The sequence below is a fragment of the Drosophila elegans genome, unplaced genomic scaffold, assembly GCF_018152505.1.
Source record: "Drosophila elegans isolate 14027-0461.03 unplaced genomic scaffold, ASM1815250v1 contig_149, whole genome shotgun sequence".
Classification (NCBI taxonomy): Eukaryota; Metazoa; Arthropoda; class Insecta; order Diptera; family Drosophilidae; genus Drosophila; species Drosophila elegans.
In genome coordinates this window covers 23,664,669-23,805,151 of record NW_024545513.1, presented here as the reverse complement: position 1 = coordinate 23,805,151, position 140,483 = coordinate 23,664,669, and the positions used below count along the sequence as shown (strand labels likewise).

The 140,483-nt window shown below is 38.4% G+C and overlaps 18 protein-coding genes and 1 long non-coding RNA gene across 22 annotated transcripts in view; 10 read left to right on the top strand and 9 right to left on the bottom strand.

Annotated features, from left to right (window-relative positions):
• LOC108134845 (rapamycin-insensitive companion of mTOR) overlaps positions 1-1,447 on the top strand; it is an 11,021-nt gene extending 9,574 nt beyond the window's left edge. The window contains exon 12 of the mRNA XM_017255306.2: positions 1-1,447. This exon is cut by the window's left edge and continues 344 nt beyond it. Within this exon, the coding sequence (XP_017110795.1) occupies positions 1-784 (784 nt within the window). The 3' untranslated portion in view covers positions 785-1,447.
• A 97-nt stretch (positions 1,448-1,544) lies between these two features.
• LOC108134850 (heparan sulfate glucosamine 3-O-sulfotransferase 6) lies at positions 1,545-7,073 on the bottom strand. The gene is made up of 4 exons (XM_041709902.1): positions 6,450-7,073; positions 4,876-5,357; positions 3,322-3,842; positions 1,545-2,037 (listed from the first exon to the last, which is right to left on the bottom strand). Exons 1-3 carry the CDS (start codon positions 6,594-6,596, stop codon positions 3,335-3,337), a joined length of 1,137 nt encoding a protein of 378 aa, XP_041565836.1. The 5' UTR covers positions 6,597-7,073; the 3' UTR covers positions 1,545-2,037; positions 3,322-3,334.
• Positions 7,074-9,493: 2,420 nt separating this feature from the next.
• LOC108134934 lies at positions 9,494-12,631 on the top strand. Its single transcript, XM_017255454.1, has 3 exons — positions 9,494-9,649; positions 9,710-9,967; positions 11,396-12,631. Exons 1-3 carry the CDS (start codon positions 9,589-9,591, stop codon positions 12,523-12,525), a joined length of 1,449 nt encoding a protein of 482 aa, XP_017110943.1. The 5' UTR covers positions 9,494-9,588; the 3' UTR covers positions 12,526-12,631.
• Positions 12,632-13,606: 975 nt separating this feature from the next.
• On the bottom strand, positions 13,607-15,321 carry LOC108134944 (protein-lysine N-methyltransferase EFM3). Its single transcript, XM_017255467.2, has 3 exons — positions 15,141-15,321; positions 14,086-14,863; positions 13,607-14,021 (listed from the first exon to the last, which is right to left on the bottom strand). Exons 1-3 carry the CDS (start codon positions 15,210-15,212, stop codon positions 13,915-13,917), a joined length of 957 nt encoding a protein of 318 aa, XP_017110956.1. The 5' UTR covers positions 15,213-15,321; the 3' UTR covers positions 13,607-13,914.
• A 1,113-nt stretch (positions 15,322-16,434) lies between these two features.
• On the top strand, positions 16,435-25,734 carry LOC108134900. 2 transcript variants are annotated; one of them, XM_017255405.2, is made up of 5 exons: positions 16,435-16,922; positions 20,424-20,605; positions 21,863-22,133; positions 23,430-24,662; positions 25,486-25,734. In XM_017255405.2, the coding sequence occupies exons 2-5, from the start codon at positions 20,447-20,449 to the stop codon at positions 25,620-25,622; spliced, it is 1,800 nt and encodes a 599-aa protein (XP_017110894.1). In that variant the 5' UTR covers positions 16,435-16,922; positions 20,424-20,446; the 3' UTR covers positions 25,623-25,734. The 2 variants fall into 2 exon arrangements, with proteins under 2 accessions (XP_017110894.1, XP_017110895.1); XM_017255406.2 differs by lacking the exon at positions 16,435-16,922 and having other exon boundaries at positions 20,543-20,609.
• Positions 25,735-25,918: 184 nt separating this feature from the next.
• On the bottom strand, positions 25,919-45,367 carry LOC108134899 (histone-lysine N-methyltransferase 2D). The gene is made up of 5 exons (XM_041710719.1): positions 44,928-45,367; positions 29,154-30,659; positions 27,877-29,122; positions 26,756-26,886; positions 25,919-26,593 (listed from the first exon to the last, which is right to left on the bottom strand). Exons 1-5 carry the CDS (start codon positions 44,928-44,930, stop codon positions 26,507-26,509), a joined length of 2,973 nt encoding a protein of 990 aa, XP_041566653.1. The 5' UTR covers positions 44,931-45,367; the 3' UTR covers positions 25,919-26,506.
• An 8,754-nt stretch (positions 45,368-54,121) lies between these two features.
• LOC108134831 (dentin sialophosphoprotein) lies at positions 54,122-55,205 on the bottom strand. Its single transcript, XM_017255290.1, has one exon. The coding sequence runs from the start codon at positions 55,145-55,147 to the stop codon at positions 54,200-54,202; it is 948 nt and encodes a 315-aa protein (XP_017110779.1). The 5' UTR covers positions 55,148-55,205; the 3' UTR covers positions 54,122-54,199.
• A 1,921-nt stretch (positions 55,206-57,126) lies between these two features.
• On the bottom strand, positions 57,127-58,765 carry LOC108134931 (uncharacterized protein DDB_G0271670). The gene is made up of 2 exons (XM_017255451.2): positions 58,581-58,765; positions 57,127-58,513 (listed from the first exon to the last, which is right to left on the bottom strand). The coding sequence occupies exons 1-2, from the start codon at positions 58,716-58,718 to the stop codon at positions 57,278-57,280; spliced, it is 1,374 nt and encodes a 457-aa protein (XP_017110940.1). The 5' UTR covers positions 58,719-58,765; the 3' UTR covers positions 57,127-57,277.
• Positions 58,766-61,205: 2,440 nt separating this feature from the next.
• On the top strand, positions 61,206-67,229 carry LOC108134817. The gene is made up of 5 exons (XM_017255270.2): positions 61,206-61,566; positions 61,652-61,961; positions 63,230-63,936; positions 65,291-65,639; positions 66,805-67,229. The coding sequence occupies exons 1-5, from the start codon at positions 61,405-61,407 to the stop codon at positions 67,110-67,112; spliced, it is 1,836 nt and encodes a 611-aa protein (XP_017110759.1). The 5' UTR covers positions 61,206-61,404; the 3' UTR covers positions 67,113-67,229.
• A 1,928-nt stretch (positions 67,230-69,157) lies between these two features.
• On the top strand, positions 69,158-73,825 carry LOC108134888 (sentrin-specific protease 1). Of its 2 annotated transcripts, none has more exons than XM_017255390.2 (6): positions 69,158-69,292; positions 69,525-70,952; positions 71,114-72,058; positions 72,143-72,289; positions 72,358-72,559; positions 72,641-73,825. In XM_017255390.2, exons 2-6 carry the CDS (start codon positions 69,559-69,561, stop codon positions 73,253-73,255), a joined length of 3,303 nt encoding a protein of 1,100 aa, XP_017110879.1. In that variant the 5' UTR covers positions 69,158-69,292; positions 69,525-69,558; the 3' UTR covers positions 73,256-73,825. The 2 variants fall into 2 exon arrangements, with proteins under 2 accessions (XP_017110879.1, XP_017110880.1); XM_017255391.2 differs by having other exon boundaries at positions 69,213-69,292; positions 70,010-70,952.
• Positions 73,826-74,626: 801 nt separating this feature from the next.
• Positions 74,627-82,262, top strand: LOC108134890 (post-GPI attachment to proteins factor 2-like). Its single transcript, XM_017255393.1, is given in 6 exon segments — positions 74,627-74,854; positions 74,857-74,919; positions 77,479-77,667; positions 78,625-78,889; positions 78,945-79,163; positions 79,891-82,262. Coding segments are annotated over 6 exon segments (981 nt in total). The 5' UTR covers positions 74,627-74,770; the 3' UTR covers positions 80,052-82,262.
• A 37-nt stretch (positions 82,263-82,299) lies between these two features.
• On the bottom strand, positions 82,300-85,176 carry LOC108134889 (transmembrane protein 185B). Its single transcript, XM_017255392.2, has 4 exons — positions 84,835-85,176; positions 84,681-84,751; positions 83,573-84,147; positions 82,300-83,501 (listed from the first exon to the last, which is right to left on the bottom strand). Exons 1-4 carry the CDS (start codon positions 84,870-84,872, stop codon positions 83,109-83,111), a joined length of 1,077 nt encoding a protein of 358 aa, XP_017110881.1. The 5' UTR covers positions 84,873-85,176; the 3' UTR covers positions 82,300-83,108.
• Positions 85,177-85,282: 106 nt separating this feature from the next.
• Positions 85,283-98,564, top strand: LOC108134882 (NADH-cytochrome b5 reductase-like). Its single transcript, XM_017255377.2, has 2 exons — positions 85,283-86,284; positions 98,022-98,564. The coding sequence occupies exon 1, from the start codon at positions 85,292-85,294 to the stop codon at positions 86,267-86,269; it is 978 nt and encodes a 325-aa protein (XP_017110866.1). The 5' UTR covers positions 85,283-85,291; the 3' UTR covers positions 86,270-86,284; positions 98,022-98,564.
• LOC108134878 (band 7 protein AGAP004871) lies at positions 86,460-90,427 on the bottom strand. Its single transcript, XM_017255374.2, has 4 exons — positions 90,162-90,427; positions 88,042-88,555; positions 87,265-87,430; positions 86,460-87,199 (listed from the first exon to the last, which is right to left on the bottom strand). Exons 1-4 carry the CDS (start codon positions 90,334-90,336, stop codon positions 86,993-86,995), a joined length of 1,062 nt encoding a protein of 353 aa, XP_017110863.1. The 5' UTR covers positions 90,337-90,427; the 3' UTR covers positions 86,460-86,992.
• LOC108134879 (band 7 protein AGAP004871) lies at positions 92,811-98,200 on the bottom strand. The gene is made up of 4 exons (XM_017255376.2): positions 98,020-98,200; positions 95,301-95,817; positions 95,061-95,226; positions 92,811-94,053 (listed from the first exon to the last, which is right to left on the bottom strand). The coding sequence occupies exons 1-4, from the start codon at positions 98,198-98,200 to the stop codon at positions 93,808-93,810; spliced, it is 1,110 nt and encodes a 369-aa protein (XP_017110865.1). The 3' UTR covers positions 92,811-93,807.
• Positions 98,565-101,746: 3,182 nt separating the features above from the next.
• LOC108134932 (cell wall integrity and stress response component 3) lies at positions 101,747-103,132 on the bottom strand. The gene is given in 2 exon segments (XM_017255452.2): positions 101,747-102,367; positions 102,369-103,132. Coding segments are annotated over 2 exon segments (933 nt in total). The 5' UTR covers positions 103,064-103,132; the 3' UTR covers positions 101,747-102,129.
• An 810-nt stretch (positions 103,133-103,942) lies between these two features.
• LOC108134922 (uncharacterized protein F54F2.9) lies at positions 103,943-108,709 on the top strand. Its single transcript, XM_017255437.2, has 3 exons — positions 103,943-104,759; positions 105,779-105,986; positions 107,739-108,709. The coding sequence occupies exons 1-3, from the start codon at positions 104,077-104,079 to the stop codon at positions 108,435-108,437; spliced, it is 1,590 nt and encodes a 529-aa protein (XP_017110926.1). The 5' UTR covers positions 103,943-104,076; the 3' UTR covers positions 108,438-108,709.
• Positions 108,710-112,470: 3,761 nt separating this feature from the next.
• Positions 112,471-118,115, top strand: LOC108134943. Its single transcript, XR_001773853.2, has 2 exons — positions 112,471-112,810; positions 117,908-118,115. It is a non-coding gene; the product is annotated as an uncharacterized LOC108134943 (long non-coding RNA).
• A 957-nt stretch (positions 118,116-119,072) lies between these two features.
• Positions 119,073-122,294, top strand: LOC108134834 (innexin inx5). 2 transcript variants are annotated; one of them, XM_017255293.2, is made up of 3 exons: positions 119,073-119,178; positions 119,259-120,181; positions 121,585-122,294. In XM_017255293.2, exons 2-3 carry the CDS (start codon positions 119,432-119,434, stop codon positions 122,110-122,112), a joined length of 1,278 nt encoding a protein of 425 aa, XP_017110782.1. In that variant the 5' UTR covers positions 119,073-119,178; positions 119,259-119,431; the 3' UTR covers positions 122,113-122,294. The 2 variants fall into 2 exon arrangements, with proteins under 2 accessions (XP_017110782.1, XP_041563023.1); XM_041707089.1 differs by having other exon boundaries at positions 119,259-120,144; positions 121,585-121,688.
• Positions 122,295-140,483: the final 18,189 nt, after the last annotated feature.

Sequence of the window (140,483 nt, the reverse complement as noted above, 5' to 3'; positions counted from 1 at the left end):
GAAGGCAAAGCCACGGAATCAGCTGCACATCGACGACACGGAGAGCTCGCTGTCCAGTTCCGACGGCGACGGCGACGACGACGCCGGCGAGGATGTCTGCGACGGTAGTGGGGCGGGCACGCAGGCCAGCTCGGTGACCACCGCCCACACAGCCCTGCCCACCGGGAACAGCAATCGCAGTAGCATCTGCACAATCAGCCAGCAGCCAGCTGCAGGTGTTGGAGCAACCGGAGGAGGAGCAGCAGCAGGAGGTGTAGGTGTGGCCACCTCCGCTGGAGCGGCCAGTGCATCGGATGAAGCCGGTACAATTTTGAGGAACGAAAACCGGCAGTACACTCGCGGACGCTTCTACACGCTGGAGCTGGACTTGAGCTGCACCAAGAACAAGTTTCCCATCAAGGATCGCAGCCAGGCAACTCCGCCACCGCCAACAGCAGCAGCATCAGGAGCCGGAGCATCAGGAGGAGGAGGCAAGAGTTCGCCCACACAGGCTGTGCCGATACTGCAGCGTCAGGTGAGCGCTGATGCGCAGGCAGTGTCGCCCACCATAGCCGGTGGTGGCCATGAATCCTCGTCGGCCCTGCACTATTCCACGGTGACCAAAAGCTTGGCGGCATCGATGGCCAAGCCGGTGGGCAGCCTCTACTGCGAGAAGCGTTTGCAGAGCTCCAAATCGGAAGCGGTTCTCGATGAGGTGGCGATAGCGAGACGAGCATCTGGCGGTGTGGGAGTGGCCAGCTGGCGCCAGCTCCTCGACACACTCGGCGAAGATCAGCTGAAGTAGTCCAGTTTTGTCCAGTAGTCCAGAAGTTCAGTTGTCCTCCACTCATCATCTCCACATCTCATTTTTAAAACGCCCGCCCGCCCGCCTTCCTAAACCGAAATCGAAATCGAAACCGAAATCAATCGGATGATTGTAATATATCAAATCAAAGAACATGTAGCTACCTAGTTTTAGGCACACCCTACTATAGGAATTAAGTTATTTTCACCTAGTTCGTTACGCCTAATGTTATTACCATAGTTACTTTTACGATCACCACTTATGCATAGTTATTTTTAATGAAATTCATAACCTTAAGCAGAAAACACCAACAAACATCAAAAAATCCCAAAAAATAATATATAATTTTCTAATATAATAAATATATCTACCAACATACTGTATAAAAGCAAACAAACGAAGGCAAATTGGATGAATACCTTAAAGCAACAAGAAACAACCACGAACCACCGCGATTTATTTAATCAATTGTACTTAAAACGAAAAAAAAAGAGAAATTAAAATCTAGTGGCAAAAGAAAGAACAAGAAAGAACAAGACCACAGAATCCTTAAATCAAGAAATTATCATTAACGTTGAAAACAAAGCAAGAAAAGCGAATAACGTGAATCGTTCACAAACAATTTAAAAACCAAAATAAAATCAATAAATTTACAAAACTGAACACCTCGGATTTACTATTTTGATGGCAAACTGGGAGAATGGACAGTAAGACGATACCATTGCAATTAATAAATTAATTAATTTGATTTGGTTTAAAGTCGATTTATTTAGGTTGTGTTTTAATTGAAATTAGCTAAGCAATTGTATTGGTTGAGTCATGCAATTGAAATTCTTGGAACTATTTATATAATATGTATTCAATATATACTATATAGGAGACTGTAGGAATTTCGTAGTAAGCTCTATTTGTTCACTATTTGTATATAAATGCACATAATTATCTTAGGCATATGTGTGTGATTTTCGAGTATAGTGGGGAAAAGTGTGTGTTGATTTTCATTTGAATTGGATAGAGGAACCGTATTGTTTTTGAGTGCATACTTCGTGTAGGACGCACTTCGTTGAATTTGTCTCCCGATAAAGCTACAATTAATTGAGCACTAAGTTTACGTGTGTGTATATACTATATATAAGTACAATTGTATGTATCAAAAATGCAATCAACAATATCAGTCCGTTGCCTAGCCAGCAACAACAATGTCTCCTTTTTCTAAATTTAACTCCATTGGTTTACCGCATGCCGGCCATATACTGAAACATAAATAAGATCACATATTAGGGGAATCATTTTAACCAACATCGAGGTAAAAGTGAACTGAATATGACCCCTAATACCCCAGATTTGCCCCTTGAGTCCTTGCCATTTGTATACCCTTGCAGAATATTATTTAATTGCAGTGAAAAGTAAGTAAGTACATATATTCTTTCTATAGGCATCACTTGACGAGTTGATTTTTTTTATATTTAAAAAAAATAGGTTTTTTACTTTATGTACATCGGGCGATTATAGCATATTGCTGTTCAAGAAAAGATGAAAAAATCAACAGGATATAAAAGAAATATCACTTAACATGGTTGTTTTTCAACATATACGTTTTTAAAAAAGTTTTAAATTGTTATAAACCAACAACTAAACCATATAGGTATCTGCCATAGGAACGATCGAAAATGTACCGGAAAGTAGATTTATTGTTTTGAAACACATACAAAGAAGTCTCATTTTAAATGAATAATACGCTTTTTTATAGTTGCAGGATATATAAGCTTCTGCATACCGAAACTATCTTGTTTTGTCAATAATTTTTAAAATAATAAAACATTAGAGAACACCCAAAAAAAAATTACCTAAGAAGATAAAAATGGCCTAATATCAAAGTTACGATCTCATATAATAGAACAAGTATTTATACTAGTCTGAAAAAATATTACAAACATATAAGAGACTTCCCTATTTTCGAAATTAAAATAGTCGACCATGATTTGGATTTTCGATTCATATATATAACTAATCACTTCAAATATAAGAATATTGGGAATGCCACAGCTAACCTTTTGAAATGATTTCAAGACCCTCGTGATTTCTGTGGCACCCTCCTTAATAATATTATATAAATTAAGGTTCTTACACCTCGAATTTCTATATATATGTTATTTATATTCTTGCCTAGGGAATTATAATTTCAGGCAAAAGTTTTAACACAGTGAAGAAGATATTTCCGACCCTATAAAGTATATAAATTCTTGATCAGCATCGTGTCCGTTTGTGCGTCTGTCCGTCCGTTTCAACACCTCAGGTCTTGAGCTACTTTAATGAAACTGGATCGGACGACTATATCATAAAGCTGCCATTGGAACAATCGGAAAAATAAATGAAATTTCAGAATTACGGTTTTAGATTTATTAAAATCGGACAACGATATCATACAATTGCCATTGAAACGATGAAAAATGCATCGAGAAATCGCCATAGATTGATTGCATAAACTTCAGCTTGCCGAAGATTGCTTCTTTTCTTGTCGGGTGAAAGAAACTCACCCAGCCTCTTGTCCTATGGCCAGGAAAAGTTGATGCCGGTCAGCTGGTAGAACTTGTTGTTAAAGGGCCGGTAGAACTCCCTCAGCCGCTCGATGGCCCCGGGATCGATGTGCGGGTGGTTCCGCCCCTTCGTCTTGCCCAGACAGTGGGGCGTGGAGCGGGCCTCCGACTTGAAAAGGCAGGGGAAACCCTTGGTGGCGTTGAAGTAGAAGTGCTTCTCGGTGACCACGCGCTTCAGGCCGAGGAAGTCCTGGACGCGGCCGATCTCGTAGGCGGGGTCCATGATCAGCCGCTCGCCGCTGATGAAGAGCAGCTGCGAGAGCGGAAAGTAGAGCAGCCAGCGCTCCAGGAAGCGGGCGTACACCCCGATCTTCACCGGGCCCCAGTTGGTGTCCACCACCGCGTAGCTTCCGTTGACGAAGGCCAGCTGCTCGAAGCGCTTCATGTCCGCCTTCTTGCTCGCCGCCTGCGTGTAGTCCGAAATGGCCCGCGTCACCGGATCCCGCACCACAATCAGCAATCTGTACATGTAACGATATATAATATATTAACATATAATTTTATCTTTTAGATGTGTCAAAAATTAAATTATGTTATATCCAAAATACATTTAATTTTAAAATAATTGGGGGTACCGCAGAAATAAATAGAGTTTTGAAATTACATAAAAAGGTGTCTTTAAAAATGAATCACACTATCTTCCATTTAATTTAATTTATTTTTAAAGCCTTTCGGACTCAAAATATATTGTAATTTACTTATTGACACCTTTTTAAGTAAAAACCTTTCGTTTAAAATTAAATAAGGTTGTTTTTTTTGTGATATGGGTATTAAAAAATCGAACAATTATATTAAAAGCTTAAATAATTGGAAAATGGTCTTAAAGTTTCTATACAAATTACTCAGACGAAACATAAGCCAGTTAGAATTTTAAAATTAATGTGGTTTCAAATTTGTCTGATTTTTAGACAGGTTGAATAAAATGTTAATTGTTTTTCCATTTTCCTGATTTTTTTTGTACAGTTTGATACGCAAGGGAAAAAGAGTATGTTTAACAAAAATAAAAGTCTCAAATAACCATTATTTTCGGTCCCGAAAGTAAAGTATTTCATCAAGGGCAACAGTGCGTATGAGTGTTAAACTTAAAGACCAATCGACATATACATATAGCTGCGGTCAAAATAACAGTAGAGGAACAATGTAAAGTTTTAGTTTTTCAAGGAAAATAAAAACTGTTAAACATTCCCTAAAACTCACTTTTCAGTATACTGTGGTAATTAATTTTATAACAATTTAAGAAAATAGTCATATTGGAATTAAAATGATTTTAATATCTGATTGATTTTTAAAATTAAAAAATTTAAATATTTTTTTTAATCAAGATTTTTAAAAATATTTTTCAACTTTATACCTTTGGGAAATGTTTTTCCCTATATTTGCCCTATTTATAGTATTAGCTTTAAGAAGATATACAAAAAAAATGGCTTTTTCTATGAGCTAAATAACTACTATTGTTTTGACCGCAATCGTGTTTACGAGGTAAAAGGTGCTCACTTGGTGGCCGGATTCATGTGGTAGACGCGCTGCGGCACCTCCTTGGTGACAAAGTAGCTGGGCGTCTTCTCCATGGTGATCTGGCCCTCGATGGTGTACGGCATGTGGTGGCGGTACCAGCGCAGGCCGCGCTGATAGTGCCTGTCGAAGAAGTGCACCTCGGAGCCGGCGGCCCGGACGTCCGGATGCAGGCGGATGAACTCGAGCAGCGCCCGCGTCCCGCTCTTCTTCACGCCGATGATGAGCGTGTCGGGCAGGTGGCGCGACGGTCGGAGGCCCTGCTGCCGGAGCAGCTGATACTTGGGCGCCCCATCCAGGCTGCTGGTGACCGTCTGGGCTGGAGGAGCACTGCTGGAGGAGACGGGGGAGACGGGGGAGACGGAGGAGTTGTTGCTGCTTCTGCTGCTCCTGCTGCTGTTGCCTTCGTCACTAGTGTCGTTGCGGGTCGAGGAGGTGAGTGCCAGCAGGTTGCGTATGTTGCTCTATGCGGAAGAGGTCAGAGGTCAATACATATTCACACACACATTCCCAACAAAAAGGGAGTAACTTAAAGGTGCCATTGAACATCGATTTAATAATAATAATTCTGGCATTAAATCTTATCTATTCTGTCAGTTTGCTAGAAGACTTTAATGTGGGGTTACCTTTGTCAATTTATAATTTTTTTTAAACGTTTTAATTAAATTTAAAATTGGCTTAATCCCAATGGTACGAAGTCATTAATGAAGGCAGATATCATTCTTATCATTCCTTTCCGATTCTGAATAACTTCTTTAAAACATGACAGAAAATTGAGAGTTTATTTATGTACATATGTTTAACTTTTCCCCCGAACATTAGTTTTCACTTCTAATTATAACAAAATCTCCTTAATATGGTAGTATGCACGTTTCTTATAAACCTTTTCACTTTTCTATTTTGTTATATTTTTTGAGTTATTAAAATCGAAAAACGATATCATATAGCTGCCATAGGAACTATCAAATAATTGAGCTGCAAATCATCATAGCTTCAATGCTTTTAAACATATGAGCAAGTAAAATATAATTTTTTTTGTTTTCAAGAATATTTAACTTTTGCAATAGCTGCAAGGGTATATGAATTTTGGCTTGCCGAAGTTTGCTTCCTTTCATGTTTTGAATAAAATGCTTAACAAACGATTAAGAAAACACCCATGGTTACATTTCCTTTTAAAGTGTAGTTAACGTTTTTCACATCTTTAATTAATGGTGGACTTTTCTGTGGCGTCTCATGAATTGTACCATTTATTCCATATAAACAAACGAATTTCTATAACGTGTTTGAATGACCACATATTATTTTACCATGAATTTGGATATAACAAAATAAGCACAATACCAGGTGAGAAACGTAAGTTACACTTGAAAAAAAATGTTACCATAAAGAACTCTTTATGTGTCTTTTTTGATTCACTCTGACATTTTGCATTCGTTTTTGCAACGTTTTATAGAATACATTTTGTAAACTAGTCTTTATATTTTAAGATCCGTTTACGGGGCATGAAAAAATACCTTATATTTTTTTGTTGGCGATTTATGGTAATAGTCAATTACCTGCTGCAAACTGCGACTTATGCTGGCCAAGAGGCAGGCGTTGAAGCTGTAGGAGAAGTAGAGCAGAGTCACGCTGACGACGACGGCGATGGCCAGGCTGCGGCTGCTCAAGCTGAGGCTGCTGCACCAGATGCTCATCACAATCATGGTCACTGGGTGCGATGGCTATGGCTATGGTTGTGGCTATGGCTATGGCTATGGCTATGACTTCCCTATCCGTATCCGGGTCGCGCATCTGATGGAATCTCCGCCGAATTCCATTGCGAGTCACTAACCCCGGAGCACTGAATGCAGCATTCCGATTTGCAATCGCCGGGCGGTCTTAACCGGCGGTGGTTGGTGAAATGGGAAAGTAGAAAGTGGGGGTGGTGCTGGTGCTGGTGCTGGTGCTAGTGGTAAACCTGGCACTTCGCTGCTGTAGTTGTCGTCGCTGCCGAGTGCCGGAAGTGAAAGCCAGGGATAAGGCCGGGCCAAGACATTGGGGTGCCCTGGCAGCGGATAATCGCGACTTGGTCCGCCGTTCGTGTGGATTTGGATGGGTGGAGGTTACGGTGGGGGGTTCCGGGATTTTGGGATTTTGGGAATCGCCTGGGAAGCGGACAGGCGCATTGGCCACTCCCTCTCTCGCAAAAAGCACGCTTATGCAATTCGCTCTCGCTAGTTGCCAAGTTGCTTTCCTTCTGTGACGTCACAGATTTTAACTTCATTCCGTTTGAAGTTCAGTTTTGCGTATTTTGCAACCTAACAGAGTGCTGTTAGGCGATCGATAACAACTGCTTCACAAATATATACAGCTGATGTCATGAAAAATATAGTAGGGTCTTAGCCTTGGAAACTTTTCAAATTTTTATTTTATATTTTCATGAAGCTTAGGCATAGTATTATAAAATAGTTTTAAAAATTATTAATAATCAATTTTTGTATTTTAATTTGTATTTTATAAAATAGATAAGATATTAAACCTTATTATTTCAATACAACGTGCAGATGATCAAGAATTAATGCTTAATTACTTAAATGTGCTTAAAATCTTATAGTGCAGTATGGTCCAGAAATCACTTCAAACTAAATGCGGTTGGAATCGAATATAATGTAAAGCACATCTATCACTAACAACTTTCCTAATCAGAACGACTTTATAAAAGTTTGTGTCGGTATGAGATTAGAAAATAATAAATTTAGAAATATTCCAACTCCTAACTGCTCCTGTAATAGTGTTAATCAAAAGCTAATGAATCAATAAGATATATACTTTTTTTCTTTGCATATAAGTTATAGCAAAGCCTCTTAATTATTTAAATGAGGAGGCATTTTTGCATGTCTTCAACAACATGCGTTTTGTGTAACCTAAAGCGTCTACTTTGTGTGTTTTGAATGTTAAAACGACTCTTGCCTTTATAAATTCCATTGAGAGTTTGAAAAAAAGAGTTTTTAATAAAGATAGGTAACATAATAAGATATTCGGAATTATAAAATAAATGGGAAAGAGTGTAGAAAAGGTTAATATTCTTGCTAGTTAACAATTTTTTAAACTATCTTGCTTAGTGGTGCATAAACTAAAGGTTCAGTAAAATTAAAGAGAAATCTAACTGGGAATGCCATCCTACAATTGAATCCACCTTGTTCTCTTCACAGCCCTATATTTACTCATTCACTCTCCGCCTCTCTCTGATTTTCGCTCTCGGCTGCAATCAATTGTCTGCTCAAAGGTAAACAAACTAACTTAGAACTTACCCCCGCCCACCTAAATCACCCCCCAACCCCCCCAGCCCCGCGGCCACCAAACCAAAACGCCCACTTATGACTGATAAAATACCCACTGGCATATAATATTCAATTGAAATCAATTTCCCAAGCTTTATCGCCGGACGTTTGATTGTCTGAATTCCCTATCGCTATTAGCCATTCAAGATTAATTTTAAGCCTTAGCAAGCGAATAGACTCATAGTCTTATTCTGTGGGTCGATGTATGCAAGGAAGTAGCCAAAAATATGTACATTTCTTGAGGGTAAACTGAACATTAGGGGCCCTCACTTAAGTCGACAGCCAACTCCCGAGGGACTTATCAAAACCAAACGGTGGACATCTGTTTATCTGGCCAAGTGGCTTACTCCACTGCGGCATTAGTCACTCAAACGGAGATACACTGGGGATAAAAACTTTTGCTTTATTAGTCCTTAATATTATGTCCATATAACTCCATCTTTGATATAATCCATAGCTCGAGTTTGACCAGATAAACTTCAAAATTTATACAAACAAAGAGCAGTAAATCCAAATATTTTGTACTCAATTTAAATATTTTTCGATTTGATTTTAAGTTTTTTCAAATATCAAAATATTAAAATTTCCTAAAATGTTTTATTTGAATATTTTAGAAAATGATTTTAATATCGCAAGATTTAATTCAAATTGAAACCATATTTAATTGAAATCAAATGATTCTAAAATAATATATTATTTTTCATGTTTATTAAAATAATTTGATATTATGTCATGCCATTTTATATGTATTGCATTTGATATTATGATTAAATATTTATTTTAAAAACTAAATATAAACTTTTCAATTGAATAGTTTATATTTATTTATTTGTATTATTTAATTTTTTGATCAGTGTTTGTGTATTAAGTTATTAAATCTGAGCTGACCCTTATATATTTTAAGTGATAAATACACTATACATATTGAAGTTATCAACACAGAACCCAAACCATTAAATCTTAGACATCCAAATTTTTTTTTGTTTGTGCTAATAATATTATTTTACCTCAGGTGTTAAAAAACAATTCCGGTTAAATTTTTGTATCTAAAATGTTTAGACAAAATCAGTAAAAACTCCGAACCCTTGCTATTATAAAATACAAGACACATAAAATACGAAAATATTGTAAGTCGCAATTTCTCTGAAAAACACAAATGTTGAACTTTTCTCTCGGTGTAACCATGGCCACACATATGCACCTGGTCGGGTTATCTTATCTTATCTTGGCCGCCTTTGTCGCAGTCGACTTAGCCGATGGACTTCAACTGGCCCATTTGCGTCTGGGTGCTCATCGTGGGCATCTCCACAAAAATGCTCTAAGCTCCTCCACTTACCACCCCGCTGGAATAATCTGAATAATCTTCTCCTGAAACATGTCGAACGTGTGGGGTAAACTGGTGCTGAAGTTCTTCAAATATGCACCCTGCTATGTGGGTGAGTCAACTTGTTGAGGGAGTTCTTCCTGCGATGACAGTATATCCCAATTATTCCCAGTCTGCTTGAGCTTCCTGCCCTGCGGCATGATCTTTGGCTACACGATCTGTGCCTTTGTCACGCAACGGAATCTAAATGCGGGCCTCATCTACTATGGACCGCTGATCCTGGGCGCCTGCTGGGCGCTCCTCACTGCCCTGGCCATGCTGGCGGTCAAGTTTGTGAAGAAGTGCATCGTCTACTGGCAGCCATGGCTGCTTCTCTCCGCCGGAGTCTTCAATCTAATCGCCAGCTGCTTCTACTTTGCCGACGGATTTGGTGAGTCATTAGTAAAGTATTTAATCAACGGATATGATTTCAATGGGTTGGGCACATGTGTATGATTTCCTTATTAAATTGATTGACAAAAAATAATTACAATTTATGAATTAAAAAATATTATTACGATATTTAAAAACATTTTTTTCGGTTTAAACAGTAATGATTATTTTGTGAGCTATAAGCCAAATAATAATTATTGTTTGCTCAAAAAATATTTATTAAATTGTGATTACGGTCCCTGATTATAAATGTTACTGTGACGACTTGTTTTAAATTTATGAAACGAAGACTTGTTTTAAATTTATGAAACGAAGAATTTTTCTTATTACTAATAAATATTTTTAAAATTAATTTGGAGTGAGGCATTTTATAAAATATTTTAGAATGCCTAAGATAGTGCTGATTCTGCAATTATTCTTTCTTTGTTAACGAAACTGTTTTCATATGCCAATTTATTTTTTTAATTCCAAAAAGTTTTCATGCTTAAACATTAACCACATTTTATGGGTTTGGCTTATACAGACAATATGAAATATGAAATGTTTATATAGAATGCTAACGGTGACATTTTATTATTTTAAACTATTTGGCTTTGATTCTATTACAAGTCTTAAAAAAACTGTTCAACCAAAAAAAATCGGTATCCAAAATATGTTAAGAAAAAACTCAATCACAAAAAAATCCGAAATATTTTCCCTTAAGAAAAATTGCTTAATCCCAAAAAAAACCGAAAAATAAATTTTTGTATTTTAAAATTATTTTTTAGCAACAAAAAATCTAAATAAAAACTACAAACTTTTGTTTTTCCTTATAAATTGATTTGAAAGTACAAATGTAGTAAATTTTTCATTTTCAATTTATATATTTTTCGTTTTTCGATATATATGATTTTGGTTGTTAGGTTTTTTAAATATGGAAATTTAAAATTGTTTTAAAAGTTTGTTGACTATAAATAGATTTTTATATCTAACAAATTTAATTTAAAGTTAAGCCAGATTTAACTAAATTAATATTATTATTATTATTATTATTATTCAAAAAATTACCCAATTTGCAGAGCCTTATGCTATTACAATAGGTATTTTTTAAAAAATATTCTTTAAAGAATTTTTTGTTTTAAGATCTAGTTTATAAGTGGTTATGATATGATTTATTTATAAGTAGCCAGTTAAGGAAAACTGTTAACGAAATAATAATAAATAGAATAAATAAATAAAATAGGACACATTAATCACATTAATTCAAATATTTTAAATACTGTATTTAATATGATGATAGTATTTATAATTTAAATACGAATTATAAAATGTTGGCCCTAATAGCCAGATATTACATTTTTTGAATTAATTTTTTATCAGTTTAGATTGTTTTGTTGAGAAGCCCTAGCATCCCTTACTCAAAGTCCTACCCAATTTTCCGTTGCAGACCACGTTGGAGCCTACATCTCGTACGTGGCGCACAGCACGACCTTCGTGGCCGGCTACAGCTTCCTGCACACGATCAGCTCGAAGGGCAGCCGGGCGCTCCTGATCTCGGCCAGCTGCAGCTGCTACCTTCTGGGCGTGGCCTCGGCGGTGAGCCTGATCGTGGCCGCCTACAGCCGGAATGTGGAGCAGTGGGAGGGGCAGGCGACGACGGCGACTACGGAGCAGCTGATCGACGGGATCTATGTGAACTTCGCCGGAACGTACTTGAGTGTGGCCGCCGTGATGCTGGCCATCCTCGTCGGCCAGAAGGTGCTGCACTTCCTGGGCAGCGTGGACCTGGCGAACAGCATGGACAACGACCTGCGCATCGCCAACTCCAATGGCAGCATCTTCGAGAGCCGCGACGAGGTGATCAAGCGGCTGCAGTTCTTCTATGTGACCAAGAACCAGCAGTGGAACATGATGCTGCTCCTGCTCTTCACGGAGGCCATCCAGTTTGCCCTGTTCGTGTACTTTGTGTACTGGTTCGCCCTGAATCCGGCCATCCGGTTGACCCAGTTCTCGGGCATCGATGCCATGTTCTGGGTGATCTTCGGCGGCAGCCTGCTAGCCCCCATCTGCCAGTGGTTCCTCTCGGTGAAGGTCACCTTTGTGGGATCCCAGGTGGCACTGGTCTTCTGCACCCTGCTGGCCCTGATCCTCTGCAGCGTGACGGAGTCGCGTTGGTCACTGTGGCTGCTCCTGGTGCTCTTCGGCCTGGCCTACTCCAGCCAGCAGATCGCCCTGCTGGAGGTGACCCACCTGCGCTTCACCGAGTGCATCGTGAGTGCGTCCTACATCCTGAAAATGATCTGCACCAGTGTCGTGTACTTCTACTTCGTGGCGGACGCGAAGAACTCCTATTTCTATGCCCGAGACTCGAGCACCCTGATGGCCCAGGGATTCGTCTTCATGATCATCACCTCGCTGCTGGCCCTCGTGGTCGGCATGAAACTGCCGAGGACGCACCGCGCCCAGCTGCTGGAGATCCAGTACGAGGTGTACGGCATCATCTTCATGAAGCACCAGATCGAGCAGCTCAACGTCCGCTGGCTGAACGACGGCACCATTCCCACCATCAATCAGTGATTGGGAGTGGGAATACCGCCAAATGGCACATTTTTGAATTACATTTAGATATACTCAGTATTTAATTAAACAAAAATAAATCGACTTTTCAGTCGAAACTCACACATTCCACTGATTATCCTTTTTTACTGGTCGATAAGATTGTGCATTCAGATAAATTTATCTAACAGTTTTATAAGTAACTAGGTTTTCACTTTCATCAAAATGCTGAATTTCGGGTTGAGTTCAGAATTAAATGTCAAGCGATGGAAAAATGGTAATTAAACAAAATGAGATCGACTTTTCAGTCGAAACTCACGTATTCCATTTGATTGTACATGCAGAAAAATGTATCTAACAATTTAAAAATAACTAGTTTTAACTTAACGAAAAATTTCAAATTATTTCGAAAGTTCTGTTTGAATTCAGATTTAAATAACAAAAAAATAATAGGAAGATGTTCCCTGAACTAAGACCTTCCCATAAAAGGTTTTTTTCTAGTTTCTGTTGATTATTATCCAAAATGAGAAACAATTAAATTCTAAAGTACTTTAATAATTTAACTTTCAAGCCAAAAACATAGAATTCACTGATTTCCTCGAGACATTTAATAATTAATCATTGATTTTGCAATACTATTTGTTATAGTTATGTTATGTTATGTTATAGGAATTACAGGTAAAAAAAATATCTCTGGCAATACTATTAAATATTATAGAAAAATAGTTTTGTATGTTATTATTATTATGTATATTATTCTTAAAAGAACATTTTTTAGTCGAAACTCACAGACTTCACTGATTGAAATCGAGTCGTTAAATCAGTGATTAATGATTTTCCAATACCTCATAACTATTTATAAAATAAAATATAGGAATGGCCAAATAAAATAGACGCTTATCTTAGCCGATCTTTTCAAATAAAATAAAAAAAGGGAAAATAAGTTCTTAAAAATAAATGGAATTTCCAGTATAAATGTACAGTGTATAATATATATTTTTTTTTCGATAGCTTGGGAACTACACTGTACCGCCAATAGAGGCTAAAAAAGAAGAACATCTCCCGCCCAATCCTTCTAAATTCAATCCTAAAAGCGGGTTAATAAAGTTCTTTAGTTTAATTAGCAAAAATAAATCAAAATTTTTTTTACTTAATTCAAAGATTTCACTGGTTTTACGAGGTTTTCGATCACTGATCAATGAATTTATCGTAATTGATGAAGTTGAGTTATCTGGACATTCAGACATAACTTTTTTTTGTAAGTAAACTATAGGAATGACCGGCTTAGATGCATATCTTCCGCAGAATCCTGTTAATTACAATCCAAACAGCGGGACAATAAAGTTCTTAAGTTAGATACAGATAGTGGGTGTTTGTTTTTTGCGGTGTCGGTTTATTTTAGGACTAAAACTAGCGTCGAATGGAGATAATCTGAACGGCGGCGGTGTGATCTCGACAAAAGTGGCTGGCACAAGCGGATACATTTGCGCAGGGAGTCACCTTGTAGCCATGAATGCCTAGCCAAAGAAACATAAATATTATTTCAATTATCTACCATGGGAGTGGGGGAAAGGAACTCACCCAGCTGGGCCATAAACTTGTGCAGTGTGTCCACATTCCGCACTGTGCTGGCCAACAGGGTTTCCAGCTGGCCACCGCGTCTCGAGTAGAAGTAGTCCAGGGCACCCAGCAGGGCATCGAACTGGGAGTCATCGTAGATCACATCGGCGGCAAGAAGTAAATCCGTTTCGGCATGGCATTTCCAGGGGAATTCGCTCACCGAGTTCCAATCGAGCTGCTCCGCCTGGGGCTTCTCCTCCTCCTGCTCCTTATCATTAAAATTAAGAGCGATATTCTCGAGCATCAGCTGGACACACGGTTCACTGCCATCGGTGAGTAGGACCTGGCCCACTTTCAGCTCCAAAGCGGGCAACTTGAGCAGGATGCCCAGTAGTCCGGCACCAGCGCCCAGTTCCACTACATTCTTTCCCCGGACCAAGTCTCGATGCTGCAGTACATAGTCGGCCAGAGCCAAGGCGGCTTCCCAGGTGCACAGTCCGGTGGTGCCCTCGCTGACAAAACTATTGGATTCACGGAGCGTTATGTGGGCTCCTGGACCCATCAAGTAGTGTTTGTAGGCATACGATGTGCCCGATCCTGGCGCCTCGCCCATCCTCACGCACAAATTGCTGTAGATGTCGTCGTGCACATCCTCCTGATCCTTGAGCAAGTGCATCAGCTGCTTGAGGAAGGCCTCCAGGTAACTTCGGCGCACCGGATACCGCCGGTTCAGCGGGTGGCCACAAGTGGCCGCTATCAGCTCCTGCTGCTCCTCCCAGCTCAAAGGCAGCTTCACCGTCTACACAAAACAGTATACATTAATTATTATGTATACAAAACACTTAGTAAACATAAAGTAAAGAATTTATATAAATGTATACCCCTGATAAATAAAAAAGATAATCTTAATACGTATGGTACATCAAAAAAAAAGTCAATCAATAGTTCGAGAAAAACCTATCTTAAGTGACCCAGTGCCTTTATCTTAAACAACAAAACAATCTACTTGGAAAGGCAATCAATAAATACAAATGCAACAGGTGGCTGGCAACATGGTGTTGCCGGTGCCCACTTACCGACCAGGCCATCTTGTTCACGGGATAGCAGCAGAGGAACTGCTGCTGCAGTTTTCCATACTTTTCCGTCATTTTCCACTGCTTTGGGAAAACAAAAACTTCCTCAGTTGGATAAAACGGCAGCAAACCAAACGAAAGTGGCAACGTGAAACGAAACCGGCACCTGGGCCAGTGTGCCCGTGGTGAAAGATACCACTTGGCTGGGATCGGGAATTCATATAGGGTACTCCCGCAGTCAGAGAGTACCTACATATGTACCTAGACAATATTATTTGGTACCAAAGAGGATGTCTATATCTTACAGTACCCAAACATGCAGTTTTAGTAACTTTTCCGTTTTTTTATTTAGCAGTTTATAAAAAGTTTGATTTACAATCAAATTAATATATCAAAATAAATGATTTATTTATGTCACATTGCCATACTTACTCACTTAAAAAAATTATTAGTCACTAATGGTATTTGAGCTTGGATTTCTATTTTCAGAATGGGATCTACGCTCTACCCTACGTGGGAAAGGAATATTAAATAATTTAAATATTACATTTTCGTAGCTCAAGCATAAAAAGGGGTTAAAAATTTAAATACTTTAAAAATTTGTTTCTTACGTGCATTAACTTACGTATATAGTTATTTTTCCAAAAACCTTAGCCTTCTTAGTTACAAAAAAAGAGTACCTTTACGAACAATGGGATTTTCCCGCAGGGATTTTCACACAATTGGTGAAGTTTAAATCTACTTGTATTACTATTACTTCTTTCGAATGGAAATAAACTAATTAAAAGGAAAAATTAATTGCTGGTATTACTTTTTTAAAGCGTGGACTTAACTTCTTCAAATTTTTTTAAAAATAAAAACCTGAATTGTTTGGAAATTACCAAGCAGATTATGGTTTATAAATAATAAGGGTTCGAACCACTTAAGTATTTTATCTTTACAATAAATCAAATTGGATAAAGTATGTACGAGTGTATTGTTGATAAGACCCAATTAAATTACAAGTACTATGTGCTGCCCACTTTTGGGCTTCCAATGTCAATCGAAACATACATAGATAAACCACACGTCAACACGTTGGATGGTCAAATCGAAATTTGAATGGAACGTTTGGCAACCAAATAGTTTTATTACGGTTGGAAGAATATAGTAGAACAGAACCATTTCGAGGGTGGCCCATCCCGATTCTCATGCCTCATCTCGATTCTCGATTTTGCGAGCAGTTCTGTTAAAATCAACAGCGAAATGCTCTGCTATTACGTGGACGTAGTGCCGATCGATTGGCGCTAGTCGATCCGATCTTTTCATTCTCACAGCGATTCTGCTCTGTTCAGATTCGGTTTGGTGTTTAGTGTTTGGGGTTCAGTGTTCAGTGCTAGTGTTTAGTTGATTTCCGCAGCTGGCGGCAATGGCAGCGATTCCGAGCACCGCGTTTACGAACCGAGGAGCACTTGTGCAATGAGTTTTTGAATCGATTTCGGTTTCGGTATCGGGATCTATAGCTTAGCCAAGAAGTGGCCTCCAAACGCATCCACCTCAGCAGCCTTGAACTTGGCCCAAAGTTCCTTATTTTGTTGCTCAATTAAATGCAGGCCAGTCAGTCAGTCAGTGAGTGAGTGAGTAAGTGAGTGAGTGCATCTCGGAGTGTATAAAAATAAATAACAGCAGCGGCAGCAGCACTTAACCCAAAATAAAAGCCAGCGCAGGAAGTACTGTGCTGCCAATTTGTGAGCTTGCCAAGGAGATACTATACGGATCCCATTCGGGGCATAGAATAGAATAGAGGTATGTAAGTGGGCGGGAAATGGGCAGTGGGATTGTGGGTGCGACACGTTCCCATCACACACCTCGCACGAGTTCATCCGCCCTGCTATCAGCAAGATGTTCACACCACCTGATCGATTCCCCCCGATTACTACGGCCTCGTTTAAATTTTACAAATACAAAACGAAAACAAAAACAAGTAAAGCCAATTTATTATAAAAATGTTTCAACCCAGCCCCTCGGTCAAAGAAATCATTCAATATCCGGAACTAATTTCTATTCCATCGTACACTAATTACAAAATGGAAAAATGTAAAATAATATGTGACCATTGAATTCAACATTTTGTATTTAATAATAAGATATTTAAAATACTTTAAATAATGTTCAAAATATTAGATTTAAATGCACTTTCTTCGGTTAAATAGGGCTTAAATCTAAATTCAATTTTCAGATAATAAAATCAATTGGTCAAATAAAAATAATAATAATATACTCATTTATAAAAGGACTAAATACGGCAATGGATGAAAATCAAAGCTAGAAAAATATAAATTTATTGTAGCAATACTAACTTTGAATATATGTATATTAAGATACTTATTAGCAAAATCCAAAATGTTTTATATATTCCTACCGGACTATTATTGCATTACTCTTGTTAATTTTGAACGAAATAAACATTAAAATTAACAAAAGCAATGATCTTAAAGATACATATTTTTATTTTTTAATGCTAAAATATAAATCGTTTTACCATTGAAATTTTTTGATCGAAAATATAGGTCATTATGATTGTTTAATTATTTATTTAAAGCCATTAATATTAATATTATATATTTGTTAATTATCACAATGCGACGAGCTAGCTCTTATTTATCAAGGACTAGTCACAATTTCTCTAGTTATTACTTAGTTAATTAAACGTGCTGTGCTGGAATGGCAAATAATTCGAGACCAATAAAAGCCCTCGCCTTTTTATCGACTTTATCATATAATAAATAAATAAAATTGGGAAAACATCAGTAGCTCCTTATCATTGACATTTTTAATATTATTATAAACCAGTCAGTGGCGGGAACGTCAGTAACCTAATCTTTGGCTATCTGGAAGCACAGCTGTTAGCAAAATATGTGGCTATGAGTTGAGGGCGAGAAGGAGCCAAACTGCCCGGATTCATGTAACCGGTCGTCATCGCAATCTTATCACTATCCACCACTATCGATGGATCCATAGTCACTGGGCTTTGCTTATCTTGATCAGTATCTGTATCTAGGGCTGTGCCAATTGTTTTCTATCAACTTGAGTGAACGAAGAGCTTGGAGGTGATTAGCTTTTCCAAGCTTATTGGCAAAAGACCCCAGCATGTGGCAAATTTAATCCACAGAGATTTGGATAAGTCGTATATCAATAGCTAAAAAATATTTTCTCTTAATTATGGGCAAAGCAATATTTTTGCTTATTAAAAATTGGTCTACAACATTAGTTAATATGTAATTAAATTTTGACAAATTGTCAAAAGAGTTACGAGCAACGTGCAAATGCCATGTTTTCTGTAACTTCGAGGCAACGACTAATGAAAATTTTAACTGCACTGCAATAATTACCAAAAATTGAAAAAGTATATACTTTAAACTATCCGTTCGATTGTGAAAACGTGTTGGTAGCATTGTTGCATAGAAATTACGAACTATATCGTGCAGTATATAGTATATAACGTTACAGATTACTAACTGAAAAAGTGTTAACTTTACTCAAACATTTTCTTAAACATCTTGTTAGCATCGATTCCGTTCATTTGAGTAGGCATGCTAATTGGGTTGATTAAAAAGTTGCCAAAATAAATCTAAAATGATTGACACAAAACAATTATTAGTGGAATGTTTTACAATTTTGTATACTCAATTTCAATTATTCTCTCAATTGTATTGGATTGTATTGATCAAACTAGTTGTCAAGACCGTATTTGCTATCAGTTGAGTTTGTTATCAAAATTTTAAAACATTGTTAAATATTTGAAAACATATTACTCTAAATTAATTTTTTATAATTGTGTTGTACTAATCGTAATTGCTGTCCAGACCGAATTTGATATCCGTTGAATTTGTTATCAGATTTAAGCACCTTAACTGTCGCTAAATGAGGTCTTTAGTTTTATTAGTTTTATTGATTCGTCATTCATTCCCTTTCCCTATCAGTTGAATTGATTATCGGATTTTTACGTACCTCAACTCTCACAATTGATTAGTGACGACGAAAGAACAATTCGTTCTCGTTTTTATTTACCTTATTTGCTTAAGTATTAAGCTCCAATCTTAATTGTATTGATTACTGATGTTCATTATCAATAACCATCACTTTGGCCTGGTTTCTCCCTATCTATTGTCTTTAGTTTCCAAGTGAATTGTTGGCCCATTTTTTTCCACCCCAATTCACCATAAATTGTGTGCTTTTATGCACACTCCAACGCATCTAGAAACTGGAGTCTCCCGGAATCTGGACACAACGCCTGCAATAAATGGCTAACCGTAGAGTGATTTGGGATCGGATCGTTCGCACTACGGAATATAGCATCGAACTACTGATAAGTGGTCATCTAACGGACACTCAGACACCCATGACCTTGGGCCGGGGTTGCTCTTCGGAATCGCGACACTCTGCACAGGGAAAAATCTCTTACTTAATCAACCAATTCTTCTGACTTGTAAGACTTTTTTTTGCATGGCGCGCTAGAACCAGTTGAGAATTATAAGTGCTTAAGATGTTCCATAGTAGCTTTATAATGACTTACAGTTAGCTAAACAACTTAATAACTAAATATATGTACAATGATATGTAAAAGTAGGCAAAAACGAACTACAAAAACAAGTTAATACAAAAAGTTAAGAATTTTATTGTGATTAATTCAACCGTCAATTCAAAACAAAGTTGTACAAGCAAAATACAAGGATCAAAAATGTTGTTCATGTAAATTTACTGAAAAATTTCGTTGTTTTAACAAAGAAAACTTTTTTCTGTGCACAAACCATAGAGGACAATAACATGATTCACAATTTGCGCGCTAACTTTTGATTTGGTCTGCGTCTCTGGGTCGGAATCTGTCACATGACGGTGCTGCTGATAAGAAAGCCGCAGGTGAAGAGAGCCGGAGATTTCGCAATTCTTGGCATCCAGCCGTGAACCCGGCTCTGGTCGTCATCCGACCGCTGTCCGCTGGCAACAACACTATGTAGTAGTACTACAGCACTATGCCGGCGAACTTCGCTTTGCTTTGGCCGCATCTTCATTGCCCGTATGCGGTTAATTGCGGACAAGTGATCGTTAGCGTATTGCGTCCAGTCCAGTACTATAATTGCCGTAAATCATTCACGAACTCGCGATTCAATGGAATTTTCCCCCATATCATTTCCTCATTTCATGGCACCATTTCATTGGCCAATGGCATCGTCAGGGTCACCATGATCCTCGTGTTGGAATCGTCAGGGTCACCACAATCTGTCACTCATTTGGATTCTCCTTTAGATCGTTTTCAGTGAGTGGCTGCCATGGAGAAGAGGGTCTACCAGGACACCACCCGGCCGATGCCCAGAGCTTCCCGGAGGCGGTACTACAACAAGCATGACAAAAGCGACCTGGGCGAGGACTTCGTGGCCCCCGACGCGGGATGGGCGTGGCTCGTCTGCATCGCCGCTGGCGTTTCCAATGTAGGTAAAAGTCAGCCAATTGAGCTCTATTGATGATCTTTAAATAGTTAAAGCATTATATAAACCCCAAAGGAAATGGTCATAGAAACTGAACTATTGTTACATGCATTTTAAATTAAAGGGTATGACAAAATTAATCAATAATATGATTATTAAATTGATACCACGAAAGTATCGAAATAAACTGCAGTTTTAGAGTCTTCGATATATAAATTAAACAAAATATATCGGTTTTACATTATTAAGTATTGAATTAACTTATACATGAATAATATCTGTCTTACGACATAATTGATCGAACGATTTCCTTGTAAATATTGTCAGAAAATTAATAAAACGTGTTAACATTGTTCTTCATAAAAAAAATTGAAAAAACCGCTGGCATTATTTCAGCTCTACCCATAAATGAGTTCCTTAATTTTAAAAATTTAATGGAATATAGTATGGAATATAGTATGGAAGGGTAGTGTGATATTGAATTTTGAATAGATGTTTGGCTTGAAGTACCAACAGGCCTCTTGGAGAGGTGTTTTAATAAAGACAGATTGTATGCAATGTGGACAATTTAAGAACGAATAAATAAATAAAAGTAAATAAAAGATTTAATAAAAACATTAAAAACAAAAGAAATGAAGCTTACTTCGGCAATCCGAAGCTTATATACCCTTGCAGCTGTTGCAAAATTTAAATATTCTTGAAAGCACTTTAATTTCGATTTATATGCGTATATGTATAAAAACATAGAACCTATGTAGATGTTTTTTAGCTTAATTATTCAATCGTTTCAACGGCAGCTATATGAAATCGTTTTCCGATTTGAATCAAATTAAAAGCGTAAATATGGACTATCAAATTATAAATATGTCCAAAAGAATTTTTGGAAAAAATCTAAAAATAGAGGAGTTAGACGTTTTTAATGTATTTGTTTATAATATTCCGGTTGATGGGAGCTATATGAAATAGTAGTAAATCCAACTCAAATAAAATTTAAACCATAATTCTGAATCATCGAACCATTAAAATATCTCAAAGAACTAAAAAAAAATCAACGGGACGAACGGACAGAAAGACAGACAGAAGAATATATATACATTATACTTTGTTCCCTTATTTTATTATATTTTTATTCCTATATTATTTGCAACAGTGTTTTAAAAACAAAGCATGTCAGTATCGACCTAAGCTACAATATATTAAAGACCATTGCAATAGTCCGAAAATCACATTTCGAAGCACTTATATATATTTCCTTTACAGCTCTCCATTTACCCCTGCCTGCAACAGTTTGGCTTCCTGTTCAGGGAGCGACTGTCTGATCTGGGCATGTCCAGTTCCCAGATCACGGCCATCATCAACACAAATCCGGCCGTATCGGCCTGTACGGGTCTGCTGAATGGACCGATGTTCCGGAGGTTCACCTTTCGGCAGGTGGCGATGGCCGGTGCACTTCTCATTTCGAGCGGCATCGTACTGACCGCCTTCTGTGAAACCTTCCTGGGCTATATGGTTGCCTACGCCCTTCTGTTTGGTGAGTGATTTATGGTTTTTAGGATAAACTCTTGACATATCAAATGATTTATTTTAATTATGGAAAGCTTTTTAGTTAGGATTTTAATTAAAGCCTAATACATATATACAAGGTTCATTTCAAAATCATAAGACACTAAAAATTTTACAAATATTTTTATTAATTATAATAGTATCGAAGTGATTATGTATTTATGGCATCGCTATAACGTTGTGAAGATTTCAATAAAACAAATATTATAGATATTTATATTCTTTACAAAACTAACAACAAACACTTATTATGATGCGTTTCATAATTATAAGACATATTTCACTTATATTTTAATTTAGGCGTAAATAAATTTTATGTGTAAGATATTTGGCTGATTTACATTTTTTAATAGTCAATCGGAGCTCCATTTGATTTTGCAACACAAAATAATATTTTTTTCAGCAGACTCTAGCTAATTTTTTTAGTAGGCTGACTTTGAGTCTTGCCCATTCGGCTAAAATTGAAGTCTTTAGCTCTTCAGTGTTAATATACTGACGGTTATTAGCATTTAACCGTCTTACTAAGATGCCCCATATATTCTCCATTGGGCTTAAGTCCGCGAAAAAAGCAGGCCAGACCATCGTTTGCATAGAACAATCGACCAAATAATAATGACAATAAGACCTTGAGCTTTAAATAAAACTAAGCTTAAAATTTCAAGATTTTTCAAATTAAAAATTATTTAATTAAAAATAATAATTAAATGTCAAAATTTGAATAAATATGTCACATCTGTGTTTAACTACCAATGTTACCTAATAATGGTGGTTAATTCATTTAATTCATGTAATTTCCAATATAAATATTTTTCCCTTTTTAGAATTTGTCATATATTTTGTCATGGGCTATGGAGAAATAAATTTTATAAAATTAATTGAATCGGATTAATGCAACCCCAGATATTGAGACTTAATTTATTTAATACGTTAATTATTGTTTCATTTTATTTTTGTATGTCAAATTTATTTATATTTTAATTTTTCTATATATCTTTTTCTTGGACTTTTTCTTTATTTCTACTAACCGCCAGTTAAGTACTTCTCTTTGGGGAAATAATAAATAATTAAAAAAATTTAGTAAATCGGATTAATGCGACCTAAGATATACAATGTCTTGTGTTGGTTTTTTTTACTAAAAAAAGGGTTTTACTCCGAAGGTGTTTTAGGCATTCTATTGTTAAATACAAAAAATGATTTCGTTGTAATCCTGATACATTAATTTTAAAGTAATTTATGTAAATGTGCCCTCTATCTCGATCCTTAGGCTTCGGAATGGGCATCAGTGTGTCGGCCTCGTCGCTGGCGATCAACACGTACTTCCAGCAGAAGCGTCGTCGGGCGGCGGGATTCTCGTGGACAATAACTGGGCTGGGTCCGATCTTCCTGCCGCACCTGGTCACCTTCATGCTGACCATCTATGGGGTGCAGGGAACGACTCTGCTCTTTGCGGCCATCTCGTTGCACGCGTTCGTTTGTGCGCTGATCTACCAGCCGGTTCGCTACCATGTGAGGATCCATACGCCGGTGGATCCTCCGGACCAGGAGCAGCAGCCGGAGCCACTGTGTGCCCACTGTGCCTGGCAGCAGAAGCGCGAACCGGGTGGGATCTTCTCCAGCCAATATTTGTGCCAGGACGACGATGCCCAGCGTCCCGGCTACGAGATCTGTGAGCCCGGCACTCCGATGCTCTCGCGGGCCAATGACGGCTGGTACGGATCCCGTCTGTCCCTCACCTCGGGCCGCATCCGATTCCGCACCATTTCGAGTTCCAAGGATCTGGAGCAGACCCAGCGATTGCACTGCCCCATTAGCGAGGAGCAGAACGCAAACGAAGCGGAGGAGTTCCTGCGACCCAACAACTTTCGCCGGGAGCGGGTGGAGTCCAATCTGGAGGCCAAGTTGTACTGCCGATGCGCCCAGTTAAGGGAGGAGCATGGTCAGCACAATAACAACCAAAAGGAAAAGGAGGCCGAAGTGGAGGCACCACTCCACGACCCCCAGATGAGCTTCCTGGCCAAAGTGGTGACCTTCTTCGACCTGGATCTGCTGCGCGATTTCACCTTCGTAAATTTGGTGGCCGGACTCACGATCATCAATTTTGGGGAGCTCAACTTCTCCATCCTAACGCCCTTCATCCTGGCTGACTTTGGGTTCGACACGCCGCAGATCACGCTGGCCATGTCGCTGCTGGCCGGACTGGACATCACCATGCGCTTCCTGGTGCCCTTCCTCACCGAGAAGATTCCGTGGGACAACCGGGTCTTCTTCCTCATCGGCGTGGTGGGCATCGCCCTCGGTCGCACGGTGGTGGCCTGCACGCGCTCCTACAGCCTCATCCTCGGCAGCTTCGTGTGGATCGGACTCTGCAAGGGTGTGCGCACCATCTTCTGGCCCCTGATCATACCCGGCTACGTGCCGCTCAACCGGCTGCCCGGTGCCTCCGGACTGCAGCTCCTGATCTCCGGACTATTCACCCTGATCGGCGGCCCATTTGTCGGTGAGTGGTTTTGGCACGCACAGGAAATATGAACAAAGCCATTATGGACGACCATTATGCGATCTTTTTACAAATACGTAGAGTGTTTATATCATTTTGATCATAAAAAGGATCAAATTGATCTTCTTTTAATTTGATTTTAAAAATAACTATATTGTTCTCAATATTTTTATCTCAAATTAAAAAGGATTAATCTTTTAATCAAGATCCATAGGCGCATCAAAATAATAAAAGATGTGCATATATTTGATATATAATTTTGCACACTAAGAAAATCAACTTGATATTCTGTCTTATAAATAAGTCATTAAACCAAATATAACATTACGCTATTGTGCTAAAATGTATATTTTATATTAAAGATTTAATTGATGTTCTCGAAAAAAACGGTAAATTTCATGCTTTATAGTTTGGATAAATTATCCTAAATAATTTTGAAATTGAAAACATAACATTTTTAAAAATGAATCATATTGATTTTTTACCTATTTCTCGAATTAAAAAAGGTTTAAGTGTAAAAATATAGGTTAGGACCAGAAGTGTTGGTTAATTTGATATTTTAAATAATAATATTATACAAATAGTTTTGAACATAACAAATATAATCTTCACAATTTAAAATTATTTATTAATTTTGATATTACAAATCTTTTAATGGTATTTAATATTGAAAATGTATTAAATTTATATTCTCAAAAAAGATAATATTGTTTTTGAAGAATTGACTTCGAATTTATCGAATCGGTTTATTTTCGTTACAAAATAAGATTCATTTTACTTCCATTTTATAATAATATTTTTGTATTTTATTTTATAAAAACAGGCTTGGTGCGTGATCGCTACAACTATTCAGTGACCCTGCACTGTCTGAACATGATGTCCTTCGTGGCGGCTGCTTCCTGGACTCTGGAGGCTCTAGTTCGGCGACATCGTCGCAAGCGGCGCCTGGTGGACAGCTGAGCAGGTCCTCAGATGGCGGTATCCAACTCAAAGACATTTTAGCATAGGATCAACATTTTTTTTTGCTAGCTTTAAGAACAAGTTTTGTATAATAAATGTGCCAAAACAATAATGACGTTCTGCATTCTATGTATCCCCAGAAGTGTGCTCAATTCACACAAAATTTGGCCAGTTTTTGATGGTATACTTTTGGGGTAATCTTTTATGTTCATTATAATGGGTTCTTTAATAAGATTTGTAAAATTGAAGCTTAAAAATTAAATTCAAATAACAAAAAAATAATACTTGCTGTTTTTATATAATAAAAGTCCGATGATATTTTATTTTTATTCAATTATACTTACAAATTAGAGTAGGTACATTAAAATGACTTTGATTTATTGTATTTTATTCGTTCAATTCATTTTTGCTATTTTTGGGTTGCTTCATCGATTGCAGCGTTGTCAATCGCCTGACAACCAACTTTCCGTATAGATTGAAATAGATATAATAGATATTTATACATAGAACTACATACAACTAGCGAAGGGAAACCCGCGAAAATATCAGAGATTGCTAAAAAAAAAAAAAATAAAAAATTCGAATCTTTTCGAGGTTATAATCTAGGGGTAGCTCCATCCACTCTTCCTTTGGTTCTCTGTCCTCATGGATACTCATCATGGTCCTCTGCTCCTCGTCTCTCATTAAAGCTACCAAATGCGAAAATACTCTAACTGTGATTCGGGATCGGATCTCTCTTATCGTAGCACTTCCAAAGACTTGGCTCTATAAACTAGCTTGCATCCTCGGGTGGCTGAAGGGGTGGCCGGGGGGGAGGGGGAAATATATTACAATAGGTAGGGGGGTTGAGGGTTGACCTTTTCCCTTGACCTCGGCCATGACCTCTATCTGGGCGAGGGCGACATCATGGGTTTCGCTGTGGGTCGTTGCAGTGCAGCCGCCGTCGGGGCTGCCGTCACTATCGTGTTGACCTGTGGTGTGTGGTGAATGGTGAATGGTGTATTGTGGGTGGTGCAGGTGGTGGGAATGATTTAGTTGCAGTAAGGTGAAATGTGGTGAATCATGTGTTGTGGTGTGGTGAAGACAAGAGAGAAGCTCGATTACATGTCTAGACGAGGTGAGTTGCGATTTACTTTGGAATTTCCGTCGATTATCTCCACGGGTTCCGCCGGCACAAAAGCGGACAGTCCCATCAGTCCAAAAATGTCCGGCGTATAGTTTCTCAGCTGTGACGAACTGGTGGGCGTGGCCGACTTTACTTCACCTGCTAATTGAGGCAGACAGTAATCAGAGACAACAAAGTATTAGTATAGAATACTGAATTCCTACCTATAAGAAAAATACCTCAAAACAGCAGCTTTCCGTATGTTTTAGAATATGCGTTATTGGTCACTTACTTAATTTAATTTATATCTTCACATTATAGAACAACAACAAAAGTTGTTTTTGTATTTACTAGTTTTTGGCTCTTCGACTTACTATCTCAAGTTATTAAAAAAAAAACTACATTGTTTTATATTTTTAGAAAAATCTAAATCTAAATCTTGCGAAGGAATGGAACAAAAATCTTACATTATTTCATATTTGACTTTGTAATTATGTTATTTATATCATTTAGATCTTGTTAACCAACTAAAGCTGCGGCAAAAAAATAAATCGTAATCATTATGGTCGCTAATCATTATTTTTGTATTTTATTTTGTTTAATAAGAATTTAGTTTATTAAATAATTATTATTTTCCTGTTACTTTATTTATCAGAACATAATAATTATGTGCAAGCAAAAATTATTGCTCAAATATAATAAAAAAAATAAAAAAAATATAAATTATGTTAATTGCGGATTAGAAAACGTAATCAATTACTATCATCGCAAGGCTATTATTTAATGACTTATTATTTAATTCGAAAATCAAAACAAAAAATATGGCTAATTTCTGTCCCTGCTTTAAAAATATTTTAAGTAAATTGTATTTACAGTCAAATGAGGACGGGACTAAAAAAATCAATATTTACAAAAAGGACTCCAAAAAACAAAAATTATCCTCTTAATAAAAATGAAAAGTTTTTGAATATAGACTTCACATAGTATCAAAGTATAAGTATTAATTCAAGACTAAATAATATATCCTAGACATACTTTTTAGATTCATTTCTTCAACTGTAGGCCAAGGCCTTGTTCTTAAATTACATAAGATTTATTTTGATAGTTTCGTGGTATCATGTAACAATAGTTTAATTTCGCCACATTTACCTGGAGTGGGCCGCATCCGTGGAAACCGCGGCGCTGGCGTCTGGTAAACGGGTCTCGGAGCAGAGGCGGAGGCCTCGTGTCGATCCCGATCCCGATCCCGATGCTCCTGCTCCTGCTTCTGCTCCACTGGGTGGTGCTCCTGGTGGCGCGGCTGTGGCGTGACCACATAGACCTTCTCGTTGGTCTGCGGCAGGATGGCCACTTGGGCCTGTTTCCACAACTCCTTGGGCGCCGGCGTGCTGCGCACATAGAGCGGAGCCACCGCTGTCGTTGTGCTGGGTGGCGAGGTGGTGGTGCTGGTGGTGGTGGTGCTAGTGCTACTGCTGGTCATGGCCGCGGTGGATCTCGGCCGCTGCTGAGCATCGTAGTAGTCGAAGTGCAGGCGATTGTCCTCGATGGGCTGGAAGCCCTTTGCGCCGCGCTCGCCCAGCAGATGCAGTTGCTCCAGATTGTTGATAGAGGTGGACAGATCGCCGGCATCGGTGGGTGGAGCGGCACCCAGCTCGAAGCCCTCGCCCCGCGTGGTCTTCGACTGGCGCTGAAAGTGATGGTGTTGTTGTTGGTGTTGGTCCCTCAACGAAGTGGGTGATGGTGTGGTGGTCGTCGTGGTGGTGGTCAGATACTCGGAGGGTATGTGCTTGGATCTGCCCCGAATGGTGGGCGTGCTGGGCCGATGGGACAGGGAGTTGTACTCCTGCTCCGTCCATCCATCGATGTTGTGCTGCAGCCGTGAGATGTCCACGCCCAATCCCTGGCCGGGCAGCAATCGCTTGGTCTCCCGCTCCCGTTTGAGCAGCTCCCTCAGATTGGAGGCCAGGATCTTGGTCAGGTATTTGGTGGTGCGTCGCGAGTTGGGTGGCAGTGGTGGTGCCGTCACCGTGGCTGTGGCTAGTTTCGACTCCTGCTGCTCATGTGGCTCCTCCTCCAGGTCGTTGCCATGGTGAGGATTCTGATTTCGATTGTGATAGTGATTCTGATTGTGATTCTGCTGGGAATTCGGTTTCGGTTGGTGGTGGTTCAACTGCCTTGAGGGCGTCCAGCTCTCGAAGGGGCGTGGTCGCTGCTTGGTGGTATAGGGTATGATCACCTGCTGCGGACTTGGCGGTGCCATGCCGGCAAACTGTCCACTGGCATCGATGGCGCCGTATGTGGAAGTGGGCGTCGGTGGCTGTGTGGGCGTGTACACCTGGCTGAGACGGAAGCCAAGATCGGCGGGATCGCGGGTGAAGGGTCGCCCACCCCCCCACTCCTCCTCCTGCTCCAACTCCAGCTCCTGCTCCTGCTCCTGTCAAGGGGGCGTGGTTAATGGGTGAATCCAGCAGACGCTTGGGCGTTTCCCTGCCCCTTCCGATGCCCTGGCGATGATGCTGCACTGCAGCCAAATGGTTGTTCAGCTCAATGACAGGTGACGCTGGTGGCGCAATTGTCGTCGTAATGGGTAAATCCGTAGTGGTGCTGTACGTTATGGTGCTCGTCTCCTCCTGGAATTGCTCGGCATAGTAGAAGGATTGTTCCTGCTCCTGTTCCTGTTCCTGTTCCTGCTGCAGTTGCTGTTGGGAGGAGGCCGCTGGGTAGTTATCCGCCGCCGGTGGCTGTGTGGTGGACTCCGCAAACTGCCCAATCTCCGTGAGCAGCTGCGAGGCGGGCAAATGCTGATGCAGCTGGCCACTGCTCAGATCCTCCAGCTGGTAGCGCACTGTACTGATGTCCGGCTGCGCTTCCCGCTCGGCATTGACCTGCTGACCACCCAAATCGATGGCATGCGACTGCACAAAGGTGGCCGGGTACTCCACGGAGGTCACGAAGTCCGTCACCTGGTGGCTCTGCACAATCTCGAAGCTGGAGGTGCTGGGCCCTTGAGGGGCAGGAGTTGCCAGTTGTGGTGGGGAAACTGGCACTGATCTCACCTCCGACTGGGCCACCGCATTCTCCTTGTGCGGATGAGGATGAGGATGAGGATGCGGATTAGGATGGGGATGAGGATGTGGATGAGGCGATGGCACCGGCCGGAAGGGCTGGGCATTGTACAGTGGGGGCAGTGGCACCACCAAGGGCAGGAAGACACTCTGTCCGGAGCCTTGAAGGAATTGCACCGCCCGCTGACGTTGCTGCGAGGCCTGGGCCAGCGGTTGTTGCTGCTGCCATGTTGCATGTTGCTGCTGGGGATGTTGCAGCAGTTGTTGTTGTTGTTGTTGTTGTTGCTGCTGGTGATGTTGCAGCAGCTGTTGCTGCGGGTGATGTTGCTGCTGCTGCTGCTGCTGCGGCAGATGCTGCAGTTGTTGCTGCTGCACTTGCAGCTGGCTGTTGAGCTGCTGCGGATGCAACTGCTGCTGCTGCTGCTGCTGCTGCTGACCCACCATGGGCACCCAGGGATACTTGTTGCACAGGCTGCAGGGCTTGCCGCCCGCATCGAAGCCACCTGCAGCTGGCTTGGGATAGGCATAGCTCAACGAGTTGCTGGCCCCCAGTTGCTGATCCTTGGGCGATGATCCGCCGCCACCCAGGCCAAACCATCTGGCCACACGGGTCATGAAGCCAGTGGCTTCGGGATTGGCAACTGGAGCCACTGAAGCAACTGGAGCAACGGAAGGTGCAACCGCCGAAGGAGATCCCGCTCCAGCGTGCGTTAATCGCTGGGGAATGGGCAGTGGAGGCGGCACCAGATGATCCGCCGGTTGGGCCGGCAACGCCGATCTTCCAATCCTCTCCTGGGATTGCGCCGTGGACAAGGCCAGCCAAGACGCCAAAATCAGGGTGACAAGACCAAGACCCAAATGGAGAGCCTGCAATGGAGAGAAAGAGAGGGACATTCCGATTAGCTGCCAAATTTCACTTTCCATCTCATAAATCCCGGCCAGACGCCAACGCTTTTAATTTATAGAGAGCAGGCGATCCGGTTGCGGACTGAGATGAAAGATGTGCCACCAGTCCAACAGTCCAACAGTCCAGCAGTCCAACAGTCCACCAGGCAAGCCAATCCGGTTCACTTTTCGCGGACTTGAAGTTGACACTTGGCAAATCAAGAAATGCCAGGGAATAAAAGAGCAATTATTCGACAAGGTCGAGTGAAAAACTCTCCAAAATCACGGATATTTACTTTAGTACTTTTTTTCAAAATGAATTTATCAATTAATACACCCAAAAAACAAAATGTCTTTACATTTAGGAACAGTTAGCTGAAAAATGAGCCTAAAACATATATAATATTTTTAATACAATTTTTTTATATTTACAAATGACCCTAGGTTTTGTTTTCTTGTTCGGATGTACCAAGTTTAGATACACTTTTCTAAGATACAACTATTACAGATATTTAAACCCTTGATATATTTTTCCAAAATGAATACATAAATTTTTGCATACATAAAACAAAATGTTCTCACATTTTAAAATAATGCGCATAAAATTTATTGTTCTACAAATATTTTAGGACGAATTACCTCAAAATAGCCTTGGATTTGTTTTCTTTTTGGATATACCAATTATATATGAAATTTTCTGGAATACGACTGTTGTTACGGTTCTCCAATATCATAGATATTTTTTCCAAAATAATTTGATGAATTTGTTCACCAAAAAAATAAAAATGACTTTACATTTATGATTAATGAGCTGTAAAATGAAAATGAAATGGGAAAAATTACCTTACACATGATACAAATGTCTAGGACACAACTGTTAGCCAACTAAAGTTGGCCTTACCTTAAGATAGGATTTGGTAATTTTAAAATATAATTTTTTCAAGCTTTGCAAAAAGGTAACCCACACCTGCACTAATTTGATCTATTTAAACAAAAGTTTAAGGTGATAATACCTTTAGAATTTTGTTTTCTAAATCTATAAAAATCTAAAAATCTAATGATTAATCTTTGCCATGGAACAATTACCCTTAAGATTTGCAGAAGTTCTTACAACCTTTCCGAAAGAGCTAAACAACAATAACAAATCAATATCAGATAATTTGGGTGACGATAATGGCTTTTAAATGGAAAGTCTTCCACGAACTGATTATTCCAGCACAAACAAACTGACTAAGCCATAAAGTATGTAGTGGCGAGATAAAAAACCAATTATCAGATAGTGATGGGGAGGGGAAGGGGGGAGAGCTCCTTAATGGATGAGCATAAACAAAAGGAAACGTTTTCCGCTTACAATTTAATAATTTGACAAAGGAAAAATTTGGAAACTATTTTAATAATCTTTACTCAAAGAACTTTTAATCGTATGACATTCATGCAATAGTGATTAGGTAGTAGGAAGAATATTAGAGATCTTATTATCATTAAGAAGCCATGGCACCTATAAATACTTCTGATGGCAATAAATATTTTCCGGACACATTTTTATCAACAATTGGCGTTGAGAATCGGCACGAACGCTAAATGGAAGCCACTTTCTCCAGGTGAGTCGGGCTGTTTGGGTTGGTCGAGTGGGGCTGGGTCGGTGGTCACTTGTCCAAATTGGTAATTAGCCAAGGTAAGTGGCGGCCAGCTACTGGCCATCTACCCCTCATTCCCCCCTATTTCCCTCCACACACTCCACACACCGCAATAAAATATGAAAAAACCCCAAACAAAACGAAATAAATCTCGGGTGATGACTTCCTCCCCACTCATGTGCATCTCTAAACGACAATTTGCCATTATTTATGGCCATTATTTTCGTCCGTTGATTTATTGCCAGCTGGGTGCACTGCATCCGATCCGATACCGTCCGATCAACAGTCATTGCTGAGCCACCCCCTTCCAAGGTCGGGCGAAGTTCAACAGATATCTCGGAAAATTGTGGGAAGCGCGTTCGGATAATCACCCGAAAAATTTACAAGTGTGGGAATTGGGAAACCGATTTGTGGAATTAACAATTTCGTTTTTATGAAAAACTTTAAAAAATAACACAACATTTTAATTTCCTTTTTATGTCCTTTATTTCCTTTAAATTAAATATTGGTTGGAACTTGATCAAAAATAAATGAATAGTACAAAAATAATTTTGTAACAATTTTGTGCAGTTGACGACCTAAACTGTCAGTCTCCAATCGAAAAATAATATTTTATTTAAAATTTTCGCATATTTTTACTTTGTTGACTTTTTTGTGAAAATTGGCCAAAAACAAACAATTTTTCACTCTCCTAATGATGCTGATATATATTATATATATATAGAATATAGAATATATATACTTTATAGGGTCGGAAATGTCTCCTTCACTGCGTTGCAAACTTCGACAGAAATTACAATACCCTCTGCAAGGGTATAACAAATTTTTTTAGTTTGCTGTTTTAAAATATTTTTTTAGTTCCTCGACATATAGTTATGGTTAAATATTTTAAAATTATGGTTTAAATTTCATCAAAATCGGACGACTATATCATATAGCTCTCATAGAAATAATAAAAATATATAAAATAACTATCTAATAATTGAGCTGCAAGCTTCAATGTTTTTAAACATATACGCAAGTAAATCATAATTTTAATGTTTTAAAAAATATTTAATTCTTGCAATAGCTGCAAGGTTATATGAACTTCGGCTTGCCGAAGTTTGCTTCCTTTCTTGTTATTTATAAAAGTCACAAAATACAGTATTTTCAGTGTTTAAAAATCGAGTAAATAAAAAACAAAACACCTCTAACATTTTTCTAAGCTTAGATAAGGTTATAAACAGGTTGCTATCTTGAAAAGAAATCGAGAAGAGATTCACTTTGAAATTTGTTCACCTCTTGACGCAAAGCGAAACTGCCCCTAGCCCTTGATTTTAGCAATTTCCCAATTTTCCCAGTTTCCCAGTTTCCCAGTCTCCCAGTGAGCCGGCAACTAATTATGTGAAAATGAGCTCTCATTAATGTAGAGTTATCAATAAGCAGCCAAAAACGGACACAGCCGAGAGAGCCAACAATGGGCGTTCACTTTCCCATAATTATTATTATTTTATGTGTTTATTCAGCTCGTCTCTTATTTGGGATACTTCCACGTACAGCTTCAAAGTCGAAGCCAAAGCTTGGGCAGAAGCAGAAGCTGCGACTCAACGTAATTCAATTAAGCCAGCATCAAAACAAAGCCAGATCCGCGGGGGCCACTAATGCCACTACGACCACCACCACCACCACCGCCACCACCACTACCACCACCACGACCATTGCCAGTGCCACTCAATCCCAATCCCACTCCACTGGAATCCACCTCGTCCACATGGCGATGTCGCTGGGTTGGCAATAAATCGAGGTCGCCGCAATTTGAAAAGAAAGTGAAATTCTGCAACTGTTGGCAAACAGCCGAGCAGCTGACGGATGGAGGAGTCGCGTCTTACACTCAGAAAATCAAAAATGCCTTGTTAGTATGTTGTATTTAAGCTAGAACTAATTTACGGACTGAAACTTTGGAAAATTTGAATTTAATTTGTTTAATGAAATAGACCAGCGCTGCAAGCATTAGCTTATTGTTGTTGCCCTAGTCACATCGACATAGAATTAATCAATTCATTTAAAGCAAATCCTTTAAAGTTAACAATTTTCGATTACAGAGTTACAAATTTGTAAATTGAGTTCCCATATTGAGTTCCCATTGAGTACCCATAAGGGTTTTTTATTTTATTGTTTTTTTTTTATTTATATATTTTACATAAAATTAATAGCATTAATTTCTATAGAACTATTTTAAGAAAACTTAGCTTAGCTAATTCTACAATTTGGGCAATCGAAATTGAAATAATTTAAATGTTTTAAATTGTAAAACTGATAAACCATTCGAAAAATTGACTCCTAGATAGTACTCTCAATCAGTACTTCCAGCTTATTAACCAACGAAAATTGTTATAAATTCACGATTGTTAAAAATCCTTAAGACAGCACTACAAAGGATTAAGTAATAATATAATTTTCATCCATGGCATAGACTTTTGGGCAGTAATTTCGTATTATTTATGGTATGCCGCAGCAGCTTTATGAGTTTTTGCTTTAAGAACAAAAATGTATATAAATTATTATTTATAAAGTGCTATTTTGAAAAGAATCTTTAAACACATTGAAAACGTAAACCTTTTGTATACTAAATTAACGGTTTAAGATGTGTGGAATTAATTTTGTTTGAATGCTATGTGTGCCTTCAACTGCTTTTAGATTTTTGGGAGGTTCGTTTCAACAAAACTTTACAGCAGCACAGATGTAAATTTATTTCTTATGTTATATGCAAAGTATTGTTTGTTCTTCTGGAAGTTGTCTTTTCGCCAAGTGAAGTGCCACTTAGAGTCTGGGTCTGGGTCTGGATCTGGTCTGGCTGTGACTCTCGGAACTCTGGGAACTTGCGGCGACAGAGCCCAAAACTCGTTTCGTGTCGATAATAAAAACAACTCCCGCCGCCGGAGAGGATCTGTGGCCGCCACATGCAACCTTGGCTTTGCACTTGAAAATGGCAAACAACCCATAGGGTTTGACAAATGGCATGGCAAGTTGGAGGGGTTGAGGGTTGAGGGTTGAGGACTGAAGACTGAGGTTGGTATGAATCTGCACGCGATCCAACAATGTGCTTGGGAATCTTTTTGGGGGCAAATAACCAAACCGCAATTGTTGGCTCGTCATCACATACATATGAGAGACCGACCAAGCGACCAAGCGACCGACAGACCGACCTCCCGCCTTTCAGCTGCATCTTCGCTCCTCTGCGGCTGTGCAGAAAAGTGAAATTGTCGATAAAACTCGGGAGGCTTTGGCTTTGGCTTTGGCTTGGGCTTGGGCTTTGTGATGAGGGGTGTATTAAAATAAAAGAAAAACGCAACAGCAACAAAAACTGTCACAGCACAGAGGCACTAGGTTTTCCATACAGCAACAGCAACAGCAACAGCAACCACTGCCTGAGTGCTGGCAGCAATATTTCACTTCTGCCCAACAAAAGCCAAAGAAATTAATTATGAAAATATACTCATATCGCATGCGCCATTGCAAATATTGCTGCTAAAGAAAAGGAAAAGCAAAACAGGCAGAAAAAAAAAAACACAAAAACAAAAACAAAGTAATGAAAACAACAAATGCCTTTTTATGGGCCGCAAGTCGTCAACCGCCAGCGGACGTGGCGTTGGAAAATGCAGATGGATATGGATACGGCAATGGAGATGGCAGCTATGCCCCCAGAAATGACCCCCCATGAAAATATGCATTCATATTTATTGGCTCTCCAAACCACAGCTGGCCAATGGATATGATCATCCTGGGGAAAAACCAGGAAAATAATTCATCAATGTTTGATAATTCGGTGAGATCATCCAACTTATCCACTCTATGGTTGCACTTAAGATTTAGATAGATTTTGGTCATTCGGGTAGGTATTTAATAGAGAACAGTAAAAGTGTCGATTAGATTGTTTCAAAAACTAACTTTAATGTTCTGAAGACGGATCATGGTGACCCTCTGTGCATTATTAAATCTTCTATCTATAAGCATCTTTGCATATGATTTGTGTAAATACCTATATTTACAATCAAATTTACAAATGTATTCAACCAATTCAGAATATGTTTTGGTGACCCCGTTCAAGCCATGTCCTTCTGTGCATGATTATATTTTAATCCTCTATAAATTTCTTAGCCACCATTGTATATTTTCAGTGAGCACATTATTTGTGAAACTTTTCTGATGACTTGAGTTAAAGTGGTGGTAGCACCAGACACCATTTAACTGTCATGTGCAACATCTCTTGCGACAGATCCTAATGCAGTGATTGCATTGCGAGTGCAATTCTATTGTTTACTCAATCTTCCCGAGATCGTGACACCTTGGCACCTCCTCCCCATCGATCCATTTATCTGGTCCATTAAATGGCGCCCAACGTGGGGCTATCACTTTCGCCTCGTTTTGCTGATCTCTGCTTTTCCAGGCAATGCAAAAACGTTTTCCGCATTTACGTTGGCCTAGTCATCATCAACATCATCGTATGGGTCTTCGTGGCGGAAATGTCTGTTGTGGTTTGTGTTGCTTGGACCAGGCGACAGGTGCGAAGATTTCAGCCCCTTCTTGGCGACAACTTTTTCCAAATGAGATGGCACAAAATGCAATGCAAATGTGGGACAAGCTGACGACAGTCAATAATTAATTTCACCAATATTTTAGATTTATTAGTCTTCTGGCAACTTACAACTCAAATTGTCATTACGAATACTTACGAAGCGACTTTAATCGATGAATGAACTTATCTCGCTGTCTGTCAGCATTTTCATGGGCCGACAGGTGACTGTCGAATACGTTATACGAATGCTATCAGATGGCCCGCGAATAATGCGAAGTTTTATATATTTAATTGCCTGATAAGTTTTTGTTAACGCTGGGCAGGAAATTGATATGGAAGCGGTAGTGCGCGACTTATTTACACTCGTAGCTAGTTATTAAAATCAGTTACGAATATTTCAAGTATTACGCAGCTTTTATTTTTATTATTTAAAAGTTAAGTGGTAATTAATATTCGGTATTCGTTTAGAAAGTTAATATATTTTATACATTTCATACCTCTAATTTGGCTAATTGTTAATGATAGATTCTATTTTTCGGTGTAAATAATCTTAAGTGTGAAATTTACGCCAATAAATCAAGTTGCCCAATTACACTTTGCAACCATTCATTAATGCAGCCAAAAAGTATGATGGCTTTATTTCGTGTGACATGAAAATTGCACACGTAGATTCGCTGCCAAGTGGTCAAGTGGCCATTGGCCTTGTCACGACCCCAGATTCACTCGAATGTGGATAATTCATGGAGCTGGCTAATTTGATTAGCTGCGCCTGCCACGCTCAACTGCGATTGCGGATCATGTTGGACTCTGGGCACTGGGATGTGAATGTGACTGTGAATGTGACTGTGAACGTGAATGTGGAAGCATACTACATCTGGAGACCAAGAAAATGCCAAAGACATTTGCGAAATGTCTGTCATGGCTGATGCCTATATAATTGTGCGATGAGCAATGCGCAACTGCTGCGATGATGATAATGATGATGTATGTATGTTCGTACTCAAGTAAGTACTCGACGCAATGCGGAATCGCCAGCAATTGTGACAGCACGCGAGCAATTAACAAGTTTCCACCCAGCATTTGTCGCATAACCCGATGGCTCCACATTCACCAATCGTCATTATAAACAAATTAGTGCATTAACCGATCTGACGATCGATCGTAACCGACTTTGCATAATAGCTATCTATCGCTCCATCTAGTCAATCCAATCCAATTCAATCCAATCCAAGACCCCATCCCAATCCCAATCCCAATCTCAATCCCAAACGCAATCCCGATCCCGAGTCCCGGAAGACCGCAGTCGATCATTGTGGTGTCTTGCCCGTCTGAAGGCATCAGTTACCACTTTCTGACTTTCTGCTCCCTGGCTTACGCACAATGTCCCACGGCTATAATGTATATGCATATGTGCGCGAAAAAAACAAGGAAGGATGAAACTGTTAACAATATGGGTATTAAAAAAGGTTTGTTTGACCAAATATTTATTTACCCTATAAACAAACCCCCCCACATACAATAAATCATTGATATGACTGCGATATGAATGAGGTCAAAAAAGGTTATTTTCTAAACAAGTTAATCAAAGTTTAAAGTACTATCCAGGATTTTTTAACACAAAACCAAAAAAAAAATGTATAAAATCATTTAATTGAAAATATTTTATATCTATTTAAAAAATAATATTTTTTTCTTAGTTATATATATAACACTGACTTAACTCCTTCCTTAAATAAAAATAATTTTAATGTTCCTATTCTGCATGCTGAGATAAAAAATGTAATTAAATAGAGTATTTCTTTAGTCAAATGCTAAATTAAAGGTTCGATCGTCACGGTTTTTTAACCTCGTTGAGAAGTGTTTTTTTTTATACTTAATATCAGATATTTATTACTTAAATTATACATATTAAGTGTAATAGAACATAATACGAACTCCAAAATTTGAATATTACCCCCGGCAAATCAAAACAAAAAGTGCGAAAGATGAAAGACAGATGACAAATTACTCATAAATTAACGAAACCAATCTTAAATCAAGCAGTAAAGCTGGAGAAAAAAGATATGGATGGAGGTAAGTAAAAACCATAATTGGCCAAAGTGGCTGGCAATAAGAGTTGGCAGTGATATAGGTGGGTAGGTAGATATGTATATCCCCCTTTTGATTCCACATATTAGATTTCAGTGCGAAGCGCCACGTAAAAGGCAGTAAAAAGCAGTAGGGACCCGGCATTGTAATAATAAAAATAATAATAATAATAATAATAATAGCAACAGTAATGATTCCCAAGATTGCAAGCATAATCGGCGCATTGTGGACTTTATTGCTGCCCCTTTCCATTGTCGCTCCACTCACCCACAGGGCTAGTCCGGGTATGCCCTCCGCACCACCACCTCTATACCTCCATATGGGGCTATACCTATATCTATATCTCCGCCGATTCGGTGTGACCGTGTGGAACAATAAGAAATGCGAGCAAACGAAGGAGAAGCAGAGAGAAAAACTCGAAACTTGGAGGAGATGCTCGGGAAAAAAGTGAAAATTTGTCCGCGTCCAAAAATTATGCGCTTTTCACACGCGCACCGAGCTTCGGGGGGCTGGGCAAGAAGGGGGAGGGGCGGTGGCACTTCAGAAGGAGGCGGGGGGCGTGCCGCTTCACTCTCAACACTTGCGTGTAATTGTCGTGTGACAACGTGAGCTTGACTCCGCCTGGAAACCTTTTTTCCCCATAGAACCGGTCGCTCTGCCTGAAAACCCCGCCACTTTGAGACTTGTGGACCGCCCGCTCGACTGGCTCGCCGTTTGCTTTACTTTTTTGCACGAAATGAAAAGGGGGGTTTGGAGGGGGAGATGGCCGGTATTCCAGCGACCTGCCTTGTGGGTTAGCGGGCAATTGAGCCACAGTGGAGCATGTGTTAGGCTTTTCTCAGTGAACCCTAGCTAAAAAAACAGAACCAAACGAAACTTTATCACAATGTCCTGAATTTAAAAGATCACATCTAGATTTTCTTTGTACTCAACAAAATGCTGAGTAACTACTATGTCTATTCCTGGCTAATTTCTATAATGTGAGTGTGAAATGGTACCAACTTGAGCCCTAAATAACTCAGATGGAATATCTGGTCATATTAACATAATAAATTTCAAGAAAATTATTTATTTTCTTTAATCAATAAAATATAATAAATATATACAAGTAAAAATGAAGTATACAAATATCCCTACTTTAGTTTAAGTGTCTGTTGAGAACTGATTTTAGAAATTTGTGAGGAAAACAGCTAAACCTATCCAACTGATTAACTTTTTACCCACCTCAAAAAAAGTGCTTATATTATTTAGAAGTCAATAGATCAGTTTCATTTCTAGTAATTTTTGTGATGGGATAATGACCAATACAATAATATCAATCACCTAACTTTTCCATAGAACTTGGGCCACTGTGCAACGCCGACGCTGAACTTGGCAGTTGAAATCCAAAATAAGAAAGAAGTCGGCTTAAATAAAAAACTAGCCCGAATGAAAACAAAAGTAAAAGTGGTTGTTGTTGCCGCTGCTCTCATTGTTGTCTTTGACTTGAAGTTCACTTTTGTTTCTAGGCATTTTCCTTTGTTTTTCAACTGCGTGTTGAGTGAGTTTTCTTTGCTCTTTATTTTCTTTTTTTTTTTTGACGGGAGGGGCTGCGGGGGTCAGTCATAAAAATTCGAGCACCTGTCCCCCACCACCTGTTTGTTTTTCTATTTTTTTTAGTTTTTTAGAGCTTTTTTTTTGTTTGGTTCATGCGGTAATTAAGATCGTTCGCTGGCCTAAGTGACGCCAATTAAGTTACGTTGGTCAGCCAAAAGAAGAGGAAAAGAGGTCGTCTTTGACTCTTAGCTGCGTCCCTTTATTTATTTATTATTTTACCTGCATTTTCTCACTGTTGGCTTTTCTCGTTTCGTTATGCAAGTTCTGCAAATGGTGCTCGGGGAAATCTAGACGTACCGCCGTGTCTGTGGGAAAAAGGAAAAACCCATCTTCTTTTGCTGCCGAAAACTGGCAGCTTGCAATTATGAAAGTCGGAGGCTGAGACCGTGTCACATAAATAATCTGACACTCTTCGTGGGCTGTTAAAATTGAAGTGAAATTGCAACTGATTATTTAAAACTATAGTCATTTGGTTTTTGTCTTCAGATTTTTCCCTGCCCCACAAAGCAGAGAGATAAAAAATTTAATTATAATTAAGTGTGGCTGCGGCCGGCAAATGCGATGCTCGAGACAGATATTATATTGTTTGGTTCGGCTCGTTAATTGCCAGCCATTGCCTTAATTGGCCCACTGTGCCGCGCATGTAACACATGGCGTATGCGTAATCTGCTAATCATATATCTCACATATATTTCTCATAATTCGCATAACTGCTCTCGTTTAGTCGATCTATTATACAATTTAGCTGGGGCGGCCTGAGATCGGAAAACCATTGTCGCGAAATGTAAATTTCTGATTAATGGCGATTTGCATAAAAAGGTTTCAATTTCTCTTCTTTTTCATTGTCCACCCAAACGGAAGCCCAGAAATGTACTTTCGCAAATTTAAACGGAAGCAAGTGAGTTGGCAATATGCTAAGCCGATTGGGCGGAAAAAGAAAGCAAAAATTGTTGAAACAAAATACATGAAGACCTAAAATTGGTCGATGTTAAATAATCAGTCTGAATTAGTATCTATTTTAGATCAACAAACATTTTCATTGTATGAAAAATTACTCATCAAAAAATGTGCCAACTTCAGAAAGAACATTGAAATCGGAACTCATAAAAGAAATGCTGTTAAAAACTGTACTTAACCAACTTTTTGTGAATTTAAAGGGGAATATAAATGTGCATTTTGGCTACTCTCATAAAGATTAAATACTTTTCTTGTTAAAATCGACACTTGAAGTATTTTATATATTGTAATAATATTAAAAGTACATATCATAGGCTGATTTTATACCATTTCCTAAATACATAACACTGTGCAACATTTTAAGAGTTTTGAAGTAAATCCGCTGTATTGACATTGAATTCTAAAAAGTTCTCATCGTACGCTTTCGGATATTAAATAGACAAATGTTCTTTACATCATGAAATTATATAACAAATTTTATTATCGCCCCATTTCCAGGGCAAAAAAAAAAATAAACAAACCGATAATAATAATGCCTAAGATCAAAATAATAGTATGGTTACTTTCTTATAGTAATTTTTAAGTCTTCATTATGAACGGGACATATGAATCATTGTTTTAAGCTTTTTAGTTGTTACAAATAAAATAATAATAAAATCGAAATCTTAAAGTTGCCTACCTAAGTCAGCGAAACCAGAAAATGGACCTTAAATACATAGTTTCAATTAACACCCTAAGAATCTGAAGTTAAGACTACAGCTTATATTTTCCGTGTTGCACTGTGTAATTGAAATTGACATGTAATATAACTGCACTTATCACGACAGCCGATAAATTAGAGGGCTGGGTAGTGCAAATTGAACCGTTTTCCGATTGCGTTTTATTGGGCCTCCTCCGGGGCTGAAAATGCACTTGCCGTGAATTCGGTAATTATGTGAATTAGTGCCTCCTCTTTCACGCCCCGCTGGCTAGTTTTATTTTCTACTTAAAGCATTGACAGTTGGCTTTGGTGAATTGAGGTGCCATCATCATCATCATCATCATCATCAGCATCATCAGCACTGGAGCACCATCATCATCATCTGCATCGATTATGCAACGGCGGGAAGAGGCGCATTAGCCAGTCATTGACACCTTAACCCTTCGCAGGTCCAGTGGTCAGTGGTCACCCCATCAGCATGCCTGGCTGCTTATTGGTTTTTACGATGCATGGCACAAAACATAAAAATAACTCAATAAAAAGTACCAAAAAAAAAGTGACAAAAAATAAACTATAAGGAATAAAGAGTGTGCCGCCTCATAAAATGCAATTCAACAATTACACAATGGGAATTGCCATGGTCTTTTTGGTATGTACAATGTACAATGTGCGATATGCGATATGATGATATATTTAACTGGGCATCGGCCATTGGGTGGGTGCCTAAAGACAATACCATTTCTGCACAACATTTTCGGGGCTGTTACAATTACGTGTATATGCTATATAATACCCATATTCGTCTATATTCGTCATGCATCTCGCATGGTTACCCCCTCGTCCGAAAAATAAAACAACAAAAAAAGCGGGGCGAAAGACAAAACGCGAAACACACTCTCTTTCGATTTTCGATTTCAATTACAATGCGAACACCACAATTACAATTGAAATGCACTCGACGCACCTGTTACGCGTGTTGCCTCAACTTACCTCAACCAAACCAAACCAAACCGAACCGAGCCACCCAATTGGCCGTGTGTAATACCCGTAAACTCGTACATTTAGCCATCATACGAGTAATATTTTCTGGCTCTTGCGCAATCGATCTTCCCCAACGATTTGGCCGTGATCGGCATGCTATAGTTCCCATTTCCATTCCCATTTCCATGCCCATTTCCATTCCCATTCCCGTGCTTACACAGATCCATCAAAGATCGCCGGATGACAAGGTGCGTAATGATCCAGGGAGCAAATGATCCCCGGACTAATCCCAAGGGGCCATGGGAAAGGGCACCATTTCAATGATTCAGTACTTTATTATTTCTTTATTGTTATTGGAGCACCGGCATCACGATCTCTGTTTTTGTGCCATCAGTTTGGCAACCCAATGATCTGGCCAAAGATCAAAGCGAGCAGATTGATTAATTGGGCATTTTGTTGCGATCAATGAGCAATTTGCAGCCTTTGCTTTTCATGAATAAATTGGGTTATTGGCTAATGGGGCATTATGAACATTGAGCGACATTGTCCTTTAATTTGATACACGGTATTTGCTTGTAATTTCCCTTTTCTTATTTACCTACTTATAATTACATTATAAGATAGTTTCATTATTTAATTAAACTTCTTTTATTTTAAGCACCAATTTCCGTGAAATAGTTAGAGATGTAAAAACTTTAAGCTGTAGAATTTCTTGAATTGTAGAAAGAATGAATATATTTACTCCACGTCAGGTGCTGCACATAACAATGTTGATGTTGTTCTTAAGTCAAAAAATAAGCAGGTAAGAATTTACACGCAAAAAATCGATTCTACACGACTTTGAAAATTCGAATTTTTAATTTCTATTTAATTCAATAATTTACATATTTGGAAACATTTTACTTAGTTAAAATTAGGTTTTAGTCTGAGAAAAAGTATTGAATTTTAAAACCCACTTTAAGTTTATCATAATGATGAGGAAATAAATAAATAAATATTTTGTCATAAAACTGCCATTAATCTCTTACAAATTTTATTAATTAAACATTTTTTTTCTTCTTTGTTTAAAGAAGCTAGTTCAAATCGGTACTACTTAAATGAAAAATAAATACATATCCTTTCTGAATTACTATAATAGTAATATATAATCATTAAAATTTAGTGCTTAACGTCTTAAAATTTTAAACAATTTATTGAACCAATAGCAACCTTTTTTTGCTTCTGATGCCAAGATAAATATGTATTAATGGTAAGGCAAAAAACTCGTTAGAACTTTCTTGCGAGACTCATCTTATTTAAATCTTTCAAGTTTTTGACCGTTGTATGTTGTATTCACAATGCCCAAGAGATTTAAAACAATAGAAGTTCTTTATATTCTAGTTTATAGGCAAAGCTGAATAACATAAATAAACTAATAAACTTAGAGAGTTTTATATGTCTAGGGGGCATCTGGGCTGATTTCCCTTTCCATTGTCTTCTTTAGCCCATCGAAGTGTGATAACGAGCCTCAGGCGATGTGCATATAACCCAAATATGTTATAAAAATTCGAAAAGTCACCGTCCCAGGGAACGAGAATCGCTCTGGTTCCCTCGCTAAAAACCTGACCTACGGACCCCTTCTGCGCTCGTAAACCCGATTCTTGATGGTTCCGTGTGAAGAGTTCTTGGTAATTCGGTTTTGGATTCGTCTTACTGCTTGGCATTTTACTTTCCTACTCGATCTGTGTGGGACTCACCATTTCTGAAGAAGAAGTTCGCCTCGCTGAAGGTCGATCCTCCCTGATCCGCTGATTGATTGATCTGGATATTCCGGCGAGTAGGTATCTGGCTTAAGACCGACGGCTACCTGACCTGCAATTCCTGTGAATTTGTTTTTACTGGCAACACACTCGTCACTCGAACAAAAACGAAACAAAAATTTTGATTGTGATTTTGGCAACTTTTTGGGCACTAAATTTCACTTTTATTGCAATCGCCGAAAGAAGGCTGGGATGCTGTGCTGTACACCGAATATATGTGCAAATATTGTATTTAATATCTCCGACTGGATCTCGAGTCCCAACCGCCGACGAAAAACAACGATCGCTGAGCAACGAAGTGTCCAAGTATCGAATTATCTGAGTATCTGAGTAGAGTATCTGAATCTCTGACTGCACATGCGCGCAGGCGCCCACGAACTGAGCGCTGTCCGCGGAAAATGCGGCAGGTAAGGCGGTCGATGATGAACCGACGATGAGCGGTAGAGAGTAATAATGCCGCTGGAGAAACAGAGACTAGTGCTGCCACCTTAGCATGTTTCAGGCTAGATCGAGCTTATTTGAAAATAAACTATAGCCAACAAATATTCAGGCAACGATAAAAGTAAAAGAGAATCGGATAATAAATTAATCATTTCAACATAAATAAGCTTGTTCAATAGGGAGTAACAACAATCCTTTGACTTCTGTCATGTCATAAATCTGTTTGATATATCACATAAAAATAAAACAGATGAAAGGAAAACATATATCATATATGAAACAGTACGTTTTGTTAAAGGGATTTGAAAATTAAATATTCTTATACAAACAACTTAACATACATAAAACAAGTTGTACATCCAGAGAAACATCACGGTAAATCCAAGTATTTTCACTTTGAATTCAATATTATTGGTACTGATTTAACCACTATGGGTGTTGTGTCAAAGTATATTACATTTTCATTTCTATTTTTGAGCATGGAAAAATTTAGTTTTAATCAAAAAAAAAATTGAAATCCTCAATTTTCCTATTGGATATAACAATTGATTATGTAAATAATTACATTATCATGTTTTTAGTTTATTTTAATTAAGTTTATATTATGAAAATCAATGTTTTGTTGAAAAAAAAGCAAATATATTTGTATTGTTTTGTTTAAAATGTTGAATTTCGAATTATTAACTAACATATATTTTTTCGTATGTTTTTTTCCGTTTGGATATATCATGTTTTTTAGCCTTTTTTAGGCTACTTTCATCTAAAATCTAGCTTAAGCGGGAGCTCAACACCTGGCAGCACTGACAGACCTACAGAGAGCCAGTCAAAGAGAGAAACTGCCATCGTGACGCGTTCGCTACGTGAGCGGCATCCGCTCAAAGGCAACATGCAAAATGTTGCAAATATCTGTGACAACGACTCCGCCACTGAGGCACTCGAAACTACAGATGGGGCACAAGGGTCATCTTTATCCGAGGAGAAGGAGGATGAGGAGGCGGAATTGCATTGGGGCACGGCTTCCTTGGAACACCGCCAACTATAAAAAATAATAAAGTAACTGAATATTATTATGATAAGCCCTAATTAAGAATATATGTTAAATGCTATTTTTTGGTATCTTCAGAACTTTCTTTTATCTTAAGCTAGGGGCATGTCAAATATTTTTTAAGCCAAGTTAAATTTTACTTTTAATAAATTAAGTGCACAAAAAATCAGGGTTCCTTTGAAACACCGCCAATCAAACTGTTGGACGTCGTTGACAAATATTCTGCAAAGCTTTTCAAAAACAAAATTGATTAGGCAAGAAACAAATTGACTTTTTAAGAGTTCCATACTTTTCATTGAACCCAAGGTTTTTTTTTTAAATTACAATATTTAACTCTCAATGGTGGTTGGTATCTAAAACTATGGAAAACAAAAGGCTTTACACCCATGTATTTTTTTGTTGTATTTTTAAATGTCGATTTTTCCTTGGGCATAGAAAGGTGGTATCTACTAAAACACCCAGAACTTTTGTTTTGCCTAAATATACAACATATATGGCAATTAAAATGATAATCTTGATTATTGTATCTAAAGTAGGTATATAATTTTATGCGTATCAATGAAATGTAGCAAACTCTCGACGATATCTTGCATAAAAACATAACAAAATTACAAAAACCTCGCGTCAGTTACACTTTGATATGGCTCTATAAACATAATTTAATCCCCATGCAGCAAAAACGCTGTTGTGCAGTATTATCATAAGCCTAAATTATTAAAATCCCTAAAAATAAATTGTATTTTTGTATCCACAAAACTTATAGAAATAACATAAGCTGGAGTCTTATGCATAATGAACTAAAATAAAATATTTTAATAAATATTTAAAAATATGTTTATTAATCTAGAAAATATGTTATATATCTTTTTTCTATTTGTCTTAAATGTTTAAATCAGCACAGAAAATAGCCAAATAAAAAATTAAAAAAAAAAATGATACATTTTCATATTTATTATAGCTGAAAACTTAATTGAGTAAGAATATTAAGTTTTTTTAACAGTGTACTTAAATTAAATATCTCTTTGAATAGATCAAACTTAGTCCATTAGCCTGCTATTACTAACTAACAAAATGGAGCAGGAAAAATTCCAGAGAAGAACTAATCTTACCCAAAACTTCCGAGTCGTTGGCTGGGGCTGAACTGAACGCTGAAGGACTTCTGGGGATCCGAAATAAAAAATCTATGTGGACTATCCAAAATCCTATTATTTGAACCATTGATCAAGCCCCTCGTGCACGGAAAAAGCTAAGCTCGGAAGTCACGGAAACTTTCCTCTGGATGTTTACACAAATGTCTTAAGCTGTTTGGATTGGATCGGCCCTTTGCTTAAGCAATAGAGAGTTTAGATCTCAGATAAAATAAATTAATTATTTAATTCACCTATAGGTTAAGCCACATTTAACGCACTGAAGGCCCTTTAACTTTCCCATAACACGGAAATAAATTTTGGCTAAATTTATAATCAAATAGAAACAAGCATGCCAAGAATATTATATCGACCCTGTGACCATGTTTATTTAACTGAAAATATTTATGAAGTTCTGCCACAATCATATGAAATGTGACAGGTGAAAAAAGTCAACATTTTAATAGCTCCAATGTGGCACCTTCTCAGTTAGTTTAAGCAAATCAATATTTTTCTTCATTGATACTGAAAAATGTGTGAATTGGGTATGGTTGTGGATTCATGCCACTTGGCTTCGTAACAAAATTAAGAATTGCCACTAATATAACTCAGATTTATATGTGCCAGTTAGTTGATTTTTTTGGTACAAAATTCGATATGAGTAATTTTTGAAGTTGAAGGTGCGATCGTCACTTTATTCTTAGCCCGTCAAGAGGTGTTTATGTTTAATATTAAGAGCAATGCTACAACCAAATCGTTTTTTAGGACTAACATATTTAAAAAAATGTTATTTAAAACATTATTTATAATGTGGTAACTAGTTCAAGGTTTAATTCGTTATGTGTCAAAGAAAACATGTAAGTCTCAGCGACTATAAGTTACGAAAAATTAGTTTATTTACTGGCCCTTTTGACAAACCATTAGTTTGGGTAAACCTTAGGTCTAGTCTATAAAATTACATGTTCAAAAAACACATAATGCACTTCAGTCACAAATGTCAAGGTGCCAAGTTTTACAGTTACTGCCTCCCTTAATTTGTAATATTAAACACCAGCGATTATATCGCCTTGAAATCATCGTATATTCAGGCTTAAAATTTTAAATATTTTATAAAATTTTAATTTAATTTAAATATAAAATCGATCAAATAGCTTCAGTGCTTTGTAATAGTTTTTAATAGCGAGTTATAAACGGATAACTTCTTCTGTGTAGTATTCTTGAAATATATTTTTTGTTAGTTTATTAAGTGAATCAAGGCAAACCAATTTTTTTTAAATTATTCATTTAATAAGCCAGCCATCAAATCTCTTTCAAGAACGCTGAACAAAAAAAGTAATACGACTTTGAGCAATATTTTTGATCGATAAAAATGGTATAATTTTTTTTTTCAAACCAATGATAATTGTTTTGTGAGCGATTAAATAGTACTCAAAAAAAATCATTTAACAATGGCTGTTTTTTTTTTCAATCGAATTAATAATTACTATTTGCGGTCACTGCATTTTAAAGGGAAAATAAAGTGTAATATTCGTAATCAGGGACTCGAACTCCCCAAATGTCCGAATTCCCTTTCTGGATATGCAGACTCATCCGCAGGTTACCTCGATTACGAAGAGTATTGCGACATTAGCAGATCGATGGATTGGCCAGACTACCTATATCCACAGCCCGTTACATTGCTCACTTTTTATTTGAGAGTTGACAATTTTCTTAGTTTCCAAATCATGATTACGGCGCTAAGAGTTACTTAACTGCAGCTCGATTTTGGCTTGGCTTTTACTAGGAAGCTGCTGCCACACATAATCTTAATGGGCCGTGGCTCGTTTCCATCCGATCCCAACTAATCGCCATACCACTGCGGTCCAGAGAAGCATCGCAACTATGCGATGATGGCTCGAGTAATTGTACAACATTTAAATGTTGATCTTGACTGGCACCGACTCGGCCCAAATGAGATAAAAGAAATAATAAAACTCAAAACGCGGGCTGGCGACAACGTGTAAATGTGCAAATGACATAACAAGTACGAGTCTGGGTTAGCATTCAAATAAAGATACAATTGTATCTGCCCATTTATCTGGGCATTTCCACACTCCACCCCGCCCCCTTAAGAAAAAAAGAAGAGTGACGGGTGTCCCCACCCAAAAGCCAAAATCACAAAATCACAAAAAACAGAAATGTTCGCACGCAAATGTTTGTCGTCGGTGCGTCGATTGTTCCTCGAGTTTGCACAAATGAAAGTGGTCAACAACAAGAGCGATCCACTGTTTCTGCTCGAGATGCAGGATGGGTAAGACTGACCCCGATATCGGCCATGCTATCTACACTGCGAAAAAGAAAAAGTGCAGCAAGTCAATATTTAAACATAACATGACAATCCTTAGCTAATTGTGCAAAACGACAAAGAAGAAAAGGCCTGCGAACTCCCATATTTACCAGGTATTATTTGCCTTTATTTTTGAGCTTCCCGAAAAGGTAAACCCAACCTGCAGTATTGGCACCATAACTGTACGGTTTGAAAATCGATTTGGTATATCTCCTAAAAGTTTGTGCTTTAATTTTCAGTTCCTTACTATTTTTTTGAAACATTTTTCAAAAGCATTTATTATTTTCGATAAATAACCAATAATAGTTCTCAAGAAATTAAATTTTAGCCAGTATCAGTAATTGTATAGACCTGGCAAAAAGGTCAAATATCAATTACTTCCCTTCTGAATTTCTTACCTAAACAATTTAAAATCAAAGTGATTGTTTGGATAAATTAATTTGTCATTTTAATGAGTTCTGATCAGGTAACATTTTTGTAATTGGCATTTTTAATTTCCCTTTATTATCGAGCTTTGACAAAAAAGGGTACTCAGACATGCACTTCTTAAAGTTTATTTTTATTCAATTCACATTCAAGTATTCGTTTTGTTATTTTCTATTGCTATGATCTATGATCAGACTATATTTTGTTTATCTTATCAATTCTGGGCGGCATAACATTTTAATATCACACTAGAATTAGTATATTCAACTTTTATTTAAGGTTACCAAACACATTTATTCTAGGCTTGCCTTGAAGCGTGCGAAAAATTATATAGCAAATCTGATTTTTGATGCCAAATGCTATTCAATACAGCAAATCGAGACCTTTTGAGGAATGTTTGTTTTATTTTAACTATGGAGTTCACTTATTATTTGTATAAAATTTCGAAAACTCTTGAGGAATATTTGTGTTATCTGAAGTAAAGGTAGTCAATATTTTGAATTAAAACCCCTTCATGTGATGTAGATCACCACGTTTTCTTACTGTGTTTGCCAACTCTTTTAACGATCCACTTGCCTATGACCGTTTAGGGCCAAATGGCAACAACTTGTGTGCCAAATGACACTATGCACGTATCCAGGGTTGGGTCTTTGGGCTTTGGGATTAGGATGAGGCTGGGGATGGGGATGGGGATGGTGGGGTGAGTGGAGGGGCTGGGCTGTACGTGATTGGACTGCCTCCAAACTGCGAATTTCAGCCGGAGTTTGACCTGCTTCAATTGTCGCCGCCGCTGCCGCTGAAAAAAGGCATTTTAACGAGCTACGCGCATGCGCAATTGTCCAACCAAGCGGTGTCGTCGATGCTCCGAGTCCGTCGCTTTTTTATGCAACTTCTCGGCGGACCGGCGGACGTTTTGGACGAGCGAATCAACAGACCGAGCCCCATTTTGCGCCCGGTGAGAGACTTTCACTCATTTGGGAATTCATCGGGTTGTGGCCGCCGTGCGATTGGATTTAAGCAGCGCATTTATCGCATTCATTGCAGATTCCCCTAAATTGAATCCGTGCTCCCCCATGCGGAAGTTTATTAGCCACCCACTGATCACTGACCACTGAACACTAACCATCGACCACTGATCCACTGCGAAAAAGACACGGAACCACCAGATTACTCGGCTATTTTCCTTCATTATCGCCGTGAAATCAATGGCACGTGATTGAATGTGGATTGCACGGCGGGAAAAAGGCAACCGAAAGATGGTTTATATTTGAGGAGGTATTCAATAGTTAAGGTGTAAACAATATCACCGATATAAGCCCAAGAATATAACCTAGTTCAGCACACTCATGGAAACCAAAGGAAAAAATAAAATATAAATTATTAAAGCAACTAAGAACAAAAAATAATTTTCTAAATGTCTAATTTAAAAAAAAAAATAATGACGAGCAATAAGGGATATTAGAGAAAATAGTACAAATTAAAACATTATATATTTTTATATCAAAAACAATGGCAGAATTAAAAAAAAATGTAACACAAAAAAAACATCGAAATGTTGTTGATATTTGATATTTTCTTAAGATCGTAGGTTATTGTAGAGGATATATATTTTGCTTTCATAATCTTATTTAATTGTTCGATTTAAGTCACTCTTTAGACCATAATGACGTCAGCAGTTTGGGAACTTTGTTTTTTTGAGCCTCGGCAGACAGCCCAAAGTCAATATTTTTATAAAACAAAATCCTAAAATAAAGTTGAAAGCCTACCATGTTATGTGCAACCATTCTATTAAGTACTTTCTTTAAAAAAACTTCCAAAAATATTTCTTTGTGGGTTACACTGGTAATAATAATAATAAGCCCAAATAAATCAACAACAATAAGATTTATTAAAGAAAATAGTACCAATAATTAAGTATACGCGCTCAAGTTTGTAAATTGTTATATTTTTTTAATGACTCAGTTAAAGGGAAAATAAGTAGTAATTATTTATTTTCATTTGAAAAAGATAAGATAATATTCGGGGAATTCTTGGTTGATTAAAAAAATACCTGCCTAATAATTTTCGGTTGCTTCCCATTTACGACACTTTTGTTTTCGATTACATATCACAGAAGCTTATCTTCTTCAATAATACTAAGGTTAAATATAATAATAAGTGAAATAGAAAAACGATATTCATATAAACAAGAAAGGAAGCAAACTTCGGCAAGCCGAAGTTCATATACCCTTGCAGCTATTTCAACAACTAAATACTCTTGAAAACGTTAAAATTATGATTTACTGGCGTGTAGGTTTAAAATCATTGAAGCTATGATGATTTGCAGCTTAATTAGTCGTTAGTTCCTATGGCAGCTGTTCCTATGGGAGCTATATGCTTCAGTCATCCGATTTTGATGAAATTTAAACCGTAATTCTGAAATATTTAACCATTACTATATCTTGAAGAACTAAAAAAAATTAAAAAACACCAAAGTTATAATTTTTATACCCTTGCAGAGAATATTATAATTTCAGGAAGGAGACATCTCCGACCCTATAAAGTATATATATTCTTGATCAGCATCACTAGGCGAGTCGATCTAGCCATGTCCGTCTGTCCGTCTGTCCATCTGTCCGTCTGTCCTTCGATTTTTTTCGATTGTTCCTATGGGAGCTATATGCTATAGTCGTCCGATCCGGCTCGTTCCGACTTATATACTACCTGCAATAGAAAGACAAATTTTGGGAAAGTTTCATGCAGATAGTTTTAAAACGGAGACTAGTTTGCGTAGAAACAGACGGACAGACGAACAGACTGACAGACGAACAGACGGACGGACAGACGGACATGGCTAGATCGACTCGCCTAGTGATCCTGATCAAGAATATATATACTTTATAGGGTCGGAGATGTCTCCTTCACTGCGTTGCAAACTTCTGATTGAAATTATAATACCCTCTGCAAGGGTATAAAAATAGGCACTGAAAAATTAAAATAGGGAAACAATAGGAGACTTTTTAAAATTCCATCGATCAATGACAATTTTATTTAATAACAGGTCTAAAGCAATCAATAAAATGAAGATAAGATATTTTTCCAGGAGCTGTTAAAGGCATGTAATTTTATATCTTCTGCATGGGTTTTGATATTAAATGGCTTGCGTACTAATTGCTTAACAAAGTTATTTAACTTAATTTTAAGAAAAGAGATAAGATTCGTCACCAGGAACTCAATGGTAAGTCTCCAAGGTAAATCATCAAGACCAGCCAGAGAAATGAGACTGCAATGAAAGATGAATGAAAGTAGAAAATATCTTTCAGAAAAGATTAGATAATATTTCCAAGGTTCGCTGAATGATAACCAAAAAAAGTTACCCTTTAAAAAATAATTCAAACAATTTTCCATTGATTTTTCTTTAATCATTTTCTACTCCGGCCTAAAAAAATTGATTCGCGATCAGGAAATGTTCCTTGGTGACATCTTTGCGAGACCGATTTGTCACTTGAGAACCGGTCAAGCGATCTTTTAGTGACAGGCGATTAGATAGTAGGACTCCCTTCTTATCGCCTTGATGGATAATGCGTATGAAATTGAAATTGAAATTGAAATTGCCGTCATACGGAACCACTTGACATTCAATCACGATGCCCAGATATGATTTCCAATAAATTAATAATAATAATTAAACTAGAATTTATTCACTTCAGAACACCATAAAAAAAAAGTAATCACAAATACAAAAAAAAAGCGGAAACTATGAAGTAAATAAAAGTGGCAGGTGGTGTAAACGCAGTGACCGGTTTTATTGCTTCCCATTCCTTTCTAGCCACTTGATCCTCGCCTGCCATGGACATCCTTATGCTTAGGCATTGCAATTGTAATTGACTGAACAGAAGCTATTGAACGGATCGAATTCCATGCCTCCAGGACACTGAAGGACATGTGACTGCAGCTTATTCTCATCGTTGTGAAAGCAGAGGATGAAGCTGGAGCAGCTGTTGCTTGACGGATAGAATCCAGTGGTGGGGCAAGGATAACTTTCCACAGTGCTTCCCGAATCATTGTCGGTGGTGGTGGTCACGTCGGTGGAGTCGGTGGTGTTGGTCACGTCGGTGGAGTCGTTGGTGTTGGTAACGTCGGTGGAGTCGGTGGTGTTGGTAACGTCGGTGGAGTCGGTGGTGTTGGTAACGTCGGTGGAGTCGTTGGTGTTGGTAACGTCGGTGGAGTCGGTGGAGTCGGTGGTGTTGGTCACGTCGGTGGAGTCGTTGGTGTTGGTAACGTCGGTGGAGTCGGTGGTGTTGGTCACGTCGGTGGAGTCGGTGGTGTTGGTAACGTCGGTGGAGTCGTTGGTGTTGGTAACGTCGGTGGAGTCGTTGGTGTTGGTAACGTCGGTGGTGTCGGTATCTGGCACATCGCTTGAGCTGTCACCAGTGACGGGTTCATTTGTATCGGGTTCATTGGTTGCGGTTTCACTGTTTACGGGTTGTTTGGTTGCTGTTTTCTCCGTGGTTGCAGGAGCCTCAGTGGTGGGTGGAATGGTGGGGCTCTCGATGTTGCTATCGTCGCGGGCCTCAAATGTGGAAATCGGGCTGGCGATGCACTGGGCCGACGCGGAACTGAAGACCAGACCGGCGGGGCAGCGCAGGAAGCGCATGGAGAAACCACCGAAACCGGTGGCCTGGCAGGCATAGAAGTCCGGCGTGTTGTCCACTATGGCGAAGTAGCCGCTCCGGCGGCACAGGGACTTGGCCTGGATCACCGATGGTGCCAGGATGAGGGCCAGGCCCAGGAGCATCGATAGTTTGAACATCTCTCTCTTGTTGGGGGTTTTGATTTTTCGCTTTACCTCTCGGTACTTGGTTCGACGGACTAACTGGCCGGACAATCGAAACTTCGCTTTTATAGCCAGGCCCAAAAAGGTGCCGGTCGCAATCTTACAGATTGCGTGCGATTAGCTGATAAAGACGAAATTCGGACCACTGTAGATAATAGTGGGCGAAAAGTTAGACCGAGCTTCAGATAGGCGATCAATATAAATGTCATATCTCCAGGGCCTTCAATTAACGTTTATCTTGCGTTCTGGAAATTCCCACTTCTGGGTGTCATCTAGTCCCCAACTGAAGTTTAAAAATCCCTTTTTTCAGATTTTTATCAATATTGCCGTTCTCGCAGGGAAGGTAAAACTGGTAGCAATAACGTTTTTGTAGTAAATAAAAATGAATTATCAATGGCCGATCATAGGGATTTTTAATTTTATTGTATTGCATGGATTTGAGACTATAGAAAAACATTTAGATAAAGAAAAAAACGATTTTTGGAAAACCTCAAAATGACCTAAGCCCTTGCCAGAATTAGGAAGAAATGTTATGCTGAGTTGCTATTGTGCATTTATTAAGTCCCCTTTTTTATTTACACCTGTCTACTTCGTTTTACTTCATAAATCAATTATTTAGATATCTCTAAGGAACTTTTACATTTTTGGGATAAACCATTATTTTTCGTTTACTTCAAAAAACATTACATTTAATTCTAAGTTTACTAACATTAGGCTTTCCCTAATAAAAATTCTTTGTGGATTATCTATATGTTGAGTAATATTTCAAAACTATATTACATTTAAATAAGCTAAGATAGACACCCTATCTTTCAATATTGTTTATTATTATTTATATTGCAAGATCCAAAATAAAAAGCAAGGCAGTTCATTTCAGCACCTAATTTACTTAGTAAAGATAAATTCTCTTAGTATAGTAATTAATGGTGAAACTAGTAGAAAAATCTAAAAGCTTATCAGGACTAACATTTTTCTTTGAAAAGATTTCACACCTGCTCAAGCTGCCCAATCTTTTCTACATACCATAAACCAATAAAAGTTAAAAGGTAATTTAAATGTCACTAGCAAATGCAATAGTCTCGTGAAAAGCCTTTAAATTTTTAAAAAAGAGTAGAATACCTTTCTTAAAAAATATATTTCATTAGTAAGAAACAGTTTTAAGACTTCGTTATTTCGTCTAAGCCATTACCAAATAAATAAATTAAAATTTAATGATTTCTTTTTAAAAATTTCTTTAAACTATTTTAAGTTAAATTTCATTAGTCGGCCAAAAAATTGACACAAACGCAGGTTCCTAGGAAATTGAATCACAACACAAATCTTAAGAGGTTTACCTATTGAAAAACGGATTTCTGTGAGATATCTTATGGATATATCTTAAGTCAAAAAAAAATTAAAGTGCTGGTTTTGGGTCATGTTTCTGCAAAACCATTTTTGAAAATTTAAATTTGATTCATTTGCCCAGAAAATCTATACAATAAATCGACAATAAAACATAATTTTACCGCAGATTCTTAGAAAACAAAACTAAACCACAAACCTTAAAAGATATGTCTTTTTTAAATGGGAATTCTGCGAGAAGAGTTATAGACTTAGAAATATCAAGCCAACATTTAAACGCACATGGTTGGTAAACCTTTAGATTAATGCCAATCTGTAAGAAAACTTATGGACCTTAAAGTGCTGGTTTTGGATCACATTTTTGCAAGGTGAGTTTTTTTTAAATTTTATTTGCATTAAGTCCGCCCAAAAAGAACCTTAAAGGTATGCCTTTTCGAAATTGGATTTCTGCGAGACAAGTTATGGTTGAAGTTATGGTTCTAGAAGGAAATAGAAATCAAATTAAAAAAAAAAATGTAACTGCAAACCTTTGGAGTTATGTCCTTTCAAAATCGGATATCTGTCTTATAAATTCTGTTGTTCGTCTATATAAAATAAATAAATTCCATTTCCAATATTTTTTTATATTCTTTATTTACACCAGTAGGCAAAAAAAAAACAGTTAACAAAAAAAAAAAATGCAGAAATATAAATTCCCTAGACTAGAGCAATGGACCAACATAGATGGGGGGGCGGGGCTCCCCGTTGAGATTGAGATTATCTCGGCTATTCTGAGGATTCGGCACTCTCGATGGACTCGCCCTTGGCCTTGTCCTTCTCGGCCTTCGCCTGCTGCTTGGCCTGCTCCTTGGCCGCCTTCTTGGCGGCCTTCTCCTCCAGCTTCTGCTGCTTCTTGGCCAGCTTCTCCTGCTCCTTGGTGGCCTTGAGGCGCAGCTTCTCCTCGGCCTTGTACAGCTTTAGCTCCCGCTTGATGGCCGCCAGATCGCTAACCTCCGTGGCCTCCTGGCCCGGCACAATCTGCGTCCAGTCATAGCGCCAGCATCCACCGATCACGGCCTCAAATCTCTGGCCGCTGGAGCAGCGCACAATGAACTTGTGGAATCCGCCCTGCAAACTGGCCACGCAGCTGTAGTAGAAGGTGTCATCGTGTCCGGCAAATCGGCCCACAGCCAGGCACTGGAAGCTGTCCTCCTGGCACTCGGCCACGTCCCGCACGCATCTGCCCAGGCTCGATGAGAAGGCGGTCAGAGGCGGACAGGTGACCTCGATCTCCTGCAGCTGCCGCAGCACCGGATTCAGCAGGCACTTGTGGTAGCGCCTGCAGTCGCCACTAATGTGCGGGAAAAGTCCCGCCGCCTGGCATTGGAAAGTGGGCGGAGTGGGTGCAATGGTGGCCTCGCCAGGAGCGGCACTGGAGGAGGAACTGGAGGAGCTCTCTGGCTCTGCGGTGGAGGAGGAACTGGAGGAGCTCTCTGGCTCTGCGGTGGAGGATGAACTGGAGGAACTCTCTGGCTGAGCTGCGGTGGAGGAACTAGAGCTCTCTGGAGCGACTGTAGAGGATGAACTGGGCGAACTCTCGGGAAGACCAGCAGTGGAGGAACTGGATGAAGCCTCTGCATCTGCCTCGGCTGTGGTTGTTTCCTCTGGAGCCGGTGAAGTGTCCTCGGCAGCGGAGGAGGTCTCCTCGGGGGCGACTGTAGTCTCAGCTGCTGGGGAGGAGTCATCCTGGCCAGCTGGTGAGGTTTCCGGAGCAGCAGTGCTGATCTCCCCCTCGCCAGAACCGACTGTGGTGCCCTCCTGAGCCTCCAATGTGGTTTCCTCATTCGCCTCAGTGGTGAGCTCAGTGGGCAAGGTGGTGTCCCAACCGGAACCCTCCTCACCCGGCTGAATGGTGGTGGTGGTGGCATCGCTCCATGGCTCCGCCTGGGCGGCCAGCTGCTGCTCCTGAGCGGAGGAACCTTCGCCGCTGAGCGCCAGGATGCCGCAGGACTTGGTCAGCAGCTGCAAGTTATCAATGGGTCAGGTGGTATACACGCCCCGGATCCTCGTGGCAGGAGGTGCTACTTACCACGGCGGCGCAGAGCAGCAGGATGGTGGAGAGCCCGGAGATCCTGTGGCCCGTCATCTTTCGCACTGTGAAGGTGGTTTCGATTGGATTGCCTCTGGACTCGTTGGTTAATTGGTGTAGTGATGAAAGTCGTGTCATCGTCGCCAGTGGCTAACGTCGGTCGATCGTTGTGTGAGCTGCTGGCCGAGAATACGGCCGATTATATAGCCCGATCTGGCCGGGATGCTGGTGTCAAGATGCCTTATCGGGCTTAGCACCTCCCCACTTACTTACCTACTCAGTATCTCAGTATCTCAGTATCGCAGTATCGCAGTATCTCAGTATCGCAGTATCTGATAGATATAATAGATGCCAGCAGATAGACAGACGTTCTCGTATATGGTGCAAATAAAATGTGCGCCTGTTTTTTCACCGCTCTGACGTCGTCACACGGGGTTTTCAGTTTTTGGGTTGCAAAATACAGTTGTAAACCCGTAAAGTGCGGGGCTACGGTTACGGTTACGGACCATTCTCCGCGGATGTGAAACGGAAGTGTGTAAAGATAAGTCGGGTAAATCCACGGGGGAGGTCAAGTGGGCGGCGGAATGGCAGTTTCCAGATAAATCTGTTTGCCCGGCTTTCGTCTTAGAGTGCTTCTGTTTTTGCTGCCCATCATTCCAGAAATGGAGTCAAAACAAAGGCTATGACGCATTCATAACCCGAAACCGTGGGTTCATCCGTATGTCCGATATCTGTTCACTTCCCAACTCAACTCTTGTCGCATTGGAAAGTCTTTCACCTCACAGGACTATTTCAACTTATAAACTATAAAGAAATACATTGTATTATACATTCCAATGGAAACATTTTTTGCAAATACTGTTTTGAATAATGTTTTTTATTTATTAAGTCTGAATAACAATAAGGAATGTTATTTTGACAAATGCATATTTGTATATATATATTTTCACACTTTAAGCTAGCACTCCAGCAAACTTAAAGATAAACAACGCAATGCCGATAATTTATTTCCATATTTGGATATCATTGTTCTATTTTAAATATCTACATTTTTGGACTGCGATGTTAACTAAAAAATAGTTTTTCCAATAAAATAGAAATGGAGTAGGCTTTACAAAACCAATTTTAAGTAAACATAACTTGTTTTAATATTATATTTAACGCTCAAATGAGTAGGTTTGATCTTTTTCCTGCCAAGTCTAAAAAAACAACGAACCCTGTTTTCGGTAATCATTCCATAGCCAAAAACAGTTGGATTGTGAAATAGTACTCATATCGCATATCAACTCGTCAAGTTCTATCAAATATGTAGAAGGAAATATAATGCCTGAATAAAATGGCAAACAAATTTACAAACAATTAGAATTACAAATTAGAAAAAAATTGAATAGAGTATAAAGTTATCCTTTTTAAAAATATGCCCAAAAAAATTTCTGCCAGATATGGAAAAATTTTACCCATAAATATGTTCATTAAAATAAACCAAAATTAAAGTCACAAATATAAATGGTGTTTATTAGAGAAAAACCAATAAGTTCCAAGGTTTTAAAAGGGTGCATTGCACTATGTTTTTAATGTTGGGTATATATGTTGGTCATTTGCAGTAGCAAAGCATTAAAAGTTTTAAGAAGTTAATAGCTCTTAGTGTAGGCATATATTTTCACAACAATAATCAGCATTATTGCTAAGTGCTAAGGTGAAAAGTGAAAAAGAGAATTCCTGTGGATGTAATCAGCATTTTCGGTTAAATCAAAAAGCAATCATTTAAAAGCTTTGTACAGTTATGTGAATTAAAGCTTAAGTGTCCTTTAATTTATGTAACTTATGTGAAGTTGTGTGCTTTTAAAACGGTTCCCTTTTCAGCGGGAAGTTTACTGGTCGTATACGCAATATGTAACAGGATATTATTCTGAGTCATATCCCCCCCCATATCAAAAAGCTATCTACGCCACTGATTAGCACTGTAGTGTGCGCTATGTTTTCACAACAATAACCAGCCCTATTGCTAAGAGCTAATGTGAAAAGTAAAAACAGGATATCCGTAGATGTAATCAGCATTTTCGGTTAAATCAAAACACATTTAAAAAAGTCAACGCCAGCCAATTGGTAGTCATACCCCAATGTTGCTGACCCCGTTTCTGGATCTAGATCAGTAAATGTATCTGTATCTGGATCTGGATCCAGCCCGAATGTCACCAACTCACTGGCCACCCCATTTATCTGCTTCTCTGCTCCGGTGCTGTTGGCCATAAACATAATTCACTGCCGACGGCGCTGCTCTCCGACTGAATTGCAGGCAAACGGCCTGCAAACGCTTCGCATATCTGACGTTAATCTCACGGATAGCCAGATATTCAGATAATCAGATAATCAGATATTCAGATACCCAGATACGCAGCTGCGCAGATACACTTGTGCAGTGTGTGGACACAGATATCTGGCATATCGTGATAAGAGCTCCCACCACTCCATTCCCGATGTTATCAGTCTGCCTCTCCGGGTCTCCGGTTCTCCGGATTCTCCGGATTCTCCCACTCTCCGTGGCTCCATTTGTGTGGGTGTGGTTGTTATTGTGGGTCTTTTTGTTCGCCATTATCTAAAAGGTTTCGGTGGTTAGGTGAATGATGAATGCCAGCGGCTAGACATAGCGCACACACAAATTCCCACTGCCCAGCGAACAGATACGGATCACCGCCACTTATTCAGTTAGTCAGTTAGTCAACTAGTCAACTAGTCAGCTAGTCAGCTAGTTAGTTAGCCAATCGTCCAGTTTCGAAGGAAGGAGCATCTGGGAAGCATCTGGGCAAGGGAGGAGCAAACAGGAATGGCTACCTCTGCAATCGGCGGAGTGGGAGTGGGCATGGGCGTGGCCACATCCAGTACGGTGCGCCGACCCACCGCCAGAGCCACCGCTGGCATCCAACGACGCCGGGTGGTCAAGAAGCACATCCAACAGAAGTACATGCTCTGCGGCTTTGCCATACACGTAAATAGCAAATCTCTTTCGTAATGCTGAACTGTTTATCAACGTCAACGTCAACGTCATCTTTTTTGCCAAAACAAATCAAAAGGCTTTTCTGGCCACCCCCGCCTATTTGTACGGCAATGTGGTGGAATCGGACAAGGATCTGGTGCTGAGGATCTGGCCAGCCATTGTCTACCAGGCCACCGGTGAGCTGTGCCGCTCCATCATGGAGCACCTGGACACAGAGTACAGCGGCAGGTCGAGGGAGACCACTGAGTACAGGAGGGTCTTCCTGCTGGCCACCCTCATCGCCTGCGTTTCGCTGATGGTCAGCGGAATACTCTTCTCCTCCGCCTGGATCGTGGTCACCACCACCACCCAAGTGGTGGCCATCGTCTTCTACGGATGCTTTGCGGGTGAGTTGAGGTCAAGGCATTTGGAATCCGGATTCCAAAATCTGTAGCCCGAAAAGGCGGGAAAATATATGTAACACCGCAAAGAGTCTTACACACGTATTTGTGTATCAAAACATAAGATTACTTATTCTTATACTTTATATTTTTTTTATTGATTGCATAGGCAACACAGCACCGATACTTGCAGAAAATGTTGGCCTTTATTTATTTATTTTAACTATCATTATATTTTTACCTATAATAAAAGAGAAGATTATATCATTTCACACTAAATATGTATGTTGCATAGGCAACACAGCAAAAAGTCATATAATTTGTACAGTTCTGTATTATTTATTTAATTTATGTACAGTTGTGTGCATACACCAGTTAGCTACTGTTCGTATACGCAATATATCACGTATTCGCATTCTAATGTGCTGCATTATGACTCTGCACTTTTAACAAACGCGGATTCGATTATTGAAGAAACTCGTAACTTGAAATCATCTATCAATAGAAGAATTCTAGTTAGACTATAAATTGTTTTAATGGATAATAAAAGTATATTCACAAAGTCAGGATCATTTTATATTCGATCTTATAAAGATAAGTACTTAACATAAAATTATTCATTAAATTTTCAGCCTCTTAACTATTTAAAATAAAATCCTTTTGGTATTTTTATAAAAATCAAGTTTATCAATCAATCAAGTTTTGATAGCCATTTTATTTTATATTATGATTTTATTTTTATCTAAAATACAACCAGGAAATTTCGGCACTTTATGCAATTTAATATAAATTTTTTTAATATTATGATAATATTATTAATATTATTATTTATATAAAATGTAAATATGAAGTAGGAAAGAATGGTTTTTTAATATGGAAAAAGATTTCAATATTGGTATAAATATATTCTGAAGCGCTCAAATAGGGTAGTGCTATTCTTAATGTTTTAAATTTTAAAAAGCGGAACTGAAATGATTTAATTTAAGCCATTAACTACACCCAAATAAAAATCAGGCTAAATTCAAATATTTTCACATCGAGTTAAATATTTTCAGTACTGATTTAGTTCTCAGGGGTGTTGTGTTTAAATAAAACTTTCATTTTTATTTATAATGGACAAATTTAGTTTTAAAATCGATAAGCCAGTTAAATATGTTAATAATTACATTTTCATGTTTTTAGTTTATTTTAAGTAAGTTTATGTTTTGAAAAACAATGTAACATTCAAATATTTTAATGTTTAAATTTACCATGGGGTTTTTCTCTGGATGCAGGCATCGGGTCCAGCTTGTACCTGTGGAAGACGCACGTGATCCTGGAGGCAGTGCGTCCGCGGGAGGACAAGTTCGTGCGCAAGACGATCCACCTGTGCGGCGAGGCCTTCTGCCAGCTGTTCCTCTCGTTCGTGTTCACCAGCCTGAGGACCCTCTACGGCACCGCCCAGTCGATCGTGCTGATGTCCGCCCTGCTGGTCAACCTCATCCCGTTGGGCCTCATCATCACCAAGCACCGCGAGGACGCCTTCACCACGAAGCGGATTTCGGTGATCAAGGCGGAGACGGGCTTTGCGGCACTGCCGCTGCGGGCGGCACTGGCGGACCAGCTGGACGGCCTGGATACGCTCTCCTGGAGGAATCCGGCCACGGAACTGGCCACTGCCGGTCCGGGTGCCGCTGTGGCCGCCGCCGTGGTGGACACGCACAGCAACTACATGCTGGCCACCGACGAGGCCTATGTGACCTATGTGAACCCCAACGGGGTGGAGATCATGGAGATCATACCCGAGGAGGACGAGACGGTGTCCATGATGCGGTCGAGCAATGCCACCATCGACAACTATGCCATGTCCGCCTCGCAGACCTCGCACAAGTCCTTGTCCAATGGCCGCCTGTATCCATTGGCGCCCCAGCATCCGGTGGCCACGGGAACGGGAACGGGCACTGGCAGCTCGTCGCCGCTGCCTCCGGACTATGCCAATCTGGTGAGTGCTCCTGGTGGTGGTGGGGCATACACTGATAAACAAACAAGTACACTGATTAACAATGGATTGGTTAATGTAAATATCTGACTATTGAATTCTGAATTAAATATTAAATCGTATTTAATACATTGCATATAAAATTGAATGATTTAATATTAAAATATTTTAATGAATATGAAAATTATTAGACTTAACATACTTCCTATTTGATTCAAATTAATTTTATTTAACTAAGTTTGCAGATATTAAAATCAGTCCCGTAAATAATCAAATGAACAATATTAAACTAATATAAGGTTAACAGACCATATTCAGCCACTTATTATATGTATATACTTAATTTACTTGTATATTTATTATTTATTTATTATATTTATTAGTATCAATATTAATGGATATATTTTACAATTTTCATAAATTTTTATCTTATTTATTGTAGGCATTGGCAACAGCAATAGATGAAAATCAAAGCGAAAAATATTTAAATTGAGTACAACAAAATTGGATTTAGTACGTTTGTTTTTACCAGTATAGTAAATCCAAATACTCCATACTCTTTTCAAAAATAATTTTTGCTTTGCTTTTTATCCATTGCTGTTTCAAGCAAAAATATGAAAACGATACTTTTTTTTAATATTTAATTTTACTATTGAAATGGACCTATTTGTGTTCTGATATTTTCAACATTCCTTCAAATATTTTATTATTAAATTTATATGCAGTGTTTATTAATTATAATTTTATATTTATATATGAAATTTGCTTGGATTCAATGGATATGGTGGAATAGGTTTTAAATTATGAAAAACGTTTTTAAATTTAAATCATGCTGTTTTAAATTATATATGAAACTTTTTTTAATTCAATGAATATTTGCGGTTTTCAGTTCATTTAAATATGGAATTATTATACCTTTCTCAATATTAAATTTCACTTTCTTCTAAATAGGTTTTAAATTATGAAAATCGTTTTTAAATTGAAACCATATTTATCTTAAATGTAAGGCATATAAAATAAAACAAATAATACACATTTAAAAACCAATATTTTCCACATTAATTTAAATATTTTGATATTTATTTTTGCTATGTAATATGAATTCGATTAATGTAATGATTAAATATGAATTATAAGGTTTTCGATTCCATATTCATTGCTGTTTTTTAGTTATTTTAGTATTCGTTTTAAATTCCAATATTATCTACGTTTATATGCATTTTATTTGATATTATGATTTCATTTTGGATTCAACAGTGGGATATATTTATTACTATTCCATATTTTTGTCAGTGTACGATTACCCCTTCGATTGCCCAGTCTAAGGCCCTTTCTCCTAATTCTATCGATCTTGCAGCGACGCATCCGACGGATGTCGCGGGCGGTCACCTCGCATCTGTGGTGGAATCTGCTGGACAAGATCGCCATGCCGCTGCAGCAGGCGCTGCTGGTGCCGCAGCTGTATGCCACCACGCTGCTCCTCTCGGCGGACATCTTCAGCTACGTGATGTGCCTGACGGTGCTCCCCGGACTGGCCGTCAGCCACCATGCGCTGAAGAACGCCGAGATCCCGTTCCTTTTCTCCCTGCTGGCCTTCCCCTGGATGTGCTTCTCCCTGATGACGCCGCGCTTCGGGACGAGCCTCTACAAGCGCAAGATCCAGTGGCACACGCTGGGCAGCCTCTGCAAGTGCCTGGCCCTGATCTGTAAGTCCTATGACCTTTTATTCCAAATAACTAAAAATAATTTGTTAAATACGCTATTTTGAATACATTTCGGTAAACTAGGCTGTTTTATAATGCCTTCTTTTATGCCATTAGGCCAGACTCGTGTCGCCTCTAATGACATTTTTCTTGAAAATACTTCTTTCAAAACATTTCCACATAATTACTTCAAATGTATTGGCACAAGTTGACAATGTAAACAGATGGGTCGACGAATTTTGAGTTATTGAGTTTTTAAACATTTTAAAAAACTAAAAATCAATGCAAATTTTTGGGCCAAACTTTGTTTTGCTTATTTAAAAGTTCTTCAAAAAATAAAAATATTTTTTTTCCTTGGGTCCATCAATTAATATTGAGTTTAATGGATTTAAAAAAAAAAAACTTGATTACTTTTGAAAAAATCTGTCAGTACACCCAGAGAAAAATGGCATTGTAAAACTAAACCATAATATGTTTGAATGTAACATTGTTTTTCAAAATATTAACTTATTTAAAATAAAATAAAAGCATGGTAATGCAATTTTTCCATACTTAAAAATAAAAATTAAAGTGTAACACAATTTGATTTAAACAAAACACAACTCCGGGCTAAATCAGTACCGAAAATATTTATTTCATATATTTGGATTTGCCATGTTTTTTCTCTGGGTGTAGTTATCATGGCCACTAAAAGGGTGCCTGTTTTATTGAGGTTTTAAATTTTTTTAACGAGAATTTGTTACAATTTTTTATATATTTCCATTTTTTTTTATTTATTTATTTTTTATTTTTTTTTATTTTTATTCACTAAATTTAAGTTCTATATAATATATTACATTTATAACGTACACTGCCTTAAAAACCACAAACTTTTGTAGTAAATTATTTCATAGCAATGGACATTTTTTTAGGACTTTTTTGACTTGTGTTTACACATTTGTTCTTTAACGCTATTTTAGGGCACCCTTCGCAATGTCAATTTTTTAGTCATATTGTTTCCAATACTAATCAATTAATTTATTTTAATAAATATGACTTCTTGCATGTATTTTTAAGACCTGTAAATAAATTAGCACATGAAAAGTGAATGACCATTTTAGGAATAATAAAAAGTAAACATTTGAAGAGCTTAACTTCAAAATCCAAAAATATCCCGTTTTACCCACAGTCATCAGCTTCTCGACGTCCAAGCTGCTGCTCAGTGTGTCCGCGGTGCTGCTGGGATTCGGCCAGGTGGTGACCGCCTTCCTGCAGGAGCTGGTCTTCCAGATGGGCATGACGCGGGCCAACTGGACGGCCATCCGGCGACCGGTGCACTTCACCAACGGCCTGCTGGTGCTCCTGTGGGGCGCCCTCGCCCACTGGGTGGTGGAGCGGTACTCGTTCCAGGCCACCGTCGGATTAGCTGGAGCACTCTATGGGGCGACCTCGCTGCTCTGGAACTTCCTCTTCTTCTGCTGCCAAGGCAGGGACTGAGACGATCAGCGGGATCTGCAGGATCTGCTGGATATGCTGGATCTGAAGAATTCGCGGGGATCCCTAGTCTGTGTGTGTGTGTGTGTTGCTGTTGTTGACGTTGTCGGTGGTGTGGTTGTTGTTGTATTTGTGCAGTGATATTAATAAATAAACATACCTATAAACTTTAAACCAAGTAGCCATATATTTTTTGGGATTAGAAAAAAGCATCATCTTGGTAGGCCTGCTTTTTTTATGCCACATCATGTCATAGAAATATTTTCAGTCTGTCTGGTTTATTTGACAAGTTCCGTCACATAATTATATTTTCGAGCCACAAGAGAGAAGGAAGAGTTTAAGTGAATTTTATAAGTGAATTTTATATTTTTATAAGTTCAAAAACAACAGTAAGTTGCATTTTATATGATTTTCCTTCTGCGACAAAAAGCAGAAAGCAAAACTTGCTGTTTTTCGTTTAATTGCTTGCTGCTTTGCTGTTGCTGACGTTTATGAGCCTATAATGATTTTGCTTTTTGTCGCTTTTCTTTTGTTCTAGCAGCGTAAGTCAAAAAGGTAGCAAGCAAATATTGCATATTGCTAGACCATCATCTGGGTTATTTTCAATTAAAATCTTAATAAGAAAACGATTCACAATCGCTTGTCACTTGCTGCTTGCTACTTTTTTGACTTACGCTGTTAGAAGAAAACAAAAACGACAAAAAGCAAAGTCATCCAACATCCAACTCATAAAAGCAACAGCAAAGCAGCAAGCAACGAAAACAGAAAAACAGCGACTGTTGCTGCTTTTTGTTGCTGCGACTTCTGCTTTTCCAGGAGCAGAAGCAGAAGCAAAAATATTCACCATTCTGAATATTAAGTGCCTAAATCCTAAATATATCTTAAACAAGAAAGGAAGCAAACTTCGGCAAGCCGAAGTTTATATACCCTTGCAGCTATTTCAAAAACTAAACACTCTTTAAAACGTTTAAATTATAATTTACTTGCGTGTATGTTAAAAAACATTGAAGCTATGATGATTTGCAGCTTAATTATTCGATAATTCCTATGGCAGCTCTACGATTGTTCCTATGGGAGTTATATGCTATAGTCGTCCGATTTTGATGAAAATTAAAACGTAATTCTGAAATATTTAACCATTAATATATCTCCAAGAACTAATAGAAAAATTAAAAAAACAGCAAAGTTATAATTTTTTTTGTTTATTTTTTCGATTGTTCCTATGGGAACTATATAATATAGTCGTCCGATCCGGTTCGTTCCGACTTATATACTACCTGCAATAGAAAGACAACTTTTGGGAAAGTTTCATGCAGATAGCATTAAAACTGAGAGACTAGTTTGCGTAGAAACGGACGGACAGACGGACATGGCTAGATCGACTCTTCTAGTGATGCTGATCAAGAATATATATACTTTATAGGGTCGGAGATGTCTCCTTCACTGCGTTGCAAACTTCTGACTGAAATTATAATACCCTCTGCAAGGGTATAACAACGAATTTAGACTTAAAATAAAATTTGTTTTTTTTCCTTAGATGAGTACTACACACAATTTTATACCCTTGCAGAGGGAATTAAAATTTTAAGTCAAAAGTGTACAACACAGTGAAGTAAACATTTCTGACCATTGGGTCACATAGGTACCGTAGGGTATATATATATATTCTTGATCAGCATCACCAGGCGAGTCGATGCGTCCGGCCGTCTGTCCGTTTCTATGCAAACTAGACCCACTGTTTTAAAGCTACCTGAATTAAACTTTCGCAAAAGTCTTCTTTATATTGCACTTACACCCCAGAAAAATCCACAGTAAAATTAAACGTTAACATTTTTAAACGTAACATTGTTTTTAAATATATAAACTTACTTAAAATAAACTGAAAACACGATAACACTATTCCGTTAGGGAATACCCCAATTATTATTCAAATTTAAGTATAATCTCATTGAATTTGCTGACTGACGTAGGCTGCTAGCTACAAAACTCACGCACGGCAATCAATAGCCGCCTATCGATAGCTTCAAATGCCTGACATTTCGAAGATATCGATTGAACGGTCACTCTAGCACCAGCACGCCAAAAAAAATGAAAACTCTTTCATTTTAGAATATTTTCTCGTCCCGTCGACATAAAAACCAAGTGCATTGTAAAATCGAGCAAGTTCACCGGCTGGCCAAGCGGTAAGTGATTAAATACCGGGTGCTGTAGAGTGGCAAGGGGGGTGAAGCGGACCAGCAGCGCCGGCGGCGGCCACAAAAGCGGGAAAGCGAATGCGCAAAATCGAGGCTGCATTCTACCGGCTTTTCCATTTCCATTTTCGTTTTTTTTTTTTTTATTTGGTTTTGACAAGCTGCAACTACATTCCCGACTCCATTTGCCCATTGTTTCCGTTTGCACGGTTTGTAATTCCAGCTAAGAGCTGCGGAAGCGGTACGCTAACACACGCATGTCGCAGTCTCCCGAGGACGCCGTTGTGACCACACTCACACACATTGGCACATCCAAGGCCGGAGCCGGTGCGTCCCCAGATTCGACAGTAGTTGTGGCCAATTCACCGGCAAATCCGCTTCACTGGCGCTTCTCGCCTGCTGAATACCAATACCAACAACAACCACCACAACAACAACAACCACAACAACAATTCGTGACACACATAGTACACATTGATTCGTCCGAGAGCCAGCGATTCTCATCGGTATCGCCATCAGCAGGAGGAGAGGGTAACTCCTTGGAATCGCTGCAATATTCGCCGGAAGAAACTTCCTCGATTTCGGGCACAAATGAGTTCTACCCATCGGCACACTACGCTCCCTCTGAGCCACCCTACTATCCTGGCACACTGAACAACCTGCCGGTTGTGACAGTTCCGCCTCATCTTCTAACTCCTGCCCTTGCAGCAAATCACCATCAGCTTGACAGCAGCACCAGCAGCGAGGCTATCGAGCAGCAAACTGAGCACCATTTCTACCAGCCCGTATCGGATGTGGCGTCCTATCAGCTCGATTTGTTGATCAAATCCAACGGAACTGGGGACGGGCACCAGGACGGTGAGGTCGTCCAGTACAACGAGCAGTTTGCAGGTGAAGTCCACAGCCAGCAGTTTGGACCAGAGGACCACACATACATCGATTACCAGTCGGAGGAGGGGGCATATGCCAACCACCACATAGAGCCAGCTGAACAGTACAACAGCACTGAAAGAGAAACCAATCGAGAAGAGTTATTCCTGGCCTGGGCCACACCGTCGTCGGGTGATGCATTTGATGCACGAAATGAGAGACCCGGACTGCTGGTAGAGCCAACCGATCCAACCGAGCCAACCGATCCAACCGAGCCAAGCGAGCCAACCGAGCCTCATCCTCTTGCCAAAGCCGTGCGCAACATTCTCGAGCTGATCCGCGATATCTGCGATACCTTGACCGTCAATCCAGAGCATCCGCACGCCGAGAGGTACCGCTGCACCGTCAGCTTACTGCGCCAGAAGCTGGCCGATGTGTGCCACAAGCTGGTAGACACAGCTATCACCGGCCAGGCCACCACCCAGACCGTCAGCCTGCTCAGGGAGGTCTTTCTGGGCATCGAGCTAACGGAGCAACAGGAACGAGGCTTCAGGGAAGCGCAGGCGAAGACCATCGGGCAACCCAACGACACCACCCAGCAAGGCATTTCGATGGGCTTGGATCTGTTGAAGAGACTCCGTCAGCTTATAAACGGCTTGTACAAGCCCAAAGAGAGACAATCGGACACCGGCGATTCGGGCTCGGGAACTGAGGGCCGAAGCGGAACAGGTCGTGGAGACGACCACCAGCAGGAAACTATAAATACACCCCGGAAGAGACGGTAAGCTCTTTTTGAAATTTAAATTGTTATTTGTTCATCTAAATTTGATGGGATTATGCCAAACAATCTTGAGAAATAAGTAAATATTTTATACCAAATAATAATGGAAAAAATATAGGCATATTTAAGTCATGATTGTTAATTGTTAATTGTAATTGCAGCATCCAGGAGGACGATCCTCAACTGATCAAGTACCGGCGCGTGGACAATTCGTTTCCCCGCTACATACCGAATGAGCCTGCCGAGGACCCAAACCCAAACCCAAACAAGTCCATGGCAGAGCGCGAGGGCGAGCGCGAACGCGAGCATCAGCAACAGGGCTCGAAACGCCTGTCCATCTTCAATCCACCTGTGTACACGCAGCACCGGGTGCGCAACAATGCGCCCTACATGCCCAACCCGTTCGATCTCTCGGACGACGAGGAGCCGCACTCTTCGGTCAGTGCATCAGGATTGACGCGTGTCACGCCGCAACTGTCCTTCTCGGATGCCGTGCGCCTGGGTCAGAATGGTTTTGGCGGCGAGACGGCCCGTGTGAATGGCCACTTCAGCCACATGGGACACAGGGCACCGCCTCAGGCGGAGAGGAGCATCCTGACCCACGAGCTGGAGCGCTCGGAGCATGAGCAGTACCTCAACCTCATCAACACCGTGGCCCGCAATAATTCCGGGGCCAGTAGCTTCGTCAAACCGAGTGCCCCGCCGCTACAGCGCTCACAGTCCCAGCCGCCATCGTGGAGTTCAATACTGCGCGGCAACAAACCTTGTCCATCGCAGCAGCAGCAGCAGCCAATGATGTTGACGGGGCGCGAGGACAGAGAGAAGAACCGCGAGCTGTCCGATTACGCCAAGTTGATCAGCGGCGAAGCAGCGCAGCAGAGCCGCCTACCGGCATTACCGAAGCTTGTGTCCCTCGAAAGCTTTAACAACAGCCAAGCCTGCGCCATTTCCAGCAGTGATGACTCCTATAGCTGCTCGTCCAGCTCTTCAACTAGCTCGTCCGGATCCAAATCCGTTGCCGGATCCGTACTCGAGTCCGAGTCCTCTGTGACCGTCACTGCTGATGACAACTCGGATGGCAAAAAATCGATCGTATCCAAAAACTCGTAAGTGAATTATTGTAGTTAGTTTATTATTGTGTAGACAATCTTGTAATAAATACTTTATTTGATCTATTAACAACCGAACAGTGGTGCTCAGAAATCATACAGCAAAGGCTTGCATCATCGTTTTGCCAGCAGCATCTACCTCAAGGATGACTTTGCGGACCAGTTTAGAACCAGGATTGCACGTCGGCTTGAGGAAAGCGAACATCTCCGTGAATTGGCTACCCAGGAGTAAGATTTCCTCGCCATGCGATCGATCGACCATGTCTCGTCACTAACATGTTTCACACAAATTTCAGTGCAATGCGCAGCACTGACGAGCGCCGTGAATACGAACGTAAGCTGCGCGAAAACATTTTCCAGTACCGTGTCATTCACAAGCCCATCTTCGTCATCGGTGGCCTGGACAAGAAGACTGAGAAGAAGGAGGCACAGCTCATTCCGTTGACCGAGGCGCATTTGAACCGCTACAACGATTTGATGCAGGGCCCACCACAGCAGGTAGGCAAATTACTGCATTTACTCCTTTCGATTCCGATCAAATTACTGAACTGTCTTTTCTTTGCCCATACATAATGTAAGGTCCTAGTTACCAAGTTCAATCTGAACATCACTCGCAACGACCTACGCACACTAATCGGAGGCACCTGGCTTAACGACGAGGTCATCAACTTCTACATGGGTTTGCTGACCGATCGCTCGGAGAAGCGTGCTGGCCAACTGCCAAGTGTTTATGCCATGAACACATTCTTTGTGCCACGCCTACTGCAGGCTGGCCATTCGGGCGTGAAGCGCTGGACCAGAAAGGTGGACCTGTTCGCCAAGGACATAATCCCGGTGCCCGTTCACTGCAACGGTGTCCACTGGTGCATGGCCATCATTCACATGCGCAACAAAACGATTCGCTACTATGATTCAATGGGAAAGCCGAACCAAACCGTGCTGGACGCTTTGGAGGAATATCTGCGTGCGGAGTCGTTGGACAAGCGCAAGCAGCCATTCGACACCAGTGGCTTTACAATCGAAAGTGTCCCGAATGTGCCCCAACAAGCAAATGGAAGCGACTGCGGCGTCTTCAGCTGCATGTTTGCCGAATACATTACTCGCGACGTCTCCCTCTCCTTTTCGCAGGAACAGATGGAGTACTTCCGTAAAAAGATGGCTCTGGAGATCGCCGGCGGGGAGTTGTGGATGTAGACGGTTCGCTCTCCATTATGAATTACTCGTGTGTAATCCCACACAGACAGTAATTCTAGTTTGGCAACGAGACGAGGATCGATTCTTAATTTATTAATTAGAAACCTAACATAAACTTTCCAAGCAAGTGCTTCGCCTTTGATCGAACTCGAGCACATCGAGTCTATCTCACTCCTTCGATTGCGTCGAGTTCGATTGGGCAGAAGCCAACATACACGCGCATATACTTGTTCCCATCTCATTGTACACAACGTATTAAAGGACACTTGCGACCCCTTTAATACGCCTTTAATCGAACTTGAGCCAATCCAGTCTATCCCATTGATTCGATTGCGTCGAGTTCGATTGGGCAGAAGCACACATACATTTTACACTTCGTATAAAAAGACACTTGCGAACCCTTATGGTTCGTTTGATTACACGAAAGCAGCAGCATCATGCATCTACTATTAAATGTAACACCTTTAAAGATCAGATGGAGCGAGAGGATATAGACATCTAATGTAACTGAAAAACTAGTTTGTCAATAAAGCGCTAAAACGTAAAAGCAATGCTAGAGGGATATATTAATTACAGATCTATTTGTGCTTTTGGAAACCTTTGTACATTTTAGTGGACTAAACGTAAATTTTAGATTGAGCAAAGCTAAAAATATCCACATGTAATCTCACACAAAATAACTAATTGAGTATACCAATTCTTTTGGCGAACATCCATATGGAACTTTTGCTTGAATTGTTTTTGTTTTTTTTTTCTGCATAACTTTGTCTTACTAATACTTATAACTAAAGAAACGAAGAAAATCTGTTAAATTTGCGGACATTTTCTACTGTTAAACACAAAATATTGCGACAATCCCTTAGTAAATGCACCATAAGCTAAGTAAATGATAAATGAAATCATTTTCGGGATTCAATTCAGTATTTGTAAAATCGAAATTTTTTTATTGTAAAACTTTAGTTCATTAAATTGATGTTATTTTTGTAAAGATTTTTTTCATAGTCTTTGTATATAAGGAACTTTGCTAAACTTAAGGTACATAATGTAATATAATTTATTTTTTCAGATCAAACTATAACAAAAAATATAAATATATGAAAACAAATATACGAAAGTCTTCTAAGTTCCATTCATTTCTAATTTTAATCTCAATTTCTCATGCACTTCATGTGCTATTGAATTTCAAATAAATGCGCGCTATACATAAGCTATAACGGTATACGGCGAGTGTGACCCTGCCAATGGCTTGCCAGACCAGGCAGGAAAGCTAACGGTATACGGCCAGTGTGACCCTACCCATGTGACGGCAAGTGGGGCCAGGTCGAGCAGGAAAGCAGAGAAGCGGAAAAGGAGACCGCCGCCGTGGCGAAAAACGCAGCAGTTGCGAGAGAGGCGCGCGCGCGGTCACAACTCGGCGACGGCAGCGTTGGGGCATGCAAATTATGCCAATTAGCATCATCGACGCGAGCACGAGCAGTAGCAGCAACGCCAACGCCGACGATAAGCGAACAGAAAATGCAAATGCAGCAGCAGGGAACAGGAGCGGCGACGTCATCGGCGGCAGTAGATAGCGGAGAGGGGGCGACGCCCCCCCGCGCCCGGACCTGCTGTCCAGGAGGAACAACTGCTCCGGCGGATCCGGCGGATCCGGCGACCCAGCAGCGGTGAGCTGTTTTCCGTTTTTCCCCCTCGAGCCATTACCATTCGAGCTTCATTTTTTGTTTCTGTGTATTTGACCCAGTGTGTGTGTGTGCGCGTGTGTTCTTCGTGCGTTCGTGTGTGTGTGTGCGTGTGTGTGTGTGTATTTATGGTTTGTTTGGCCTGGCCAAAAATTATATAACTTTAAGCCGAGAAGGCAGCGCACGCTTTGTGACCTCCCCACCCATCGCCCATCTCAGGCACCTTTACCACCCCCCTCGTAGCGTCAACCCCTCCCCCTCTCACTCCCCCTCCCCTGCACAATCGTCGTTGCGAGGGGTTTGTGTGGAAATGTGTGTGCCCGTTTTATTTTCCATGCTCCCCGGCTCGTTTGTTGTAATTTTCCGCAGCCACCGCGCATGCCACCCCCTGCTCATCGCACCCCCTTCCCTCGGCGACCTCCGTTTTCCACACCGAAAATATTTTTCGAATTGGTCCAAAAACAAAATTGCAAAAAGGTCAAGGCATTCGATTCAAATTCAATAAGTTTTTGTCGCAGGATATATGTATGTATTGCACTATATTAGAAAAATAGAAAAACATGAATTAAACTTGAAGCTCTATAAATTTTGACTTTATATTTAAGGATATATTTATGCCTGTTTAAATGAATGTTAATGCAGAACTGCTTAAAATAAAAACAGGGGTTTTATGTTTTAATTTTAAACAACATTTATCAAACTAGAAGTTCCATAAATTTGATCGCTATATAATAAGATAGAATTATATCTATAGCTCAAAATTAAAGAAAAGTGTTTATCCTTTAAAAATTCAATGCAACCAAGTTAAAATAAATGTATACAAATACTGATATAAATGTAAAACCAGACACTGCTAGATAAGTCTGGCCATTTATTTTTTAATTAATAAATCTTAGAAAATGGTTTGCCAAGGTAATACAAATTAAGATAAAATTGATTGAAAAATTCTTGAAGAAAATATAAAACCGGACACTTTTGAAAAAGTTCTGCTGTTTTTTTTTTAATTAATTAATTTCAGAAAATGTTTTCTGTGCACCTTTTGTTAACGTTTCACATGGCCAACACAACCATATTTTTTTTGCTCTCTGGCTTGCCTAATTTTCGAAATGCGTGTATTTACTTTGCGTCGCTTGTTTGTTTGGTTCTTGTTTTAATCATTTATTCGCTTTCGCCACGTCCTTGTGGCATTGCCATTGCCTCCTCCTCCTCCTCCTCCTCCTCCTCCTCCTCCTCCTCCTCCTCCTCCTCCTCCTCCTCCTTTCCTTCTGCGATGTCCAAGTTTCTTAGCAACTTCGCCTGCTTCCGGTGTCCTGATTTCATGGCAACGCATATTCAATTTCATTCCTGACGCCCGGCCAATTTCCCCATTAATTTTGTCCTAATTAATTTTGGCCAGCTGCTTGCGATGGTTGGTTACGTCAGGCGCAGCTCATAGCTCATCTATTTTTGGCCCTTAATCCTTTGCTGCTTCGGAGCGGCGAAGAGAGAGTCTTTCACAATATCCAGAGAGAGAGCGGCTAGTGACTGACGACTGGCAACTGGCAAGTGGCGACCTTGCCACCCCCTAGATGTCCATATCCCGCCGTATCCTAGCGCAAGGGCTTGTTTATTTATAACTCCGGCTCATCCAATTTGGGACGCCATGCGGGACCTCATCCATTATTCAGCCACTCGTTCAAATGGCGTATTCGCGCATAGTTTCCGCTTTAACTTGCTTCGCCTCATTGTTTGTCTTTTGTTTATTGATTTATTCACACCTCTTCTTGTTTGTTTTTTCTTTATCTTTATTTTTAGCGCTTTTTCGTTGTTGTGCATTAACCAAATCGAACACCGAACTAAACACTTTTGCCAGGTAAGGGCTACCGATCATTTTCGCATCCTTTCATTCAAGGGGAAAGACCACTGTAGCTTTTAGTTTCCCAGCAAACCGAAACGTGAAAATCACCCATTTATTAGAATATCATTTCCAGGAAAGGATTGAACTAAGCCTATCCTATGGGGCTATACATTGTTGCACCGCGTAAAAAGTTTTTTTTTCACACCATTGAGAATATTTAAAATTTAAATAGCAACAGCACATGTCTTGCCAAATTTGTTCATTAAAAAAATACAAAACATTTAAAAAGTAAGATGAGAATTCCAGGATCAACTTTTTTTGCGGTGTTCATCATATTTGGAGAAAGATTAATCTGAAATCAAATATTTTCAGAAAATTGCCTAAGTATATTGTACAAAGTATTTTTATAAATGTGGATCATAAAAAAAATAAAAATATAAACAAAAAAAAGTTTTCAAACAAATTTCAAATCTTTGGGCTTGAAGGATCTTGTTTTTGATTTCTCAATCCAGTAACTTACCCCTATAATAATAATAATGTTTTTTACAAATTATGTTGCCTAAATTTCAAATGGATTTTACTATTTCGACTTACTTTTTTAAAATAAATTTGTTTATTTTTAATTTCTTAAAAGTGTATACAGCGGACTTACCTTTTACCCCCGGCCCATTGATGTCCTTAATCCTAACGATCTAAATCACTTGCAGATCAGCACAACGATTAGCTCCAAGCAGGAGGATCCCAAGGAGCCGCAGGAGCAGGTGGCCATCCACTACCTGGCCAGCTTCCACGAGCTCTGCGTGGTCACCGCCCTGCTGCCGCTGGTGACGCTCTTCACGTGCTTCGTGACCGCCTACGTCTTCCAGTACGACGATGTACACGAGACACATTGCCGCGTGAGTTAATGGGCCCCTGGGGGGTTGGTTTTCGGTTTCGGTTTGGGTTTCGGTTTCGGTTTGCCACTTTAAGGCGAGCCCGCGTCCAAGGCTAACTGCTGCAATCCCAGTTAAGCCCGTGGGTAACAAATCACTGCCATCCCAGCGGTATTCTCTGCGAGATAGGAGACACGCAAATCTACTTTTTTAAACGATTCGGTCACAAAACAGCACAGTGCCATTTACTCTGATTAATGATATAAACACACTTGGCACTACGGAATTAAAAATTACAAATTACAAAAATTAAAAGACAAGAAGCTAATTTCCGAATTTATTTCTTTTAAATCTACTCTGAAATTGTAACTATTGGTATAGATTTTCGTAAAGTAACGATGTAAATTTAAAATCAATTTTAATTTAGTTTAAAAGTTCAACTACTAATCGACAATAGTTGTACATTTTATTCAAACTTTTTTTTTCTAAGTCAACTGAATAAAAAACTTATAGTTATATGCAGCGGTGTCCCATAAAGCCTATTTAAACAAAATAAAACTATAATTTCACTTAATACTAAAGTCTTAATAAAATGTACTGTAAAGCATGTCAAAAACTTTAAATATTCTATGATATCGAAAGATTTTTGAAATAGATTTCAGACCAACAGGCCTTAAAATTGTATTTAAACTTTGAACCTGATTGAAAGGTTTAATTATTTTTATTTTTGATATATTTTTTTAAAATCTTTTGAATAAACATAAATGTCTTTCAAACGTAAATCAAAATCAGAAGTTTTGAGCAAATTTTATCCAAACCAATTGAAAATCTACATATTCAGTGATAACGACAGATTTTTGAAATGTATTTCAGACCAAGAGACGTGACACCCACCAATGTTCTATAGATAGACACAACATCTTACTCGAAAAAATAACTTTTTTCTTACCACACAACTAACCCACTTTTATGTGTTTTTAGGTCTACAACATAATACCCTCGATAAGTGCAATTACCGGCGTCAGTCCGCAGCGCTACTTCTGGCGCTTCAGCATTGCGCTGCACATCGGACCGCGCATACCCATCGCCTTCGTCTACAAGAACTACTACCGTTCGCAGCTGCGTCGGATTAGTCCCGCCCAGGTGCCGCGGACCAGCCTGCTCATCACGCTGATCCTGGTGCTCAACTGCATCGAGATCGCGTCCCTGGGCGGCGTCACCTACATTTCGAATCGAGAGAACTACCGTGGGTCGATTGCACTCCCTCCTGGAGATCCTTACTAAATCCCCCTCATTTGCAGCCGTTCACGAGCGCATCTTCATCACGTTTATGATATGTTCGCTGTGCTACATGCTGGCCACAATCAAGCTGAACGGCATCCTCAACGACGGACAAACGCTGAGCGAACACCAGCGCCAGTCCATCAAGTGGAAGAAGATCCTCTTCGCCATCTCCATCGTGAGCACCGTCGGACTGCTGGTGTTCTTCGCCAAACACCGATTCTACTGTCACGACTTGGGTGAGTCAGTCACTGGCATTTAAATTATTACAATTTTTAATATTTGGGCACAACAAAGTTCAGCATTTACCCATTAAGGCTTAATTTCTCAATGTCTAGTTAAGGTTTACGAACCAGAACGGTCAGAAATAGTTAAAACTAAGGCTGAAAAATAAAATAAGGCCATCGTTTTTGTGCATATTATGATTTGCCGACTTACAAAGTAAAAAGAGACAACCAGTTAACGCAAACTTAAAATTTAATATTACATTGAGAAATTGGTCCAAAGCGGAATGCACCTTACTTAGTTCCATTAGCTTTTATAATATTAAATATTTTTATATTTGGATTTTTAGTTAGTTAACCAACCATTAAATTTAAACAGAACTTAATATGTCATTGGGAAATCGATCTAAAAAGGGATAATTCTTTAGTTCCATTTGTAAAATTTCAACTTTGAGCTTTTAACCAAAAAGAAATTGGTCCTAAAAGGGTTTGGTTTTATTTACAAATTTTAACTTTGAGTTTTCAAAAGATAAATATATTTATAAGTTCCTAAATAAACTTGGATTTTTAGTTAGTTAGCCAGGCAACCATTTAACTTGAAACTTATCACGCCATTAAGAAATCAGTCCTAAAAGGGATTATCCTTTAGTTCCATTTAAAAATATAGACTTTGAACTTTTAAAAATAAAATATTTTTTTGTATTTTAAATTAATCTTGGATTTTGTAACACTCCTTTCACAGCCTTCAGTTGGTTTGCCTTCTTCGAGTACTTGATCGCAATCGCCAACATGCTGTTCCACTTCACCATAATCTGGGACTTCCCCTCGCAGTTCTTGATGATCGTGCAGGGACCCCGCGAGAATCTCGCCCAGTACTTGAGCACCAGGCCGAAAGTGGACTAGATTGGACTGGATTCCCCAGCTGCATGCCACTTCTCCATTTCACCATGTAATTCCCATACGAAACGTACAACTAACGAACTTCTTCAACTTTAAAACTAAGCGCTTCCATACCGATCAACAACACACATAGCCTTCTGTTCTAATTTCTTCGATTCTCTTTACACACTCAAAAAAAAAGAAAAGAAAAGAAAAGAAAAGAAAAGAAAAAGAAAACAAAAGCTGCAGTCGCTAAAACCATACCCAGAAATAAGGAAATGAAAACCGAAACGAAAGCGAAAGCAAAATGTTCCATAGTTCCACAATTAATATAAATATATTTAAATATAAAAGTATGTAAAGAAATTGGCCAGATTAGAGGGCATACCGTTCTATGTACACATTCTGAATACATGAAATAAGTTACCTAAGGATTAAGTGCACTGAAAAAAACCAACCAACATATACATACATATGCCTAGTGGATCGCAGCTCGCCAGATCTCATGTCAATTTCGAATCGAATCCAAAGAGCGTTTCATTTGTTAGGCAGTAAAGTAAATAGAAATCGTATTACTTACCACTTAGTACATATCGTTTATACAACATGAAAACGAGCAACGGGAAATAGCCTCCTTGGGATTGGCCCTATTGGCTCTTCCCAAATAAATTGAACGCATTGTAACACAATTCAGACAATAGACATTAAGCTGCGACATTACGGGCAACGAACAACCAATCCTACAGATTTTGGGGCAGTGATGGGAAGAATCTAGGTTGTTTGCATCCCAGATTTCCAGATGCATCGCAAGATAAAGCTTCAGCGAAATTAACATATGGCATTATAATACATTCATATAACATTAGTGATTGAATTTGTATTTCCCGAATTTAAATTAATGGCAAAAGTGACCGATGAGAAGGGATGATTTTTGAAAATTCGGAACCAAAGAGCTCCCTCAAGGGATTAAAGTCTGAGAAATTTCACTAAATCGTAAATTCGAAATCAAACAAATAGGTTTGCATCTCGTTACCTTGAGTTCAACAAGTAGTCCTATATATATATATATATATTCAAATAATGCCTAGCCAAAAACAAAAACAGTACCTTTCCCATCACTGTTCGTAAGATCAAGAGATCCCGATGGGATGGATGGCTTCTGATGCTCACGACGTCAGAGATTTAACAATGTAGCGAATAAACAATTGTTCTTAGCCAACTTTAATAGCAAAATGAAATTTGAAAAATGAGAGACAAGAGATAAGAGATAAGAAATGCGAAACCCGAAGTATTTGTTGAGCGATCCGGGTGAAAACGAACTTAGCTAACCGAATTACAAACCAGATTACGATCAATATATATTTTGCAGTAACCGAAGAGGCGTAGGTATTATTCCCCCACAAGAGTATTTAGCTTAAATCGAAAAGAGTTCAAATTGATATTACTTATTTAACTTTGTACTATACACACACCAGAGTCAAGCGGAAGCTTTTATTCCATAGGTACAACTATTACTACCATTATTATTATTACTATTATGACTATATTATGCGTTGTACTTGCGACAGATCGACGTTTTGAGAAATATCCTTGAGTAGCCAGGAGGAGAAAACTTTGTACTTGAATTTCCCCCGAACGACGTAGCTAAATTAATGAAACAATTGTTAATTCTCACACGCAATGAATTATATATGTACGGATACGGATACGGATACTTACTTCAGCGATATATGCCCCTCCTGCGATTTGTTATGCAATAGTTGAGTTGCCAGTTGCACCCGTTGCGATCGAGCAAGTATACATATATTCAAATGCATTATTGTTGATGCTCACACACGCTCCGCATCGCACTCTATCTATAGCTCTATCTAACATATTAGCTCTGTCCCGCTCCGTTCCGATATTCAATTATGTGCCTCTCTTTCTCGCCCCCTAAGGATATGTACACGTACTTCCAGTTGCATCCGAGGAGTATGGATATATGTGGTATACATATATGTATATGCGCTTTATATTTATAAATCGCTCACTGGCTATTTTCTATTTGTTTTTTACGGCAGAAAGCAGCAGCTCTGGGATGGTCACTTTTTAAAATGCAACTTTTTACCTTTGCATAACTTTTTAGGCGACACAACGTAAGAGAATTAATTACAAAATAAAAAACCAAATATATTAACTATGAAATATGTAAACTTTGTAGCTTCCTAATTTGAATAAAGATTAATACAACTCAAATGAATTTCGTTCAAAACTAGATCTGAGAATAAAGGGATTGAAATATCTTGAAGTTTATTACTTATAAGAAACACAAAACCACAGATTTTGAATGTTTTTCTTTGTATTGAAGTTGCTGCACTCAACACAAATCTAACATTATCTATGTACTTTTGTCATTTACTTCCAATCTATCACCTAACAACAAATTTAAATCGCTTTTTCATTTTGTTTTGGAAGCACTTAAGTATATTTCTTGTGTTTTTTTTTTGTAGTTTGTAAATTATTTACACTTTATCGTAGGGCATTACTCATAAGTGGGTTCTCAGAGTGTGAGGGATGTAACATATAATATTTGCACATATATAAGGCCAAAAAAGTCCAAGTGTTGTATGCTGTTCTTTTGATTTTTTTTTCGTTCTGTTCGATTTGTATAAGGAAACCAGTGGTCAAGGTGAAAGCCGCTTTGAGTCTGCTTTGTTTGGGTGGGCAACAACAACCTGGTGAATTGTGTGTAGTAGTCAGTGCCGGTATATATGTACAACTATTATATGCAGGCGAATGCGAGGGGGTGGTGGGCGGCCTTTGGGGGGCAATGGGTGTGGCTGGGGGAGGCATGGGTCGTGGGCGGTGTTAGCATTTGCTTACAATTAAAATTCAGTACGAGTCTAAAAGCTACGGCCGATGTGTGTATGGTTGTTTGTGGGTATCGGGTATGTAATGCTTAATATAAACACCTGAACGAAGGTGTGCGTCGTCGGCGTCTCCGTGTGCGTGTGCGTATGCGTGTCGGCTGAGAGGCTGTCCTTAGGTCTACGTGGTTCTTGCTACTCATTGTTGCTCCTGTGCAGTGCTGGCTGTCTATATCTAGTCCGGCAGGTCGATGCTGACGAACGGCACCACCGGCTTGAGGATGTCGTTCTTGGCCCCCTTTTTGCCCTTCTTGTCGTGCTTCCCGAACTCGTGCAGCTGCTCGCTGGCCGCCATGCTCGTCGATGAGGAGGTGGCGTCCAGCGGCACGGATTGCCCGCCATTGCTGTGCGTCTCGGCATGGTAGCTGATGTTGCCGTACTCCTGTAGGAACGGCATCGCCGACAGCAGGAACTGGCTGAAGGACTTGCGAATGCCGAACCACCACATGTTGCCGCCCTTGGCCGTGAAGCTGAGGATGATCAGGGCCAGGATGGAGACGAGCAGCGGTGAGAAGACCACGATGTACGGGAACTTCAGCTCGCCGTCCAGCTTATCGCAGATGACCACCTGGCGGAATGGAATGGAATGGGTTTGCATTGCAGGTCTCTCTTCAGTCGGTTTGTGGGGGGGGGACTCACCTGAAAGCAGAGCAATGGGAGCACCGTGCAGATGTTGCCCACCGCCGCGTTTAGCGCCGCCTTCTTCTGCTGCAGCGACACCTCCGGCGTCCGCATCATGATGCCGCAGAAGATGATGTTGTACAGAACGCTGACCAAACTCAGACATATAACGATCCACATGGGCACGAACACCACGTCCCAGTTCCAGTAGACAAAGCGGTCCAGTTTCAGTGGCAGCGAGACGAACTGAAGCGCATTGACGGCCAGGAAGAGCTCCAATTCGAATGAACGATCGTGCTTGACGGCCCAGACACAGGCGCCCACGCTCACCACCGATCCGAAGATCAGCGGGATGAAGACCAGCACCCAGAGGTGGCGATCCGAGGTCAGCTTATCGCAGGCCAGCAGCTCGAACATCAGCAGGATCAGGTGCAGGGCCAGCGAGATGAGCATCGCCTTGAACTGCGTGTAGGCATCGCCCTCGAGGCGATAGTGTGGATATCGACACCACACGATGGCACCCACAATGGCGCCCAGGATGGCGGTGCACTTCCATATCCACAGCGGTGTGAAAATCGCCCAGTAGGGCCAATCTGTGGAAAGGCACTTGATTAGAATGGCTCACAACAGTTTGGTTCTCCTTATATGACATGATTTCTATATAATATATAACCTCTACGAGGGGTATTAAGGCAATTCACTAACAACTATTCTATCCCTGTGGCACTGTTATATATCCGTAAGGTATTTAGTGGTAAGTGGGTGACAAAAGAAGTTCTATTTTATCCTATATAATGCAATGATTAGTCTAGCAAGCTGGAGTGCTCAGCTCAATCCATTTCTAAGTGTAAAGGTGTCTTTTTAAAAGAAACTCTAGTAATGCAGAAACTGCTCTTAAGTTGATCCTAGTTCATATATAGATCCATAAGCCATTGTATAACTGGAGAATTTAGCTCAAACCCTTTCTAGCTCTATTTGTATCCCTTAGGATATCTGTCTAGCAATAGGGAACCCAGCAGCGTGGGCAGCATAAGAACTGCTCTCAGATAGATCACTTTATAGATTAATCCATGGGCCACTGTACAAATGGAGTCTGTTATTCCTGGGTTGAGGCACCAGTACCCACCTATGTAGTTGTCGAGGCGCAAGGCAAAGAGCGTGACAAAGGTGAACAGGCTGCAGTGCACGATGAATTTGCTGCAAGAGAACATGGCGGTGGTTAGGGATTGGGGATTGCAACTCCTCCGCAATCCGGACGTCCGCTGCCAAGGGCTTCTCACCAGGGATTGAAGTCGCGGAACAGCGATTCCAGGTTCATGTTGCTGGCGGCACCATAGAGATACAGAGATGGCGAACTGGACACTGGACACCTGGTACCTGGACACTAGTTGCTCATGCGCTCCGCCGCACTGCGTCCGCTCTCCTCGGGGGAATCCGATTGACGCGGGAACGGGGGGGGGAGGGTCTGTGGTGTGGTGGGTAGGGGGGGCAGCGAGTTCGTTCTCTGCGCCTGGTGCCGATCTTTCTTTCTTTCCGTTCCGTTTCGTGCCTTTGTTTTATTTACACACTTTTGCTGGCATATTTTTCGAGTTGTCTTGTTGTTGTCCGGAAACTCGATAACGATAGTCGATAGCTTGTCGACAGTCGATTGTTTTGAAAGAAATAAGGAACTAGCTAGATTTCCAGCTAAAAATAGCTAGATTTTGGCTCTTCGAGACACTTTCCAACACTGGCGGCATGGTGGCCAACGGGGAGCTCCAAAAACAGGATTTAAATGTGGAAGAGGAGCTGCTGCAGGACTCCGACTGTTGTGGCAATGGCTGCACCAATTGCATCCTGGACAACAAGCCCCGGCCGAGTAAGCGCGTTCTGCTGGCCGGCAAACGCAACGTGATCCTGAGCTACACCAAATTCCGTTTGTTGCGGCGGGAAACCCTTGAATCTGAAGCAGAATCGAAAACCGGTGGTCAGGTGCTGCTCCTGCACTTTGGCCACGCCCCCGAGGAGCCAGGGGCGGAGGCGGAGGACGACACGGTGCTGGACATTCCACCCGGACACCATGTGATGCTGCGCATCGGTTCCCTGCTGCGTCCCTATTCGCCCTACTGGAGCGACTTCCAGGCCAAAGAGTTCCGGATTCTGGTGAAGCTGCAGGCGGACGGGCCCATGTCCCGGCTCCTGGCCGCAGTCCAGCCCAACGATCTGCTGGAGTTCCGCGGACCCATTGGGCAGTACGCACACGATGCCAGCACCGCCAAGTGCATCTACATCGTGGCCCAGGGCGTGGCCATTGCACCCACTCTGCCGCTGGTGCGCCAGGTGCTCGAGAACGAGGAGGACATGAGTCGTGTGTGGCACCTGGTGTGCGCCCGCGACCTGCAGCACGTCTACTTCCGCGAGGAGCTGCTGGAGTTCGCCCAGTACTGGAACTACCGGAGCTGTCTCTACCTGCCGCATCAGCAGTGCGCCTCCGCCGCTTGCCAGGAGGCGGGGCACTGCGTCCCCGAGTGCCTCCACCTTCGCCGGAGTCTCCGCTACAAGGAGACCGCGAAGGTGGCCCGCTTGGATGCCTCCGGGCTGGCCACTTACCTCAATCCCTCCATTCCCGGACAGCGCCTGCTCATCGTCGCAGGCGATTCAACCTTCCAGAAGACCATGGCCCAAATGGCCACTCAATCTTTGGCCCTAGATCCCGTCAACGTTTATTTGTTGTAAACACCAAAGGAAATTGTAAGTGTCTCTCGTCATATTTCTAAAATGATTAATTCATGATCTAACTTAAATTTACCAATATTTTTTTATTATATTTGCTATTTGGGCCCCTTAAAGCTTTAAGTTTTGCTTCAGCCCTTGACCAAATCATACTATATTTTTAAGTTTTTCATTTCCAAAAATAGTGATTTAATACTTTGCAAATCTGGGTTAAATTTTATTTTAAACGCCTTTTTTATTTGTCTTTAATTTGTAAGTCTTGCAGACCTTTTAAAACCAAAGGCCACATAAATTTAAATTAAAAATTTCAAAGCAGAATTAAAGAATGTTAAACCAGAAACATACAAAAGAGTATAAAGTTTGTAGTAGTGCTTCTCATAAATTTGGTATTGTAATTTTAAGTCAAAATTAGGCTTAAAATTAAAGAAAAATTATGAAACCTAGTCTAGTTATGAACGTCAGATTATTGTACAGAATCAGAATCAGCTTAGGTGCAGAGGTATAACACGTTGATATCCATATGTATTTAATCAAGAGAACATTTTTTTTTTCAAACTGATTTCAATTTTTTTTTTTTTAACAACTTTGGAATGTTGTTTATATTTTATTAAAAATTAAATATAAACATGAGTTCAAATACCGTGTTCCTCAGTGGTGTTTTTCAATAAAAAAAAAAGCAGAAATACTCAATAACTACGGTATCTGCGCAATACGTTGTGGAATATATCATAGGTTGGTTTTTGGCCAGGCGGCCTGCGCATCCAGCAGCACGGTGTCGGCCTTCTCCGGCAATTGTGACGGCTGCTGAGGGGGCTGTGGCATCATGTGGGCATATTTGGCCAGGTACGGAGTCAGCAGCTCCATGGGCAGGGGGAAGATGATCGTGGAGTTCTTCTCCGCCGAGATGCTGCTCAGGGTTTGCAAGTAGCGCAGCTGTGGGCGAGGATTAAGATATAAATACTATGTTCTGAAGGGCGATGTGCAAGGACCACACCCACCTGCAGGGCTGAGGGGCTGGAGGAGATGACGTCGGAGGCCTCCTTGAGTGCAGTGGCGGACTTCTTCTCACCCTCGGCGGCAATCACCTTGGCGCGGGCATCGCGGGCAGCCTCCGCTTCGGCGGCCATCGCCCGCTGCATGGACACGGGCAGCGAGACGTCCTTGCTGAAAGCGGTTACAGATCGGAAGTTATAAGTTTTTCATGGATACACTCGTAAACATTAATTTCGAAATTTTAGAATTAACGCCTTTGCCAGGAACCATGTTTTGAAGCATGAACAAAATATTTATTGGGTTTTAAGAGGAATCTTTCTTAACAGAACTCAGAATGTTTTCAAAAAAAAAACAAATGTTCTTGTATTTATAGCTAAAATTAACATTTTTATAAGAAAAAACAAAAAAAGTAAGAAACAGGGTCCCGGGTTCAATCCCCGGACTGGATGAACACCTTTTTCTTTTGTTTTTCAAATTAGTTACAGGGAATTCTTTAAAGGCTTTATTGTTATTTATCTGCAGGCTATTTAGAGCGTGAAATTAGAAAGTCTTAAGAAAGGTTTCAATCCAATTTTAAATTAAAGTAAGCAAGAGAGACATAAAAACCGTGACCTAAACAATTATTTTTTTTTAGAAAGAGAACATTAAGAAAAAAAATTTGATTTTAGTTTTGAAAGCGAATATCATGTTGTTATAAGTGTATTTATCCCCTTTGTTATACGATCAGATCAAGCGTCTTGGGCTTAAAGAAACTACGGTTCCCTAATATTAATTTCACTTACATCTCCACACGTTCCACCATGACGCCCCAGGGCTCGGTGGCATCATCCAGGGTGGACTGCATGGTGTGGGCGAGGATCTCGCGCTCGGTGAGCAGCTCGGAGAGATTGCGGGTGCCGACGATGTTACGCAGCGTGGTGGCCGCCAGCAGGCGGGTGGACATGCTGTAGTCCTCCACCTGGACCACCGCGTAGAGGGGATCACTGATGCGGTAGTAGACCACCGCGTCCACGGTGACCGTCACCGAGTCCTTGGTCAGCATCTCCTGCTGCGGCACATTGAAGGTGACCGTGCGCAGGTCCACCTTGCGGTACTCATCGATGCAGGGCAGGATGAAGAACATGCCCGGACCCCGAGCCCCGCCACTCAGTCTGCCCAGCCGGAAGATGATGGCCCGCTCGTACTCGGCCACCACCTTGAAGCAAATGAAGATGGCGATGGGCGAGGTGATGATGAAGATGATCACGGAGAAGAAGGTCACCACCCACTCCATGACGCCCCTGGGCTCGTTCTCGGCTGCAAGTAAATGTTATAAGAGCTTGATGCATTAGTTATTGAATATACATACGCATTCAAATCAGTTCTTGGACACTTGGGCGATTGTGATTTTATATTTTTATTTACGCAACGCTTCATGTACACACTTTTACATCAGTGCGTCAGTTAATCAAGATAGTGGTTTCTTATTACGAATCACTTTAAACTTATTTTGGAACGTTCGCTTAGAAAAAAAAATCATAAAACAAAACATTTAAGAAGTCAAATTAATACTTTTAAAAATGTTATCAATTCTAATATTTTTAGTTTGGTTTTTTTAATGTTTTGTTTTATTTTTTAATGTGTGTGTGCTAAGTTTAGGTATTAGTTTATTGTTAAAATTGTGACTGATGTGCCTCTAAATTGAATAGCATGTACAAAGATTTGTGCGATATTGTTATTTTATATTACTAATAAAATGCTGAATGGGGGTTCACTTAGATAATAGCAGTTCCCTTTGTTTGCCAACTTGAAGCTTTTGAGCTATGACTCTTCAAGTCTGGAGAAGATGAGATAATTTGAAATTCCGGGAAGTCATGCCTACTTGAGCTTACCAATCTTTCATTCATTGAGAAATACTGTCAATAACATTGGGGGAATTTATAGTGAATGTAATTATGCTTCTAATGTCTTCGCTTTAATAGAAAGTACAAGAGTTTCATGTTTAGATTTCACTTTCTGAAAATAATAAAATCTATCTACATATTTAAAAGAAATCAAATTCGGAAAACAAGATTACATATATGTCATAGCTCTATCAATATATTCATTTATAATTTCATTTGGGCAATAACAAAATAATTGAAGGCAGTAAAAAAAAGAATGTATAAAGATAAAAGCAAAAAATAAAACCTAAAGGAAACTGAAACACAGGGATAAATTCCAATCAGCCATAATCATTTCCTTATCCTTATCGTAGAAATCAATATGAATTTTGTCGATTAAAAATTCAATTCAAATAATATTGCAACTGATACCTCATGTGCCTCAATAAAAGCTACAAACTAGAAAGTGTTACGCATTAATGAGGATTAAGTGGGATGGTGATAGGAACTAAATTGCTACTCTGTTAAAACAAAAACAAAACTCTGAACAAATATCTACTACGATACGAAAAGGTATTTCTAACGTCACTCACAAAGCGAATTATATTTTTATTTTTAGATCTCCTATCAATAATGAGCGAAAATGTTTATATCGGTCGTTTTTGGGGCATTTACAAAATCGTCCGATAAGGATGTTCAGCGTTATTGATTTACAATTTTGCATGTCGGAAATATTGTTCAATGAAGGTTCTCACGCGGTCAATTTCACGCCTCTTTTTAATCTAATCTAAAGCAGCGTTTCCAAGAATTTCGCTAGAATTGAGTTTCTCGTGTCGTTTGCTTTTAGCTGATTAAATTTTCACAGCACCAAAATGTACATATGTAGATCAACTCTAGTGGGGAATGAAAGCAATTAAAAACGACATTGAAAATAGTCATAAGATCTTTAGATTGCATATTTTAAAGACTAGATCTAATCAGTATAGCTACTGCTGGCGGCTTTCAAATCGTTGGGGTTCTATGCATAATAGATTGCTTACAAGTCTTGAAGCCACGGTACTGCTGAGTGGCACCGGGACCCCGAGCTGGCTGCTCCTGGGGCGGAACTCCGCCGGGACCCATGTTGATCATGTAGGCCGTGGAACTAGTCGGACCGGAGTTGCGCATGTCCTCGTAGTTGGCATACACGGGCGTGTCCTGCTGCTGTGGCTCCATCGCTGGGTGTATTCCTGGGTGTATTCCTGGGTGTGTTCCTGGGTGTGTTCCTCTTCGGTCGGCCGGGCACTCGAAACTGTCGCGGGAGCAACTGCAAAGGCCAAACTGAATTCCGAAAACCATTCCCATGTGATAAGAGCGCGTAGCTCTCTCACATTCGAAGTATCGCATTGGTTTTATCGCTTCACGGAGCTTCAAGCGGCTCAAATGCGAGGGCACATTGAGAAAAAAATCGCGAATAAATCAAGAAATAAATCAAAACAAAAGTGCCAAAACTAAGGCCATTCTCAACCAGCTTATATCCCATTTACTAAAAAAAAAAATATGCTACGTTAAGGTGAATATTCATTGTAATTTAAAATATATTTTCGTTATCGGAGAGAAGTCTTCAAATTCTGATTTCGTATTTTAAAAGTATTGAATAATCAAGTTGTGGTAAAGACAACATTTTCTTACAATTACTCAATATTATGATTTTAATTAAAAAATACAATTTTAACAAAATTCTAAACTGTTTTTGGTTTGCTTAATATTTTTCGCTTTCAAAAATATCCTATAATAGCGGTAAGGTCGTATCTTAAATAGTTTTTTAATGGCCGAGTTCTAAAGAGCAACCGCTCGCTGGTTTAAACAGGTTCACCTAAAACTTTAAACGTGTTTTTTTCGAAACCACAATTTTCGAAATAGCTGACATCATAAATAAAAAATAAATTGACCGATAAACTGACCGAGAAATTGGCTTCAAATTGATATTAAGCACTCTTCAATTTATTTACTATACAATCATCTGCGGTTTTTAGATATTGTCAAATTGGCTTTAAAAGGTAGACAATTTTTTAGCCCCACAAAAACCTTTTTTTTTCGAAACTACTCCATTATGTTAGTTTTTAATATTTTACAAAAATTGGAGGTCATTTTATAGGAAATACTTTAGTAACCATTTTGAATTTGTTTGTTTTAAATACTAATTTCGGAAAATACACCTCCGAAGACACTACAAAGCTTCGGTATTTCTCAATATATTTTTGTAAAAATAATCTTTAAATAAAGTTATTATGACCAAAAAACTTTAAAACATTATATTGAGTACTTAAAATAAACATCACAAAAATCGTTCAATTTTTTCATTGGTTACACTAACTTAGCTCCTTAATCATACACTTTATTTAGTGTAAATATATCTGGGTGAACACTTAATAAACACCAATTGTTCCTAGAAACCAACAGAAGCCAACCTCTATTATCTGTTACTATCCTAACAATCAAAAATAATTAAAAACATATTTTCGCAATCGAAACATATGGATAACAGATTGATTAAATTTTTTAATGAATAATCGAGTAATAGTGCCAATAAATATTATTACAGTCATTTAATCAATCACTAATTTATTCAGTGTAAAAATATCTGGGGAAACACCAGTAACCCCCCACCAGAACTGGCCTTGTAAATCGAGAGACTTGGGCAGCGGATGAATCACTCTGCTCAGAAAGAAAACCCAATTAGACTGCAGTCGTCAATGTACATAGATTATTCCGGCCATCGATCAACGAAAGCTTTTCTTATCAGTGCCAAGAATATTTGTAATCTCGGCCTGAGTATAAAGACGCCGATTTACTCAGGGGTCAAAAGTTTAGGCTCGTCCAACCGATTGAACAAAGTGACTCAGACGAGATCGGCTTTATCTGCCACATTTGTTGAAGTGGTATGCAAATCGGAGCGTTTGTGTCATTAAGATTAGCTCAAAATATTTAAATGTTTATGGGCATGTTTCGAATAAGGGGAATCACAGAGTTGCGTATCTGAATCACATTTAATTATACCCTTGCAGAGCGCAATATAATTTCAGTCAGAAGTTTGCAATGCAGTGAAGAAGACATTTCCGACCCTATAAAGTATATAATATATATACTTAATCAGCATCACTAGGATGTCCGTCTGTCTGTTCGTCCGTTTCTACGCAAAATAAATAAAATAAAAAGCCGAATCGGACGACTATAGCATATAGCTCCCATAGGAACAATCGGAAAAATAAATGAAAACAAAATTATAAGTTAGCTGTTTTTTAATTTTTATGTTTAGTTCAGAATTACGGTTAAAATTTCATGAAAATCGAACGACTATAACATAAAGCTCCCATGAGAACAATAAAAATATTAAATATTAAATAAAAAATGTATTTTTTCTATTTTGTATTTTTTTTTAAATTCTCTTTGACTTATTAATAATTTGACAGTTCAGAATTACGCTTTTAATTTTATTAAAATAGAAACTAAGGAATAATAGAGCTGAACATCATCATAGCTTCAATAGCTTCATAACTTTAATGTTTTCAAGAATATTTAATTTTTGCAATAGTTGCAAGGGTATATGAACTTCGGCTTGCCGAAGTTTGCTTCCTTTCTTGTTTGTTATAATATATTTATTAATAACAATCGAACACTCGAAATCCATTTGTTTAAAAAAGACTATATTTTTCGTTGTTTTCGAGGAAATGTAATTTAGTCTAAAGGTTTCATCCCCCAAACAAGTTTAATCTAAACGTACAACAGAAATTGTGTTTAATATTGGTTATGTTAAAATTAACGTCTCGTCTTAATTCTAAGATGAATCATAGTTTTACAACAATAAACGACAACAAAACAAAAAATTATATAATGGCTTACTTTGGCGATTAAATCTTGGAATAAGCTGGTAGATCAATTGTATATTATCAGCATATATAAATTGCACTCAAAACGATTACTGGGTTGACTTTAGATCCTAAAGTGTTTAATAAAACTAGTTTGGACTTAGTCTTCGCTTGGAGATTATTAAAGTGAATTAAGTATTTGAAGTAATATTGCCGCATATATTGAAGAACAATAACAATTCTTGTTTGTTTAGGCATAAGGAAATAAAATGAAAAATAAGGTTTGCGAAATAGGGGTTCATAAAGTGTTTGTGAATTTAAATGCCAATTAAATATATATGTTGATACAATATGATTTTTTAACTGTCTAAAGCCTTTAACTGTATTTTTGTATTTATAAAAAAAAACAATTCTTTTTTCGTTTATACCTAAAATAATTTTAAAGATTAAACAATAAAATCGAAATTTGTAAGCCCCTTTAACATAAAAGAGGTGATATACAAAAAATCTACCAAGTTAGATTCCAAGAAAATATAAGTTAATAATACAAATTAACCCTGTGTGATGTGAAAATCTCTAGAGATTTGTGTAGCACCCCAGCTTGATAAATTCCCACCACCATGCTGACTCATTTTCCGGGAATTTCCCGGCCAGTTCCGCTGTCTGCCGCTGCTGCCGCCAATCCGCCAATCCGCCGGTCCACCAATCCGCCGACCCGCTACAGCAAGAAGCCCACGATGTCGTCATCGTCATCCGCTGATCGCCGCTGCTCCTGCTGCCGCCGCAGCTCGCAGCGATGCAGTGCCTCCAGGTACGGCTGCAGCACCGACATCGAGCGTCACTGGTGGTGCTGGTGTTGGTGCTGGTGCCGGTGAAGGGGCGTGGCAGGGGCGGCCGAATGTTGCTGGTGTTGCTGCTGATGCTGCAAATGTTGCTGCTGCTGCTGTTGCTGCTGTTGGTGTTGCTGCTGCTGTGAGTAGGCATGGGTGTTGAGGAAGGGCGTGAGCAACTCCATGGGCAGCGGAAAGATGATGGTCGAGTTCTTCTCGGTGGAAATGCTGCTCAGGGTTTGCAGGTAGCGCAACTGTGTGTGGAAGGGGTTAAGGGTTAAAGGGTTACTTCCAAATTATGATTTTGATGTTTCACAATTTCTTTTTGCATATTTCATAAGGAAATCTATCTAGTAATACGTTTTAATTCGATGGGAACAAAATTAACAATGATATGAGCATTGAAAGTAAACAAATCTTTAAAAATGCGTTTTTTCACGAAATGGTATTTTGAATTCGGGAATCTTTAAATCTACTGAACCGATCTCTCTGAAATTTGGCAGACTTTATAAGTACAAGAAAATGTAGTTTCTTAATGTGAATTATCTTAACGATATATTTTTTGAATTAAAAAAACCAAAAAAAAACTTGATTGTCATCCAATAAAAAAAAAAGTTATATAGTGTTATCGATTTTAATCTTTTAAAATTTGTTGTTAGAGATGATTTAGTTTGCTACAATTTTGTTCACCTCAAAACGAAATTAGAGAAAGGACATTCTTTTTAAACATAATTATTAAATTATTTTATAACCTTGCAGAGGGTTTTATAATTTCAGTCAGAAGTTTGCAACGCAGTGAAGGAGACATTTTCGACTCTAAAAAGTATATGTATTCTTGATCTGCATCTTTAGGAGAGTCGATCTAGCCATGTCTGTCTATCCGACAGACAATCGGAAAATTAAAAAAAAAAAATTAATAAAAAATAAATTAAAAATTAAAATTAATTAATTAATTAAAAATAATTAACTTTTTTTTTGGATTTTACTTTAATAATTATAAATTAAATTAAGTTTATTTTTATTAAAATCGGGCAACGATGCCATTAAAAATTAAACTCATCCTAGCTTTACTGTTTTTAGACATAAACGCAAAAGAATTGAAATTGCTATAGCTGCAAGGGTATATATACATCGGCTTGCTATTAATACGAATATTACTTAAATGTTTTTGCTTTAAAAAGTTTAATAGTTTCGTAAAAAAAAACTGGGGGTAAACCTTGAATAGTTTAAAATATCCCTGTTCAGATCGAAACACACTCACCTGCAGGGCAGATGGACTGGCCGAGATGATCTCGGAGGCTTCGCGCAGGGCTCTCGAGGACTTCATCTCTCCCTCGGCGGCAATGACCTTGGCCCGAGCCTCCCTCGCCGCCTCCGCCTCGGCGGCCATCGCCCGCTGAAGGGCAGTGGGCAAGGAGACGTCCTTGCTGCAATTGGATCATGGATGATGGATGATGGATGATGGATTATTGGACTACTATCTCTGGGAATGACAACTCACATCTCCACGCGCTCCACCTTAACACCCCAGGGGTCGGTGGCCTCGTCCAGGGACATTTGCATGGTGTGCGAGATGGTTTCGCGCTCGGTCAGGAGCTCGGAAAGATTCCTGGTGCCCAGGACGTTGCGCAGCGTGGTGGCCGCCAGCAGGCTGGTCGAGTGGCTGTAGTTGTACACCTGGATGACCGCCTTCAGCGGATCGCTGATGCGATAGTAGACCACCGCGTCCACGGTGACCGTCACCGAGTCCTTGGACAGCACCTCCTGCGGCGGCACATCAAAGGAGACGGTTCGCAGGTCCACCGGATAGTAGTCGTCCACGCAGGGCAGCACGAAGAAGACGCCCGGACCGCGGGCTCCGCCGCTGCGCAACCGCCCCATCCGGAAGATCACCGCCCGCTCGTACTCGGAGACCACCTTGAAGCAGATGAACACCGAGATGGGGAAGGTCAGCACCATGATCAGCACGGACACCACCGTGGCCAGGATCTCCACGCAGCCCATGTCATCGTTCTCAGCTGGAGAAAACAGAAACGTTATGAGGAAAATGGTTCAATGTAATGTTTTGTGCATTAGACTATTTTAACCATTTAAAACTGAAGAATTCGCGTAAAACTTTATGTAATTGTATGACTTCGGTCACTGACGCCAAAAACATAAATTGATAAAGGGTATTTAAATTTTAGTCAGCATTTCAAAATTCCTTAAAAAAAAAAATATTTTTCATTTCATAAAAACTAAACGACTGCAACATGTAGCTTTCATTGGAACAATCGTTTTAAAAATGCAAAAATCAACCCAATTTTGTTTGTTTTATAACATATAACGCGAGATATATTTGTTCTTCAGATTTACAAAATTTATTTTTATTTTTAATTTTTTGAAAATCAAACGACTATTTAATAAAGCTTCCATTAAAACGATCTGACAATTAACTTAATTGATTTTAAGCATATACGTATAAAAATCAACCGATATTTTGGTTTTATATAATATTACATTTTGGTTTTCCTTTTGCTACTTCTGTTTACATTGTTCTGATTAAATTCAAAGAGGTTTTTTCTATGTGTTAGAGTTTCTTAAAAGTGAAAGTACAGAATTGACTGACCTAAAAATATAATTTTTAATTACTATTTTTATTATCCTTTTTAGATTGTGATTTGTTTGTTTATTCCCCCGGGATTTCGAAAAGTGGTTTCGATGTTTCAATTGCGCCAGCATATTGTACGGTTCTGTTTTGGGTCAATTAACTTGTACAAATTGCTTTTGATCTAGTACAAATGCCATAAATTCCGTAAATATCCACGATCAGCTGCCTTGGATTTGTTGGTCCGAGCTCTTTTTATGCTTGACTAACTATGTATGCACATTGTACATGGGCTGGGGATTTTTTGTTTATGGGTACAGACCCGGTGCTCGTGAATATGATCTCTGGTTTTTTCGGTTTTTCCCTTTTTGTTTGGCTCTCTGCAGCAATAGCTGCTGAAACTATTTATTTTCGAGACGGGTGTTGAGTATTCCGCTGCTCTGTTTATCTTACGAGTTTCGACAATACGATTTATATCACGGATACATGTGCCTGGACCTAGGTGCGTTCCATAATCGCTATTTATTTTTACATGTCGGCGCACAGTTTATATTGCATACTTCATAGGTGGTCGCGATCGATACGATTCAATAGGCCCCATGGCCTATGCCTGATGCCCCGATCTCGATCTCGATTTCGATCCGATCGGATCCGATCCGATCCGATGCGATCCCAATGCTGAAGCAATTTGCAGCTCAATGAAATGATTCATTGAAAAATGATTCGGAATCGCCTCACCTCGCGCCTTGATTATGAGTCTATATCGCATTAATCGCACATTTGCCTGAATTATGAATTATTCTGGCGCTGGGGCACTAGAGTTTTGTGAGGTCATGTGTGCGGTATAATGTGAAAAACTATTTGTATCTGGCAGTCAATGTGCGTGTGTTTTTATGAGCTAAACAAAGCGCCAAGCGAATATTTTGACTATATCTGACTGGAAATCCGGTCCAGAAATCAAGGAAGTCTTGCCACATATCTTATTTTTAATTTTTTAATAAGTCTATGAATGTCTCGAATAATTGAAATCAATACTAGATGCAAATAATAATATAATTTTTGTTATTGCTATTAAATTAGAAACTAATTAAACTATCCGGACTTTCAAATTTTAATTACTTTATTATTATTATAGGATATTATTACTTTGCTATTTAAAATATCATATAAATTTGTTTTTATTATTTCCTTTGAACACATTTTTTAAATTATCAAGTGCACATTTAACATTTATTCTTTACCAGGATTTCTCTCTTACTCCCATTTACTTTTATTTAGTTGATTGACATAGTCTTAACCCTTTTTCTTTGTAAGGAATCCTTTAAATTCTTCTTCGCTTTTGTTTTATTTTTCAAATTATTATTATGCGGCACAAAAAAAGTTATGTTATTTCACTTTATTTGATCTGATAATATTTAGAAACATTTTCTCTTGCTTTAATACCAAGTTTTGGATTAACTGATAATTTAAAAAAAAAGTTGACATATTTGACATTTAATCATTTTGGCATTTAGAAGAAATCCTTAGTTCTTTAATTTAGTTCTTATTTAATAAAATTCCCTTTTAAAGGTAATAATATCGTGTAAGCTAATCAAAATGTGGTTAATAAACGGAGTCCCTTTCGATTGCTTACAGGTTTTGAGTCCCTGATACGGCAGGGATGTGGAGGGCGGTATATGGACCGTATGCTGGGAGGAGTGGTGCTGCGGCGTTAGCGGAAAGGTCTCCGTGGAGGATGAGGCTTGGACACCAGCCGATCCCGGCGAACCGATGTTCAGGCGCGCGCGGTGCTGATGTGGCGAGGCAGGATGCATTTTAAGTGAGAAGGTAGGGTTACGCGGCGAGACGTGGCTCCGATTGGATCGGGATCGGGTCGGATCGAGTTCAAATCCACGGCTGGTCCAACGGAAACTGATCGATCGAGAACTGCACGCGTCCAGCGCACGTTTTCAAATGAGCACGCCAAGAATCAAGCACGCCAAACGCAGAGGCAAAGACAGGAAAAGTCAAGCTGTTCTATTACTTGTTGTTTCGACTTCTAAATACTATTTAATTATACATAATAATAGTAATAATTATATATATTTTTATTAATTATATATAATAATACAAGCAGATTCATAAATTAAGGATACTTTTATTCTCAAGTAACAACATAACCAAAAGATTTTTGAATAACTTTTATTTAGTTTTATTTTTTGTTTTTATTTGAAATTTAACAAAACTCCGTATAAAACAAAATAGTCTATTCCAAAGTAACAACAAAACCAACACTTTTTTGAAAAGTTTAAAATGTTACATTTTTAACTAAAAAAAAAATAAGCAAATTTAGTTACATACAAACCAAAACTAAAATTGCTCAACAAAAACTAAATTCCGTAAAACAAATGTATATTTTTGTTATTAAATGTTCGAACCTCAAAACTTTTTTGAATCATTTTTTAATAGAAAAAAATATTAAAACTATAATTGACACAAACATTAATAAGCAAAACTAAAGTAAATTATATTTTGTAACATTTTATATATGGTAAACATTTAACTTATCAGCATTTGAACATTTTGAAGCTCTATTTCTTGCTTCCAAAATGTTTTTAAAATTGTTCTACAATTATTCGAAACTACAACCAAGCGGTAGACAAATTTTAGGACTTTTTCTATGAAAGTTAGTCAAAATTAAACCCAGGCAAGTTAAAAACTAAGTATTTACCTTTGCCTAAATACAATATACCCTGGCATGGGTATTGGGTATTATTTATTGTATCCTAGGCAGAGGTGAAAGCAGCGGCAGTCGTTCGGCTCATTTCACACATTCTCGTGGTCCAACGATTTTCCCGCTTTTCCGACTTTCCCTTTATACACAGTGTCTAACGCACACAGGCATTCAACATGCATCGTTTTGTTGTTAATTTAGTTCTTTTTGTTTAAATTATTGAAACGAACTACGAACAACTTCGCAGATGGAGATCATTTATAAACCACTTCATTGCGCGCATTCAGCAGCTCTTGTTGGTTTATTTATTTTTTGTTCTTGAATGGGGTGTTTGTATGGAGATTCCTCGCCGCTCATTTGTCTAAATGAAGGCGCGAGGAGCAGGCGCTGGTGATCTATTATCGCCAAAGGTCAGAACTCCGGTGGAACAACAATTGGGCCTCTCAAACCAAATCACCTCGGGCATCGGGCTCTGGGGAGTGGATGTGGATGTGGAATGGATTGCGTCCACCCGCACATAAAGCATAAATGATGACATTAATGGGTTAACCAGAAGATTTGCTACAACCGATTTAAAAACAGAAGGCAGCGCACAATAAATCAGAGCCCTACAATATTTTTGAAAATGTTTTTAAAATATCTTTGACCAAAAATTAATAATTGGAAAGTTTTAAAACCATACAAAGTTGAATTAAAATACAATGTCAAATTAAATCTGGCAAAAATACATTGACGATCATACTAAAAAAAAAGTATTTTCATTTATTTGTCAATAATTTCAGTAACATTTTACCGTTTAATAAAAAAAGGGTTTTGAATTTCTTACTAACTTCATACAATATATAAATATTATAAATACAGCCATGGCTATGATATATTCTAATTTTTAGGGTATTTTTCCTAAAATATAATATATGGGAAGGGCCTGTTTTAAGGTCTGGTTACCTTAGTTATTTTTAATTTCCTTTAAAGAAAACATTTTAATGGTAGAATAAATTCCTTTTCCAACCGACAAAAAATTAGTTTAAAGTGAAGTGGGAGTATTTCTCGGGCTGTTACCGGTTGAACAAATATTTATATCATTCCCATAAATGTTGGTTTCTTTTTTGGCCCTAATACTTTGTTTTGTTTATAATTTTGCAAGTGCGTTTTGTGTTACCCATGTACCGAAGTAAGTAATTCTTTGTTTAATAGAATATAATAAATGGAAAATAATACAAGGTGCAGTCGCAGTACGATGAATAAAACAAGAAAGAAAGCAAAGTTCATATACCCTTGCAGCTAATGCAAAAACTTAATATTCTTGAAAACATTAAAATAATGATTTACTTGCGTATATTTTTAAAAACATTAAAGCTATGATGATTTGCATCTCAATTATTCGATAGTTCCAGCTATATGGTATCGTTTTCTGATTTTAATAAAATTAAAAGCGTAATTCTAAACTCTTAAATTATTAAGTCAAAAAGAATTTTAAAAAATAAAAAATAGCTAAGTTTCATTTAAAATTTTTTTTTTATATGATGAAGTAATTCTGAAATATTTAACAATTACTATGTCGAAGAACTGAGAAAAAACTAAAAAACAAAGTTATCATTTTTATTATTTATTTTTCCGATTGTTCCCATGGGAGCTATATGCTATAGTCTTCCGATCCGGCTCGTTCCTACTTATTTACTACCTGCAATAGATATACAACTTTTGGGAAAGTTTCATGCAGACAGCTTTAAAACTGAGAGACTAGTTTGCGTAGAAACGGACAGACGGACATGACTAGATCGACTAGTGATCAAGGATATATATACTTTATAGGGTCGGAAATGTCCCCTTCTGCAAGGTATACAAAACATATCATTTTACAAAAATAAATACACCATATTTCTATATATTTCTTATGAAATTGTAATGTTAATAACTGAATGAATCGTTAATCCGACAATGTTTGAAGCTGGAATATTATTTCAAAGAAATTTCTCATGAAACCGACAAAATGAGATTAGCTTGCAAAAGAACACGAGTTTACATAAGTCGAAGTTTATGAGGAATCAGCGATTTTCGTACAGCAAGTCGTGCTGCTTGTATGAATTTCATAACTTTTCTGAAGAAAAATAAGAATTCCACAAGGCTTTCTGTTAATCAATAAACACGATTTTCAAGAAATTCAGTTTGTATGCCTTTCGCTTTATTATAATTGTTTTTCTGATAACAACATGAAATATGTGTATTTATACATACATATATATATATATATATATATATATATATATATATATATATATATATATATATATATATATATATATATATATATAAATATATATATATAGTTAAGCAACAAATTTGCTTGTTTCAGGCCGATTGCTTGTGATTTTTTGGTTTCTGCTGCTTTTTTTAAGTGAGTGTTGTGCTGCGTAAAGTAGAATTTCATCTCGTAAGCTTCGGAGATGGAGAGTATCAAAGTGTAAAGGTGTTGATGTATGTATGTATATCTAGAGCTGAATTGTAAGGCACATTACGGCTAGATTGTGGATTCAATGAGTGATTGCTAATTGCGCTGATCGATGTGAGTCCGATTCGATTGGTCGCAGCCTCCAATATGCAACAGCTGGTGTGCATATGTATCTTATGTCGATGTACAGGGCATATATAAGTGTCGGTATCAATTTGATTGGTAACAAATGCTTCACATACATTAAAAATGCTTAAAAGTAAAAGCACGCTCGAAACTGGCGTAGAAAATCAGTTGGTTTAAATTCAATTTGGCCGCTCGGAAGGGTCTCCTTAGCCACGCTACAATGCGAATCCCTTTCTCCTCTAATTGACTGAGCAATATCCTAGTTTTTGTGTCCTCCTGTCGCCTCCGCCACTCCTTTCTTCCTTCTCCTCCTCCTCCTCCTTTTTTTCTCACTCTGCTTTCGATCCGGAGACCTTGCATTGGATGCAAACTTAAACAACTAATAATCATCATCATCATCATCCGAGGGCGCCGACGGAGGAGCACTTGCCACCTGGTTGCCGTCCTGGCCTTCGTCAGTCGTTGTACATGCCGTCCACGAGGAAGTCCATGCGGCGATAGTGTCTGGTGCTCCACATGTCGCGGAAGCGGCGGTATATGATGGTCATCACGCCGATGGCCAGCGGCACGGTCAGCAGCACGGTCACGATGGGCACCACATACCCGTTGTCACCGCGATCGGCTAGACTCGCGGTGCTCTTGGTGAGCTCCTGCACCAAGGGCTCCCCCCGGCTGGACTTCGGTGGGCGTGGCCCCCTGGGTCCCGGGCTTCTCCTGGCTCACCTGCTGCTCCAGCTCCTTCTCCCACTCCTTGTGCTTGTCCGTGCTCATCACGGATGTAGGTTTCTTGGGCTTCGGCGTGGTCGTAGTGCTGGTGGTCGTTTTGGCTGTTGTCGTGGTCGTGGTCGAGCTGCTGGAAGAAGTGGCGGTGCTGCTGGATGATGAGTTGCCCGGCTTGGACACGTCCTTCATGGACTGACCTTCGCTGACTATGGCTGATCCTGCAGCTGGCTTGGCTGTGGTCGTGGTTGTTGTGGAAGTGAATGAGGATGAGGATGAGGACGTGGACGCGACCGTCTCGTTTCCCTTTCCCTTCGACTCCTTTTGCTCCACCGCTGGTGGCTTTGAAGCGTCCACTGGAGCTGTGCCGGGCACGCCAGTGTCCGGGCGCTTCCTGTTCTTGACTGCATTATCCGCTTGGGCCGCCTTGCTGGTGTCCGACTTCTCCGGCTTCACTGCGACAACAGGTTCCTTTGGCTTCACCTGACCCGCAACCGCTGGAGTTCCCGATCCCGAGGCTGGAGCCCCAGAAGTGATAGTGCCCACTTTGTCATTTGCCTTTGGTTTAGTCGCCGTGGTGTCCTCGGAGGACGCCTTGACCGCCGGATTAGGCTGGCCGGCCACCAGGAGCAGGCCGCTCAGCAGCCAGAACAATGGGAGCAGCTTCATTCTTGCCTGATTCCTAAATTTGTTCTACCTTACTTCGCATTTACTGTGGAGTCGGAGGTGGACAAACATCGATGACAACGTCGATGTCATCGATGTTTTCAAAACATCGGTATCGATGTTTGGCGCGGCAACAACAGAAATGATAACGTTTTTTAGGAAAAACGATGATAATACATTTCAGTTAGATTTAAAATCTCATGATTTCTACATTTACTGGCAGAGATTTGACAAAAACATCTAAAAAGCTTGCATCAAAGCCGCATACCGATATTCTATTGATTATACACATGATCAGTTTTGTAAAAGTTTAAATATGTTTGTACCCGGGTACACAGTTAAAAAGAGGTATGGTAAAATAATGTAGGCAAAGCTATCACAAAAAAAAAAACAACAAATGGCTTCGGTCTTATTAAAAAAATCTAGCCGATCGGACGACCATATCCTATAGCTGCGATCGGATGATCGAGTCAAATTAAATAAATTTGGTTGTTTTTTAAGAATTATGCGTATATCTGTTTTAATTTTGCCCCTTATAAATGATTTATATAGTTCCGTTTCTCGTTAACTAGCAAATCAAATTAGGCAGCCCCATTTCACTTTTCTGTAGGTTAATAATAGTTTTAAACAGTAGTTAATAAACAAATATACATACATACATATTTGAAATTAATTTTGGCTCGCGGGTGAGCTTAACATTTATGCTAAAGTAAATAAAAAGGGAACTACCGAATACCCAAACCTATTTATGTCAGGTACAAAATGTTAGCTGGGTACGTACTTGGCTAGAAATATCTCGTCATTTTGCAGCACTGCCCCTGGGGCTGGGGATGGCAACGCTGCCCGGCGGCTGCTGACGTTGCCACTTGCCAGCTGAGCGCGTGCGTGTGTGTGTGTGTTCGTGTTTGTGTTTGTGTTGGTGTGGTGCGTGCGTGGGTCTAAATTTTGGATTTAGCTCCGATTTTGCTCCGACTTGGATCCGGATCTCGACTTGGATTTCGATCTCGGCAACAACGATGCGACTGGACGCGGTCTGGACTCTGCTGGCCTGCCTGCTGCTGTTCGGCAGCGGCGGCGCCCACGCCTGGCACTCGGAAGAGCTGGAGATCTTCGACCTGGTCGAGGAGGTGAATCGCAACTTCTACGAGTTCATGGGCATCAATCAGACGGCCACGGGCGCCGAAATAAAGCGCGCCTTCCGCACCCTCTCCATCGTCCTGCATCCGGACAAGAATGCCGCCGAGGATGCGAACATCCAGTTCCGCAACCTGGTCTCCATCTACGAGGTCCTCAAGGATCCCTCGCGTCGCGAGAAGTACGACCGCGTGCTGAAGGAGGGCATGCCCAACTGGAAGTCCGCCCTCTACTACTACCGCCGCATGCGCAAGATTGGCCTGTACGAGGGCGCCTTCATCCTCTTCCTGATCACCACCGTGGGCCAATACCTGTTCGCCTGGGCCGCCTACCTCGAGAAGAAGTACACCGCCGAGCAGGTGTTCGGCACCAAGCTGAAGAAGCTGCAAAAGAAGAACAAGAACATCGACATGGACGTCATACTCAGCGAGATCCCGATGCCCTCGCTCCTCAACACACTGCCCATCCAGATCCCAGTGGCGCTGTGGAACCTGCCGCGCACCATCAAGAACGGATTCAGCAAGGCCAACGAGCTCAAGGAACTGGCGCTGGAGAAGCGCAGGCAGTAAGTGGGTCTAGTGTCTAGTTACCCTGGTTACCCCGGATTCTGGGAACCTTTTAGGGTTATCTCACTCTGTTTATGTGAAGTACATGGTTTGATTTCGAAGGAACCTAGGTTCTACTTACTCTGTGTTCTTGTTGCAAACATATTCATCTTTGAATATATTATTCCAAGTATCTCCCACATTATACATATAGTCACAAGCAGTAGAGCGCGATTTTGGTATTTATATTGCCACATAAACAGAGCGATTAGGTTTTTTATTATGTGGTTTTTTTTGTATTAGTTTTGTAACAATCTAAAATTTAGTTTTATATAAATATACTTCCCATTTACAAAGAGATTATTCTGAATTAACAAATGCTGCAATATCTTTTAGATGACAGCTTATGCAATTCAATTAATTTAGTTAATTATGCAAACACAGAATTTATATCTTGTATTACACATATCCGTTTTTAGTTTCATCAGATTTGGGCAACTTGCATTGCCACTCTTATCTTTCTGCAGTACGGTTGCTTAGTAAGTTCATTTTAATTAGAGCAATCACAATTTGTTAGTGCTTTTTTTTATACAAAAAGCAAAGATTTACCGTGTACCATTTAATGTAAAAGAAAATTAAGAAGTTATATAGACCTAATTTAAGTAAAGACAGTACTCCAAAATCACCTTGGGAACTTTATATGATTTGTTATTTTTTCAGTCCAAAATTCACAACACTTGATTAAATAAATCGCCAAATGAATGATAACACAAATTGGGTTAAGGAACAAAAGAAAAATTGAAGAAAGAGTCACCATGCAGGTAGAATTTTTGCTTTCCAATAAAGACACAATTTGACCATTATAATATATAGTCTTTGTGTCGCAAGATAAACAAAGCAATCATAATACTTTGTATTTTGATATGGTGCCAGATAAGTTACATAAATTTGATTAGCACTGAATTGCTGACAAGTAAAATTGTACTATTACCAATGCTAAACCTAAGATCTAATTGATTTATATTTTTTCGAAACGCAGGGAGCTGGAGGCTGCCCGTCGCCAGGAGGAACTGGAGCGGGAGGCCGAGGAGCAGGCTCGTCTGCGCAAGGAGCACAAGGAGAACCTGCGCAAACGCAAGCAGAACAGCAAGGCGCCGGAGAAGACCGAAGAGGAGCTGCGCGGCTACTCGCAGATCCAGGCTCGTGAGATGACCGACGACGATGCAGTTCGTCCTGCTTCCCAGAAGGTATTAGCACTAACCATACAACATATAGACTGGTCATTTCATACGACGCATTTGGACACAAAAAAACGGACCGCGGAAGGTCCACCGCTCTCACAGCAGCAGGTCCATGCACTTCGTGTGCGTTCGGGTTTTTTACTCTCTCATTCTTATTCTCATTTTTATGCTCGCGCACTCATTGCACGAGTTCAGTCGTTCAGTCGCAGAGAGGCGCTTTTTGAAGAAGGCTGCCCTGCGCTTGAATTCGTCTTTGTTTGTATGCGTGATCATGCATTCTCATACACGGGAGCATGTGTGCGTTTATTTCATTTCGGCGCATCAAGAATATTTTGTCTTTTGCCACTTTTCAAACTTGGTACCCTAAGAATATGGGCGTATTTACTATTGGGTTATGATATAAATATTAATATTATATGTAACAATATATTTTTTTAATATTTCAGCATACATTTTATTTTTGTTTACAAATTCAAATCAGTGGTAGCAGTAAAATGTTTTACATATATGTATGTATTCGAATTTATAGAAATCAGTCCACTGAGATGGGAACAGGGCATATCGCAGTCGTGTCACTTGAAACACCGACTGCTCTTCAGTGGTTAAGAAAACTTCAAACTAAATCAATTCTTGTCGATGTTTTGCGAGCGGTTGGTGCCTGCATACCCTACCGACCGGCTTTTAGGACACTTGTTTTAAATGTTATGTTTAGTGATCTTTGGTTGATTTATTTTTTAATGATTCGCAGTGTTATTTTAATTGTCTTTAAACAATTCGTTAAAATTCAAGATATTGGTACAATTAAAATCTAAAATTATAATCATTAAAATAAATTATTATCATTAAAAAAATGTGGATTTTTATAATTATTCCATTTACATTTTCAAAAATATAAAAAGTATTTTATTATTTATTACTTGTTTATATTAAATTAAAATAACACTGCGAATCATTAAAAAATAAATCAACCAAAGATCACTAAACATAACATTTAAAACAAGTGTCCTAAAAGCCCGCCCCCTTAAAAGCAATCGTCGGTAGGGTATGCAGGCACCAACCGCTCGCAAAACATCGACAAGAATTGATTAAGTTTGAAGTTTTCTCAACCACTGAAGAGCAGTCGGTGTTTCAAGTGACACGACTGCGATATGCCCTGTTCCGATCTCAGTGGACTGATTTCTATAAATTCGAATACATACATAAATGTAAAACATTTCACTGCTACCACTGATTTGAATTTGTAAACAAAAATAAAATGTATGCTGAAATATTAAAAAAATATATTTTAACATATAATATTAATATTTAAATCATAACCCAATAGTAAATACGCCCATATTCTTAGGGTACCAAGTTTGAAAAGTGGCAAAAGACAAAATATTCTTGATGCGCCGAAATGAAATAAACGCACACATGCTCCCGTGTATGAGAATGCATGATCACGCATACATACAAAGACGAATTCAAGCGCAGAACAGCCTTCTTCAAAAAGCGCCTCTCTGCGACTGAACGACTGAACTCGTGCAATGAGTGCGCGAGCATAAAAATGAGAATAAGAATGAGAGAGTAAAAAACCCGAACGCACACGAAGTGCATGGACCTGCTGCTGTGAGAGCGGTGGACCTTCCGCGGTCCGTTTTTTTGTGTCCAAATGCGTCGTATGAAATGACCAGTCTATATGTTGTATGGTTAGTGGTATTAGTCATTAGTTTAAATATAAATAAGCAAACCCATCTGATCGAATGCCCAAACTTGTAGAGCACTGTGAGCGGCGGCTTCTGGACGGACGAGGATCTCATCGAGCTGATTCGCCTGGTGAAAAAGTATCCGGGCGGAGCCGGCAGTCGCTGGAATACCATCGCCGAGTCGATGAACCGCAGCGTCCAGGAGGTGACATTCATGGCGGCCAAGATGAAGGAGAATGGCTACCGCATTCCCGGTCAAACGGACAGTGTGGCCGAGAATCTCGTCCAGGAGTCGCAGCAGGCGCAGCGCAAGGAGAAGGTGAAGAAGGCGTCGACTGCTGCGCCCGCCACTGCAGCGGCTCCGGCGGAGAAGAGCATGCTCATTCCGGAGACCAACTGGACGCAGGAGCAGCAACGTGCGCTAGAGGCGGCGATAGTCAAGTACCGGAAGACGGCCGGCGGCGATCGTTGGCAGAAGATCGCCAATAGTGTGCCGGAGAAGACCAAGGAGGAGTGCCTGGTGCGCTACAAGTATCTCTGCGAGCTGGTCAAGACGCAGAAGCGGGCCGAGGAGGAGGCCAACGAGCCGGACGAGGATGCGGCTGTCATAGAGGAGGAGCTGCCCGAGGAGGAGCCGGCAGAACCGGAAGCGGTAGCGCAACCGGAAGCACCAGCCGCCAAGAAGCTGAGCAAGCGGGAGCAGCGGCGACGCAAGCGAGATCTGTCCAGCGGCGAGGACTCGGACGATGCATATCAGTACGAGATAAGTTAGTCGGCTCAACGACTAACCCCCCGTCCTCTTCGCGTGGCTCAAACCTAGATGTAACTGAATTTTTTTATACTTTGCTCTAAAGACTCTCTGGCAAGGCATTTGGACCATCCTGATCCAACTCCGCGGCCCGATCCTGTGTCCCCTTCCCTTAGCTTTCCCTCCCATCCTCGTGTGTAGCGCTTATCTTATGTTTTGTACATAATTCTATCTTGTAATCATCTTAATGTCGATTAATTCCGTTGCTAAGTAAACGAAATGTGGATGGAAGTGGATATCAATTGATTTTTTGAAAGGCCTTATTGCAGGGGATCGTTATGGTAAGCTGGAATGGCTGTGATTCTCCGGAGATATGTTGAGAAATTTAGGTTTGAACTCTTCTTTTAAATTAAATTTATGAGCTGGCTTCTATATATTCCGTATATTTGGTAAATCCTTCAAAACCACCGTTAGAGAATTATCAACAAAACTTAAATACTTTCTGGATTAATAAATATGTATTACATATTTATTTATTATTTCTTTGTAATAAAATATATTTCTGCTTTTTTCTTTTCTGTTTTTTGTTTGTCAATATCTAATGTTTTTTAAAAAAATTCCTATATTAGTTTTAATTATTTAAAATTTTGAAATGTTTAGGTAAAAGTGGAAATTTAGATCCAAAGGAATATACAAAAATATAAAAAATATTTAGAATTAAATGTTGCTTCATTTAACTTTTATAATTCATGTCTTTTTATTTATTTGCTTTTTAAAAACATTCTTTTATTAGTTTTGTTAATCTAAAATGTTGAATTTTAGTTAATTTTAAGTTAAGAGAAGTAAAATTTAGGGCCAAAAGAATGTACTTAAATATAGAAATATTTAAAAACAAATAATAGCACCTTTTGAATATTGTTCATAAGTAAAAAAATGGTAAATAAAATTTAGCAAGCCGACGGTTCTGGCAGCCATTTATTCATTTATTTTTAGTAAACATATGTGAACTTCTTACCTTTTTTCTTTTTTAGTTTATTATAATTCAATAACGTTTTTTAAAGTTAAACGAGATTACCAATGTTAAAAAATATATATTATATATATATATATATATATATAGCAATGGTGTTTTAAGTACTTTAAATACCAGAAATAGCAACAAGTCCATATCCGATTTTATTTGTAATTATAACACTGTTTTGCAGATTGGATCACTAAGATAAGATGAACATGCTGCCCGGGATTGCATTTATAGCAATAAGGATTATCAGTCCTGAATAAATTAATAAAATGGCTGTTTCACTTGATACATAAAGCCCATTTCAATAAAAAAATTTAAGCACTAATGGAAGCCTATGGACAGCAGTAAAAAAAACAAGCAACTGCCATTCCGTCATTGAAATCCATCAGAATATTTATATGCAGAGAAGCTTTTAGAACTTAAAACTTTTTGTATTTGATTTGTTTGTAATTTTAAGTACCTTTTCTATAACTTATAATCATAGCTTACCAGCAATAATAAGAAATGTTGTAATTGCTGTAATATCTTTATTTAAAAAACAGATGAAGACAAAAAACATAAAGTTGCTTATTTATACACTGTTTTAGCCATAGGTTTCAAACAAATATTTTAATTGGAAATGGTTTTGAAATTAATTGGATTGAATATAAATATTTGAGTGTTAATTAAAGTATCACCAAGCCCAACTATTAATTCCTTTCTAATCCTTCGTTGACGAACATATATATCTTGAAAGTCAATTGCAGCTTTAAAGTCATCAAAGTCCAGCGCTAAGCAATCATAATTCTCGGTTGGCTTGAACCTGTCAGTCATCAAAGAGGTGGTTTTCTTAGGGGGGCGAAGTGGTAAAAGCCTCAGATTTATTATTTATAAAACTTGAGTTAGGCACTTTTGGCGGCTGCCATTTTCAGACGACCGAAACTGCGGCGATGGCAAATGTTTAATCAAAGATACAGTTTATTATTTATATGGCTGGCAAGCGCGTAATCCGCTGTGTGTGCGGACAGCCTTGGAACGATTGGCTCTTAATTACGCCCAGCTTACATTTGATAATTATTGGACTATGACTGTGACTCTGAATGCCGGCAAGTCGGTCCGGTCGAGTTAGTACAAACTGGCTGCCCGACTCCTCCTCCCAATTTGGTCACCATTCGTGTTCGCATTGAACTTAAAACGCTCGTGCACTAGAAACATCAGACGACTTGGTCGACTGACTGCGTCGTCATCAAGACTCAAGACTCAAGACTAGAGACTCCGAATCTCTAGACTCAAAACTAAAGACTCGAAAATCGAGACTCAAGTGTAGGCGCAGCAGAATCTGGCAAACTGTCAACGCAAAGCTCGGGGCACTTCGCACTTGAAAAACGTTTCAAATCGAATTACAAACAAAATACCCTTCATTCCAGTGACTCAAATGTGGAGTGATCAGGTCTCTCAGGTCTCTCACTCGTTTTGGATATCCCTGAAAAATGTATAGATATTCCTTACACCCAGAGAACAATCATGGTAAATCCAAATATTTTCCGTACTGATTTAGCCACGAGGGGTGTTGTGTTTAAATCAAGGTGGGTTACACTTTCAATTTTATTTTTAATTATGGAAAATGTAGTTTTAAATTAAAAAAAAATGAAATTTACAATTTTCCTGTTGGATAAACCAAATAAATATGTTAATATGTACATTATCATGTTTTTAGTTTATTTTAAGTAATTAAATGTCAAAATATTTAAATGTAACATTGTTTTTAAAAATGTAATTTAACAACAATGCTACACTCCAATATTTTAATATTTAATTTTACTATATGGTTTTTCATTTTTTTCAAAAAATAAGCAACATTTTTTATATTAAAAAGCTTTTTTTTAATTTATCAGGAAATATCTAAGCCATTAAAAATATAGTACATTTTAATTTCCAATGTCAATAAATATTACAAACCCTGGAAAATATTCATCAGAATTGCATTTTCTTTCTTAATTTATTTTAATAAGTATCATAGTGGAGGTTTTATGCTAATTTTTACTTACATACATACCTACTCACTTACTTACTTACTTACTTATTTACTTACTTGCTTACTTTTTTACTTACTTTCTTACTTATTTATGTTATTTAAAATTCAACCATATACCACTGTTTATTGAATATACAAACTAAAATATGTCACGATAGTTGATTTATTTACTGAGGCTTTGACAAAATTAAAAGATTTATTAAATTGCTAAATTTAAGTTATTAAATATATAGTTCTTATATATATAATGTATGAAACAAAAAATAGGAAACACAAAGTTTTGATCGTAAGTCATTAAAAATAACTTTTTAACGATATCCAAAGACTGAGAGGGTCTACTTTTTGAGTGAACCTTTAATTAGCCCTTCTGATCTAACGCTAATGGGAATTCGTTTGGGCCCAGTTGATTCTTGATGACGTTTGCTTTGATAGGCGATATAAAACATTGGTTTTTATGGCATTACCAGATGGACAGGTCTCCTCGTGGCAATTTAAACTGACTAACAAATACGCTCGCCAAAGTGCAGCGAGAAAAAAACAACAAAAGTGAAAAACCATTTAGAGCGGTTTGTCAGCGATTCAAGGGCGTTTTTAATTGCAGAAAAACTCTTTTTTTCTTTGCCTACACTATGGCCAATAAGAGCACTTGATTTGCATTGAATTTTCATTTTCCATTTTGGCGGCTGATTGCAAGTTCGCCGCCGAATCACTGACTCAGCTGACCTTCAACTCAAAGTTCAAGCGGCAAGTTCATGTGACGTCACGGTCGCAGGTGGGTTAAAATCACTTTTGATAGTGATTCTCATTCTGATTCGGAGTCTTCGGCGAACGAGGGAAAACCCGAAGAGAACTGAGAACTAAGAACTGCGAACTGAAAACTGAAAACTGAGAACTGAGAAGTCAGAACCCAGAACGAGAACCAGTTTTTTGGCCATAAGCGGCTATTACCGCCCCGCGTTTCTCGCTTAGCCGACTTTGCCGACTTTTGCGACTTGGCTACTTGGCGACCATATCGATGGATATTGTGATCGCGATCGTGAGTCGGACTAGTCAGTTGCAAACGGAGCGCCAGACGAGGCGGTTCACTGAAAGCCACTTAGCATTATTTTGTTAGATCAAGCGCGAACCTAGAAACAACATATCTTTTTGTTTTTTATTTTTTATTTTTTCTATTCCTTGTTGTTGGAGTTCGCGAGTTTTTCACTTTGGAGAAATGACAATCTATGGACTGTTGGTGCAGATCATAATCGTTTGTAACTAGCTGCCCGAAGAGTCCGACATTCGAGGAGCAGCAGCAGCAGCAGCAGCAGCAGCACTATGGCACCGCCCCAAGAGCAGCCAGAGGATGATATTATCACCAAGGTGAGGATGGATGTACATTGCATACATATGAGGAATATGAGGGCACAGTGGAGGATCCAGGATTCAGCTGTGGAAGGGGTTTTTTAAAAACACATTTTTTGCACTCTTTACCAGACTCATGGTTTCGTAAATGTATAAATGGGAACTTTAATTTACAATAAGAATTAAATAATATTAGGAATCAGTTTACTAAAACAAGCAACAAGTAAAGCTTTTGATTATTAGTGGATCTTAATTTAATAATAATTGCAATTGCAAGATAAACTTTTTAACCAAGTGGGGAGTTTTTAACACCCTATATTTCTTATTCTTAGTTTGTAGTCAAATAATACTTATTAAATAAACTAATACCAGAAATGGATTCCCAAATAAATCCCTATATTATTTTAAGATTTATCTGCTTATTGGTATTAAGTACAAAGCTCATAAAAAACCTTCTTAACTTTTTTTAGAGTATTTGAGCCTTTAGTTGAACTCCATTTTTGGAGTGAGAAAAACCCACAATGGTTCTTAGAATTCAGGTGATAAGCGAGACTGTTTACAAAAGCTTTGCTTTAATAATGCTATGTAAATTATACTTCCTAGGGTGTTATTCTAAACTGTGAGGGATTGATATTGTGGGAATATAAAAAATAATATGAATAAATTTCAAATAGTGAGTTTGGTATTTGTAACTAATATAAACAAATCGCCTAAACTGAAGCGACTTTTAGCACAAGCTTAAGCGATCATCTATTTAGTTATCTAAATAATAATAGCTAGAGCTTTTCTATATGCAAAAATAAATTAAATTAAAATAAAGTCAATCTCCACTCATCTGGTGCTTATAGTTATATTATATTTTAGCGCAAATTCGCTAATAGCCACATGCAGATCATCCAAATGATGAAGTTAGCATTGATCTGTGCGATCGCTAATTTGCCGAGAGGCAGCTACCAAAACTGAGCTTGTGGGGCACGGTCAAGGCTCAATATTTCATTCGAATAAAAAGAGAATAGATGATTGAGAAATCAATTATGCTGGCGCGGAAGTAGAATGTGTTACAAACCAGTTGGCAAAGGGCTTTGGACTCGTTTTTTTGTTTGATATTTGTTATACTCCGGTTACAACATTGCCAGTCGTTTGCTAATTGATCAGACCTCAATAATTATAAATCCAAATACGAGTGAGTATGTATCAGCTAATGTGAGTAAACTGCGAACTGCGTTTGGTGAATCAAAGGTTAGTCAAGGTGAGTTCACCTCTCACTCCCTGAATTGAACCTTGAGATGAACTTTTGAACTACAATTTAGCTTTGGAAAGGTTGACCACCCAGTCCAATACCTATAAAGATATCAAAACACTTGTTCCAAATCTATACGCAATAAGAATATTTTTGAGCCTTATTTTTGACACTAATATAATTTGATTAAAATGATTATTTTATCATATATTTACTAATAAAAAAAGTGTGCTTCTAATTAGGTTTCCTTGGCAGCATCCGTTAAACTAAATTAGAATTTTTTATTTTGTCAATTAGCTTAATTAGCGATCAGTAAATGAAGGTTGAACTGATCTTTGAATAAAGCCCCACCAGAAAACAAAATGATAATAAACAATTTAAGAGTCCAGCATCATGTGCATATTTTTTAGGGGCTTTATTTCTTGAGGTTAATTAAGGGTCTGCTGATTTCAGATTGTGTCAGCGATCTAATAAAGTATACAGTTTATCCAAGATCTTTCACTTTCCTTCTGCCAAATTGGTCCACCAATTCTGGCCAAAAAACACCTGGCTAGATGTTGCAATACGCTGTACACTGAAAAAATAACATCGCCTAGGACTGGAACCAACAATTTTTCAAATTGGGTGATTTCATATGTTTAATTGATTTACAAACGCTATACGTTTATATTTTTGTGCTTGCAACACGATTTTATTTTTGGGCGGGAAAATGTTTATTATTTGGGAATTAATAATTTGAATTTATACAGTACACAAAGCTAATTTTTTTCCACAAAGTGTTTTAAAGTTAGACATATTGAAAAACAATTTAAAATCTATATATTTTATTGTATAAAAATTAGCAAAATTGGAAATGAAACAGTTAACTTATTTCATTCTTCTTCATTCATCTTAAAATGTTAACTGTTGAATAACGAATTTTGGTCTCGAAATAACTCATTTTACCGATACTTAAAACATATGAAATATTTAGCTGAAAGGGGCAAAAAAATATTTATGTTCACCATTATGTAAATATAATTATTCTGAAACCTAGAAGTTTTTTGAAAATACGTTTATATAAAATATATAAAATTTGTTCTCGGTGCATAACCTAAACGGTCTGTGCAGGCCCACGAAATTAATGCTGGCCATATGCAGAAGGGGACATTGAAATATGGGCCTGAGGCAACCGCCTCCTGCCATGTATCGTTAATAATAAACAATTGTTTTTTGCGGCCAAGAGGTACAGATATACAGAGCTTGTTGTTATGGCGACTGTTGCCCAGTTAAGTGTATCTGTATCTGTATCTGCATCTGCAGCTAAGGAATATGATGAGAGTCGATTTCTAGCCAGCTTTTTAACTCCACTTCGAGCACAAGTATCTTGCCTTTTGCGCTCCAGTATCTTAATTGTTACTGTGCTCAGTGTTGCAGAACGGCGATTTAGAGGGGCAAAGCAGCAAAAACGGCAAGTCAGAGATTTAAAACAAGAAACAGAGTGATGATTGTTAAATTTTAGAATTTTAAAATATCTATATAAATAAAGGTGATAGATCTGGCAATAAAAAACAGGTAGGAGAACAAAAGCATCTAACAGAACTTCCGCATACTTCTTGTTGAATTTTTAATTCGTACAACAATAAACTTGCACACTCATCGGACCAAAATAAATTAATATGTATTGAAGTTACAAGAGGAAGCCAAACGAGAAGCTCTTAACGCCCAATTTGGCTTGAATCCAACGATCCACCGATCGTGACGTGTTCGCCAACAACCGAAACAAGTGGTTGTTGTTTGTTGTTGTCGGCGGTTGTTGCTTGCTTGTGGCTCTTTGTCGGTTGTTTCGAATGCCATTGGAGGTCAAGTTCAGGGAACACCAGTTTATGGATATTTTTTGCCATCTTCTGCTTTGCCGCAGTTTCACGTTTAAGATTGCAGGCGGAGGTGTCAAAGTATTGCTTGCCCAAGTGTTTAGATACTTTAACAATAGCCCCTAATGCCAATTGGTTGATTTCGATTGGCAGTCAGGAAATGAAATAGAATTCTGTTTCAAACTAAATTTATTTTTTTTTAAGTGCAGATAATTGATAACAAAGATTTAATTCCCTTTCTTATTTGAGTTAAAATTGGGGAAATTTAAATAATATTATAGTGAATAAGTTAAGATGTTACGGATCCTAAAATGTCCTTCAAAAAAAAAAAGATTGCTTTTAATAACCACCATTTTAGAATAATGTTTAAATTTTGGAACATAATCACTGTTTTATTTAAGGATAAACCATTATTTTTTTTATTTTTTAAACTGTGACTAGCGACTTAAATGTAATATTATTTTGTGGCAATATGTTGTAAAAAAATCCAAACACAAAACAATACCATTTGTTTTAAAATCAAACCAAACTTTGTTAAACATATTTTAAACCTCTCTCAAGCACATTTATTTATTTTATTAATTGTTGAATTAAAAACGAACATGAGTAGGCACGTATTGAGAATCTTAATCATTCGTATATAATTCGTAATTAAATTAAAGCTACCGGTATGGTAAGTTCGGTGAACTAGAGGTCTTGCACTTTAATTATATTAATTATAATTTAACACGACAATTAACTTAGACGGTCTAAATTGGACAGTTAAGCTTTTTATTAACATTGGCTCTATGATTTTGCCGACTTGTCGTGCTTAAATAAAATTTAGACAACAAGGCCAAAGCAGATTGGTCAAAGAAAAGTTAAAGACGTTTTAATAAAACATTATAAATGTGGAAATCTATCTATCTATCTATCTATCTATCTATCTATCTATCTATCTATCTATCTATCTATCTATCTATCTATCTATCTATCTATCTATCTATCTATCTATCTATCTATCTATCTATCTATCTATCTATCTATCTATCTATCTAATTGAAAATTAATAAATTAATTGTATTTTTGCTTGTTGTATTTAACTGATTTATTAATACTTTTCAATCTTAATTTTTAGCTCTATTGTTACTTTAATCATTATGAATTTTTTTTCTATTTTTGAATGTAATATTAACAATAATTCACATTTTTAAGGCAATGTACAAAATGCTAATTTTAAACGGTTAAAATAGTTTTTTTAACAAACAATTTCATTAAGCTGTAAAGTATTGTAATTGTTGTATTGTATTGTATTGTTTGTAATTTCAAACTTTACCATCTTTTGAAAAAAAAAATCATGATGGGCTTAAAACAAAACATCGTTATTTTTATAAAATCCTTATATCTCTTTCTCCTTGCATAATTTAATTGTCAATTTCGTTTGTAAATAATTAAGAAACCACTTAATTGGAGTTAATGATAATAAATATATTGCTGCTCATATAATGGCTATAGGTATTTCGATTATGAACAAACTTATTTAAAAAAAAAAGCCAAATACAATATCTGTACATACAAAGCCATATACGCGTGTACAAAAATCAACATATATTTCATTAGTAAATTTAACTCTGGTTTCATGCGGTTTGAACATAATATTCTAGCTACAGAAAAAAAGGTACAAATTCTAAATTGCTTAGGGATACAGTCGAATATATACTTGATATAGGTACTATGCTAGTAATATATATTAAAGTTTAAATGGTTGCAAAATTTGTATTCATATTAGACATACCTGTAATAAATAAGATTCCCATGCGGTACAGTATATAAATACAAATTGTTGTCCCATCCTCATTTGTATCTACTTAATATTTCATGAGCAATTTTCATTAGTTGGGGGCATTGTGTTTGCTCTTTTTGTCGCTTGTTTGTAATTTAAAAAAGGTGATACATATTTTTTGGACCTTGAAGGTCGTCAGTGGGCGATATAAATTTATTTGATTTATGGTAATTAGCCGTGTGTACCTTGCCTAATTGCAGATACCCTCGATAATTGGATTCCTGAACTTGGACTGACTGCCGGCGAATGATGCTTTGGCCACCCTGCACCCATCACAAAATTCGATGATCTGACCTAGAGAGCCAAGGCTGAAGCGCTGAATCATGAGAATTATAGCTAGAAATCGTTGTCATAGTTTTACGATTAAGAAGTGGAGCAAGACAAGCACAAATAAACGAGCAAAATGAATTAGTTTTTTGTTATTTGAAAACTGCCTGAAAGTCGGCAATGGACTTTAATTCAACTTGGGAATAAATTGTTTAAAATTGTTTTTGGTTTTGGATTCTGGATGTATTCATCACCTTGTTAAAATGTATTAAGCTCGCGTTTGGCTTTGGAATAAAATGTAATTAAATCTCATATAAATTAAAATATTACAATCAAAAACATCTTTAATTGATGGGAATAAATTTGCCTCCCATTTTTTAAATTGTTTTACTGTAAAATATATTCAACATTATTTTAGATATGGACAAAACAAATGTGACAAATATGGTAGTGAACATAAAACAAAAAAAAAAAGAATATATAGTATGCAAAATAATAAATACCTTATAGTATGGACCTGAAAATTGAATTACTTTAAATAGTAGTTGTATATTGAATTGAATTTCCTCAAAACGTACTGCTTAACATACGTACGTACAATTGAAATTGCCCTTTAAAATTTAGTGGAATATTATTCCAAATCGATCGAATAAATTCGCTATGAAATCCAAATGCAAGCTTAGATAGAAAACCCAAATGGAATTTTACTTCTTTTGAAAAGTACTTTCAGAAAATAAAGTCAAAACTGTACACTGATAAAAAAAATGGAAAATTCAAATATTTTGTACCAATTTAAACATTTTACGCTTAGATTTTCATCCATGGCGGTTTTTACTAATTTTAAATACGTAAATAGTAAAATTTTTTAAATTTATCTTTGGCAAAAAATAAAAAAGTAACTTGATATTTAACTTGAATAAAATGCATTTAAATCTAATATTAATTGAAATATTTGAAAACTAAATCGTGCAACTTAACATGCATTGCATTTAATATTATATTTTGATATTTTATTTAAATATTATGTATAAATTTGGAATTTAATAGTCAGTTCTCTAATTATCAGTGTAGTAACAATCAAAACCAATCCAACCCCTCATTAGGGTGACAACACTGTGCAAACGGATGACAGACAGGTGACAGGATTGGAATTTGGCTGGGAAGGAGCTACTGAGTCTCGGGGAGAAAAGGGGAAAAAAGCAAAGTATGTAATAATGACGGCACGCACAAAAAAATATGTAAAGCCGAGCGACGATTTGATCTATGAACTGGTTACAATCCTAGGCCGGCAATCGAGAAGCAGTAATCAGTGCAGCTATCCACTGGAGTTATCCGACTGAAACCAGGACAAAATCGAGGAAGACAACGCCAAGGACGCCAAGGACGCCAAGAACGCAGGACGCAAGGCGTGAGAGTTGGAAGCTGTATTCGAGGAACTCTTCCCGGAGGCAGAAGAAATGTATTCGGCGGTGAAGCCACTGTCCAAGTATCTCCAATTCAAGTCGATCCGCATCTACGACGCCGTATTCACCGTTCACTCCAAGTGCACGGTGGTGATCCTGCTCACCTGCTCGCTGCTCCTCTCCGCCCGCCAATATTTCGGGGATCCGATTCAGTGCATCAGCGAGGAGAAGAACATCGAGTACATACAGTCCTACTGTTGGACCATGGGCACATACATTCTTAAGTTGCACAACCATGGGGAGCAGCCAATGCCCGTTCATCCGGATGAGGAGGCTAGCTCCTCCTCCTCCGACTCCTCCTCCTCCAGCTCCTCGAGCTCCTCCAGCTCAACCATCAGCCAGACATCTGCTAAATCCCGTTCTAGATACCGATCTCGATCGAGCCTCCGCCGATTGGGGGACTACAACGAGGCCTATGCCAGGGCCATGTCGATAGCGGAGGGCGTGGGTCCCGAGATCCGCGGCCAGTCGGAGCGGGAGTACCTGCGCTACTACCAGTGGGTCATCATCCTCCTCCTGTTCCAGTCCTTCGTCTTCTACTTCCCCTCGTGCCTGTGGAAAGTGTGGGAGGGCCGGCGCCTGAAGCAGCTCTGCTCGGAGGTCGGCGAGGCCCTGCTCTCGGAGGAGACCTACAACACGCGGCTGCGACTGCTGGTCAAGTACTTCACCACCGACTACGAGGACATGCACTTCTGCTACATGGCCAAGTACGTCTTCTGCGAGGTCCTCAATTTCCTCATCAGTGTGAGTAGGATTCACTGACCTCTTAATTCGCAGGCACAAAATACACTATCACTATCACAATCACTATCACTACCAGGGAAACCCCTGAGAGATTCTTTCATTACACTCGTCAAAATGATTGCTAATGGGATATTATCACTTATAAGATGACTCTTTTTTCCATATTTAAAATATTTAATTTTTTTTTCAAAAATGATAACGATGTCAGATACATTTTCTAAAAAATTGTTTTTACTCTCTATTACCGAACTTTGACAAAAATCAAAAATCAGAATCAAGTTGGCCCCAATAAAAGCTATAGTGCGCCCTGTCTACTTCATCCTAAGACAGATTCTTAATATAAATAAAAATTTAAGGGTCCTGACGTGGCCTGACTTTTAAATATACATATATTAAGCCAAAATATATTATATATATATATTAAGCCAAAATACAATTTTTTTTATGTTTATTTTTTTTGGCTACCGTTCGAAAAAATATAAAAATAAATTGCCACGTAAGGGCCCTTTAAATGTTATTACTTTTATAGCAACCACATTTAGAAAAAAAATTGTAAACCAAGAAATTATGGACAACATTTTCTTTAATTAATAACTAAGCTATCCATGGACTTAAAAAGACTACATTATGGTCAGGTATGTCATTGTTAAGTCTATAATTTCTTGACTTTCAAGCTATTTTCTGGGCCCCATAGGTAGTGCAGTAAGAGCATTTTCAGTAGCTGAAAATTCGGAAAAATCGGGTTAAAAGAGGTTTGCAGTTTATGCTTCGAGATACTGATAATATAATGGAATAGTAAAAATAAATGTTTTACTATTGAACTCAACATATTGTATTTAATATAAAAATCAAATAACGAATCATAATTTTAAATACATTGCATATTAAGTTTAATGATTTAATATTAAAACATGCTAATTAATGTGAACAAAATAGATTTAAAATAGTTTTTATTTCACTTAAATAGATTTTACGGCAGTTTAATATGGTTCAATTTTAATTTAAATTTTCAGATATTAAAAACGATTTCTAAAAAAGTCCAAAGAAAAATATCAATATTAAAACTTTTTAAATATACAAGTTAAAAACGCAATGAATGTCAATCAAAGTGAAACATATTAAAATGAATTACAAAATAGTTAGATTTAATAATAAATAAATAACATTTTTTTTTAATCGCTTATGGAAGTATAAAGAACAATCTTGAGGGGTTACAATTTTACTATTTGATTTCCACTAGCTACTACAATGCAACTATGATGGAAAAAGGCAAAGATTTATAAAATCAATGAAGCAATTATAAAGAAATGCATTCAATTTTGAACCAGTTAATATTATTATTAGTTATCTATGATTTTTCCACCCCATTTTATCAGATAATTTGATCGATCGCCAACCCACAGGTGGTGAACATAATCGTCCTGGAGGTGTTCCTGAACGGGTTCTGGTCGAAGTACCTGCACGCATTGGCCACCATTCCGTTCTTCGACTGGGACCGATGGAACCGGGTGTCCTCGAGCGTCTTCCCCAAGATCGCCAAGTGCGAGGTACTGAAGTTCGGGGTCAGTGGGACGGCGAACATCATGGACAACCTGTGCATCCTGCCGCTAAACATCCTCAACGAGAAGATCTTCGTGTTCTTGTGGGCCTGGTTCCTGCTGATGGCCCTGATGTCCGGCCTGAATCTCCTCTGCCGGCTGGCCATGATCTGCAGCAGGAAACTGCGGGAGCAGATGATCCGCAGTCAGCTGCGATTCATGACCAAGCGGCATGTGCAGCGCGCCCTGCGCGACCTCACCATTGGCGACTGGTTCCTCCTCATGAAGGTCAGCGTCAATGTCAACCCCATGCTCTTCCGGGATCTCATGCAGGATCTCTGCGAGCTCCGCACCTCCTCCACATCGATCAGCCTCGAGGAGAGCCCCGTCTAGGACTCGATCGGGATCGGGATCGGGATTAGCATCAGGATCAGCAGAGCAGAGATCGTCTCGTCCTCCGGCTGGCCAAGTGGATGAACCACTCCCAATTGACGTTGCCGTCGTTCGTTTTATCGTGTATTTTTGCTTACGTACATATGGATATTAAATATATTTCCCTCCGTCTCCCTTTGAAATTATTGTATGATCATGAAGCTCAATTAAGCCCAATGGTCGATGATCCATTTTTAGCATCATGATTTATAGGTTTCCCATCAGTTTTAAGCAATCGAAAGAAAATTGAAAAAGACAGATTGTGTGCGGAATTTTAGGTTCTTCTTCGATGTCACTAGTTTAAACAGTTTTAAAATGTTTCCAAACCACCAAACAAATGTTTGAAATGTTTCGAGAATTCTGAGATATAATATTTGCAAAAAACAAGTATTTTTGAAGTCGTCAAATTTCCAACACTATATTTGAGAGAAAATACAATAGTAGAACCTTCTTTTAGTGATTTATTTTATTTATGTTATTGCAAAAATGAGTTTCTTCGTTTATCTTTTTTACGTGTGATGTACGATTTAGCTTAGAAAAAGGTGGCCCAAATCTTTTTTTCTGAGACCCATAATCTGACTAATGGGGTTGTGATTTCAAAACATATGCCTATAACTTCAATTCTGAAGCTCTTCAATTTACCTACGAGTTCCAATGCCAAAGGGGCGTAATTCTTAAATGTTACAATTTTTTTTTATTCAATTATTTATAATTTAAAAATCAGTGTTTAATCAATTTAATGTCTGCTATGGAGAACTTCCTATGGGAAGTTATCGGCGCCCGATTTCGAAAATATCTTATATATATATTAAAATGTATGGTTTAATTCAATAATCTGTTTGTTGTTTATATGGAGATAGGTTCTTGTCTATTGAAATTAAAATATTTCTTGACCTCGTGGTAAGCTGAATATAGGTTTAAAACGGCAAAATGTTGAAAACCTCTTATTATAAGCTTACCCGAAGGACGAGAAAACGGGCCTGAGCATTATAAGAAATAGAAACTAACAACAAAATAGTAGGGTTTCAACCGAGAAAATTGAATTTTAAAGTTAAAACCTTCTATTAGCAGAGCGTGCGGATGTTAAAACTGGCCTTAATCATACCATTTTCAATGTACTAAGCCTTGTTTATCCGATTACAAGGCTTTTGTTTATGATTTTCTGTCGCTCTTTAGTTGTTTCCAAAGACGACATACGAAATGAGTTGAGTTGCTGCTTCTGCTTCTACTTTTGTTGTCTTTGCCGCTGGCATTTAATGTGCATTGTTTATAACTAGTTGCTGCCATAATTTCGTCATTTGTATTTTGCTGGGACGATCCGCATGCCCCCAGATCCCCCAGATTCCCTCGATCGTCGGGTTTTCAGCATTGTTTTGCGCACATTAACAACGCAACTCGCTCGCGTTTTGGCCGCCTTCGCCACGCAACTCACTCACTAACTACACTCACACTCGCACTCACACTCACACTCAGACTCACTTGGGTGAATGAATGTAAATATTATTCAAAAGCCATTCGTGTGGCGTTTAACATGCCCAGCACTCACGTGGGGCATATCAGTTGGAGACCCCACTCCCAGTGACTCACCCAAACGGGCGCTGGTAAAAAAGTTCCCCAGAACGATTAATAAATTTATGAACTAATGCCGAGCGAAAGCCGTTGCATTACTAAATATGACGTCTTCAAATCAATCTGCAGAGGGCCTCATTTTCATATCATTTTTATAAGATTTTCTATCAGTCAAACTGATTAAAACAGTGTGTGTATGCACTTGATTTTTTCTACAAAAAAAAAGCCATGAATATTTAAAATCCATCGAAAATAGTAGATCCCTATTATCAAAAACTATTATATTAAATATCTTTAAATCAGAAAACAGTCATTTTATTATTCATAATAGTTTACAAATAAATAATATATGAAAATATAATAAAACCATTTCTTAGCTTCTTCCCGAAAGTGAATCAGAAATATATGCAATTTGTTTTTGACTCAACACTGTTAAAAACGGGGAAGACCAATATGCTAAATTCTATTATTGGGAATATAAGTATTATTTATAGATATAATAGATATATATATATATGGGATAGGATGAGCCTTTAAATTACTATTCCTAAATCGTAGGTGATCTTTACAATTTCATAGGTTATTTAGTATTTTTGATGTGATAATGAAGCCTGTGGTTTTGAGAAACTTTATTTTGCTTACTGGGGAACAAGAATTACTATTGTCCTTATTTAAATTAAATGTAAGAGTAATTTCTATAGGTCAAAAGACTAATAAGAAGAATAAGAATAATTTTTTTTTTTTTAATTATTATACAATTTTAATGTTATTTTGTTTTCTTTTTTTGGTTTTGGTTTTGAAGACTGTGGTTATGAGAAAACTAATTTTGCTTACTGGGGAAAAATAATGACGTTTGTAGGGTTGTTACTATGAGGGGTATCACTCTGTCCACATTAAAGCTCATTCTTCAGCCCATGATTCTCCATATATTTAAGTACTTTTTTAATTTAGTTTTAAAGTTATTTTTAGTGGTAAAAGTACCTTATATAATCAATGCTAATTTTTTAGTTAATTTTTGTTTAAATACATTGAATAGGATAAGCCTTTTAGATTATAATTCCTAAGTCTTAGGTGATTTGTACAAATTTAAAGTTTATTTTGTTTTTTGAGTGTGTTTATGGAGAAAAATAATTTTGCTTACTTGGTAAGAAGAATGATTATAATAAAGTTGTAAGTATAAAGGGTATCACTCTGCCGATATACCTGCGCCCTATTCCACCGCCTGAATCTACGGATTTTGGGGTCTCTCCCTTTCCGTTTGACGTTTGCGTGGGCCGCAGTCGACGTCGCTGCTGACGTCGACTGAGGCAGCGGCAGAGGCAGCAGCAGCGGCAGAGGTGCGGCCGGTGTTTCTTCAGCTTTCAGTTACATCTATTTCCATATCTATCGCACCCGTATTCCTATTCCCATTCGGTATTGTTTTGCTTTGGTTTTTCGGTTTTTGGTTTTTCGGTTTTTGGTTTTTGGTTTCTGATTTTTTGTTTATTTCCAGTTGCCGTGCTTTTTTTTTTGTGTGCCACTTGGCCAGTTAGTCGCTTCGCTTTGTATTTTAGCATTTGTAGTATTTTAGTCGCCCGTCAACCGCCGTCCCTTACGCTCCACTTTGGTCCGCTCCTCGGTTACGTTCATTTTTTTGTTGATTTTGCTGTGATGTGCACTTAATTAAAGCGCGTACGTGACGACAATTGCAGCTGCAATTTCTATCGCTGTTGCTGTTGCTGCTGCTGTTGCTGCTGCAATTTCTGGCCCTGTTGCTGTTGCATCTTCAGCGGCAATATCAATAGTGTTGCTGGTTATCAGGCGGCAATTGCAGTTGCAGTTGGCCAGTGAGTAATGCACTCGTAATTGGGCCTGCAGAGATACAAAACTCACACACACTTGCGGACAAAATATTAGGTGTCTACCCATTTTGTTTTTTGATTTATACAACAATTATTTTTGGTGCAAATATTAACAGACAATTGTGAAATCGATAAAATGCAAGAGTTTATTGGTGATAATGGAACTTTTATTTTGTTCAAATTTAATATGGTTAAAGCATAAAAAATTGATTGTTAATACAACTTTAACAATAAAACACATACATATATAAGGAAAAATATTTTTAGTATACTAAACTATAGTTGCTTTGTGGATAACTTAATTCAGAAACTGCAGCCCATTTTTTCTGTTTTTATTTTATTGTTGTGACATTTGGAGATTAGAAAAAACTTATCGTGTACTTGTGAAAATAAAAAAGCTTATAGATAAACATATGCATGTTGAACTTATACCTTAGCTAAATGTTGCGACTCAATTTAATTAGGAAATTGTATCGACAATTTCTTAATTGCTTTGAAATCAGTGCTTCGCAACCGAAAAACTACATAGGCAATTGCATTATTACCACAACTATTATTTTGACTGCAGCTGTGCGTGTGTATGGCACACACACCTCACACACACACACTCACACACTTAAATGTGTGATAAGAGGGCTATGAAAACAAGCATGGCAATAAAAACAACAACACAACGGTGGGCATTGATAAACACCGCGCGACAAGTGTGTAAAGTAAAACATTTAAGCGCACAGTGGAATTGCATCATCTGCGCGGAGCTTACTTATTTTATTTCGACTGGCTATTTTCGGTGAAAGTCGTGATTGATAAGCCCTCTGTCGCCCATTTATTTTTCGCTTCGCTTTTTTTCTTCTCCAATTTGTGTCACTATTGTTCTCCATCTGGCATCTGGTTTCGGGTTTTCAATATATTCACATACATATACCGCACATTGTTGTTTCTCGATTTGCATGCGGACTAGGCGAAGAAAGCTCTCGATGGCAAAGGAGGGGTAAATAAATATAAAAGTCCCCTCTCAACAGGGAAATACGCATAATGCGGCTACAGTGGTCGCTGGAAAAATCAATATCCCACTGTTAAATCAATTAGTTTCGAAAACATGTTTAATAAGTCAATAAATCAAATATGCTGTAAACATTAAAACAGACACTTTTATAGCTTTTTTTTAAACTGGTTCTGTGCCAAGTAGTAGACCTAAGATCGAGGGATACAATATTAATTTCCATAAATATGGAGAATAAGCTTATTGCCGCAGCTGTATGTACAAACCAGTTCAGAATTTATTTTATTGGAAATAGTACATTGTTAGTTTTTTAACTATTAAATTATTTTTTTTTTAGAAATTCAGTGCAAGGTCTAAACAGATTTTTGGTAATAAGTTCTTAATAAATTTTTGCATTTCTAATACGTTTTTTATGAAATCAAAAAGGAGGAGCTGGGTACTAAGTAACCTTGTGTTTGACTAATAACAGAATTGTTACAAATTTTTGTTTATGTCAGTAATTCTTTTGTTTTGTTTCGCGAAGCTATGACATTTAAGAGTTAAGTACAATAAAAATGAATAGTAAACGGATTTTATGTAACTCAAAAGTAGTTTTATTTTCTTAACTTATTTTTTTTGAAGCTTTGTTTTTAGGCGGACCTTTCTGTTGCTTATTTCGAGGTTTTGACGGCTCGAGGTCAAAAAAGAAAGAGTACGACATTCAAGAGTTTCAAGTGTAAGGACAAAATGTGTCTTTCTAGATAAACGTTTATTATTTTTGTTATGTATGTACTTCATGAAAAATATGTTTATGTGGCTACTAAATTTTATCAGTTACCTTGAGCATAATTCTAAGCTTTGAAAAATATTAGTAAAGTTATAAATATTTCGCTGTTATGTAATTCTTTCCTACTCAGAATTTTTTTTTGAAAAGTTTATATATGAAAGTGTATATAACGTATAAGTACTTTTGTATATTTTTCCAAGCTTTTTCAAATATCATTGCTTATTTACATTAATTTTGTTGTTCGTATCTAACAAAAGTAATAAACTTCAAGAGTCAAATGCATTAATATAATGTGGTTTTCTGGATAGAAACTTTAGTTCACTAGTGTTGGCCTGTTAAGGATTTTGTCGACTTTAAATTGCTCCACGACCACTGTGCGCCTAGAAGAGCGCCATAAACAAAACAAAAACCTCAGAAAAAAAAAACAACTAAGTCTGCAAAAAGAAGCAACAGCTAAAGCGGCAAGAAAAACGATTACGCCAACGAGCGTTGCTGCCGACGTCGACGTCGACGTCGACGTCGTCGTCGAAGTCGTTGTCGACGGCGCCCCAAGGCGGTAAGCAGAGCGGTAGGCAGAGCGGTAAGCAGAGCGGTAAGCAGAGCGGTAAGCAGAGCGGTCCGCCATACGATTTAGTCGGCCGTCGCTGCCCGAACGCGTCTCCCGTGCTTCACTTGTCACTTTTCGATTTGCCATAGTCGAAGTGCCCGATTCCATTCGCCCCGTGTAATTATGATACATATTTCCCGTGGTGTTACGATTTTATTATTGATTTGTGTGGCCCCCGCCAAACTCAAAAAGAAATCAAGCGACACACTTCCCCCGCAAAAACAGAGATAAGAAGTGGAAGGTGTGGTGCTCATGTCTTTTTATTTCTTTCGACTTTTTCACGTTTCGTTTAGATACACCGAAGAAAATGATGCCAAATGGGAATTGACTTTAGAATAAGGTCCTTTAACTCATTGGAATTATAATCCATCAAGAAGAGATACCATAAAACCTATAACCTTATGATGCATTGCATAAAATGTGTAAAAACAAATAATGAAACTAATTCAAGTATCAGATGTCATGAACAAAATTTGTTCCATATTAAAACTGACATTAAATAAAGGCCCTTAAGCTTATAACCATTATAATCTATTAAAACGAAAATAACTATAAAGAAGCTCATGTGCATAAATTAAAAAAAAAAACTAACAATATCATAAAAATCATGATTTTACAAAAAAATTGTGACATGTGTGCCTTATAATATTTGTTACGATATTTTAAACTCAAAAAACAAACCAATTTCTTTTCAGTGCAGCTCTCACACACAACAACAAAATATATAGACAAAAGCCGAAGAAACTCATGAGTGCAAAGTGAAGAGTGAAGAATTTAGAAAGAGGGAATCGTGCAGATTTCGATTTCGAGTGTGTTTAATTTTTGTTTTTTCAAAGTGCTTAAGTGTAATCATGGCCGGCGACGCGGAGAACAAAAGGGGCTATCGCACCATTTTTCGCAGCATTTCCCAGGTGTTCTACGCCAATGCCAAAAACTCCAGTAACACGAACAACTCCCACAACAACAACACCACTAACTACAACAATAACAGCGGGTGGAGCCACAACAACAATAACGACTACAGCGAGGGAGTTGGCAGGCTGACAGTCACGCTCACAAGCATAACACCACCCACGGCCACATGGACATCAACATCGCCCACAATTTCCACGTGCACCACCGCATCATCGGCATCCACTGCATCCTCATCTCCATTGGCAGGTCGAGCAGTCAGATCGGCGGAGAATATATCCTGCAGCGAGTGTGGAAATCCAGCTCCAAATCAAGAGCCGGGAATAAATCCCACGAAACTTCTAGCACGCACTCCGCAGACAAGCCATCATGATGGTATGGGCAACCACCCACAGCCACTAGCCAAAACGGATCAAAAGCAGAAGCTACGGGCCAGTTCCATGCTAGACCTGACCTCCAATCATCCCCATCAGAAGGTGAGTTTTGAGCACATTAATTACCTGCGCACTGGGAAATTGATTGACCCTGTGGGCATAAATGATCTATCAAATTGAGATACAACAAGCACCTTCCGAAATGTAATCAATCATAGGCAACCATCAAAACATTAATAACAAATTTATCAGCATGTGAATTTGATTCAAAATTAGTTAGGTTTTTAGTAAATCTATAGCGTTTATGCGATTCTTCTTAGAATATAGTTAGCAATGACTCTGCCTAAATTTATTTCAAAGAATAATATATGTGTATTTTTGTAACCTATATATAATTTAATGATGTATATGTATAACCATAGCTTGATTTAAAATGCATTAAAATATATTTAGGCTATTTATAGCTAAATATAAATATTTATTCATTAGTTTTTGCATTGATTTAAATAAAAACAAGTAAAGAAACAAACTTCGGCATTCCCTTGCAGCTATTGAAAAAATTAAATATTCTTGAAAACCTTAAAAGTATGATTTACTTGCGTATATGTTTAAAAACATTGATTTGCAGCTCAATTATGCGACAGTTTCTATGTCAGCTTTGCTGATCGAGAATATATATACTTTAGAGGGTCGAAGATGTCTCCTTCACTGCGGTACAAACTTCTGACTCAAATTATAATACCCTCTGCAAGGGTATTATTACTATTTTATTTTGTAATACTTTTTACATTTCAAAGACATCTGCATCAAGTATACAAGTAGACTTACAAAAGCATAAAAACCGCCAATATAAAAACACTTATAAAAGGCAAAACCCCTTCGTCAGGCCATCAGAAATGTAGATGAAAAGGCGTTAATTGAGACAGGTGTATGCATTCGAGGCCCCGTGAAGATTTCTTTGAAAATAAAACCCCCAGCTGCAGTGCATACTTAAGCGATCTTCAACTGATAGCTCGTATCAGCTTTATTTATCGCCGATTCATAGGATTTTTACCTGGCCCACGATGTAAACTCGTTTATGGTCCGTTAGCCGTCTTCTATTGGTAGGGTTCAGTTTGAAGAGTTGCTGCCAAAATTTGCATTTCAAGTGAAAGTGAGATCACCGTAACGGGTTCCGAAAGAGTTTCGTTGGGTCCGAAAGTGAAAAGCTATTTTCCAGCTAAGTATATGTAGTATATGTAGTTCCTATGATCATTCAAATTTTGTGTACTGATCATCCTTTGAGAAGTACTGATCATCCTTTATAAAACTAGTTAAGTGGTCAAAGAATTATGATTGAATATATCATGTGTCGCTATGATGAAAATAAATAGAGATAAAGAAATTAATCTTTCTCAAGAGACTTTATGTATATTTAGACAGCTTTACATATCCGTTTATGGAAGTGTAATATAAAAGTATAACATCAAGGTTACTGCTACGAAATAATTTTAATCGGGCACCATGTACTATATAGTACTGTATATAATCTAAAACTATTTTGTAACCTTAACCTTGAGGTTTTGAAATATTTTCCAGTGGAGTAGAAGAAGTATTTTGTTGAAAATAAAGATGATGTCAATTAAAATTACACAGAATGAATTTTGAAGTACTTTTAAAACTGACATTAATCACCTTAAACAATATTGGTTTGAGCTAATATTATTTGGAAATGGGATTGCGACCGCAAAGAGGTTTACATTGTGCCATCCGAAATACCCGACCCCCTTTAACCCATGTGGTGTATTGATACCCGTCCCCCTTAACCCGTGCGGTGCACTGATGCAATGGCCAAATGCATTGCGCATGCTCTTATTTCGTGATTTCGTCTGTTTCTTTTTTCGTTGCGTGTTTTGCCATTTGCTTTAGGCTACTTTATCATATTTTACTTCGTATTCGTTTTCGTTTTCATTGTTATTTTAGACTTCTACTTGGCGACTAATTGAAACTGCAGCTGCGCATGCGTTTTCAGTGTGGCTTAAACGCGTTTCAGGCGCGTTTTCAGTGCGATTTGCAAGCGTCTTTCGTCTTAGTGCAATTGCATTGCAAAACAAGCCAGGGAAAAAGAATAAAGCCATAACAATCCGAGTCACATTAGCTGGTAATTGCCAAGCGAATTTCTCTGATGCGACTTAAAAAGTATAATAACAAACACAGTGACTAAAAAATTTGTTTTTTCAACCATTTTTTACCAAAAATCTAAAAATTTGTCATTTATTCGGGAAATTCGTTACAAAAAATTTGTAATGCAAATTAAAACAAGAAAGAAAGCAAACTTCGGCAAGCCGAAGTTCATATACCCTTGCAGCTATTGCAAGAATTAAACATTTTTGAAAACATTAAAATTATAATTTACTTGCGTATAAGTTTAAAAACATTGAAGCTATGATGATTTGCAGCTCAATTATTTGATAGTTATTTTATATTATTTTATTGTTCCTATGGGAGCTATATGATATAGTCGTCCGACTTTGATGAAACTTAAACCGTAAATTGGAAATATTTAACCATTACTAAATGTCGAAGAACTAAACAAAAAATTAAAAAACAGAAAAGTTATAATTTTTTTTCATTTATTTCTCCGATTGTTCCTATGGGAGCTATATGATATAGTCGTCCGACTTTGATGAAATTTAAACCGTAAATCGAAAATATTTAACCATTGCTTTATGTCGAAGGGCTAAACAAAAAAGTAAAAAACAGAAAAGTTATAATTATTTTTCATTTATTTTTCCGATTGTTCCTATGGGAGCTATATGCTATAGTCGTCCGATTTTGATGAAATTTTTACCATAATTCTGAAATATTTAACCATTGCTTTATGTCGAAGAACAAAACAAAAAATTAAAAAACAGCAAAGTTATAATTTTTTTTCAATTATTTTTCCGATTGTTCCTATGGGAGCTATATGCTATAGTCGTCCGATTTTGATGAAATTTAAACCATAATTCTGAAATATTTAACCATTGCTATATTTCGAAGAACTAAACAAAAAATTAAAAAACAGCAAAGTTATAATTTTTTTTCATTTATTTTTCCGATTGTTCCTATGGGAGCTATATGCTATAGTCGTCCGATCCGGCTCGTTCCGACTTATATACTACCTGCAATAGAAAGACAACTTTTGGGAAAGTTTCATGCAGATAGCTTTAAAACTGAGAGACTAGTTTGCATATAAACGGACGGACAGACGGACAGACGGACAGACGGACGGACAGACGGACGGACAGACGGACAGACGGACATGGCTAGATCGACTCGCCTAGTGATGCTGATCAAGAATATATATACTTTATAGGGTCGGAGATGTCTCCTTCACTGCGTTGCAAACTTCTGACTGAAATTATAATACCCTCTGCAAGGGTATAAAAATGTTAAAGGATTATTTATTTATTTTTTTTAGTACCGAAATCTTATACGTAGCAAAAAAGATTCAAAATATATAATATTTGTTTATATTCATAGTTGGAAAATTTCCTAAAAGTTTTTTGATTATCAAATGAAAGAATAAATTGCCATATTTTTGATAAATTCTCACGAAAAACATTTCAAAGTATGAATATGGAAGCAATAAATGTTTTTTCAACAATTTTTTGCGATTATTAGATGATTATCAAATGAATTTAATATTTAACTTAGTTTTTTTTTTTGTAAATCCTAAAATCATTTACAAGACGAAACTCATTTTACAGACTTAATATCATGTTATTTAATTTAAAATATTTATTATTTTAAACCTCAAATTATTTTTTATAGTTGTAAAATTTATTTAAGAATTTTTTTATTATTAAAGGAAAAAATGGTTTTAGAATGATATCTTAATATGTCTATAAGACCTTAAAATCTTAAGTCTGCTGCAAAACTAACTGTATCACAGATAGTGACACCAGGTTTAAAGTAATCCCATTTTTTGTTGCAGTGTAGAGGTTTATCACTTGGTTCGCTGACTGACGAGTGAAACAATTTTGTCATCAGTCAACGGGCACAAATACACGTACCCAGACGGTCACATAGATACACAGCGTGCATTATTTCCATTTGGCTTTATTTATGCATTTCATTTTCTCGCTCTGATTTGCCCGCACTTCTGGTTCGAAATTTCTCTTTTAATTTCATTTTTTCTTTGTTAATGCAGCGCCAAGTAGAATTGTCGTCGTCTGATTGACACTTGAGCTGACATTCTCATTTCAATTCGAATTCGTAGTCGAACTCGTTTTCCGAATGCAATTTCAGCTTCCGTTTTTAACCCCTTAACCCCTGAATGTGTCATTTGTTTATTCACAATTTCGCCTCCTTATTTTTTATCTTGGGTTTTGTATCTTCAATGCTTCTATGAGTCAAGATTTAGGGGCTTTTCGACAGGGCATTACTGATAGGAAAGTTTGGAGATGAGATATAAGCTACATCTTTGGTTTTTCGGTTTTAAGTTATAAGTATAGAACATTGTTAGCAATTTTTTGTCAATAATTCGAATAGCAAACTCAAGATAATGGTATGATTGAAATGGAACATTTACACCTTCCCTTTGTAAATATCAATAGATATATTTAAACTGACATTTTGTTCAACAGGCACGATTTAAATAAATGCTGTTCTCATTAGCTATATAATTGCTATTAAGTGGCATAAAAACACTTTAAAATTAAGTACATTTTTATCGCCTATTCCACACCATTTTCCACAAATTGTTTTATTAATCAAATTTTGACTAATTTCTCGGATAAGTTTTCATGCTTAAAAGTATAAAACATCGGATGAGTCACACACGCTGGTCAATAAAAAAGAAGACTAATTGGAGTTGTTTTGTTTTGTTTTTTTTTTATTTTACCAGCAGCTCTTTATTTTAATTTGAGGCGTTGACAAAAGCTGCTGGCTTCGGTCACCCAATCCCCAACCCCCAACCCCTCCACTCTTTTCCACTCGATCTATCTTTTGCTGCTGTCGCGCTTAATAAAATTCATTAAAAAAAGGAGAAGACCGCGGCCCAACAATAATAATCATAAAATGATTGGTGGGGGAGGGGTATGGGAATGGAATGGGAATGGAGGGGGTGGCATCGAGGGGTAAATACCAATACAAACACATGCAGCATGCATCGCATCAATAGAGTTGGCTCTTCAACTATTTAATTGCTAGATGTAATTAAACAGATATTCATAAAAAATATTTAGGATTTTTAAAACAATTTTTCTTCTTAAAATTCCTAAAGTAAACAGTGAAAATAAAAATGTATTTTTAAGGGATTTGTTTAGTACAAGTATATTTATATATAGTTAGGGCATTTTTTTTAACTTAAAGCTTTTTTTTTAAAGGACTCATTTTTGTTAATTTCAAGGCTTAACTTAAATTTTAATTTCCAAAAAATTGTAGCTTAGATTCCAAAATAAAATTAATCCTTTTTTTTATTTTTTCCTTGTTTTACTAAGAAGTTTTGAGATAAACCACATATGATTTTCATTTTAATTTTATGTAAATCTGATGAATAAGATTGGGCTTTAGGACTTTGCCAAAATGATCAAGGACTAAGAATTTGATAAATGTTTTTACAAAAATGATTTAAAATATTAACTAAACGCGTCTAAAACAAAAAAAATCGCTTAACCAAAAAATATTTTTTTATGTAATGGAAACAAAGTGCTTGTTTTCGACCCGTGGAATCCATTTAACCCCTTGAAATAATGATTCCCTTCACAATACAAAATTTAATTGCAATAAAATAAATAAAATTCAGTTTTATATTTGTGAATCCAGCGGCTTTGAGTTATCAACTGCAGACAACACTGTCTTGCAGTCGCAGTCAACTCATTACCGACAAAAACATTATGCTGCCAAAGACGCGAGTCTGGTTCTGGACAGGGACATGGATGTGGATGTGGATGTGGATGTGGATGTGGATGTGGATGTGGCTGGGGATGTGGCTGGGGATATGGTTGGGACTTCGATGTGGACGGGGACTTGGACTGGGCCAACCATCAGCCATCAGCCATCATCCACGGGCCATAAGCCGTGGGCCACCCCTTTTAATTCTTGTTTTTTTTTGGGGGGAAGAAGGCAGCCGAGGAAGACCCGCAGAAAAGCCAAACCAAATATGAGCCGGGGCACAAAAAAAAGACGGAAACTGAAAGCGAAAACATGAAAAATATGTTCTTAAGAAATGATTTGCCAATCATTGCGACTGCAAGATACCCTGCGAGAATATATAACTTTTTAGGACACTCACTAATAGATAGTTTTATTTTATTCACCAAGTTTAAATAAATATTAGTTTTAAATTTTGAAATAAAAACATACATTTGTTTTGATTTCTGGACAAAACATTTATTATTTTTAAGCCTTTAAATTTTTACAAATTTTGCTAGAATTTTGTTAATTTCTTTATTCTTTATTGGTCCTCTTTTAAATATTTATGACAAATGTTCTTTGAAACTTTTAAATAGTATACATTTTTAGTCTGCTCTCTGATATATTATATAAACACTCATTTGCACATATATCCCCCGGATAGAGGGTGGCAAAAAAAAAGAAGAGTTGCCTGCAATGTTGGTCACAGCCTGAATCTGAATGCATTTCATTCTCTCGCTGTGTGCCGCTTGTTGTTGTGTATCTGGTGGATACGTTTGATGCCGACGGCAGCACAGCCAACAACAACAATTGTGTTCATTGTGCTTAATTAATTTAGTTCAAAGATCAAGCGACCATAATGCTGAACATCGCCTGCAATGCGATTCTTCTGCGGCTTCTCCTCGTGTTCATTCTCATTCTCATTCTCGTTCTCTTTCTTTCCACATCTCTATTTTTCCCAGTTCAGTTTGATATATACTTCGATATTTTTTCCAGTCCAGGGCAATTTTCAAATATCAGCCACATACTATATATACAGTTACGATCACTTTGGTTTAAATATATTGTATATAACATTTTTGAATCAAGGTTATTGCAAGTCTGTTTAAAGCCCTAAACGTTTGAAATTAAAGCCATACAAATTGACAATTGTTATCATGATAATTATTAATATTTCTTTGCCGGTTTAATCGAAATCTATATTGTGTTCTTAGTGAAAACACGATCATAGTTATATATTTTCTACCGCGTTTATACGAAAAGGCTTGGTTCGTGTTCAAAGTACAGTTCTCATTTCCATATCTGAATCGGTTGCAATAAAGTGTTGAGCAAAACTATATTGTAATCGGTTTACGCAATGGTTGTGTATACTTGAGCGGCGTTTAACATTCATCATGGTTAAACCCCCCCCCTCTTCCCTTGGCGATTTCCTCCCCATTTTTTGCACCCCCACCCCAAAAACAAACTTCCAGCTCGGGTCTCCACATCACCCCCCTTCCCCAGGGACCAACGTTCTCGATATGCTTAATTAGGCAACGGGCGTCGAGTATAAAAAGCGTCTTTTGTCGCTGCCACGCCCCACGCCCCACGCCCCACCTCCAACCCCAACCCTTACACACACACACACACACACTTGTACATATTACACTGATATGAGACAAACACAAAGACAGAGCCACACATGTTGCCCATGTTCCATTACACACATGTGGTTCAGTTCAGTTCGGTTCGGTTCTGTTCTGGGCTTTTGCCTCCCCATCGCTGATCTCTGGCCAACACTAGTCAGCATAGAATTTATTTTAAAGGATTTATATACGTTTGTGATTTTTCGTGACTCATACCCTAGTGAGTATACCTAGTCCTGGCTCATGAACTCATTGATTCACTAAATTACACCTCATACCGTGAGCTTGATTTACCATTTATGATCCATTTAATATGAGTCAATTATTGTACAGAACGGAAGGCTAAATTAAGTTAAGGGTTACGACCATCAGATACCAGTTACTAATTTAAAACCAATATTTTAAATAAATATGCCCACAGATGACGCCATTTGCAATTGGTGGTGCAAACAAAAAAGATAAGGCGCCACCTGCCGGTAAGCTATATTTATTTGACCATCTTAAATAGAACTTCCCAATAAATTCTGAAATACTTTTTTGATTTGCATAATTTTTTGTGAGTTGTTAGATAATGAATGAATAAATACCTTCGATTTGATGGAGTAGGGTATGCATCTCTAGTATCTACACGCCTAAACCCAACTCCCTAGCTCCATTAGATCTTTAAAATGTTTATTATGATCAAGAATAATTATTCATTATAGTGTGATTACAATGATATGACATTAAAAAAGTATGCTACAATATACACTTTTATAAAAAGTTTTAAATTACTAAAAGTTGTAGATGGTTGGAGTAAGATTTTAGATTGAAGGATACTGAGGGTTGGACTAACTAACCCAATTTTTTGCTGACCAGTGTGGAGTGCTCGCGTTCCCTGGGTGACCGGAGGTCGGCATCGCCATAGCCACCGACTCTTGCCATCGACGTCGACGTCAACTGCGACTGCGACGGAGGCGGCTACTGCGACTGCGACGTCAGTCGCTTACGAGGCGGACCGCCACCCAAGAAAATTCTCGGCGGCATCTTGAGTTCAATTTCAGTTGATATTCTGTCAAATTCGCGAACGCGTCGCGCCTTCACTGCAGCTCCGATCTGATGGCAAGGCCCATGCCGAAAACCCCGATTTCGTAATACTCCGATCAAAAAGCTCGGCTTATCGGTGGACTGGCCAAATTATAATATTATTTTGTTTGTTTTGGTGCTCGTCTTTCGGGAATGAAAACGTGCGTGGATCGATCGACTATATAATAGAGATCCAAACAGAAGAGTGAATCTGCTGTGAGGGAAATGGAGAGAAAGTGAGATAAGCGCTGCGAGATAGCTCAAAAACGGGAAAATCCATGGGCCAAGCCCCGTTTCAATTTTATGTTTTTTATTTGGTTTTTGTTCATTTTGCCCATGCATGGGTGTGTGTTGTTGTTTTTTTTTTAATTTTCCAGAATTGCAATACATTGTGAACATTCATCACCATTCATTCATTTGTCGCTATACGCAAATGGACGGCGATGAATCACCGGCATAGGCAAATCCGTAGATAATTTACAACTGCGATTTACATGCCACATGGAGTGCAAGTGGTTTATTGTTGCTTCCTTGGGAGCTGCATGAATTCGACGGGCTTTTATTGACGGGGTCAAGAAGGTCTTGAGCAGATGCCCAAAAGTATGCAAGTCAGGGATAAAAGTGCCCAAATAAGTGAGGATTTTTTGTTCGATTTCAAACGCAAACTTTTCTTTTGGGTCTACTAAATCTAAGATAAGCAAGATAATAATCAGACAGTTTTTAGCCAAATTATAATGTGTTCAAGTTGGGTTTTGGTGACCCCGACACATTAACTATTAAGAAGGGTGGCCCAAGCCCGCATTTGTTAGCCCACAAGTTAACCTCTCGAAATTGCTTTTTAAGGGCTTGTGCTTCAATTGACGAATAAGCCCAATTTAAGTTTTTCAGTGCAGTTGTGTATATCAATGATGTAGATCTAATGAATAAAAGGGAATTATGTTTTTTAATATGTTCATATTCACTATGAAAATTAATTTTCCAAATGTGTTTACTTTTAGTACTCAATAAACAGTGATCGTAATGGTAAAACATTCTATTCTCAGGCTGTGTCCAGATATGATTTGCTAAAGTTAGGGTTTTGGTGATCATTTGATAAGAACTATGTTTTTTAATAAAGCTGCTGTTCTAAAGTTAAGGAATTCATATAAAATAGGTAAATCTTAAGTTTGAGAAGAGCTTTCTTAGCATCGGCATTTCCTATGCCAACTTCATGCAAATGGCCTTCAAATACCAAGAGGATGAATAACTTCTGATTGGAGGGTCGCAGGCTGAATAATATAAACAAAATATTTCAATAAGATCAATGAACGTATATCATGAAAGTCTTTAGGTTTGAGTAGTTGGGAATTAAATTTAAAACTAGTGTGACAACAATTGACAAATGGCACTAAAGAGATGCTATCGATGGTTTTCAAATTGTCAGAGCATCGATAGTTTTTTCCCGATATCAATACTATAGACAACATTTCCTATCGGTATTTTTGAGGATCAAAAAAAAGTATTTAGGTATACTTTTGAAAGTTCAACAATAGTTTCAATATTGAAGTGCTTTTTATTGTTATTGAAATTTTCAAGTACCTATGCTTAAAATTTCATTAGTTTGCGTTTTAACGTAAAAAATTACTTTTTAATATTGCCCACTATCTATAGATTATACTAACGATATTTTCCCAAGCCTATAATCAATTTTAAACCTATCAAATCTAATAAATCTCATAACAGATAGAAATATAAGCTAAAATCTATTTAATATATTGAATTAGATCACCGTAAAGTTTAAAGAATCAATGCACTCAATATTATTTATTTTGTGAGTATATGAAAAATATTTACAACAAATTTTAGTTAACATGATCAGAAAAATTTCAAAGCAAAATTTCAGTTATTCAATTCAATGCCCATGGGGCTTAGATGAAAAAATTGGCATTCAAAATTCACTAGGTAATGTTGTTATCCTGTTTTTTTATCTTTTTATTTTATAAATATTTGTAAGCTTTCATGATGCTAAGACGGCAATGATTCAGAGGGGGAAATGAGTAACAATTGGTTCTGCAATACGTCAAAAAATAATTTAGATTATTAAAATTAATATTACTTATTTTTGTAGGACCTCAAACACGTCATTGGATTTCTTGTTATTTAAGTTCAAACCAATTTGTACCGGGTTTTCAAGATTAATAGCTTAATAGCTTAATAGCCAAAGAATGATTTATAACGAATATATATTTCCTTAATTTTTGATTCAGAGCAATTTTAAGAGTTTTAGAAGCCGCATTTTTGTTGCATCATTTGCAGACAGAATTTTGTTTAACTGACTTTAGGTCGAATTGTATTTTCTGTAACAATTGGGTATGAAGAATGTAAAACATGTTTTAGGCAGCTGAAAACTCAACCGGTATCCCTTTTGCCCCCCAAGCCGGTTATGATTAATGGCCATAATTCTAGATCAGAGAATGACCAATAAAACGAAGTCTCCCGAAAAAAGATTTTAAGATCCACCGTCGAGATAGCCATGATTTCCCCACTTACGCTGATCAAGAGATTAATGTACGGGCCCTCGTTTCTTGGCACCTTAACTCCATTAGGTCCACTCTCGCCTTCCGTTTTGGATGCCTGTGCACTGAAAAAAACACCGCAAAAAATAGTAAAGTGTTACTTGAGCAAATTAAACTTTTAAGATATTTTCTTGT

Excerpts from the sequence above, each read along its gene's own strand:
- LOC108134931 (XM_017255451.2), bottom strand. The coding sequence starts at position 58,718 with ATGACACGACTTTCATCACTACACCAATTAACCAACGAGTCCAGAGGC. Across the intron at positions 58,514-58,580 it reads TGCTGCTCTGCGCCGCCGTG|CTGCTGACCAAGTCCTGCGG; the intron begins GTAAGTAGCACC and ends GATAACTTGCAG.
- LOC108134850 (XM_041709902.1), bottom strand. The coding sequence starts at position 6,596 with ATGATTGTGATGAGCATCTGGTGCAGCAGCCTCAGCTTGAGCAGCCGC. Across the intron at positions 5,358-6,449 it reads TAAGTCGCAGTTTGCAGCAG|AGCAACATACGCAACCTGCT; the intron begins GTAATTGACTAT and ends TCTTCCGCATAG. Across the intron at positions 3,843-4,875 it reads CACATGAATCCGGCCACCAA|ATTGCTGATTGTGGTGCGGG; the intron begins GTGAGCACCTTT and ends TTACATGTACAG.
- LOC108134879 (XM_017255376.2), bottom strand. The coding sequence starts at position 98,200 with ATGCATCCTGCCTCGCCACATCAGCACCGCGCGCGCCTGAACATCGGT. Across the intron at positions 95,818-98,019 it reads GTATCAGGGACTCAAAACCT|CTGAGAACGATGACATGGGC; the intron begins GTAAGCAATCGA and ends TGTTTTCTCCAG. Across the intron at positions 94,054-95,060 it reads CCAGTCCATCTGCCCTGCAG|TTGCGCTACCTGCAAACCCT; the intron begins GTGAGTGTGTTT and ends TTCCACACACAG.
- LOC108134934 (XM_017255454.1), top strand. The coding sequence starts at position 9,589 with ATGTCGAACGTGTGGGGTAAACTGGTGCTGAAGTTCTTCAAATATGCA. Across the intron at positions 9,650-9,709 it reads ATATGCACCCTGCTATGTGG|TCTGCTTGAGCTTCCTGCCC; the intron begins GTGAGTCAACTT and ends AATTATTCCCAG. Across the intron at positions 9,968-11,395 it reads CTACTTTGCCGACGGATTTG|ACCACGTTGGAGCCTACATC; the intron begins GTGAGTCATTAG and ends TTTCCGTTGCAG.
- LOC108134831 (XM_017255290.1), bottom strand. The coding sequence starts at position 55,147 with ATGTTCAAACTATCGATGCTCCTGGGCCTGGCCCTCATCCTGGCACCA.
- LOC108134900 (XM_017255405.2), top strand. The coding sequence starts at position 20,447 with ATGGAGAAGAGGGTCTACCAGGACACCACCCGGCCGATGCCCAGAGCT. Across the intron at positions 20,606-21,862 it reads TCGCCGCTGGCGTTTCCAAT|CTCTCCATTTACCCCTGCCT; the intron begins GTAGGTAAAAGT and ends TTTCCTTTACAG. Across the intron at positions 24,663-25,485 it reads GATCGGCGGCCCATTTGTCG|GCTTGGTGCGTGATCGCTAC; the intron begins GTGAGTGGTTTT and ends TTATAAAAACAG.
- LOC108134817 (XM_017255270.2), top strand. The coding sequence starts at position 61,405 with ATGGCTACCTCTGCAATCGGCGGAGTGGGAGTGGGCATGGGCGTGGCC. Across the intron at positions 61,962-63,229 it reads CTTCTACGGATGCTTTGCGG|GCATCGGGTCCAGCTTGTAC; the intron begins GTGAGTTGAGGT and ends CTCTGGATGCAG. Across the intron at positions 63,937-65,290 it reads CTCCGGACTATGCCAATCTG|CGACGCATCCGACGGATGTC; the intron begins GTGAGTGCTCCT and ends TCGATCTTGCAG.
- LOC108134922 (XM_017255437.2), top strand. The coding sequence starts at position 104,077 with ATGCGACTGGACGCGGTCTGGACTCTGCTGGCCTGCCTGCTGCTGTTC. Across the intron at positions 104,760-105,778 it reads GCGCTGGAGAAGCGCAGGCA|GGAGCTGGAGGCTGCCCGTC; the intron begins GTAAGTGGGTCT and ends TTCGAAACGCAG. Across the intron at positions 105,987-107,738 it reads TTCGTCCTGCTTCCCAGAAG|AGCACTGTGAGCGGCGGCTT; the intron begins GTATTAGCACTA and ends CCAAACTTGTAG.
- LOC108134834 (XM_017255293.2), top strand. The coding sequence starts at position 119,432 with ATGTATTCGGCGGTGAAGCCACTGTCCAAGTATCTCCAATTCAAGTCG. Across the intron at positions 120,182-121,584 it reads TCCTCAATTTCCTCATCAGT|GTGGTGAACATAATCGTCCT; the intron begins GTGAGTAGGATT and ends GCCAACCCACAG.
- LOC108134944 (XM_017255467.2), bottom strand. The coding sequence starts at position 15,212 with ATGACGGAAAAGTATGGAAAACTGCAGCAGCAGTTCCTCTGCTGCTAT. Across the intron at positions 14,864-15,140 it reads TGAACAAGATGGCCTGGTCG|ACGGTGAAGCTGCCTTTGAG; the intron begins GTAAGTGGGCAC and ends TGTTTTGTGTAG. Across the intron at positions 14,022-14,085 it reads CAAGTTTATGGCCCAGCTGG|GCATTCATGGCTACAAGGTG; the intron begins GTGAGTTCCTTT and ends TTCTTTGGCTAG.
- LOC108134888 (XM_017255390.2), top strand. The coding sequence starts at position 69,559 with ATGTCGCAGTCTCCCGAGGACGCCGTTGTGACCACACTCACACACATT. Across the intron at positions 70,953-71,113 it reads AATACACCCCGGAAGAGACG|CATCCAGGAGGACGATCCTC; the intron begins GTAAGCTCTTTT and ends TTGTAATTGCAG. Across the intron at positions 72,290-72,357 it reads CGTGAATTGGCTACCCAGGA|TGCAATGCGCAGCACTGACG; the intron begins GTAAGATTTCCT and ends CACAAATTTCAG.
- LOC108134878 (XM_017255374.2), bottom strand. The coding sequence starts at position 90,336 with ATGGAGCCACAGCAGCAGGACACGCCCGTGTATGCCAACTACGAGGAC. Across the intron at positions 88,556-90,161 it reads GTACCGTGGCTTCAAGACTT|CCGAGAACGAGCCCAGGGGC; the intron begins GTAAGCAATCTA and ends ATTTACTTGCAG. Across the intron at positions 87,431-88,041 it reads ATGGTGGAACGTGTGGAGAT|CAAGGACGTCTCGCTGCCCG; the intron begins GTAAGTGAAATT and ends AACCGCTTTCAG.
- LOC108134899 (XM_041710719.1), bottom strand. Across the intron at positions 29,123-29,153 it reads CCCCCTTGACAGGAGCAGGA|TGGGGGGGTGGGCGACCCTT; the intron begins GCAGGAGCTGGA and ends CAGGAGGAGGAG. Across the intron at positions 26,594-26,755 it reads TAATCGACGGAAATTCCAAA|GTCAACACGATAGTGACGGC; the intron begins GTAAATCGCAAC and ends CACACACCACAG.
- LOC108134882 (XM_017255377.2), top strand. The coding sequence starts at position 85,292 with ATGGTGGCCAACGGGGAGCTCCAAAAACAGGATTTAAATGTGGAAGAG.
- LOC108134889 (XM_017255392.2), bottom strand. The coding sequence starts at position 84,872 with ATGAACCTGGAATCGCTGTTCCGCGACTTCAATCCCTG. Across the intron at positions 84,752-84,834 it reads TTCCGCGACTTCAATCCCTG|CAAATTCATCGTGCACTGCA; the intron begins GTGAGAAGCCCT and ends GTTCTCTTGCAG. Across the intron at positions 84,148-84,680 it reads GCGCCTCGACAACTACATAG|ATTGGCCCTACTGGGCGATT; the intron begins GTGGGTACTGGT and ends GCCTTTCCACAG.